This window comes from Pinus tabuliformis, chromosome Q (genome assembly GCF_031772625.1).
Source record: "Pinus tabuliformis cultivar Carrire ecotype Pingquan chromosome Q, CPIR1, whole genome shotgun sequence".
Taxonomy (NCBI): Eukaryota; Viridiplantae; Streptophyta; class Pinopsida; order Pinales; family Pinaceae; genus Pinus; species Pinus tabuliformis.
In genome coordinates, this window is record NC_142296.1 from 709,449,775 (window position 1) to 709,593,953 (window position 144,179).

Sequence of the window (144,179 nt, forward strand, 5' to 3'; positions counted from 1 at the left end):
TATCCAGGCTTAGGAGTTTGCTCTGGTAAATTACATTTTTAATGATTTCTTTATATATGTAACAATATTGTTTCGCATATATTTAATTTAATTCATTATAATTGTTATGATCTTCATGGTCGCTAATGTGTCGTCCTGTATACAATAATTTTGTAGGCCTTGTAACAAAATGGTATCATAGATATAAATATTGTGGACCTTCTCTAAAGGTTAGTTCGTCCTACCACCTACTAAAGACAATGTATGACTACTCCAGGGTATTCCTCCTAGAAGAACACCCTTACATAAGAGAAACAACCACATTCAATGGTAAACCAGAGAGAATCAAAAGGCCTACAATAATGACACCAACTTAATGAATTAGAGCATATGAGAGAGAGAAGGAGAAGGAGTCTGCAAAAATGTTCAATTCAAATGGGGAACCTATTTCTGACGACCCATAATTATTTGACACCTATGTTGAGAAATTTCCCATTGGGATGAAAATGAAATATGTCTTTTATGAGCACCCATATTGGGAGCATCTTAAGATTTCCCACTTACTAGATCCCATGCAGATATGTAAAAATGTTTTATATTCTTTATGGAGGCACATATCATCGAAATAAAATGACACATTGGCTATTAGGAGAGATCTTATTCCTTCAAAAATTAAAAAGAAACATTGGCCAAGACAAGAAACTAGGGGAGAGGTTGGTCCCTCTTAGCATTTCAAAGAAGGTGATGTCCCATGGATTTTAAAGAAATATGATATTTATTTGGAAACGGAAGATATAATGAATCTAATGGTGCTTTCTTTATATGGGTCTTCACTATGGCATTGTTTCATTGTGGAATACCATTTACGAGGGTTAAAATTGCATGACCATTTGAACCTTTTAAGAGTACATATGTCAAAAACATGATTTTTTTATTTTATTTTTATTTTTATGCAATGGGATATTTTATAATTAATTTTTGTATAATGTACTATTTATTGTGCAGTGTCATTATCCTTTGCTCATGTGTGGGTGTGTGAACCATGACTTCCCCCAAGACCTATGATGTGTCATATCTAAATTATCTGCATTTGTACGTTGGATCACATCAAAGGAGATTCATATGGCTAGCATTTTATGGTGGCATCAAGAGATAGTTGAGATTGTTGGTATGTTAGAGAAGGAACTGCCAACAATTTTCATGGACTTGCAAATTCATCTTCTAATTCACTTAGTATATGAGGTTAAATTAGTCGGGGTGGTTTCTTGTCATTGGATGTTCTTCTTAGAGACGTACATGAAGAAATGGAAAGGTTTTGTTCGAAAAATGGTAAAACCCGAGGGGTCTATGGTAGTGGGTATATATCATATAAGTCTTTCTATTATTCCATCAAGTACATAAATCAGATCGAAAATACACTAGGTGCAACGATTTGGGATGACGAAAGGGATGAAAACAAAATAGAAGGGGAGCTTCTCGAAACGAATGGAAAGAGGCGCATGATAAAGAGTAAGTGGCTTATCATTTGTCAAATTTATACACAGTAACTATTCACACTAAACTTCATATTAATGCATATTTTGATCTCATACGTACTATATATGTTGGTTTGATTTCATCAGTGAATTCAAAAATTGAAGCCATTAACAAATTCATTCTTTACAATATGGAAGTGACACAACTGTGGGTCGTATTGTACAAGAAGAAGAGGAGGAAATGGGATAGTGATAGGAAATAATTCAAATGGTTGAATGGTAGAAGCATGCCTTATCCTAATCATTTAAAAGAAAATATGCCAATGGCATGCCCTAATAGTTGGGTTGTTTATCAAGTAAGAGAGAAATATGGCGCATATAGTCATTACCTGCATGCTTAAGAGGACGCGCAAAGCATAGGGATTGGGTGCAACAACTTGGTAATTATAATCTCTTTCTGTACATTTTTAACTTCATACTGCACCTTTGAACTGTAACATTTATATATATTTTGTATTTTTAATTATGTTTGGGTTATCTTATAGGTGCATTTGTTCCCATGTATGTGGGCATATGGACATCATTTTCACACATAGGATGTCGATGATAGATGCATGACACGATATTGTGGAGTGGAAGTCGAGTTCGGCCAATCTAGTCATGTTAGCCACCACAATCAAAACCTAATGTAGGGGACGTTAGGTTACATTGGAAAGATACAAGAGATCATTCAATTGGACTTCTCTTCATTCCAATGTGTTATTTTTAGGTGCAAGTGGTGGGACATCCTTGATCAGAATAATGTAAAGGAAGATCGTGATAATTGGCTAATATCTATCAACTTTAGAAAGATGTGGCATGTAGCTAGGGAGCCTTATGTTTTCCCAAAACACTGCAACCATGTATTGTTTTACCCATATGTGTTGGATAGGGATTGGTGGTTCGTATTAAGACACGACCCTAATTCAAAACATATTTTTGAGAACTATAGTGTTATCATGCCAAGCGAGGAAGATGATCGGGGCGATCACAACAAAGAGTGATATGTACTTGTGTTATTTCATCATTTATACTATTGTTGTATGTTTTTTTTTCTTTATTTCATTAATTATATTGTTTTCTTATTCTTCTTGTTGGAATTTTATATAATTGGTAAGGTTCACAAATGTTTTTACACTTTTTTTGTAGTGGAAACATTTTTACACTTAGTTTTTATGTACGATATCTATGATAATAAGGATTCAATGTCACAATCCTTCTCAAATTGGAAAATGATAATAATATAACTAAAGTGAGAAAATAGTGAATTTAGAAACAACATTGAAGATTTATTCTTGATTTAGATGCTTATTGGTTTTTTAATCAATTCACATGTTTTTCCTTCTTCTTTAGTTCAAAATAAGTATAAATCATGTAGTGATAACTCTATGAGGACTTTAACAATGAAAAACGTGTGTATTAATATGTACGATTAAATTCCTGACATGAGAGCTAAAGTCATGTTTACTATATTTAAATTACAGTTCTTGCAACATTATGTAAACTAAAAGGAGGTATTATGCATATATAAAATGTTGATTACATCTTCTTATGGACAATAAGAGAAAGAAATGGACTTGCATGGATGTGAGAGGTTTTAATTTTTTATTCATGGACAATGGAATAGTTTTGACTTTTCTTTTCAATTGTAATTATAAATAAAATTTGAATTAATAAATATTTTATGGCTAAGAATTAAATGATAAATAGTGTTATGGTGATTAAGAGGCATTTGTTTGACTTTCTAATAGGCTTGGTGATGCATTTTTCTTTCCTATTTAGATTATGTAAAATAAATATCTATTTTTATGTATTTATAAGTAACTAATTTAATGTAGACATGTCTTTATCATTGTGAACATGATGTAATATTAGCTAGGAGAAATGTGAAAACATGAATTTTAGTGACTATCTTGTGATATGTGGAAAAAATAGTATCTCTTGAGTTATTCATTAAGAAATAATCAAATATCTTATTTATCAAAAGTTTAAATCTAATATAGTATGATTTTTGTATTATTCAACTCATATTTATTATTCAAAAGAGTTAAATTTAATCTAGTACAATAGAAAATAAAAAACCAAAATAGCACCAAAATGTTATATCTTTATTACTAGAAAAAATTTCACTTACCTCTTTAAGGGAGAACTTCCAATAGAGAAAATCCCCAACTACAAGTAACTTCACAAGCCTTATTTTACATTTCTTGATCCTCATCTTTAGAAAGAGAAATTTCTAATTTAAATTCGTAAGAGTTTCTATAAATATTAAATTTAAATTGCTTGAAAATCTCATAACTTTAGTGATAAATTAAATTTTATAAAAATAGAATTTTTAAGTTATATTAAATCTAAATTAATTATAAAAAATTATGACTTAAGTTTTTAAAATTTAACAATAGATTGAATTTTATAAAACCAATATTGAATTGGTTAAATTGTATTTTTGAATAATTTATTATTATTATTAATATTTTATATTAGAAATTGAATGAGTTACACTTTTTTGTCTCATTAAGAACTAACTAAATTATTTTACCTTTAATTAATTTTCCTTGCGAGTATTGAAACATTTTACTAATTAAGTTAGAATGAATATCAATGAAATATCTAAGCAATAGAAAATGATTTATCGTAGTTTTACAGTCATAGTTTCAACCATATTAAACTTTGTAATTTATAAAAATATCTTTGCATTTTTTTTAAAGTAAGTCGTTTTGCATGTAATTTCATATATAAAATTTTGATATAAGTTTACCATTACATAATATATAATACATATTATTTCATAAAAATAAATTGTGGAATTTTGTCTCTATTATATCATCTCTCAATGTATGGGCCATGTAATGTGAAGGAAATCTCCTAGGGGTAATTCTATCAACGAATTGACCTTGATAAGCCATCTCCTTTGTACATCGAAGTATAAAAGTTGCAAGATTGCTTCTCTTTGACCTAGAGGGCTAGCAAAGTGGTCTTGAGGCCTCCTTGACTGGAAATCAAAGATCCTCACTCATATTCATCATAGAATCCATTCTACCAAGACTAAGGCACTGATCTACCAAGAGGTGGTCACCTAAAATCATATCTTTTCACCTTTTCCCAGGTTTAGCCAAGTTGGGTCACCTAGGGCATCATTTTCCCGACAAACTACACATCCAAAAAAACCATCTAACAAACATAAACGTTATCTAAGACACTCATTTAAATTCACTACCATCATCACCCCACCGTGGGTGTGCATACAAGGTAATCCTTTGACATGATTTCTCTAAGAGCCTCCAAGCACCAGCTGGGCAGACATGAGCCATACCCATACCCGGTGTACCACTACATTTATACCCTCATGCTCCTAACCTTCCACAACTTGACAAACAAGTACATAAACATTAATATTATAATGGGTTTCTATTATGGTTTTATCAACCCATTTCATTTCAATTCATGGTAGATTAATTCAAAAATGTGTGAGAAAAATGTAGAAGTCATCACCTACATGGGATCTAGAAAATGATTTTTCTCTATAACTAAGGCTATGGTAATGGTTAGTAGTTATGTTTATTGTTGTTTTCGTTCTTTGGCAAGCAGTCTCCATGTCGACGTTTGGAATTATCATTTTCTCTCATGAATGGAGATTAGGCATGGCCATTCACAACTCTTAGGGTTTGAGGATTTCGATCAACCTCTTGTGGTAGAATGGTGCAGCAAATCCTGTATTCAGATTTTGTTTCCGAGTGCAAGGACTTGAATCAATGATGGGAGTCATCATAGTGGGGAAATTTCATTGAGACCCGGATTTTACCATAAATTCTCTATTTGGGCTTGCTCCTTCTCTGATGCTCGCACTCTCTTGGGAAATTCTCATATTTCTATGGACGATTAAACTATGTATCTCACCCTCTTGGTTCATTACATACTAAAAATTAGGAGTGACACTTTAGGGGGCATTTGGATCAAATTTATTATGGATTTGATTGACAGAGCCTTACAACCTGTGAAGTCATCGATGAAGTAGAAACTGTCGAGCACTGTTGTTCATCACGAAATTGGGAACGCTTAGGAGTTGCACATCGTCTGGCCTATGTTGGGTGGAGGTGGTGTCTCCTGTGGTTATTTCAAAGCCAAACATGTTAGTAAGATCATGCATTTTCCTCTGACTTCTGTCAACAACACACATAATAGCCATCGTCTCCACTTGAATCAGTTGGTGACAAAATCTTGTGGTCTAAGCTGAGGCAACATAACTTGAGGGTTCGTGGTCAAAGGACAATACATGGTTTGTGGGTTCAAGGCTCATGGTCAACGGGTGATGGCAAGCATTCTATCAATGGGAAAGCCAATTGTTGTCCCTCCTTTCAACTATTTGATTTTGTTCTTATGCATTACTCCATATATGATAGTATTGTAGGAGAAGGAAATGGTCCAGGCTAGTTTATATCTGTTGGCAAGTTTTGTTTGGTCCTGAGCTTTGTTCTCAGAGACACCAAAATATAAATTAAGTACATGAAGAAAAAAAATGCACCATATATATATATATATATATATATATATACACACACACATACACATACAAACAAGTCAAATAACTACAATCAAATATATGATACAACAGATGTATTAGTGTCAACATGGTCTGCAATAAAAGATGATGGATGGTTAAATACTGCCTCAATGTCTGTCGAACTCTAAGGTGCAGGAGGCTGTGGCTAGTTTGGAGCAGAAGATGATGGATAATTAACTACTTCCTCAATGTCTATTGAACTCTAAAGTGGAGGAGGAGGTGGTTGGTTTCCTCTGTTATGAGAAACATAATGCACATCCTCTAGCTCTGACATCTGATCATCAGGTGAATATGGAGGAGGTGTATTACCAGAAGGCTCATTGACACCTTGGCAATGATTTGATGGGGTAGTAATACTAGAAGCATCATGAACACCACCCTCATCATCTTAATCTGATGGGGTAGCACTACATGAAGGCTCATCTGACATATCTGGTGCATGATGCCCTACATCCATCATTGCTGCCAACAGTCTACTAGTTTTGACGACATGACACATACGAGTCGTCATCTCATACGGACAATACTTGTAGAGATCCACAAACCTAGGATTCGCACTAATGTCTCAATCCCTCGTAGGGCAGACTCCCTCCTCAATAGAAACTCTGGACAATCTATCGCAGTAGTCCATCCAAAATATCAAACCAGCCCTATGGGCCTAGACTCCCACATCCCCCTCAGGATATGCCTCACCCTCCTGGGCCTTCCCCATATCCTCATCTACTCCATTCGGTGGGGGAGGAGGCATGTCCCAAAGGAATGTGTCGATGTCTACAAAATATATAGTACACAACAATAATTAGACAATTTCATTAAATAATTTAATAAAACAAGTTAAAGAACATGCTAGAATAAATTTTATTCTAATTAATTAAAACAATAAAATGAAACTAGACTAATTTAAAGAAAACATTAATATTACCTCTAACATTTGTAGGCTCATAAGCTGTGAAGAGGATGTTGAAATACTATCTCCAGTCAATACCTGCATATGGAAGCGAAACAAGATAAACACATGGTCATCTTCATTAGGAAGCAACACCAGTGCTTGGGCGAAAATCTTGGTCAGATACTCCGGCAGGCCCCTCTCGGGTATCATTTGCCCCTACATGTGCATCCATACCTCAGTCATCGTCCAAGGAGGGCAATGATAAAATGTAAGCCTCATATTTGGAATCCTCTCAAAATATAAACAAAAATGATCTGAAGTGAAAGGGAAGCTTTTCCTCCCATTTATCATTGCATGACATTGAATATAAGCCATAAACAAATACCTCAAAAAAATGGCACATCATCAGATACATCGTGGTGCCTGAATCAAAGAATTGACATAATACAAAAGAGGGAAACTAATGCACTTCCCATCACTAGTAAAGTGTGCCATGGTGGTGACTAATAATGAGAGGCACCTAACCTCCGATGTAGGAAAAGAAGAAATTCGTAATTGTCCACCATGCACTTGAAAATCTGTTGGACGGATTACATGAGGCCCAACATATCTCTGAGAGTGTGGAAGTTAACTCTTTGATACAACCCCAAGTGGGAAATCAGGGATCTAGGAAAAATCCTCCTCTCCTGGATAGGCCAGTGATAAAATATATGTCCTCCTCAAAGGGCCTATAATACGTCTCAGGATCGACATAGAAACCCTGCTCCTGGGCACTCCACCGATGGATCGGATGCACCAACAAGATAAATTTTGCCTTCATGATGTAGCCTCCTCATAGTAATTGAGGAGGCCTACATTCCTAAAGAGTTCTCGGGTCATTGCACTAATAAGGCGAGGGTATAAATTCCTCTCCCTCTCTCGAGCCCCCCATGGTTGGACCACATTGTATTGGTTCATGATTTGCTTCTACTCCTATTGTTACTCCCTCTGCTAATGTCTCTGCTACATGAATGACATATAAAATACATTAGCCTCATACATAGAACATAATTTCTTTTTATTAAATTAAAAATATAAATATAAATATGGAAACATAACTTTCAATTAAAAAAAAAAATCGTCAGCGTGCCCAAAAAATAATAACGCACTAGCTCTGGTGCACCATTAAACACAATTGCACCAGATACAGTGCACACATACATATTATGCACCTTTTTTGGTTCACATATTTAAATTTTCATCATGGTGTGTCTCAAAATTATGCATGGGTGCACACGTATACCATTTTTGCACCAGTACAGAACGTTCAAGTTATCGAACATGTTGAGCTATAATTTTTAATATTATTTTTGCAGTGCATTTGGTAAATATAAATGCACTGGGTGTAACCTAAAAATGTATGCACCGACATACAATTTATAGCTTTTCCTGGTGCATTTTCATTTATGAAATGCACTACAAAAATAGAAGTGTGTTAGGTTAACGCACCAAACAACGATGCACCCTATAAATTTAAAGGATGAACTGCTATTGGTGCGATCTAAATTTGTCAAGCGCACTGCGTAGTAATTTTTTTTTTCTCAAAAATAGTGGATTTTTTGAGCTAATTTGCAATTATAATCCACTAAAAAATTAAATTAGAGAGAAACATAGACATTACGTGAACATTTTCTCGTTGGGGAGGAATTTTTGTTACGTAATTGAGAAAACCAAATTTCACCACCATTTGAGAAAATTGGAAAGCCATGCACTGAGCACAGTATGGAAGGATGGTGAGCAAGAGAAGCACCAATGTCAGGGTGCTTGCATGAGGCAAGAGTGGCATCGGTGCTTCAGGGCTCTATAAAACTATAGATGATAAAAATGAAATTTAGAATGCGAGGTTTTTTTTAATTTAACCCTTTTCCATTGCGTTACTATAACCTCACCAGTGCGTCAAATATCCAAGAGAATGACCTATATTGTTGCTTTTTTTAAGATGCCCCAGAGCATTCTAATACATGTACCAGATTGGTGCATTGTTAGACTATAGCACCGCATTTTTTTTTAAATTAAAAATCGCCTAACAGTTCCCTTTAGAAGACACACCAGGGCATTTTAATACATGAACAACACTAGTGCTTCATGGGAATATAGCACCACATTTTTTTTTTAAATTAAAAACTATATCGGTGTTCCTTATAAGTATGCACTGAGGAATTTTACTACAAGAAGGTCACCGGTGCTATGGGTGTATATAGCACCGATAATTTTAAAATTTAACCTTTTTCATGTGTTATTTATTATTCAAGCACCAATGCATTTTGTTATTTAGCACACTATTTTTTATTTTATTATATAAAAATAAATCTGCCACGGTGCACCATGTTATATTCGACACTGATACTTATATGGATAGTAAAGCATCAGTGCGTTTATATATTGTAGACACACCGTAAAAAAAACACATGCTAAAACAAATGGCCGCCCACCTCTACTACAAATGGATTTTTTGGTTACTTTTATAGGGGCTTCTGCAAAAACCTCCACTAGAAGGTATTTTCCATGTAGTGTGTGACTTTCCTTCTCTATTTTGGGAATATTAAACTATATGTTTTCTTTCTGGAAATGATACATGCTAATATAATGATAGTAGGGTTATTACACCCTTGATAGCTTTGTTTTTTTCCTTTTTTTTTTTTTTTTTTTATCCATGCATGCACATACTATAAATTATTTATGTTTTGGTCTACAAATATTGTAGAAAACCTAGAATTTATGACATTGATAATTTTATTTCCCCTCTTGTAACCATACATGCGCAAAAGGTATATTCATTGCAACTTATATATATATATATATATATGTGTGTATATATATATATATATATATATATATATATATATATATATATATATATATATATATATATGAATGACAGTAAATCTAAATGAGCTATATAATTATTTTTTAGTTTAGCAGACATGAACTAGGCCAGAGACCGTGTGGACTCTTATCCTGGGGGACCACCTAGGTTTTCTCTTAGGACCTACTATTCTTTTTCCCAATACTTCATGCTCTTGGCCATTCGACGAGGTTCCTTTGCTTATCATGGCTCATAACAACTAACCTAGATATAAAAAATTCTACTTTTAATTTCAACCGTATTGCTTATAGTTTTATAATGATCCTATTTTACTACCATAAATATATACATGTATATTTATATATTTTTTCTATAGTTACCAAGAACACAATTTTACTATAACCAGAAATGTCATTCTTTAATGCAGTTTATATGCATATTGATCCCCTGTTATTTATTCTACCTTAGCCACATCTTTCTGGTTTTCTATTCATATCCATTTATATAGTGGATAATAGGATTTTTCCCTGGACAAGGTTCCTTCCCTAATCCCTTACGACAAAGTAACACTTAATATTACCTGTCCATATCCTTAAATAATATGCTTTGTCCATATGCCTCCATCTTTCCTACAACAGATTATTTCAAATGCATATACATACATATAACATTATGCAAATGATTATATATATATATATATATATGCAAATGTTTTCATTCACGAAAGGTTAACAAATGTTATCCACGAAATAATCATTTCGTGGATAACATATATATATATATATATATATATATATGCAAATGTTTTCATTCACGAAATGTTATGGAGGGGTCTTGAGAGATGAAGAAGGAAACATACAAATCATCTTCCACAGTTATCTAGGAAAAGCAACCAATAATATGGCTGAACTCATGGCGATGTAATCATGTCTGGAAATATTGCTCAAGCACAACATTCACAATGTCATCATTGAAGTTGACTCGGAATTAGTCATCAAAACATTTGCATATATATATATATATATATGCAAATGTTTTCATTCACGAAAGGTTAACAAGGTTTATCCATTCACTTACTCAAAAACATTTAGGAAATAGAAAGAGTTATACTGAAATTTCCTACTCAAAGTCATTCATAGCTCTAAACTGTAGAAAGGATATATATATATATATATATCATCTTCCACAGTTATCTAGGAAAAGCAACCAATAATATGGTTGAACTCATGGCGATGTAATCATGTAAGGAAATATTGCTCAAGCACAACATTCACAATGTCATCATTGAAGTTGACTCGGAATTAGTCATCAAAACATTTGCATATATATATATATATATATATATATATATATATATATATATATATATATATATATATATATATATATATATATATATATATATATGCAAATGTTTTCATTCACGAAAGGTTAACAAGGTTTATCCATTCACTTACTCAAAAACATTTAGGAAATAGAAAGAGTTATACTGAAATTTCCTACTCAAAGTCATTCATAGCTCTAAACTGTAGAAAGGATATATATATATATATATATCATCTTCCACAGTTATCTAGGAAAAGCAACCAATAATATGGTTGAACTCATGGCGATGTAATCATGTAAGGAAATATTGCTCAAGCACAACATTCACAATGTCATCATTGAAGTTGACTCGGAATTAGTCATCAAAACATTTGCATATATATATATATATATATATATATATATATATATATATGCAAATGTTTTCATTCACGAAAGGTTAACAAGGTTTATCCATTCACTTACTTAAAAACATTTAGGAAATAGAAAGAGTTATACTGAAATTTCCTACTCAAAGTCATTCATAGCTCTAAACTGTAGAAAGGATATATTTATCACAAATTCATTTCCAAAGTGATCATATATAATTATCTATATAATTCCTGAAAATAGATTTAAGGCTTCCATGTTCCTCCCAACCATGAAATATGTTTCTCAGTAGTCCCCCCCAAGCTATTCTCCTCCTTGCATGAAAACAACACAAGAATTCTTCTTCAGCTTCACCTCCTAAACCCTTTAACATTGTCCTACTAATTTATGGATCTAGGACCACTCTTTCACTTAGAATGGCCTTTTATTTAAAATGGATTTCCCTTATCTGGCATGGTCCTATTTTCATAGCTTTCCACCCATGAATTTTATCTCTAGTCATGAAATTTTTGATGATCTACTTCAGCAAATAGTTCCACCATGGCAAAAAAAATGGAAGATCTTTCTTTTTCATTCTTGCTCCCTCCTTGGGCATAAATGAATCCAACTATTTTCCTAGTAGTTAGGAGTCTAATCTCTCACATGATAGCTTTTAATATATTTTAAAGAATAATAATACACAAATAATTTTTCTTTCTCTTTTATTAGTCAAAATAAATATTTACAATGTCATAACACATCACTTGTACCACTTGAATTTTCAGTCATATGTCCAATATAAACTCACAAATACAAATTTACCCTAGGTATCACATAGACACAACAAAGGTGATATTATCATGATGGTAGTAGATGGCGTGGCACAGTTTGTACATATGACGCATGGTAGGAATTTTTGAGGTTTTTAGGTAGCCAAGTGGGCCATTTCAAGGTGACACATGGACCAATCCTAAGTTGCCACATGGCACATATGATGTCGGCATGATGTAAGTACAAGAAAGGCCTTAGATAGTGAGGGACACAATTTTAAGGCCAAGGTAACATTTCATGGCTGTATGGGCTAAGGTGTCAACGTACAGGTGCTTGGGAAATTCAACGATGAATGGAGAAAAGTGGAAAAGTTTTTGGTAGTTATGCCATAGTTGGTACTTTTAGATAGAATTAGGAGTGAGGTTAGCCATAGCTAAAGTGCTGTTTTGGTGACTTCATGTAAATTGACATATTTATAATTTTTTTCATATTTAATGACCGACCAAAGTTAGAATTGTTGCTAAAGTCCCAACTAGATCTTGTAACATTCCATAATTGCAATAAATAAGTTGATTAACTCAAGGATTGAGATCAAAACTTCATGTAGGAATTACAGCTAAGTTATTCATCAATTAAAATGAGCTAAATAGTAAGCGAATGAGATTAGATCATCGATTAACTTGAAGAAATCATGTCAAGAGCTAAACTTAGCTAAAGGTCTAAATTTCAAATTAGAAGTTTGACTCAAGTTTTGTGTATTAGGATAGCATATCAGAGATTGAGGATTGTTATTAAAGTTCAAGAAGACTTAACAAAAAATGAAAAAAAAAGAGTTAATGAGATCAAATCCTTTGTTAAGTGTAAATTATGAGTTGAACATAGCTAAAGTTAGAAACTAAAATTATCATCTAAAATTATTTATAAGCATAATTGAACAACCGAGTTGGTTGTTATTGGTGCAACAATATGTATATTGTAGTATGCATCAAGGGTGAATAAAATATGCATTAGGGTGTGAATGCATCAGATTTGGTGTTTGAAAGGTGTGTAATAATGCAGAGAATGCATTAGTAATATTGGTGATGATGGTGTTTTTTGGTGTATGAATTAGACTTCAACGAAGTGAATTTGCTGAAGGTGTTTTTATGGTGGAAGAGGTGTTGAGATAGGCAATTGGGGTGTGTTAAGAGAGAAGGAATATTATTTTTGTAGAAGGAATTTCTTTTTGATCTAAGTTTTAAAATAGTATGAAAGATGGATCGACATGGCTAACAAGTTGAAATTTGCATTTCTGGGGTTGTAGATCCTTTCAGTTGTGGCTGGTAAATAATCATGGGTTGGATCTCATTTCAATAGCAACTAATAAAGTGGGGAGTATAAGCTTCCTTGTAGTGGTAGCTGATAAAATAGGGGTAATAGCTCCTTTTAATGATATTTGATAAATTAGGGGTAATATATCCTTTCAATGGTAGTTGATCAATCAAGGAGTGCTAGCTTCCTTCAGGTGGTAGTTTGAGAAACCTACAAGTAGAAGCATGCAACAGATTGATATAATAACAAGTTGTAACTTGTCTTTGAAAAAGGAATAAAAAAGAAGATTGGTGTCTTTATATGTTGCATATGTGTATGATTTACATGTTAATTTATGATGCTTCTTACATGAATGATTACTAAGTAGATTGAAAAGTTTAATTTGGAAATAGTTGTATAATTTGGTCACACCATTGATTCACCCCCCTCTCAGTAGTGTCATGGTTTCTAACATAACGTTACATGACACCTCTCCCATAATTGCCTGTAGAGTACCTCTCGACAGAATGAATATTCATTTTCAATTTATCATAGATATTCTTAACCTAGACATTGTTACAATACCATGGAAATAACACGACTTAACAATACCACATGCCCAAAAAACCATACTCATTTCATAGTCAAAATATTTTGTATTATTTTATTTTAATTTAATTTTATAACATTTTTTTTATTAAATTGAAAAGAAAAAAGAGCATAACCCCCTTTGAGATAGATCTTGTGGATATTTCCATAGAGGCTAAATACCCACCATCCACCAATTAATTGTTGATAATTAAATTAAAATTTCGGAAATCATATTCAAAAATAAACATGCCTAGTAACTGCAAGCTTTTAAATTAACACGTTTTTAATTTCAAATTTGTACTCAAGATAAACAAAATCATATGTTTTGCAATTAAATCCATTAAAACTATATTATTATTGTGGTAGAGACAAATTCTAAAGTCTAGCATGAAGGAGATGTGTGCATATATTTTTTAAAACAAAAATAAAATATTCACTAGATAAAACAACAACATCTAATAAAAATAAAAGATTCACTAAGTAGAATTCCTTCCCTACTCAATATGGATATGACAAGTCACACACACACACACACACACAGTAATTGAAAGTAAAAGGATTCTTATTCGGTAAATAGGTGTATTTGTTTTCTACATCCCAGTATGGGAGAGAAAGATTCTTATTGGGAAAAGATGTACCTTTTATAATGCAATATTAGGAAAATGTGTAATTCCTTCCTTGGTCAACATGGATTTGACATGTTTCATTTGTGCCTATGGGGGGAAGAAATTTGACTCTATGTGTTCAACATGGAGTGAATATGTTTAATTCTATACTCGTTCAACATGGAGTTAGACAAGTGGTGCACAGACACAAGTTAGCACACATGTGCACACACAAAAATATAAGAACCAAATTATGTCCATCTTCACTCTAAATATATCATGCACTAAGAGGGATGAACTATTTCCAAGTGCAAACCATTTTTAAAGTACACAACTTGAGGAAAAGGTCATGCACTAAGTTTTGCACACTAATTTGTACCTTGAAGGATTTGATCCCACTCAAATGGATCTAAGCTTCTTTATTACAATGTCTATGTTAATTCCTTTGAAATATTTGTAAACCATAATCTGTATTTGACTATAATTTTTTTTAATAATAACCTTTAAATAATATTATATTGTAATATTAACCTTAAATAAGAATATTAGAAAAGGGTCTTGAGATGGAAAAGTGTTTTTTGTGTAAAGCACACTAAAAATTTCTACATACATAGTACATAGCCTATGGGTGTCTTCTCTACACTTGAAGGAACAAGTCCAAATATTCAACTAGAGGATGACACTGATGGAGAAAAACCTTGATAAATCTACCAAACTACTAACATTGCTAAAGAAAATGTGTGAATAATGATAAGAATATCTCGCTGTTGTTATGACAGATTGGGACAAGCATATAGTGCAATTTGTACACCATGGCAAGATGATCACCTAGATGGATAGTTTTACAGAATATTCACTCACATAGACAATAGAAAAATTGCAACAAGAGTTGGAAAAGGAGGAGGATATCTTTACAAAGCCCCAAGTATTCATCCAAGATCATTGAGAAGTAATGAAACCTTCCATGTCCATTGTAAATTCCAACACCATAACTTATACCACCTTGGTAATATAACCTTCCATAGACATTTCTCTAGAGTAAATTGGAGAGTTTAAAAATAATAATAGAGGCACTGGTTCTAAACTCCCAAGTTCGATGGCACATAATGGACAAGAGATAGGAAAGAGAAGTTAAGGAATCCTAAGCCCCATATTATTTGCACATAGGGCCAATTATGAAGGCTTAATATTTGTTGGTAAAATGGAGAAGCCCATGATAGTGAAGACCATTTTTGTGAATGAAAATTACATGTAAGATTTGGAGCAACATATGGAGGTGGTATCCCACTACCACCTTATCCTTATTATGGAATATTTGAAAGGGGTAGTGGTGAAGAAAGTGCAAGGACTAAACTTGCACTATTACTTACAAGAAACAAAAATCCAAGTAGCAAAGGAAAGAAGAAGAATAAGACCAAGAGGTCTTCATCAAACATGGCATCTCTTTTTTGACACTACTATAAGTAGTGAGGCCATAACATTGTGAAATATTAATATGAAAAGGAGTGTTCTTTCCATGGGAACAAAGTCCATTAGCGAGCATCTTACTAGGAGAAACAAGTGACATGCCACATGATAGATTACTTTCAAAGGAGGAATAGCAAGAATACTTCTCCAATCTAACAACAAAAATTAGAGACACAAGAAAATGTAGAATACGTTAGGTAGTCCAAGTTGTAATAGTAATAGGAAATTTTATCACCATTATAAGTTGAGTGGACATTCAGAAGAAAATTGTTCACAACTTCATCCGAATCTTCTTCCTGAAAACTGCACAACCAAGAGAAGAGTGTGGAAAATGAATCATTACAAAGATAAAATGTTACCCACATATCCAATTCATGTAGTAGTTTTCTAAGGAGACATAATAGCACAATAGGTCTTCATAACCATCAAATAGGATAGTAGTTGGATGCTAACCACCAAGGCATCCCCATTCCATTTATTTCCTATAATATTCAAAAATAATTTTTCCTTCTCGAAGATGTGCAAAAAAGTAATCCACAAAGGTCAATGACATTGGAAGTAGAAGTTAGTGAGAACTCCATGACATGATTTGTTTAACACTCCCTTATACCACCTTAGCTTAAACCAACCTAGTGGAAGTTGTTACTTTCATTTAACATGACCTCCATAGTCCTGTCATTGAAATGGGGTCACAAAATTCCTTAATTTCCAACTTCTTTAAATATGAAAATTGATATTACCGTTATGTCTAGCTCGACGAGAGGTTTCTAACGATATAAATTTTATCCCGATCCAAAATATAAATCAAAAGTTATGGTCGTTCAAAGATTTGGCCAATAACTCTTTGATACATCAACGTGGCACTCCATGTCACATGCCAAGTCACTCTAGGTTAGGGACCATAAGGCCAAGCCCCAGTGTGCATCATATCCCTTTCCCATTATAACCACTCTCGACCTTGGCCTTCCCCTTTTCCTTAGCAGCATAACATGATACATCTTTTTAAGCTTAGGTCGAGACAGGGAATGTTTTACGTTAATTTCAAAGCTGAGGCTTTACCATCTCTCATCCCCTACTCCCTCACCTTCAATACATATTCCACAAATGAGAATGCTCTGATATCTAAGACCCTGAGGTACCAAGATGATAAAATTTCCCATCTCCTGTGCTAAATTTCTTTTTGCCCTAGCTCCATCACTCTCAACCCTTCTCTTATGCCCACACCACACATTTCCTTGAGGTCCGAGTACCCAAGGCTTTGAGATGAAATCACACCACGTTGATGTATTTGTCCCCACCAAAATCCCTTCCATCAACCTTGTTACAAAGAATTCTCATGGGGGAGACTAGTATCTTCACATTAATTATAGAGCTGAGGATTTATCGTCTCTCACCCTAAAATCATGTTGATGTCTCTCGCCCTGTGTCGCTCCCTTTGGTAAACCTTCTTTTGTAGCATTCATGCCAGGGTGAGACAAAAATTGCATCCATCACATAACGGAAGTGAATCGTCTAATAAGCCTTTGTCACTTAGAAATATTTACAGGGCTTACCCACATACATACAAATATATGTGTATGAACGAGGAATGCCCAAGATACATAGTGAATCCCTCCTGAGCTTATTTATTTATATATACCCACATGTATCAAGAGGGGACACCCTCAAAACTTACTATATGTGACTCCCTCATAAGATTTGTATGCATATATATGAATACATATATCAACACCCTCAATAGTTAGATTGTTACAAGTCCTCCTAAGCTTATATATACACATATACATATGTGTTAATAGGGACGTCCTTGACTCTTAATCAAATATGGCTATCCTTCCTAACCTTACGCAACATATATATTTATATATATAAATTAATAATAATTTCCTCAAGCCTTCCACACATGCACATTTCTCATTCAAGCATTTATATAATAAATAAGAACATTCCCATTAACAACACATACCATATGATAACAATATAACATCATAGTGAAAATTTCATTCACAATAGAATAAGTAAATCACTTATCCTGTATTATATATGAGTCTAGCAACTGAGATTGAGACTCTAACTTTCTACCCAACCTTATATTGATTACACCATAGTTTTTCTTACATTCAATCACCCCCGACCTAGGTTTAGTGCCTAAGGAGTCATGCTTAAAGAAAATATGAACTAGAACCATCAATTCTTACAGGGATTCCAGAGACCACACCATATCGCCCCCCCAACATAACCAAGAAATGTTGTCTAAAATATTTTCTCTTACTGACCAACATTGCCTCTCTCATTTTCTTCGAAACATTGCTTAATTGGTTGTCTACGTTACCCTTATGAGGGCCTCCTCCCCCATTCCATAATGTTGTTTAAATTTTTTCTCCATTTTCTTTTAGTGAATCCTTCTAGTGATTGAATGTCCTTTTCCTCTCTCTATTAGTGCCATTACTCTTGCTTGTTAGTACCTGAGTAGTCCATGAGATAGGCATAGGAGTATGGGATTGTCGTCCAATTAAAAATCCCATACTCTTACTAAAAATATTTATTAAATTTTAGTTAGCTTCATGAAAATAAAACCATCCAAGCTATGGTTGTCCTTAAATGATCATTTCTCAAATTCCCAAGAAATCTCCTCCTCAAGGTAGTTGAATCCATGCCCCTTTACCAACTAGTAATTATGTTACATTATTCCACATTATTTACATGAATACAATTCATAATAATGTTTACAAGAGGGGTTAACCATAGGGGATGTCACAATCCCCACCTCTTTAGAGGAATTTCGTCCTCGATGTTCTATTCCTGAACACAAAATTTTAATAGTGAGCTTGTAATTATAACTCATTTATAATTAAATTATAATTCATGGTTGCTTTCCCAACAAATCAATGGGTATATTACCTGATTAAATTAACCATATTTCTTTGTGGCTCTTAATGCTTCTTGATGTGCATTTTACAACTTCATAACTTTCTTTTAGGAGTGTTTTCCACCTCCACTGTCCAACATTATTGTCCATTGTGTTTAATGCTCCTTCAGAGAATAGTTCCAACTCATTTCTTTCTGAGACACATCCATTGTACATTTGATCCCAACCAACCATGCCCATGACTCTTTAAAACATTTTTTTTTTTTAATTCCAGCATACCTTTATCTGCTTCCCAGTCCCTCATGCGATCTAGATTCTCTTCATACCCCAGAAGAGTCCTCACAAGAAAGGAAATTCCCAACCTTAACACATTCATATTGGTCCTATCATAATTTAGGGAAATCACTAGACATTACTAGTTCTAGTGTCACCACAATGGCCTTGTTTTTAAATTTCTTATCTTGAGTACCTTCTCACGCCCTCAAATTTGTTTAATGTTGTTTTTGTTTGACTTGTAACTAGCTTCACACACCCATACTGGCCATTCCAGTGCTCTTCCTACATAATAGGCATACAAATTTGTTAAATTTCGACAATATTGGGTCTAGGTTAGAATCTTAGAATCTCTTACGCTACCAAACCAAAGATCACAACAAAACTTATTCACACAACAAAATGAAAACAACATTAAATCTACTAGTGCACAAAACATGGAATTTTTTTTGCAATTTTCAACCCAACTTTGTTATATTAATCAAAATATAATACAACAGTCTAGGGCTTTAGTACCAGGGATAATGGCCTTCATACATCCACTAATACAAGAATACAAAACTAGGGCTTTACGCCAATCCATCGACAACCAATCTTCCCTCAACAAGATACTCTGATCATCTGGCTATCGCATGCTCTCTCAGATCCTCTCGGTCGTACCCTGTACCTTCCCAGTCCTGCAGCTCCCGATATGCAACTCCTACCTCTAACAATGCTCCGTGTTCATTTGGCCACTAAACCTTGACTATCAATCTGCTCACTAGTTGATCGTTCATCCATCAACACATCACCACATTGAGATTGTTTTCAAGTTATTAACAAATCTGTTTGTGAACAACTCTCAATCTTACCACTGCTACTCCTTAGCTACATAGGGCTTCAACCCACTATGGTCTTCCTGTGTTGCTCCAATGAAGATCAACATAGGGGATGAAGGGATTCCAACTATCACTGCAATATTTTCATCTCCCACATTGAACATGGGCTAGGAGGACTACCCATCATCTACTATAGAAGTCATTCTCCACACACAAGTTTGGGGCTGCTCAATTTCCCCTCTAGTTCATCACCCTTGAGCTCAACAACTACCACTCTAGCAACCATCTAGGTCCATGAAGATGGTGCACACCGGGCTCTTTGGAACTTTCATTCTTGCCCTACTCTCACGCTTCCCTCCAACAGTCCATGAGTGACCAAGACTAATATAGCATCTGCTACTAGTTAGGGCATCCAACACTTAGGAAACCCTTCCTCTTGGATGCCAACAAGCTTTACAAAAATCCTCTCATAGGACAACATCCTCCTAACAAATATCATTAACAAGAGAGCACATCCTCCAACTTGCTGCTAGTCTTCTCTTGTCCTTGGGGTTTTTGGATGCATAGGACTAGTTAGGGCACACAACAACAACCCAAAACCACTTTCCAAGCATCGTGTTTCCCTTCTAGACTTGTTGCCTTCCTTCGCTTCCCTTTCCAATCCTATATTCGCACTGTCATGGTCCTTAGGAACCTCCACAAGGCCCTCTACAACTCACAGATCACCTACAGCTCTGGAATCTACCTTCTAGCAAGGGTTAGTACCCTTGTTCCACCTACGCTAAGCTTGGAGAGGCTGCGACTAGGGAAGAGGAGCCTTCCTAGCCATCTCATCCATCTCAAACATACCTCCCACACTTATTGTATTTTTATCTACCTCTGCGGCCTAGAATAGAAATTAAACACACAATATTATATGCATAGAACATCCCTTACCTCACCTTATGCCTGCTGCCTAAGTATGCGAAGGAATCCACACCCAAAACTGCACATAAATTTCCTTCTAGGTCTGCTTGCCATCTGCCTCAAACCTTGGACACCTGTGGCCTATCTACACACAAAATATGTATCAAAATAGAGAAAGGATACTCCACAAATCATCGTCCTTGCTTCCTCGCTAGTCTACCTCAAATCCGCACCAGTTTTAGAGGTTTTCTTGATGAGATTGCACTTCGGATGTGTTAGAAAGACCTATCACATGACCTTTATTTATAGTTTTCTCAAGGGATACAACACATGCCCTTGGTGGTATTATACAACTATCATTAGGCCTCTAATAGTTAGGCTGGCTTGACTCCTTCATAAACAAGCCCACACCTTCACCCACACTTATCTTTAAAAATTCATAACTCAACAATGACAACTCAGAATTAGATGATTTTTTATGCGTCAGATTTGTCTCGATGAGTAATCTCATCCACATACATTACATGTCAAAATCACATCACGGTTTTGGCCCAAGCATGGATGGTTTCAAAACCATGGGGTTGGGTTTCAAGCCCACTAGGCCACTTGTGGAGTTCCTTCCTCCAAACCCTCGATCCTCCAGGCTTGGAGTACCTCCCAAGATACCAAAAATAAACACTCCCTCTTAGTGAGGGAGGTACTTCCAAGACTAGGAAGTATCCATCATTATCTCTAGTGACACTAGCCCATCTATAATCCATCACTACAACATACCCTGAAGAATGCACCCAACAATCTAGGTAGTGCCTCTGCCTCATCACGTCTAAACATAAAGATCCAAAACCTCCATAGGAATTCTCCCTCTAAGGCTAGACTCTCTCTTAGCTTACACAATCTCCACTAGCTCATTCCTGCAAGCACTCATCCTCCTAGATCAAATACCATTCGTGCAAATCCCTACAATATCGGATATGCAACATCACGATTTGATGTAGACTCTAGCCTAGCAACCTACAGTCAGTCACATGAAGATATATCGATCATGCTTATCTTGTCCATGTCAAAGAAGTCCTCAAGTTTTCCCAACCATCCATGACAAATCAACAGAAGTCCATGATCAACAATCTTCCCTACAACAAACTGTTGTTTCACTAGTCTCACCACCAATCCACTAGAACTCCTAACCAATCTCACTACCAAGAAAGTCAATACCACATCTGTATGTCTTCAACTGAACACTTTGCTCCATGATCTAGATACCCACAACTGCCTCTGAGTTTCTTCACTATGCACACTTTGACTATCCCTCAAAGTATTTTAGATACGCTCTAATACCATGTTGAATTTACATGATCTTGGGTCGAGGTTAGAATCTTAGAATCTCTGACGCTACCAAACCAAATATCACAATTAAACTACTTTGCACAGGGAAATGTAAACAACAGTAAATATACTAGTGCACAAAATATGGACAACTTTTTACAATTTTCAACCCAACTTCATTATATTAAGCAATATATAATACAATAGTCTAGGGCTCCCATACCAGGGATAATGGCCCTCATACATCCATTGATAGAAGAATAAAAGAATAGGGCTTGATATCAATCCATCGATAACCAATCTTCCCTCAACAAGATACTCTTACCATTTGGTTGTTGCATTCTCTCTCAGATCCTCTCGGTCATACCCTGTACCTTCCCGGTCTTGCGGATCTTGATCTTTAGCTCCAACCTCTTTCAATGCTCCATGTCCATCTGGCCACTGAAACTCGACTATCAATCTTCTCACTAGTAGATCGTTCATCCATAAAGGCATCACCACATCGAGACTCCTGTCGAGTTGTTCATAACTCCATTTGTGAACAACTCTCAATCTGCCCACTGTTGCTCCTTAGTTACTCAGGGACTTCAACCCACTATGGTCTTCCTGCGCTGCTCCAGTGAAAACCAACATAGGGCACAAATGGATGCTCCCTATCACTTCAAGATGTCCATCTCCCACAATGAAAATGGGGTAGGAGGAATTCCCATAATCTACTGTAGAAGTCCTTACCACACACAAGTTTGGTGATGTTCAACTACTCCTCTAGTTTTTCAACCCTTGAGCTCAACAACTACCACTCTAGCAACCATCTAGGCCCATGAATATGATACACACCGGGCTATGGGGCACTATCACACTATCCTCTAGCAGACCATAAATTACCAATCACTATCCACACTTGGTCCACTCTCACGCTTCCCTCCAATAGCCCACGATTGACCAAGTCTGTTGTAGCATCTACTCCTAGTTAGGGCATCCAACACTTAGGGAACCATTCCTCTTGGCTGCCAACAGGCTTCAAAAACAATCCTCTCCTAGTACACCATCCTCTTAACAAATCTCTTCAACAAGCGAGCACATCCTCCATCATTCTCCTGGTCTTCTCTTGTCCTTGGGATCTGTGCATGCATAGCACTAGTTAGGGCACACAACAACAACCCCAAACCATTGTGCAAGCATCATGTTTCCCTTCTATACTTACTGCCTCCCTTCACTGCCCTTTCCAATCCTATCTTCACACTGTCATGGTCCTTGGGCACCTCCACAAGGCCCTCTACAGCTCATGGATCACCTACAGCTCCGGAATCTACCTTTTAGCAAGGGTTAGTACCCTTGTTCCACTTGCGCTAATCTTGGAGAGGTTGTGACTAGCGAAGAGGAGCCTTCCTATCCCTCTCAGCCCACTCAAACAGACCTCCCACACTTACTGTAGCTTTAGCTTCCTCTGTGACCCAGAACAGAAACTAAACACACAATATTATATGCATAGAACATCCCTTACCTCACCTTATGCTTGCGGCCTAACTATGAAAAGTAATCCACACCCAAACTTGACCAAAACTTGCATTCTAGACATGCTTGCTATCTACCTTAGAACTTAGACACCTGCGACCTATCTCCACAATAAAATCTACATCAAAATAGAGAAAGGATACTCCAAAAATAATCATCCTTTCTTCCTTGCTAGTTTGCCTCAGATCCACACCAATTTCATAAGTTTTCTTGATGAGATTCCAATTCAGATGTGTTAGAAAGGCCTCTCACATGACCTTTATTTATAGTCTTATCAAGGGCTCCAACAGATGCCCTTGATGGGATTATACAACTTTCATTAGGCCTCTAATAGCTAGGCCGACTTGACTCCTTCATAGACAAGCCCACACCTTCACCCACACTTATCTTAAAAAAATCATAACTCAACAAAGACAACTTGGAATCAGATGATTTTTGATGTGCCAGATTCGTCTCGATGAGTACTATCATCCTCATCAATCACATGTTGAAATATCGTCACGGTTTTGGCCCAAAAAGAAATGGGTACAAAACACCAGGTTTGGGTTTCAAGCCCACAAGGCCACTTGAGGAGATCCTTCCTCCAAACCCTTGATCCTCCGGGCTTGGAGTACCTTCCAAGCTACCAAAAATAAACAAAATTTTCATAAGACTCATCATAAAAAAAATTTCAACAAATTTAAAACATACCCCATTAACATATTTATCCATGAGTTGAACCCTACAATTTTAATTCACTTCATATCATAACAAAACCAAGTTAGCTCATAAATTCAAATCATTGCAAATTGAGACTTTTAAATTAACTAAATCACAATTTCAATTGGAAATTTATTTTAATGGAATTTTTGATACCTATCTTTGGTTCCTATTTGTTTCTTTGACTTCATCCTCAAACTCATCTATATGAATGTTTTCTCTGCCCTCAAGGAACAAAATTCAGTATAGCTCAATGCAACCCTTAGTCTTTGTCTTTGCTCAATTCACCAAGTGTTTATCATCCCCAAGTAAATAACTTAGTAATCACTCCATGTGATCTTTAACTTTTCCTTCAAGCTCAACTATCTGAATTTTTTCTTAGCCCTCATGGCATCGCACTCGGCGTAGCTCTTCTTGCGGCCAATCATCCCCGAGCTAGGTTTAGTGCCAATCATAAAAAAAATTGTAACCAATTTAAAACATACCCCATTAGAAGATTTATCCATGAGGTGAACCCTGAATTTTAATTCACTTCATATCACAACAAAACGAATTTAGCTCATAAATTCAATTCACTGTAAATTCAGACTTTTAAATTAACTAAATCACGGTTTCAATTGGAAATTTTGTTTAATGGAATTGTTGATACTTGTCTTTGGTTCCTCTTTGCTTAGTTGATTTTTTCCTCAAGCTCATCTATATGAATGTTTTTTCAGCCCTCAAGGAAAAAAATTCAACATAGCTCCATGCAATCTTTAGTCTTCCTCTTTTCTCCAATTCACCAAGTGTTTATCATCCTTAAGGAAATAAATTAGTAATTGCTCCATGTGATCTTTGTATTTGTCTTCAAGCTCAACTATCTGAATGTTTTCTCAACCCTCAAGGCATTGCACTCAACGTACCTTTTCTTGCAGCCAATCACCCCTGAGCCATGTTTAGTGCATAAGGAGGAGTGATCAAAGGAAAGATGAACTAGAACCATCAACTATTACAGGGAATCCAGAGACCGCATCATATCCCCCCCACTTAACTAGGAAATGTTTCCTAAAGTAATTTCCCTTATTGCCCAACAATGGTTCTCTCATTTTCTCCACAACATTTCTCAGTTGGTTGTCTACATTACCCTCACGAGGGCCTCCTCCCCCCATTCCTTCATGTTGCTCATACTTTTTCTCTTATTTATTTTGTTGGCTCCTTCTGGCTCTTGAATTCCCTTTTCCTCTCTTTGTTAGCGTCATTAATATTACTTGTTGTTAGTCCCTAAGATAGTCCATGAGACAGGAATTGGAGTATGGGATTGTCCTCTAATGAGAAAACCCACACTTTTCCTAAAAACAATTATTAAATTTTAGTTAGATTCAATAAAAGCAAACCATCCAAGTCATGGTTGTCATTGAATGAGCATTTCCCAAATTCCCAAGCAATCTCCTCCTCAAGGTAGTTGAACCAATGTCCCTTTACCAACTAGTCATTGTGTTACATTATTCCACATTATTTACATGAATATAATTCATAATAATGTTTACAAGAGGGGTTAATCACAAGGGATGTCACAATCCCCACCTGTTAGAGGAACGTCATCTTCGGTGTTCTATTCCTAAACACAAAATTTTAATAGTGAGCTTATAATTATATCTCATTTAAAATTACATTCAAATTCACAGTTTCTTTCCCAAAAATAAATGCGCATAATACCCCATTAAATTAGCCATTTTTTTGTGGCTCTTAATCTTCTTGATGTGCATTGTATAGCTTGATAACTTTCTTTTAGGAGTGTTGTCCACCTCCACTATCCAACATTGTTGTACATTGTGCTCAATGCTACTTCAGAGAATAGTCTCAACTCATTGCTTTCTAAGACACATCCAATGTACCTATGATCCCAATCAATCATGCCCATGACTCTTTAAAACATTTTTTTTTTTAATTTTAGCATACTTTTCCTTGCTTCCCAATCCCTTAGGGGATCCAAATTCTCTTCCATACTCCTGAAGAGTCCTCACAACCAAGGAAATTCCCCGCCTTACCACATTCATATTGGTCACAAAATACTTTATGGAAATCACTGGACATTATTGTTTCTAGTTTCTCCACAATGAGCATGTTTATAAATTCTCATTTCGAGTATGTTGTTACACACTCAAATTTGTTTCATGTCATTGTTTGACTTGCAACTAGCTTGACACACCCATATCGGGTAGTCCATTTCTCTTCCTACATAATTGAATAAAAATTTTGATGAGACTTATCATAAAATAAATTATAACAAATTTAAAAAATACCCCATTAGCAGAGTTATCCATGAGGTGAACCCTGGAATTTTAATCCACTTCATATCAAAACAAAGCCAAGTTAGCTCATAAATTCAAGTCATTTTAATATGAGACTATTAAATTAACTAAATCACGATTTCAATTGGAAATTTTGTTTAATGGAATTGTTGATACTTATCTTTGGTTCCTCTTTGCTTCTTTGACTTTGCCCTCAAGCTCATCTATATGAATGTTTTATCAGCCCTTAAGGAACAAAATTCAGCATATCTCCATGCAATCTTCAGCCTTCGTCTTTGCTCCAATTCACCAAGATTTTATCATCCCTAAGGAAATAACATCGTAATCACTCCATGCGATCTTTAACTTTGTCTTCAAGCTCAATTATCTTATTATTTTCTCATCCCTGAAGGCATTACACTCAGCGTAGCTCCAAATTGGTTACTCAGTGTGGCTATTAAACGAAATTCCCTAGAAAAATTTACCCATAGTGAGTGATTTCTCATCCCCAAAGCACAACACTCAGTGTGGATATTAAATAAAATTCCACAAATGGATTTACCTACACTGATTGTTTTCTCAACCCGAACGCACAGTACTTAGTGTGGTTATTAAAAAAATACCACAAATAGCTTTACCATCGCAAAGTGTTTTCTCATCTCCAAGGCATAGTACTCAATGTGGTTATATGATTCCATGCAATATTCAGTGGGTTTAGTATTTAACTCCAATGCACTAGGTGTTTCTCAACCGTAGGGAACAACACCTATTTCTCACACTACTCAATGCATTCTTTTAGTATGGTCCAAATAATAACCCCCCTCTCACTCACTTCATCTGGGCACGCCACCACATAAGTGGTCTTATTTTGACAGGATTATTACTTTCCACCATTTGCATTACCACAATTCTCATCACAATCTCCATTATCATCACAGTCTCCTTAGTCCCAAGTATCCACAAATTTCAGGTTATCTGCATGTCCTCTAGAATCAGGAAACTCCTGATTTCGGGTAGTTTACCTATCCTCAACAACACCTGTGATAAGGTAGGTGTTATTTTTAAACAGTTATGCAGTGGAAGTAGTTGAACTGTATGCAATGAGTGTTTTCTCAACCCCACGCACAACACTTAGTGGCATACAGACACACATAGTGTTTTCACAGTCCTGTGCACAACACTCAGTGGCATAAATTCCAATCAATAATTAGTATTGGGTGTTTTCTCAGCCTAAGAATAGCACCCAACGACATACATGCTCAATTCTTCAACCAAATATTTTAGTTAGTAATTAGTGTATCTACTAATACAACCATCAATATTTCTTGATCATAACATAATATAAACATGGGAACTTGAATGTCATAATCACATGATAATAAAAATAATTAACAACAACATTTACTACTTAATCAATGGATTCCTTGTATAACAAGGAACTCACTAGATAACTTCATCATGTTATCCCAAACATTTCATCCATATATTCATTATATTTACATGAGTATTAACCAATCACCCTTCCACAAGAATGATTCACGACAACAACCTTTGAATTATAATGGCACTGCATGCATTCATTTGGAACAATAGTTTTCCAAACTTATCCCAAAGGAATTCTTGACCCAAATTCCTTTCTTCTTACCTTTTACCTTTCTTCCATCACTAGCACCTTCAGTTAATATTATTTTTGTTGTAGTATTCAACAATTCATGAAACTTAGTATTTCATACCCATGTTTTCCACACATAGTTACTTTTCAGCCTACATGAATTTCTTTTTCTCTTCATTCATACTCACTAAAACTATCAAGAGTATCAGTGCAATGTAATTTCCAATACCGACCTTTCCTTCCTACTTGCTCGATGGTGTTCCATAACACGTAGAAGCCATAAAATAATCCTATTGTGTTAAATATTTTAAGAAGGATTTGTCTTCCAATCCACCTTCTTCATTGTCATATTATTGTATTTTATTTCATGGACCAATCCAGCCCACTTGGTTGTTACCATCCTTTCCTACCTTCAAATTCCATTTTATTTTTACATTAGGCTTCATCTGGGTCTTATATTTCCCTATTGGGTTCCACTTAGCTCTTCCATATAGCTCCATTACTTTCCTTCCACACCTGAAAATTTTTGAAGACCCCAAAACATAAAAAGGAAAGAATAAGAAGAAAGAAGGACAATAAAAATTTCATAACAATAACACAAAATCACAAGAAAGATAACATGGGCATGCTTATGTCAATATTCAAAGAAATAAAATAAAATATGAGGCCAATAGTAAACAAAATGCAAAACATGTAAATCATTCAAGAATCCCAAAATGACTCAATCCCATGTGTCGTGGTAGTTCAATATGCCTTCCCCATCATATATATGTCTCTGAAATCAGATCGAGTCTTCTTTCAGGTCTCATGGAAACTTTAAAAATTCTACACCCCTCTAACTACTCCAAGAAGGGATATTTTAATGTTCATCAAAGAGCTTGAGGGGATGCCCCTCCCTTCTACCAGCATTACACAATGTTGGTTCGTGTTCTTGAGGCTCACTTGAACTACTCTTTCTTGTTGCAAATAAGTTTTCTCATGTGCTGCCACACACACTTAACTATTAGTTTCATTACTATAAATATACCATCTGCTACCGTTTCATGGTAATTCCAAGTGTGTTTCCCTGCATCTATTTAGACACCTAAAATTTCATGTTAGTGACATGTTCCTAAAACTATGAATATATATTTTTATATATAATCATTCCATTACAATATTTAGAAACCAACCCTTTTTATGAAGACTATAATCATCCATTAAAATCAACCTCTTTATCAAGACCAACATTGTTAATCAAAGTTACCCTGTTTCCAAAGGATAACAACCATGACCTCTGCAATCTTAAATGTAATGTCTCCAACCCCCAACCAAGTAATATCACTCAACTAGTACTATATACACCATTAATTTATATTGAATTATCTACAGAAGCATGCATGCTTAATTCTTGCATACATTTTAACCTAAGCTTGAAAATTATAAATATCAAGCATTAAATATCACATACAACATGATTAAATAACACAATGGAAATAATTGACATCAAAAACATATTGGCAAATTCCTTGGGCTAGGTTTTAAACATAAGTACTTTAAGTAAACATAACATATGCATAAACAAGTATGTACAAGAATTCGAATACTTATCTGATAATAAGAAGCTAACTAGCTACGTGCTTTCCATTTTCCACCCATCCACAGCCATGTGGTTCATAAGCTCAACCATAGGTTACCCCCGAGCTGAGGAAAAAATCTAGATAACAGTTGTAAAAAATAAAACAATACATTGGCCACGAAACCAACCCCAACAACCTTAGTCTCCAACAACAACTCATGTTCCCCTAAGAGGCACCCAAGTGGTACAGCCAGAGACCCTTGGTGGTGCCCAATTTCTAGGGTGACTTATGGTTGGTCGGAGCAGTGTTATCTTGCAACTCCAAGAGCCTTGTTGTTGTTCAGTGTTCAAGTGGCAAACAACCAATCTAAAATAAACCCCACAATTAGTGCCAAAGCCCAAATTAGGACTCTTTGATTGTCTCCAAACATAGTTCCCCAATAGATATCCATGGCATGATGACATAATTAGGGCCATAAAACACTAAGAGCCACCCAAATCTCGAAGCCACTTTGAGGCTCACTTAAAATCAAGATGCATCCCATTAGTATGGTTAACTGAATAACCACACCCAAGTGAATTCCAAGGTCCAACTCCATGACTCCTTGACTCGGTAACCAAATTGAATTTCCCTAGCACCCAACCATCAATGGTTGAATTAATGACATTACAACAAAAATTACACTTATTTTTTATTTGCATGGCCTTATCTCACCATGTGGGCCCTAGGGTACACTTTTCACTAAAACAAGATGAGCTATTGCCTTTTTCCTTAGATTTACGCCCCCTGTACTCTTTCTGAAGAGTGGACTCTACAAATATCCTTATTTTATCAATATATAGAAATATGTACAAATTTATAATATTTACATCATGGCTCCCCTGACCATTTAGCCAAAACCATCAAATCAATACCTAATGCAACTAAATGGGAACACAAGATGCACACTATATCATTCAACTCAATAGCCTACGAGTCAACAGTGCATGTATTTACATCATTGGAAACAAGTAGGCATATTACATTAAAATTAAGTTAGAAAATGATTTGACACATTAACATCTATCATCTTTATAATTTCACAATTGTAACATGATGTAGCCTAGGTTCTGTAGCTTTCACAACACCTACAAAAGATGGATCATTGTTACAAAGTGCTAACCCGATTCATTGGAGTTTGGTTACTAAATTAATTGATTCAAATGAATAAATCACAAAACACAACAAATAAAATAATTCGAGTCCATTCACAAGAAAATAGAAATGATTTCAAATATCTGTATTCATTTAAATGTGTTGTCATAGACAAGAAATCAGCTTATAGAACAATGTCCTAAGATCTCTTGAAATTCCCACATTGTTACATAACAAAACCACGCACAACAACTAGACACCTTCCTAACTTGTACAACAATCAGCCACACTCTCTGAATATCATGAAGTAACCAAACCAACACTATTAGTCCAACAACCAAATGTCGCCAAGAGGTGGAAGCAAAATCCTAAATGCCAGAAAAAAGTCTCATTCCTTCCTTGTTCTCGCACTTTATCTTCACATGGTTAACATCTTCATATTCCACTATAACATATCACTTCCCATGCCACTGATCTCTTCATTTTACAAAATAGAACCAACTCACATATTCTTAGCATGCAGATAAATCAAATTTTTAACTTATGTCTCATTTTGGCAATGCATCTAGTAGAGTTTGTCCTGTAGCAGTGCAACTAAACAACTACCAATTTTGGAAGTGTTAGCAACTGCATGCTGTAGGAGTATTATCATGTGATCCTAGGAGTATCAACATCTCAAGAGTAGTAGCAGTTTTGATCAAATGTAGCTGCAGTGGTAATAACAACTACCAGCTCAGTGTATCAACAACTTAAAACACATGGGAGTAAGATCACTTATTACAAACTAAAAAAAAAACATATTTTTAGTTGATGAGGGTTGCCTAAGGCTAACGATGCTTTTGCATCATAATATCATCATGGATATTCATATAATATAGAGTCTACAGTCAACACATAACCACCAATCGCAATGCTAGAACCAACACCCATTTTCACGAATAAGCAATCATCAGGAAACATATCACTTGATATCAAAGTCACAAAATACCATGCCTTAAAGGTCTAGTACAAAACATTTTTATTTTCATGTGTTATACATCATTCCATAGGCAAGGAAGGTGTTAGCCATCAATGGAAAGCAACCATGAAAAAATGATAACAATTGATCAATAAAATGGCTCTAATCCACTAAGGCTCTTTACCAAACCTCAACCAACATACATACATACATACATACATATATATATATATATATATATATATATATATATATATATATATATATATATATATATATATATATATATATATATATATCTATATATATATATATATAAACATTTAACATCCAAAAAGATCAAGCTATGATATTCCAATGTAGGAAATAAAAGGATTTCCCCAAACCATATGAACATTTGTATATATGTCATGTTCCAAGTTTATAAAAGCACTCCATTCAATTGGTGGTGCTTGTGTACCACAAGCACACAACCGTAGATGAATCCTTGTAACTACCAAGGAATGGTAGCATCCATGCATTCCCTGCATACCCTGCATCAACAATTCATCGGCCCTTCATGTACATGCATTACCGAGAAATGATACAATGATACACACACACACACACACACACACACATCAAGCCTTAGATGCACTCCTGGCAGTCGATACAACATAATAATTATGCATACATATACCTTTATGCCCCACCTCTAGTGGATCAATGGTAACAATGCAACGAGAAATAAATGTTGTGGATTAATAGCAGAGTCCCTCCACCCCCTTGTGATGTCAGCAAGGGAGAAGGGGGGGCCATTTGCCATCCTATTTCCACCGCTAGGTTTTGGCCCCTCCCTTCAATGGCAACAATCAAATTCAACAATCCAACAACCCAAAAACAAAGCGAGGGCATGGGGGTACACCGTGATGTAAGCAAGAGAGGGGGTACCCCATGACATTCCATGCTAAGTTGGAGGTAGTTGTGTTTGCTGGGTGGAAACTTGTAGTCTTTGTAATGTACTTCTACTCCCTAGACTCTTATTATTCACTCTAATATTCCTAAAGTCCTAGAAGTAGGGATAGATCAATGTATCAAATCTAAGTCCAACCCATTGGACCCAAAGCCTTTGAATACTCTTATAGAAATGAGTCTTGAAAAGTGCAACTTATAATATGTTAGGGGAATGGTATTCTCTAATTTTCATGTTGTGGGGTAGTGTTTTCCATCTCCTTTGGAAAGCTTGTGAGCTCTCTTCTCCTAATAAACTGAAAGTATCTTCAAAGTGGAGGATGGCCTCCACTTGCCTCTGTTTGTAAACTTCCACTACTTTAGGATCCTTTGCTAAGATTGCATGAGTGGAGGTGAGGATGGATGGATTTGGGTGTTTAAGTCTAATCCATAGTGGCTCCTTCATCTCCCCATCCATGGAATTTCTCACTTCTCCATGTTTGACCTCGGCATGCCTTAGAAAAGATGTTAGGGCCAATAATTGTGCATCTCCCAAATATGGGTTTGGGTCTCATATGGTCAAATCTAGAAGAACAAGCTTGTGAAGGTAAAATTCAGCAACCTTGGCCTTGTCTTCAATACTACATTGTAGGAAAAAGTCAATGAATTCCTTGAGTTCTTGCAAAGGGATAAACCCTTTATGTGTAAGCATGTTTATCTAAAACTGACACCATTTCTCTTTCAAGAATAAGGAGTAAGTCTTTGACGATTTATTTTAATTGACCATACATCTAAAATGAGGTGTGCCATGGTTCCTAAATCTGTTTCCAAGGTTGTAACCCGAGTGTCCCTCACCTGTAGCAATATTTATGTCTATTGTAATTGGATTTTTAGTTACTTATTTTATTTCTCTAAGCACTCCCTCCTAATTGCTTCATCAAACCTTAGGAGTGTCATTTATTCTCTCATTCTCTTCATCTCATTTTCCATATTAGTGATATCAATGACACCTTTGGATTGGGTGATCCGTTTCCATCGACGAGTCTCAACTTTCCCTTGCTTTAACTTGAGTCATTTCTATGGTGATAGGTGCACAAGAAGCGCCCTTCTTGCACCAATCCAAGAGAAAAATGTGGAGGATCTCCTTGGGGCTAGTTGCTTCATTGTCCTTTTAGTCTCTTGTAATTCTATAAGTTGTTCCTATACCAGGTAAAATTGTTCATGTAGGTGGGAAACTTATTCCTGTGGCTAAGCATCTTTCCCCTTATTGTATTTTCTACCTTATTTCCTCAAGAGGTGTTTTCATTTATGTTGTTTGTACCTCTAGTTCCTTTAATTTCTTCTCCTTTACATCCTGAAGCTCTTATTTTTCTGGGCTAGGGATCTCTTCAATAGTGATAGGAGTGGGATAATGAGGCCTTCTCTTTCCACTATACCATATCCTAGTTATTTTTCTCCTCTTCGTGTAAACAACATGTTGAGCAAGTATACTTGTCTTTGGATTTGTGAGAGTGCTAAGTGTTGCTAATGAAGCTTTCATTTCCTTTGCTTATTCCTCTAAGAGCTCTTCTCCTTATCTCTATTCTATAGGGTTTGCCACTTCCTTTTCTTTCCTCTTCTTATTTGGTCTCTTTTGTGGTTTTTTAACCTCTATCTGGGGTTATGCAGATTCTTCCTGAGGTTCTGATAATTCTGTTTGAGATTCTACCCACTTTGTTTAAGGTTTTTCTAACTCAGCCTAGGCCTCTAGGAAGGCATGTCTGTTGATATCCACAAAGTATACCTAGGGAATGGGGAATTGAATACGTTCTAATGCATCTATGACTATTAATCTAATCAAGTTGTGATGGGTTAGGTAATTATGTTTACCATCCTTGGCCTCGGTGCTCATCTCCTTTAGGGATTGGAGGAGAAATATGGGACACTTAACCACCCATGATTTGGTAGATCAGGTTGAAATGTTGGTAGAGGAGTATAAATTGCTAAGCATACACTATGCTTAGCCTTCCTTCAAAATATATGTACTTGAGAAAATCATAGGCTAGCTCATCCCAAGGGTAAGGCAAGCTTTCCTTTTTTATCCCATTCTTATCCTCATCTAGTTGTTCATTAGAGAGGAAAAATCCTCTCTTTACACTAATAACTTCCTACCTTTCTTATTCACTTTAATGTACCCCCTTTAGAAGGGTGGTGACCCTACTAATCAAGTATTCATAAACATATATTACCAACCATTTAATTGTAGTGATTAATTCTTGGGCCTTGGGGTGTTTTAAGTTCATGACAAACTCTAAGGAAAGCTCATCATCATATCATTTGAGTTTCTCAATGAAACCCATCCACTCGAAATTTTCTAAGATGGAAATAACTTTAGGATTATGATGAATCCCAGTGGTATAAGTTAGTTCTTTGAAGTTGAATCGACCAACCATGGTGTATGATAAGTTTTGTAAGGGCCTACTATTTTTTTTTCACAAGTTTGGATAGAGTTTTAGATAGGGGAAAATACACTACTACAGGAATCAGGGTTTCCTCTCACAGCAAGGGATTCTACCTTGAAAAGAAAAAAAATGCTCAATCCTCCAACTAGATTCAAAATTAAGAACTTATCTCGCCAATTCAAAGTACCCAGTATGTTTAGAGGTAATCAATATGGAGGGGAAAAATTTGATTGTTCCTCTGTTAGTTCACTCTTTTTGACACATAAAATCTAATGGATGGAAATTTCAACAATTTAATTAGTAGATATAATGCCAAATGTGAATGGAAATGAGGGAAAGAGCTTAGATTTATAGTCTTTGAACTAAAATCAAGCTTTGTAGTATTAGCGGGGGTCCCTATGAGTGTTTTTAATGATGCCCTATTCTTCCTGTACCAAAAACCTCCCTCTTGTAGTTATTTACATTATTCTCCTATAAATTTGAAATTCTAGACCCTATACTCTGTAGCATTCTCCTGTAGTGAGGTAAACCTTGTCATGGGACTTTTAAATCTTGTTTGCATGTCAAACATTTAAATGAAAATAGGTGGTGAACTCTCAATTGATATCTCACTTAAGTGGAATTGATTCCAAGTGGTGGATGAAAAGGAGCCCAACACGCGTTATTTGAAATGGTCCCACCTAACCTTATCAACCTTTGTGACTTGTACTTCCACTTTTCCTTGCAATCAAGATATGAAAACAACCACCCTTTCAAACGATCATTAAATTTGTTTCATTCACCCTCACACACGTGGGAATAACTTTTAGAAAAAGTGGAGTGTGTATGCTAAATTTGTCTCAGTGTTCTGCTAGTTTATCTGGCTATAAACCAATTCCTTTTGCGCAAATAATGTTTCCATATGCTCAAATGAATTCGTAGGGTGAGTTTTAGAGGGTTTTCATACTTGATGTTTTACCTTTTCATGACATTGGAGGTTGTTTTTGTGTACTTGCAATTGTATGAAAGGCGTTGCTGGTGAGCAAACAATCATGTAACAGCTTACAGGAAATCATATAGTTGCTTAGGCTCATTTTTTAAAACTGGAGTGAGTGATTATACTGGTGCTGATAAGGCTATTGATCTTCTTTTTGGAGGTTGCAGTCTTCATTAGGAGTGTTTTTATTTCTCTGCAGATTGAGCTTGTAGGATTTTTGTAGGCTGTTATAGGACTGTGTAGTCTCCTATGGTAGCCACAAAGGTCCCTCATTCTCACCAAAATACCTTCTTGAAATTGTATGGGGACTTGATAATTCATGGAGGAGCTGCTAGTGCTAACATAGAAGGTTGTTATTGTGGATGTGGTGGAAAAGACAAGCAACTGAGTTGTTGCAGGGCTAGAAATGAAAAACAATGAAGGAGAAATTAGCACATGATGTGTGGTAATGAAGTAGATAGATGTTCGGATGTCCTTGGTGCTTGTATCTATCTTGATTGCAAAGAAATCCTTCAACCTATAGCTTTTTCTTGAAACTGGGTTGTCGTATAACATCATAGGACTTTCTTGTAGCAATTAATGGAAGATGAAGAAATTGGATGGTAAAGAACTGATGATGGAGTTTTCATATAGTGGATGACGAAAGTAAGTGGAAAATAGTGCAGGAGGCATGATTTGGGCCCACTTGGAGTGTTGGAGTTGATGTCGTGGGCCGAATGTACAAACTGATTTTCTCTCTTGTTCCTTTCCTATAGTACTTTCACACAAGTTAAGGTGAGATAAAAACATTTTTTTTCCCTGAGGCCTATTGTCTACCCCATGGAGATTTTTAGCCAATGATGGATTGGGAGAATTGATGTTATCAATCAAATTTAGTTCCTTGCTTATCGAATTTACTTCCTAGAGAGGGGCTTCTTGTAAATATTTAATCAATATCCATTTCCAAGAGTGGAATCCTCCTCCTAGAAGTCATTGGTGTTGCCATCTCTACCCAAATACATGGTAACATTTTATAAGACTCACATCAATATTGATACCCAAAATAAGCAGAGTGCTCGTTCCAAGTATTTATTAGAAACCTAAATTCCAATGACGATAATAAGGTGTGCCATTAACATGATATTTTTATAATATGGATAGTACCAATTAAGTTTTAAGTGCAAATATTAAAAGAGCTGAAGTGGCAAGCAAATTGTAAGTTCAAATTTTATTGGGAGGGATTGAGGTTGGGAGCCAATTGTGAAGATAAAACCTATCAACGGTTTTTCCAGGCTTGATACAACCTCACACAATCCTTGTGACAACATCCCATAGTGTTGAAAAAATTGTTTTTCCATCCAACATCAAAATTAACCTCAACCTCATTCTAAAATAAAACTAAAAAGGAATAAAGATAATAAAATCATAAAATATTCCATTCTATCAACCTAAAAAGAGGCATTTTCTTCTATCAAATTTGGCACATTGAAATGGATTTACATATGGGTAAAAGTACATTTATAGCTCTTTCAATTGAAAATATTTAGTTGTCTGAAATTGAAACAAAATGAACTCTTTTCTCTTTGTAGGACTATTCCTTTGTAGAATAAAATAGTTATTGACAAAGATCTGTGCTCTCAAGTGCTTGGGGTGTATACAAAAGATTTATTATCCAACTCCATGCAACAATATATGATTATTCATCTTCGAACGAACTTGTGACCTTTTAAGAAGAAACACATATTCTTAACCATTACGCACACTCAAATTGTATTTGTTTCATTCTTCAATAATTGAAGTTGGTACTCAGTAGTCTTTATAAATTAATGTTGAATAAAAAAATGATTTATCATCAATGGAATGATAATTGAGATTACACCTCATGGGATAGTTTATTTCCTCCACAAGTGGTTCTCACCCTCAACCTCATCATTGATTATCTTAATTTGAACATCCAATGGGATAATTTATTTCATCCTCAAGTAATTCTCATCCTCAACCCTTCTTCATGAGGTCCATTAGTGGAATTTTATCACCAAGATTATGGGAAACTCCATTGAACGTCAAAGCTTGGATACAAGTCAAACTCATGGAATAATTTATTTTTTCCACAAATCACTCTCATTCTCAACTCCTATTCATAAAATCTAAACATTTAAACTTGAAAACTAATCAAATTAAACTCCACAAAGACCAACTAATATAAACTATACTCCATTTGAAAAAAAAACCAACCTTCTATTTAATCTAATCACAATTTATTTATCAATGAAAACATAATGCAATTAAAAAGTTCACAAAAAAATTAACAAATTGAAAACACGATTTTCACACCATATTTAACCAAATTGAAAGCTAAATCTTTGGACCCCACATACATATATATTAGATTTTGTGGATTTCAAAAAGCTGAATAATTGGTAACGCGGGTCTCGATAGATCCTCATTACTTGACGGAAATAAAGTTTCTACCTCAAACCTGGCAACTATCAGACATAACATAGAAAATACCCTAATAAGTAAAAGTTGGGGGTTTAAAATTATACTTCACACCTCCACTGTGATTGTTTTAGTGAAATTTATAATGTCGGTTTAGAAATTACAGTCCACACCTCCACTGCTAATTGCTTAAGTGAAAGTCTACCCGTTTCGCAGAGAAACTCTATTGATATGATTTTTATTTTTTTAAGTGGTTGACAGTTTGTTTTTTAATTTATTTGAGTTATCATTTTATAGGAGATGTTTGGAGACGGCGTATTAGTTGAAAAAAAGATACCTAACTATGTGGCATTTTTACACTCTATAAGTTATAAATTATTAGTCTACCTAACTCGTTGGACAGTTAAATACATTTTTTAATATTTACGTCGTAAGGCGTTCCCCTCTGAAATCAACTACCCCAACTACTTTTCTGTCATCGCTTTGCGCCCTTAGATCCTTTGTTAGACGATTAGATTATCCTCACCCGTTGATTTGAATTCGTCGGTGACGGTTGGGACTCGCTCGACAGTTACTGTTTTCCCTTCATGTAACTGCAAAACCAAGAGACACTTAATAACAACACGATAGCTCAGGGGATGCAGAAGAAGACGAAGATTTTGTCATTGGCCATGACAATGCCAAGCTTGGAATTCCTACCCGGAATGGCTTAGATGTTGCTATGAAATCACACGGCAGATGACATAGAAATAAGGGTTTAAAGAGTAGTGCCACATATTTACAACTCTTTTCAACCTCGGGTAATGGCCAAATCCACGGAAGTAATTTTGCAGGGGATGCAAAAGAAGACGAACATTTTGCCAATGGCAACAGAAATGCCAAGCATGGAATTACCACCTGTAATGGCTCAAATGTTGCCGTTAAATCACATGGCAGACGACATAGAAATAAGGGTTTAAAGAGAAGTGCCATAGATTTACCACCGTTTTCAACCCTGGATAATGACCAAATCCATGGAAATAATATTGCAGTGAATTCCTTAAATTCTCCCTCCACTGTTCCAGATTTTGGATACTTGAAGGAAGCCGCTGTGGAACAATCCGAATCAGGATTTTCAAAGCAAACTGAAGTGGGGCACGGGGTTATTCAATGCCATGCAGAGAACTCTGTTTTGCTATTGCTAGAAGATGATAGTAATAATAACACCAAGAAAGATGAGCCAATTGCCCTAAATAATGAGAGAGACCATACAAAAATGGACGATTCTTTTATTTTCCAGGAAGCAACATATATGGATGCACATGCAAATGGAGTTATGGGTATTGATCAAGTGGAGTTGGTCGACCTGGAGGATAGGATTTTGGTTTCTTTACTAGGGTGAATACGCCAACAAATCTGGAAGACATTTCGAATATGTGCAACAATTGGGGTTCTCCTCCTAAGTTGAGGCAGTGGACTTTGAATGGTAGTTTGAATGTGAAGGCCAACTCTTGCATGAAATGCATAGTTGAGAATGAAATAGCAAAAGATCAGAAATCGAATGGGGCCGCTTCTCCAAGTGGTGGATTAGAACAGCAACAACAACCTGACAAGGATTCAAGTAGGGGAAGGGTCAGTTTTGGAGATCCCTAAGCACTGATGGATTGAGAGCATGTGATTGCTCACAGCTCCAAATATCCTACATATGTTGGGATGTCCCCATTCCAATATTTTTTAGTGAAATATATGGAGGAAGTTCTCTGCGAAGCACAACATCAGTTGGAAATGATAAAAAGAGACAGAGGGTTTACAATACAATGTTCCATGATCCCTGAAGATGTGAATTTCTTATTGATGTAGGATAAACTCTTCCAATCATTTCGAGGGGATGTGCTTCAAGTGTTATTCAATTCAACAGAGCGAGTTCTCGGCTGCAATCATATCTCACACACAATGCCTTGTTGGCACTACTTGTGTCAAATAATTTTGCGGAGATTAAGAACAATGTTTCAAACGTGTGAGCAAAGAGAATCTGCACAAGATGGCATATTATGATACTGTGGAGAGGCTCCATATCACGGCCTGCATCATATTTGTATTGGCTCAAAACATTTTGGAGGTAGAAAATGCATGGTTTTGGAGTTTGGCAATGAACGCATGCATGATTTGGTGCAGTGAAATTCTCGTGGATGTTATCAAGCACGTGTTTCTTGCAAAATTTAATGAGATAAAACCATCTACTTATTTCATGTTTGTAATTTTCTCTTAAACCATTAAATAATGATGAATTAATGTTTCCTTGGTCATGTTCAAACTATGTTAATACTTTTTAGTCCCTGTACAGGCATGGTTGCATCTTTGAAAAACGAGAGTGCTACAAGAAAGTCTGTCTATTTTTCTCACTGCACATCAGAGATGATCTATATAACACATTTGTTGGTGGAAGAGCCTGAGAAATTGACAAAGCCACTTCTGGCTAATACATATGTTACACTGTTGAAGGGAAGAAATGTGTGGTATGGTCGGATTGCAAAGGGAGAAATTAAGCCAGACATGGGGGACAGAATACAAGGAAAAGGAATGATACAAGTTTAAATCCAATTTTGAGCTCAGGCAATATTTTTATTTTTCTCTTTTATTTATTGCCACAATACATGTTTCATAGTTTAAATGAGACATAACAACCACAAAGTGGGAAAACTACTTTTAGAAAGCTTCCAAGGAGACCCATAAGCTTTTTAGCAGTCCTTGGAATGCTTTAAAAGTAAGTTCATAATCCAAAGATGGCAGAGTATTTATGGTTGGAAATGTAGTATCAAATTCCATATTGCAAAAACATGAATGGCTACTTTCTGTTTTTGATAATATAGGGTGTATCAGTCGTGGAAGCATTCTATGAAGTGCTTTGGATTCTTAGTCATATTGATTTGTGGAGTGGCACTTCTCCAAGTAACAGACATTACTCTCATCTACCATTTTATCAGAGGACAAGGCCATTTCAGTGAAATATATGGAGGCAGTTCTCTGCGAAGCACAACATCAGTTGGAAATGATAAAAAGAGACAGAGGGTTTACAATACAATGTTCCATGTTCCCTGGAGATGTGAATTGCTTATTGATGTAGTATTTTTTGGGTGCCTTGATTCCTTTCTATCATTACTGACTATCATGCAAGCAAAGATACTGACATTCACATGGAGATGCTTGACGGTCAGTTCTAGAGGCCGTGTGCTGATGAGCTTTCTGACATAGGATGCTTAGTCATACTGATTTGTGGAGTGGCACTTCTCCAAGTAATAGATATTAGTCTCATCTACCATTTCATCGTAGGACAAGGCACTGTCAAACTTTATGTGGTGTTTAATGTAATAGAGATATTTGATAAACTCTGCCAGTCATTTGAAAGGGATGTGCTTCAAGTGTTATTCAATTCAGTAGAGGGAGTTGCAAGTAGCTCTAAAGAATCTATGGCATTTGAGACTGCACATTTCATTATGCACCAAATTATAGTTGTTGTTGCGTTCATCCTCTGTCATTTTAGCCCAAGCAATTACTCTATTAGCTGCAATCATATCTCGCAAAAATGCCTTGTTGGCACTACTTGTGTCAAATAATTTTGTGGAGATTAAGAGCAATGTTTTCAAACGTGTCAACAAAGAGAATCTGCACAAGATGGCATATTATGATACTATGGAGAGGTTCCATATCATGGCATACATCATATTTGTATTGGCTCAAAACATTTTGCAGGAAGAAAATGCATGGGTTTGGAGTTTCACAATTAACACATGCATGATTTGGTGCTGTGAAATTCTCATGGATGTTATCAAGCATGCATTTCTTGACAAATTTAACGAGATAAAACCGTCTGCTTATTTCCTGTTTGTAATTTTCTCTTAAACCATTAAATAATGATGAATTAGTGTTTCCCTGTTCATGTTCAAACTATGTTAATACATTTTAGTTCCTGTACAGGCATGGTTTCAGCTTTGAAAAATGAGAGTGCTACAAGAAAGTCTTTCTATTTTTCTCACTGTACATCAGAGATGATCTATATAACACATTTGTTGGCGGAAGAGCCTGAGAAATTGATAGGCCCACTTCTGGATGATACATATGTTACACTGATGAAGGGAAGAAATGTATGGAATGGTCAACGGATTGCAAAGGGATAAATTAGGCCAGACATGGGGGACAACATACAAGGAAAAGGAATAATATAGGGTTAAATCCAATTTTGAGCTCAGGCAATGTTTTTATTTTTCTCTTTTATTTATTTCCGCAATACATGTTTCATAGTTTAAATGAGACATAACAACCACAAAGTGGGAAAACTGCTTTTGGAAAGATTCCAAGGAGACCCATAAGATTTTTAGCAGTCCTTGGAATGCTTTAAAAGTAATTTCATAATCCAAAGATGGTAGAGTATTTATGGTTAGAAATGTAGTATCAAATTCCATATTGCAGAAACATGAATGACTACTTTTTGTTTTTTATAATATAGGGTGTATTAGTTGTGGAAACATTCTATGAATTGCTTTGGATGCATAGTCATATTGATTTGTGGAGTGGCACTTCTCCAAGTAACAGATATTAGTCTCATCTACCATTTTATCATAGGACAAGGCACTGTCAAACTTTATGTGGTGTTTAATGTAATAGAGATATTTGATAAACTCTGCCAGTCATTTGGAGGGGATGTGCTTCAAGTGTTATTCAATTCAGCAGAGGGAGTTGCAAGTAGCTCTAAAGAATCTATGGCATTTGAGACTGCATGTTTCATTATGGACCAAATGATAGTTGTTGTTGCATTCATCCTCTGTCATTTTAGCCCAAGCAATTACTCTATCAGCTACAATCATATCTCAAAGCAATGCCTTGTTGGCACTACTTGTGTCAAATAATTTTGCAGAGATTAAGAGTAATGTTTTAAAACGTGTGAGTAAAGAGAATCTGCACAAGATGGCATATTATGATACTGTGGATAGGTTCCATATCACGGCATACATCATATTTGTATTGGCTCAAAAAAATTTGGAGGCAGAAAATACATGGGTTTGGAGTTTTGCAATGAACACATGCATGATTTGGTGCTGTGAAATTCTTGTGGATGTTATCAAGCATGCATTTCTTGATACAACATCCAAGGAAAAGGAATGATACAGTTTTAAATCCAATTTTGAGCCTAGGAAATATTTTTCTTTTTCTCTTTTATTTATTGTTGCAATACATGTTTCATAATTTAAATGAGACATAGCAACCAAAAAGTGGGAAAGCTTCCAAGGAAACCCATAAGAATTTTAGCAGTCCTTGGCATGCTTTAAAAGTAAGTTCATAATCCAAAGATGGTAGAGTATTTATGGTTGGAAATGCAATATCAAATTCCATATTGCAGAAACATGAATGGCTACTTTCTGTTTTTATAATATAGGGTGTATTAGCCGTGGAAGCATTCTATGAATTTCTTTGCCAATCAAGTTTAAGTTTCATGCAACCAGAGAGGAAAAAGGAGGTGGTTCTTGTGGAGCTATGTCCCATTCTTAAGACTATGTACAATATCCTTATAAAAAGGTAATAATTTTTTGTTTTCTTGTCAGGTTTCAGTGTGGAACAATCTTGTTACAAATGTCATATCCAAAAACGTTGTCTTGCAAAAGTGTCAATAGGACATCTCATTCCCTTTCCCCTAAAGATGATCAAAGTTTAAAATTTTTGAAATCTTGGCATGGGCAATAATTTATATTCTACATTTGAGAAAGGATTGACTGGAGCAATTTTAACCTCTTAACGCAGGGAAGCATCAATAGAATCTATATTACAAGCCTTGAGAGATGAGAATATGTATGATCCAAGTCATCGTATTGAGATTGCTTCAGTAAATAAATGATCCATGCTTTAGTTGCCATGCACTCCGAAGACAGTCCAACTTGACAGGGAGTCAATTCTAGAGTGTTAAGATAATAGATTACGATATTTTGTGAGGAGGTGTTAATGTTGTCAAGGATTTTCTTTAGTGACCAAAAATACAGTTGGCCCTTCATTTGAAGTATTTTGTCATGATTGTGTAACTGCACAATTGTTGTTCTAATTGATAGAAAAACAATGCTTTCTTGGATAAAAATGGTTGTTGGTACTGGCTAAAAGATTTAGGCAGATTGGGTAAGTATAGGCATTTTCCTTATGTAGATGGTGATCAATTGTGTATAATCAAAGTTATCAATTGTTTATAATCAAATAAGGAAGACCACTTCCTGAGGAATATTTCCCTTGCTATTTTGTGTATTGCAAATCAAACCCTACATTTTACCGAGTTTACTGGTGTGCAGAAATTGAACATTTATACTCTCCATCTTCCCCATCTAAGGGAAATGTGACAGAAAAGCTACAGAGGTTTACAACACTATAAGTAATCCTAGTCTAATTTGTTTACGAATACCTAGTGCTTAAAAATAAATAGAAGCCACCTAATGTCCAATTGCAATGGGTGTTGTGGGCAAGGAAGTCCTCTCAATTGTTAAATTTAATAGCCAACAAGTATTTACTATTTAGTATAAAACAATGGTCTCATGGTTGCTTCTTGCACTTTCATTCATTTCTTGTGACAAATTTTGTATAGTTTCAGTGGTTTTAGATTAAGTTTTGAATTTTGGCTACCATGCCCAATAATAGTGATTGAGCGTTGCAACTGGCATCTCATAGCATTGCATAAACATACAATTTGTTTCACAGGCATTCATTATGCCTTAAGTTGTTATCATTCCTATTTGTAATTTTCTCTTAAACCATTAAATAATGATGAATTAATGTTTCCCTGTTCATGTTCAAACTATGTTAATACTTTTTAGTTCCTGTACAGGCATGGTCGCAGCTTTGACAAATGAGAGTGCTACAAGCAAGTCTGTCTATTTTTCTCACTGCACATCAGAGATGATCTATATAACACATTTGTTGGCGGAAGAGCCTGAGAAATTGAGAGGCCCACTTCTGGCTGATACATATGTTACATTGCTGAAGGTAAGAAATTTGTGGTATGGTCAACGGATTGCAAAGGGAGAAACTAGGCCAGACATGGGGGACAACATACAAGGAAAAGGAATGATACAGGTTTAAATCCAATTTTGAGCTCAGTCAATATTTTTCTTTTTCCCTTTTATTTATTGCTGCAATACATGTTTTATAGTTTAAATGAGACATAGCAACCGCAAAGTGGGAAAACTACTTTTGGAAAGCTTCCAAGGAGACCCATAAGCTTTTTAGCAGTTCTTGGCACGCTTTAAAAGTGAGTTCATAATCCAAATATGGTAAAGTTTTTAAGGTTGGAAATGCAGTATCAAATTCCATATTGTAGAAACATGAATGACTACTTTCTGTTTTTTATAATATAGGGTGTATCAGTCGTGGAAGCATTCTATGAATTGCTTTGCCAACTGAGTTTAAGTATCATGCACCCAGAGAGGAAAAAGGAGGTGGTTCCTTTGGAGCTATGTCCCATTCTTAAGACTCTGTACAATATCCTTATAAAAAGATAATAATTTTATGTTTGCTTGTAAGGTTTCAGTGTAGAACAATCTTGTTATGAATGTCATATCCAAAAAAGTTGTCTTGCGAAAGTGTCAATAGGACATCTCATTCCCTTTCCCCTAAACATGATCAAAGATTATAAATTTTGAAATCTTGGCACAGGCAATAATTTATACTCTACATTTGAGAAAGGATTGACTTGAGCAATTTTAACCTCTTAATGCAGGGAAGCATCAACAGAAGCTATATTACAAGCCTTGAGATATGAGAATATGTATGATCGTCATCGTATTGAGATTGCTTTAGTAAATAAATGCTCCATGCTTCATTTGCCATGCACTCCAAAGACAGTCCAACTTGACAGGGAGTCAATTCTCGAGTGTTAAGATAATAAATTACGATATTTTGTGAGGGGGTGTTAATGTCGTCAGAGATTTTCTTCAGTGACCAAAAATACAGTTGTCTCTTCATTTGAAGTATTTTGTCATGATTGTGTAACTGCACAATTGTTGTTTTGATCGATAGAACAACAATGCATTCTTGGATAAAAATGGTTGTTGGTATTGGCTAAAAGATTTAGGCAGATTGGGTAAGGATAGGCGTTTTCCTTATGTAGTTGGTGATCAATTGTGTATAATCAAAGTTATTAATTGTTTATAATCAAATAAGGAAGACCACTTGCTGAGTAATATTTTCCTTGCTATTTTGAATATTGTGAATCAAACCCTACATTTTATTGAGTTTACTGGTGCACAGAAATTGAACATTTATTCTCTCCATCTTCCCCATCTAAGGGAAATGTGACAGAAAAGATACAGAGGTTTATAGCACTATAAGTAATCCTAATCTAATTTGTTTACAAATACCTAGTGCTTAAAAATAAATAGAAGCCACCTAATTTCCAATTGCAATAGGTGTTGTGGGCAAGGAAATACTCTCAATTGTTAATTTTAACAGCCAACAAGTATTTAGTATTTAGTATAAAACAATGGTCTCATGGTTGCTTCCTGCACTTTCATTCATTTCTTGTGATAAATTTTGTATAGTTTCGGTGGTTTTAGATTAAGTTTTGAATTTTGGCTACCATGCCCAATAATAGTGATTGAGCGTTGCAACTAGCATCTCATAGCATTGCATAAACATACAATTTGTTTCACAAGCATTCATTATGCCTTAAGTTGTTATCATTCCTGTTTGTAATTTTCTCTTAAACCATTAAATAATGATGAATTAATGTTTCCCTGTTCATGTCCAAACTATGTTAATACATTTTAGTTCCTGTACAGGCATGGTCGCAGCTTTGACAAATGAGAGTGCTACAAGCAAGTCTGTCTATTTTTCTCACTGCACATCAGAGATGATCTATATAACACATTTGTTGGCAGAAGAGCCTGAGAAATTGACAGGCCCACTTCTGGCTGATACATATGTTACATTGCTGAAGGGAAGAAATGTGTGGTATGGTCAACGGATTGCAAAGGGAGAAATTAGGCCAGACATGGGGGACAACATACAAGGAAAAGGAATGATACAAGTTTAAATCCAATTTTGAGCTCAGGCAATATTTTTCTTTTTCTCTTTTATTTATTGTTGCAATACACATTTCAGAGTTTAAATGAGACATAACAACCAAAAAGTGGGAAAAATGCGTTTGGAAAGCTTCCAAGGAGACCCATAAGCTTTTTAGTAGTCCTTGGCATGCTTTAAAAGTAAATTCGTAGTCCAAAGATGGCAGAGTATTTAAGGTTGGAAATGTAGTATCAAATTCCATATTGCAGAAACATGAATGGCTACTTTTTTTTTTTGATAATATAGGGTGTATCAGTCGTGGAAAAATTCTATGAATTTCTTTGCAAACCAAGTTTAAGTGTCATGCACCCAGAGAGGAAAAAGGAGGTGGTTCCTCTGGAGCTATGTCCCATTCTTAAGACTCTGTACAATATCCTTATAAAAAAGGTAATAATTTTCTGTTTGCTTGTAAGGTTTCAATGTAGAACAATCTTGATACGAATGTCATATCCAAAAAAGTTGTCTTGTGAAAGTGTCAATAGGACATCTCATTCCCTTTCCCCTAAACATGATCAAAGTTTATAATTTTTGAAATCTTGGCATGGGCAATAATTCATATTCTACATTTGAGAAAGGATTGACTGGAGCAATTTTAACCTCTTAATGCAGGGAAGCATCAGCAGAAGCTATATTACAATCCTTGACAGATGAGAATATGTATGATCCATGTCATTGTATTGAGATTGCTTCAATAAATAAATGCTTCATGCTTCATTTGCCATGCACTCCGAAGACAGTCCAACTTGACAGGGAGTCAATTCTAGAGTGTTAAGATAATAAATTACGATATTTTGTGAGGGGGTGTTAATGTCGTTAGAGATTTTCTTTAGTGACCAAAAATATAGTTGGCCCTTCATTTGAAGTATTTTGTCATGATTGTGTAACAGCACAATTTTTGTTTTGATAGATAGAACAACAATGCATTCTTGGATAAAAATGGTTGTTGGTACTGGCTAAAAGATTTAGGCTATGTAGTGTGCTATTGGTTTGTGTGTTTATCACTTTGTAAGCATGGAAGTGAACTCTTCACTCATCATGAGGGCAAATGGAATAACAACAACAATGTGTGAAGACTCACTTTCCCTGCCGATGATTGAAGAGTTCACTAAAACTGAAATCATTAGTGTCATTTTTTTCTTATATTTATGTATGTCAATTTTTTTCTTATATTTATGTCTTACGACGTTTCCTTTGCAGCATGTGGTGCAAATGCTAGTATAATAATAATTATATTTATAAAGTTTGATTCTCGAGTTCATCCAAATTACTGTAACATGTGAATTCACCTTTTATCCTTTAAAAAAAATACGCTAGTTAAATAAAAATCAAAGTTCACACTTTTAGTCCTTGGCTACTAATTGTTTGAGAGAAACTGTTTATTGATATGATTTCATTTTAATAAGTTATAAATTATTGGTATCGCTGATTTTGAATATATATTTTTATTATTATAATATTTTTTAATATTATAATGATAATTACAGCTAGTCTTAAGGGTTAGTTTACTTTGTCTAGTCCCTATTATTAAATATTTAGCTGATCTTTGTTAAGTACTTCGCCTATCGGAAGGTTACATTGTTAATTTTTCTTGATGCTCTCCCATGGGGTTGATCTTTCTAGATTTTTCTATGGCAAAAAAAAATATAATGATAATTACAGTTATAAATATAAAATTAAATTTGGAAACTCATTCAAATTACTGGAACAAACTGAGAACTCGCCTTTTATCCTAAAAACAAATAACACCATCATATTGGCTAAAAATTAGGGTTCACACTTTGAGTTCTGGACTACTGAGTCTTCAACATCTCAAACATATTTACATTTTAGATAGCATACAAGGTTTCTATGTCACTTTTTAAATATCTTAACACTTAATAACATGGAAATCACTAATTGATTTGTACGGTATAGTTTACTTTTAAATTATTTTTCATCTTTTACAAATTACCTTTAACTTCATTATTTTTCATAAACAATGTCTTACTCATAAATCATTGTGTCATAATTATGATGTTCAAATCAATTTGATGCGAAGAGTGAATATTAAATAATAATTAAATATTGATTATAAGTATAATGAAATTATACATAATGCTTAAATTTTTATTTATTAAATATACAAACTTACAGTTATCCATTATAGTAAGATCATATTGTTATTTCATTTAATACTAACACAACCATATTAGTAAATGTTGTTGATATACACTAATAAATTTATATCATTAATATCCTTAATCATACGATTGAATCGAGAATAAATTTCAGTTTTTATTAATAATTATATTATTAATTATTAAAAACTAAATATTATTAATATTATTTAATATTATAAATCTTAATATTGAAACCTAATATTTTAAACCTAAAGTTATAAAGCCTAATATTATAATTTAATTAGACAAACAAATCAAGACTTAAAAAAAAAATCTTTTTTCAATTCGAGGACACAAACCTAATATACATAATTAATATATGAAAGTTATTAATACATCTACCCCTAGAAAAGATCGTAATTAATGAAACAATCAAATTTTGTTATGGTTTAGAAGGATTCAGTAGAACAAAACACTTTCCTTATAATATTTACTTTTGGGTTTAACTTACATTGAATCCTACACAAAGTTATAGATCTTTACGATTGTAGATAACCTATTATTGTTTCAAGCCAACACTATATGTATTGTCTTATTCATAAACCCCATAAAACTAAAATCTTGAAAAATAAGCAATAATTATTTGTACAGTGCTTAACAAAGCAATAATACTTTAACTATTATACACAAGAAATTCCTTGGGTAATAATATAAAAATAAGTGATCTTAAATAAAATTTTACATTATATGAAAACCATAATATTTAATAACAACTTAACTTATGATATTATTTTTTCAAACCTCCTAATATAAAAATATTTGCTAGTGGAAGTTTATATGATTCCACAAAATATGGTTAGCATGAGGATCAAGATGGAAAGATTGATCTCATATTGTAAATAAATAATGCATAGATACAACCGTTGCATCTCTGCATTATTGATTTACATCCTGAGATCAATATTTCCATCTTGATCATGATGATGAGCCATTTTTTTGTTTGTCCACCTAAAAAACATCACTGTGATTTAACCATATATATATATATATATATATATATATATATATATATATATATATATATATATTAAAAAAGAAAGAAATTAATTTCATTGTGAATTTAAAATTTGTAAAGTGCCCAATTTTCCATCCTTAAGAAAAATTTACTCTTAAAAAAAAAAAATCATCTCCTCCCAATGAAACCATTATTGCAATAAAATAAATTTTTAAATGTAGTAAAATAATTGTTTAAATGTAGTAAGATTTATTTTTCATAGAACCCAAAGATGGAGCTTTTCCATGAAAACACATCCTTCCCACGCCATTTAACACTCATTTAAACATTATTTGACTCAATAAACATTATTTTGCATAGCAACTTATCCTTGTTCTTGTTTAAACACATTATTGCAATGACTAAATTAAAGACCGTGGAAATATGGCAATATTAATGAGTATAACAAACACAAAAACATAGCTAATCATAAGTAATAAATAGAAGTTATTTTAAGTTCAGGAAACAGTTCCCCTCACTTCAATGTATTATAGAAACCATATCACAAACATATAGCAAAATAGCTAATAATAACTAATAAAGAATAGTTATTGTAGGTTTCCTTACTTTAATGTATTTTGAAAACCTTAGTTTACAACCATACCGCATTAACTTACAAAGCTTCCTTTACAATAGGCATTAGTGGTGCTACAAATCACAAGGATTATAAGTGGCATTGCATTCAAACTTCATGATTGATAAAATTATGGATTTTTAAACAAAGGAATAATGTTGTGGTTGCAATTCCGAGTGCCTTTGGCAAGAGCAAATAATATCCAACATACATTATGACATGACAACAATCTTAAACAAAACACTGGATAGGATGGATAGGAATTATGACTTGCATAACACTTCTATGTTTTATCTTTCAGATTTTCTACAAGTCTCATGTTTTTTATTTTTCAAATCTTTTACAAGTCTTTTAGAATTGAAACAGGGAATCAAGTGGATGGGGAATGAAAGGGAAGGATGGATGGACAAAGTCGAATGCAACTAATGAATTTGAAGGATGAGTAATAGGGAATGAAAATGATCGATGGATGGCAAAGTGAAATGAAACTAATGAATTTAGCATATGGGGAATGAAACGGATAGATGGAGAGAGTGGAATGAAATGAATGGAGGGGATCATGGAGTGTTCTATAATATTTTTAATTATATTTTAGAATTTGATACTTGTATCAAGTGGAATGGTATTGAAATTGAAAAATGATTTGTAAACTTTTGATATTGTTGGATGATGTAAAATCAAATTGATTTTTTTGGGAATAACAAGAGACATATGATAAAAGTAGGTTAAGATGACTAAATCAAGTAAAATGGAAAACTTAATGAACATGATAGATATGAGTATGCAATCTAACCATTGGCAAATCTAAATGTAACTATGTGTTGTCCACAATTCATTTAAGGAGCCATGTTGCTTCATGGATCTATCAGTCATGTGTTATATCTTTGTTGCAGATTGTAAGAAGAAGATAGAGAGATCAGAGAGCAATACACGCAACTCCAAAACACACTTTGATACCTTTATTGATCACAATAGTTACACATATATATGACACAAAACAATGACTTTGACATATTTAGATCACAACCACAACTCGGGAAATCACAATGACAAATCACAACAACACATGAAAGCATTACTTCCAATAGCCCCCCTTAATGCTTACATGAAAAACATTTAAAACACATATTACAACAACAAGGATAATATTTATCTAACTAGTCTTAATCAACACTCACATCCACTCTAGAATCTTGCAAACAATGCTCTTTCACCACCACATCTTCGAGCTATCACTTGACCTCCATTTAAAATGTAACTGTCTCTGACCATTGTTGGTGAACTTTGCAAGATCAACAATACTGATGCCTCGGCTCGTCGAGGCTTCCGCAATAAGAGCCATCAAGTAATGAACCATATTATGGACCAACCACAATCAATCTGATATTTCGCTCTCGGCTATCCATCAGTTGCTAGGATGGAGGTTAGGATAATGAATGTGTTCAAAAGTTTATCAAACAACTTGACCTTATTAACACACAAGAATTGATGTTTCAGACACTGGGGCTTCTAGTTTAAGAACCACTAACCGTTTTTATAACCAATAAAAACACACAGGAATTGATGTTTCTGACACCGGTGCTTCCATTTTAAGAACGACCAACCCTTTTTATTACCAATAAAAACACAAACACCAACAACCAAAATGTAAAGAGGCAAACTCAATGACCACTTATTAATCTGTGTAGATCAGATCATATATAATAATAATAAGTTTTCATATTGGTGTTTTTCATCAAATTTGTAGTGTTTGGATCTCGATCTCTGGATAAACAATACCACAATACTTTATTAGTTCATATCTAGAATGAGAAATGCCAACACTCTGCCTACATGCCGCGGTTGTACATCTTGCACCATCTGATAATCTGAAGAACCACCATTTAAAACATTTATACATTGCTCTCAATTGTATATCCACACTATATCAAACCAAATCTATGTTGATCTAGCTTCTTCACATTCAGCATATCTCCTCTTCTTTTACAAATATTTTTCCATAATGGAACTTCACACAACATCAACAACAATGGATCTTCATAATTCTCCTTTGCATGCAACTATCCACAATCCACACACAAATCAAATGTTCACACAAACAATAGATGAAACACTTAATTAAACTAATCTATGTGCAAAGGAGTATCATGGCTAAAATTGCATGATCTCAACCCCTCTCATGAGAGAGTCATGGCTGAACTAGCACTGATACTGTGTTAGAAGAAAAGAGAGACATCAGAGAGCGATTACACGCAACACCAAAACACACTTTGATATCTTTATTGACCACAACAATCACATATATAGGACATAAAACACTGACTTTGAAATATTTAGATCACGACTACAACTCGGGAACTCATAATGACAACTCACAACAAGACATGGAAGCATTACTTCCAATACAAATATGCACACATGGAAACATTACTTCTAATACAGATATGCATTAATACAGAGGTAACTTCCTATAATACTTCCACAGAACCAGCCCGGAGGTCTTCTCAAAAATTCTGCGACAAAGTTTAACTTGGAGATTTTTTTTTTTAATATTTCAAAATTGATTTTGATTGAATTTGTGAGATTTTTTTTAAATGATAAATTCGAGTAGTGTGATATACACATCTCAAGTGTCTCAATTTTTTTTATAACACTACATTTATTTATGTTTTTAAAAACGCATTTTAAATTTAAAAATAAGTAATTCCCAATTTCCAAAATTAAAATACATCTGATTAAACTTCTCCCAAAAGCCATTGATATCTTCCCCTCTGCCTAAAGGCATGGTAACATTTTATTTCTGAGAGACTCATATCAATATTGATACCCAAAATAAGCAGAGTTCTTGTTCCAATCCTTTATTAGAAACCTACATGTCGATGATAGGGTGTGCAATTAACAGGTTCCTGGATATGTTTATAATATGGATATGCAACTTATCGCTTATCAATTAAGTTTAAGTATAAACAAGGGAGGTTGAATTGCAGCTAGTTCTTGCATTGAGCGGGCAGCAGGGCTTGACAAGCCAAGTGTCAGACTGTTAAAAATGCAATTTTCTGTATTAAATAAAATGAAACCCATGGTCAGCTCTACGAAAGAGAGTCTGAACCAGGAGAGTCTGGCTCTGCAGAACACTCTACAGTGGTCATGTACATCACACATTATATAGTAATCACAGATTTAGGGAAGTTAGAACCATAACGTAAAAAATAGAAACTAATTCCTATCCTGAGGTCTCATGAACCAACTCACTATTCTAAGGTATTATCCATTATCTCTAGCACTCCCCCTTAATGGAGAAGGGGTTCACAGATATGTCTAACATCTCCCTAAACATTTCAAACTTGATTTTTCCAAGAGGCTTAGTGAAAATTTCTACAACATTATCACATGTATTACAATATACCAAATGGATTTCTTTTGATTGCACATTTTCCCTGATAAAGTGGAATTGTGTATCAATGTGTTTAGTGTTTTTTTGAAACACCGAATTAGTAGCAAGTTTGATTGAACTTTGCTTGTCGCATCTGATTGTTGTTGCATCTTTCTGTTCTTCCCCAACATCCTGGAGAAGTCTCCACAACCAAATTGCCTCACATGTTGCTGCACACATAGCTTGATACTCTGCTTCTGCTGAAGACAAGGAAACTATGTTCTGTTTCTTGCTACTCCATGTAATCACCCCGGATCCAATGTTGAATGCATAGCCTATTATGGATTTGTGATCGTCTACATTTCCAGCCCAGTATAAATCTGTAAATCCTGTCAATCTAACATCAGAGGAATTAGTATAAATAATACCATAATGTACAGTACCTTGTAGATACCTCAAAACACATTTCGTTGCATTCCAATGACTTTCAAGTGGCTTGGACATGTATTGACTTAGCAAACTGATTGCATAAGCCAAATCTGGTCTAGTAGTGGTTAGGTATATTAATCTCCCAACCAGTTGTCTGTAAAGTGTTGCATCTGCCTCTTTAGAGCCATCCTCACTCTGCAATTTGATGTTCTACTATAATGGTACCGATGCAATCTTACACTGATCCATCCTGAATCTTTCTAATATTCCTTTGATATACTTTCCCTGGGATAAAAATGTTTGTCCTGAGACTCTCTAGATATCAAGACCCAAACAATATCTTAATTCACCAAGGTGTTTCATTTCGAACACCTGTGAATTTGTTGCTTGGTTTCTTTAATTAGATAAGTAGCATCACCTGTAATAATCAAATCATCTACATATAAAGAAATCAACACTATGCACCCTTGTTCATCTTGCATGGTATATAGATTAGGGTCGTTTTTACTTCTGTTGTAGCCAAATTACAGAAAAAATGAATCAATATTTTCATACCAAGACTTGGGTGCTTTCTTTAGCCCATAAAAGGCTTTCTTTAATCTACAAACTAAATGTTCTTTTCCTTTCTGGACAAACCCTTCAGGTTTCTCTAAATAAACCTCCTCTTTCAATTCTCCATTTAAAAATGTAGACTTTACATCTAGTTGGTGAATCATCCAATGTTTCTTAGTAGCTAAAGTAATCAACATTCTAATGGTATTTAGTTTAGCTACAGGGACAAAGGTTTCTTCATAGTCAATGCCTTCTTTTTGTGAATACCCTTTTTCTACCAATCTAGCTTTTAATTTATCTATGGTTCCATCTGCATTAATCTTGGGTTTATACAACGATTTGCAGCCTATGGTTTTTTTTACTTTATGAAGTTCAACCAGTTCCCAAGTGTTGTTCTTGATTATAGATTCATATTCCTGTTCCATAGTTGTTCATTCACTACATTAATTTGCTTCCTTATAACTAAAAGGTTCAACAACATTCATCATGCTAGTTATAAAAGCATTTTCCCTATATCTTGCAGGCAATTGTGCTTTCCTACCTGATCCCCTGAGTGGTGGGGTAGCTCCAAACTTTGTCTGATCATGATTTTCTTTTTCTTTTCGCTATTGTTGCTGTTGTTATTGTATCTATTGTTGTTCATCTTCTACCTTGGTCTGCTGTTGATCCTGGTTGTTTATTATTTCTTCACTTTCTTCCACCAAGAATGGAATATCCCATTCCTCATTGTGCTTATCAGACTCTTCATGATCCTGCTCATGGAATATGAAATCTCTACTAACAAAAATCTTGCGAGTAGAGGGACTAAATAATCTATAAGCTTTATATTGTGAACAATACCCTATAAGGTTACATCTGATGGCTTTTGAATCTAGTTTTCTTCTGTCTTCCTTTGGAATATGGGCAAATGCTTTAGACCCAAATACTCTTAAATGTTTTACTGCAGGCTTAAATCCATATAATGCTTCATAAGGAGTTTTAAACTCAAGACTCTTTGTAGGACTCCTATTTTTCAAATAAACCGCAGTATTCAATGCTTCAGCCCAAAAACCATTCGAAAGATTCTTACCTTTCAACATGCTTCTAGCGCATTCCACCAATGTTCTGTTCTTTCTTTCCGTTACTCCATTCTGCTGAGGAGTATGGGGTACTATGAATTACTGTAATATCCCATGGTCTTTACAATACTTGATAAGCTCATCCTTCTTGTATTCTCCCCCTTGATCAGAGCGGATAATTTTTATCTGCTTCACTGTTTGCTTTTCAATCATATTTCTGAACTTCTTAAAGTATTCAAATTTGTGACTCTTCTTACTCAAGAAATAGACCCAAGAAAACTTTGTGCAATCATCAATAAACAGTAAATAATACATTGCACCTCCTAATGACTTTGTTTGCATGGGTCCACAAAGATCTGTGTGCACTAATTCAAGTATATCTCTATGTTTCTTCTCTACTCGAATAGGGAATTATTCTCTATGCATCTTTCCTAATGTACATGCATCAAAATCATTATGCACTTGTTTTAACATAGGAATATCTCTTACCATTTCCTTTTTTTGAAGTAAAAACAAATCACTGTAGTTGATATGACCAAATCTTTGATGCCACAACTCTTTTGTAGTCAAACCTGTTGCTGTTAAAGCTTGAACTGGTGCTGGTCTTACATCCAATTTGTACAAATTTCCTGTTCGAATTCCTGTAGCAATAATATTCATGCCATCTAGCAGATATTTAATATAACAGTTAGATTTAAAAAATTCAACTTTAAGATCTTGATCTGTAATCATGGATGCAAAAATCAAGTTCTTTGTTACACCGGGCACATACATGACATTATGAATTTGTCTTACATTACCATTAGGTAAAATGACAGAAATTTTCCCAAACCCTTTGATCTTATCACTTTTATCATCACCTAGGTAGATTTGTGCTCCGTCGTTGATTTCTTTAAAATATTTAAACCATTGCTTGTTTCCTGTCATATGCGTTGATGCTCCCGAATCTACATACCAGATGTCTACATCAACATTCTCATCAAAATCTGTCATGAACAATCTGATGTTCTGCTCATGATTATCATTTGCGAGATGACCTGCATGTCATTTCTGCCTCTATTGTTCTTCATGATATTTCTTCTTCCTACACTCCCTAGCTATATGACCAAGTTTTGTGCAATAAAAACATTTAATTATAGAGTTTTTTCTATTTGGATTCATACCTTGGGTCAGATTTGGTCTTTTCTGTGAGCTTCCTCCGTTTTGTTGTTGTGGATTTCCTTTTCCTTTGAAGAAGTTCTTTTTCACCATCAATGCAAGATTGGCACTATGGGGCTTCAGAGTCGATCTTCTTTCTTCTTCTTGCATCAGTATTCCTGTCAATTCTTCAAACTTTGGGATTTTCTCTCTCACATTTATCCCAGTGATGAACATTTGGTAGTCATCAGTCACACCATTCATGGTAATTGTTACAAGATCTGTATTTGCAACTATTTCGCCAATGTTTGACAATTTGTTCTTCAGATCCTTGATCCTTGCTATGAAGGAAGCAACTGTTTCATTCTCCTCCATCTTCAGGGATAACATATTGCTCTTTAGAAACAAATGATGATTTTCATTCCTAATCTCATACAAATCCTTCAATATTCCCCAGATTTTCTTGCTGATTTGCATTCTCTGATGTGTGGTATGATACAGTCTTTCACTGACATCTTCAGCAGCATCCTTGCTTTACCTTCTCGCTTCTCCCAGTCTAGGACTGATGCTGATCTAGCTGCTAGCTTTTGCTCATCCCCATTGACAATCGTCCAAGTACTCTGCACTTCTAGCAGAGTCTGGATCTTGAATTTCCAATTCGCATAATTGGAGCCATCGAGCTTGTTATACTCATTCAAGCATGCTTCAAACATTTGATTATTCATCTTGGTGACTAAAAAAAAAAATTGACAGGTAAAACGAAAATGTTAGATTTACCCCAGATCTGTGTCAAAGACAAAGATCATTGATCTCCAATATTGTTTGGTCTCGCAGCACACATGCAGATCACCGTGGCTTCCTTCATGGCCTCTACCACGGCCTCCTCAGAAAACCTCAGCTTCCAGGCAGCCTTCTGCTGTCAGCCTCTTCCAGGACGCAGCCTTCTCTCGGCCTCCACGTAGCCCCTCACTTGTTTGCACAGTCGGTGAAAGTTAGCACCACGGGCTCACGAAGGTCTTCGTGATTGTACACTTCAAATATGCAACGGTCGGCAAAATAAAAACACGCAAAAGTTCTATAGTGGGATCGTTGCGTTTGTGCACCTAAAACTTGCGATGATTTTGGCTTAGTCGCGCGCTCCACTTAGTTTATAGGTTCTTCAGCCCTGACGCTCTGATACCATGTTAAAAATGCAATGTTCTATATTAAATAAAATGAAACCCACTAGTCAGCTCTACAAAAGAGAGTCTGAACTAGGAGAGTCTGGATCTGCAAAATGCTCTACATTGTTCATGTACATCACACATTATATAGTAATCATAGATTTAGGGAAGTTAGAAGCATAACCTAAAAAATAGAAACTAATTCCTATCTTGAGGTCTCGTGAACCAACTCACTATTCTAAGATATTCTCCATTATCTCTAACACAGACAACCCACCAAGACAGTTAGCCAAAGCCAAATTTAGACTATTGTTGACTCACCAACGTAAGACATAAGCAAAGGTATAGATTGCAAGGCTATTTCTCTGAACCGCCTGTAATTACTGACTTTGTACTCCTGTGAATGATTTCAAAGAAGTCTTTTCTGGATTTGATCCTGTCATTGTGGCAAACATTGAAGAGAAGAAAATAAAATCTATGAAACCAAACAACATAAATGCCTCACTTATTGACTAAAAAAGAGTGATCTTAATCATTTAAAGAACAATGTCTCATACAACATAATCTACTTCATGAAGAAAAAAAAAATGAAAATTAGAGAGTTGCTCTATCTAAAGAAGAATTCATTCTACCAAGTGAAATAAACGAGGTAAACTGAATAATTCCCGATCTAGAATCTCTTTTGGGACACAACTTTTGGTTGGGACATATGATACTCGCATAGATATGTTATTATACCTGCATCTCTATGTTGAAAAACGTTGAAAACCCTGCCATTCATTGTTGGTAGTTCTAAATCTCTTCTCTAATTTGAATTGATATATATGAGCTAGTTCATGGAGAAGTTCTAGCCACGAGCCTCGGATCTACTACAATATATATTAACATTTGATATTGGCATATTCTCCTGGCAATGAAAAATAATAATACTTCATTCAATGTGACCGAGTTGTAAAAAGAATAATATTAGGGACTAATACTAGAGCAAAGTCCATACTTGAACCAAACTAAAGACAGCCAGGTGATGCTGATGCCAGAGAGCTAGGCTAAGGGAATCCAGTTTGTGACTCTACTTGGGGTGGAGCAACTACTACAACTCCTCAAACACTCTTAATACGCAATCTTGCATAGATGCGTGTTCATATATGATCTAACCATATATACGTATTACACTTGGATTCACACCTATATGTTTCACACTTTGCAGATATAATAGCATATCTCCATGTTTTCACATATGATATCACCATATAATATACATTTTACAACTCGAACTTGTTGCATTGATACATTTCATGAAAAGCATTGAATATAAGGTTGTAAATGTGTGCCTCATCTACTGCAACAGAGTAAGGAAATGGATTTGCAATAGATGATAAATAAAGAGACCATGCTCATACGCATCTTTGACAGAGCTTTTGCTTGTAGTGTGAGCAGTCGATAAGCTCCGAAATGCGAGTTTTGTTTTCTAAGAGTTTGTACATTACAGATATATTAGTCTAGGAGTAGGATCTTATACTGGCTCTCGAACTACTTTGAGAACTGTGCCAGGAAATTAGCCCATAATGAGAATGTTAAAGAGGGCTTCCATGAAAGTAGCTGAAGCTGCCTACATCAATGGAGAATTGAGGAGCCCGATGTCATGTCGAGAAATTAGCCCACAATGACAATGTTAAAGAGGGTCGTCATGAAAGTAGTTCAAGCTACCTACATCAACAGAGAATTGAGGAGCCTTTCTCATCCCTTGCAGTGCAATGCCAAAATGGTGAAGTTACTGATTATCCACCAAGTCAGTCTTAGGAAATTAGCTCACAATGAGAATTTTAAAGAGGGTCGCCATGAAAGTAGATGAAGCTACCTACATCAACGAAGAACTAAGGAGCCCTTTCTCATCCTTGCAGCGCAACGCCAAAATAGTGAATTTATTGATTATCCACAAAACCAGTCTCATGTCAGGAAATTAGCCCACAATGAGAATGTTAATGAGGGCCACCATGAAATTAGATGAAGTTGCCTACATCAACAGAGAACTAAGGAGCCCTTTCTCATCCCTTGCAGCTTAGCCCAATGCCAAAATGGTGAAGTTACAGATTATCCACCCGAAAAAGAGGAAAAGTGAAGGTCGTCGAACATTAGGTGACATTGGAACTATAGGTGGCACATCCATGGTGTGCAGGTGGAAGTTATAAAGAAAATCCAATTACCCAAACAAGTATAACATATAACATAGCATTTAATATTGGAGACTAATATTAGCATTAGGCTACACTGTGAGCTTATATGATTAAAAAAATATACATAATATATGGTTCGCCTTGCGAAGAGGTTAAATAAGATGGTGAAACCATATGTGTCTAAAATGTTTTCTTATAAGTGATCAAGAAAACTAACAAATTGGTAAATTAATGTTTTAACATCATCATATCGATTACAATAGTCCGAACAGAACCTACAATAAAAACTAATAAGAATGGAAATGGAAAGTCAAATTATATGTTTAAATTCTATTGGAAAGGGTTGAGGTTGGGAATTAATTATGAGGATAAAAATTACCAATATCGTTTTGCAGGCTTGATCGCACAATCTTTACAATATCATTCCACAGTAGTGAACATATTATTTTTCTATCCAATATCTAAACTTCAACATATTATTTTTTCTATCCAACGTCTAAACAAACCTAAACATAATTCTAGAAAAAAAATAATGATAATAAAAACATAGAAGCTTCTATCCTATCCACCTGAACAGAGGCATTTTTTCTATCGGATTTGGCACTGAAAGGGATTCAAATAGGGGTAAAAGTATCTATAGTTGTCTCAAATTGAAAACATTTAGCAGTCTCAAATTGAAACCAAATGAACTCTTTGCATTTGGTAAGGCTATTTCTTTGGAGCATAAAATAGTTATGGCTAGATGTCTGTGATCTCAAGCTCTTGGGTAAATACAAAAGATTTATTATCCTAGAAGAATAATTGTGTTGATTGGTGCATTCTACAACTTAGTATAAGGGAGATAGTGATTTTGTCTTATGAGGGAAATGTGTGATTCTATATGTGCTCAGTATGGAGTTGACACATGTTCCTTTTAAAATATAAATAATTTCTTTTTAAAATAGAAAAACAATATGCGTTATAATAGAAAACAAAAAGAATATATATATATATATATATATATATATATATATATATATATATATATATATATATATATATATATATATAATTATATATAATCATTATTAAACATCCATAATCCCAACGTCATTATGAACACTAAATTTGTTGTTGCTATTACAACCTAGTGTAGTAAAAATATTTCACTCATAAAATATATGTATGTAATATAATTTTATATCAACTTTAAAAAGATAAAATAATTAGAAGTGAAAAAGTGAATTACTCATTAAAAAAAAATCAACACAAGATTTAAATAAACTATTTGAAGTCTATATTAAATAATTTATCTCCATATTAATTTCATATATATCTATATATATACAAAGAAAATGTTAAAAGAAAATATTTTAATGTTGCAATTCTTTGTCCAAAATAAAAATTAATGGATTTTTTCTTTTTTTAACTTTTTAGCTTCTATGTTTGGAGTTGTTTATTGATGAAGGAACATCCACAAATGTGATAATTATTGTCCATTTTTTAGACCCACCAAGAGGAGCTATTGTCCACTTTTTAGACCCACCAAGAGTTCATTGTCAAGACATGGACCAAGTTGGTAGCTTTAAATGTCAACAATAATTCTCACATCATTAATAAACAAATAAATGAAAGTTAAAAAATAAAATAAAAAATATCAAGTACTTCCTACAATAAGAATAATAAGAGAGAGATGTATTTTTAATATAAAGTTAATATGTAAAATTTAAAAACGTTCATAACAATAAAAAAAATTCAATGTAGGTCATCAATAAAATATTTTAAGTAATATTGACATATACTTAAAAATATATTAATAAAAAAAAAACATTTAATATAAACAATGTGGTACATAGATAAAATGCCTCAATGCACATGTTATGTAAAATATTTTGATGTGAATTATGTGTATATTACATATTATTTAAATTTTTTATCTATATATCATATAAAGTAATTGGAAAAAATAAGTTTTGTGGTTAAAATGCTTGAAGTATTCTCACTATTTTACATTTTGGTTGCACTCGAATAGATTTGCTTCCCACCCTCAACCTCATTATTGAGCCTCTCAATTTGAACATATTATAGTCGTTTGCTTGGTCCACTCTAATATAGCCATTTTTCAGTCATATCTAGCCGTTGGAAAGTCTGATCTCCCTATTTAAGATGTAGCCATGATCTGATTCTTCAACGTGTCCTGACGATGAACCACACTTGTTGGTTCGAAAAGCATTGACAAATGTACTATTATGCGATTTACGTCGAAATAATTTTTCTCATAAACTTGATATGGATCACAAAAGCCTCAATTCAACTATATTATGGGATAGTTTATTTTATCCACAAGTAGTTGTGGCCCTCAACCCTTCTTCATGAAATTTGAATTTGAACATCTCATAAAATAATTTATTTTATCCACAAGTAATTTTCAAGTAATTTTCACCCGCAACCTCTTCCCATAAAATCTATTAATAAAATGTAATTATCATCACAATTATATATTTCTTTCGCAGACAACTCAACCTCTATCTATAAAATTTAAACCTAAAACCTAATAAAACTAAACCACACCATACAAAGATAAACCATACTCCATGACTAAATAAACAAACTAAACCACACACATCCAACTAATCTAAAACATACTCCATCACCAAATGGACAAGGTACGAGACTTCATTAAATCTAACCACAATTTGTTAATGAAAATAATACTCCATCACAAAATGGACAAGGTACGAGACTTCATTAAATCTAACCACAATTTGTTAATGAGTCAAAACTTCATGCAATGGGGAAATTCACCCCAAAAAAAATAACAAATTCAATACACGATATTCGCGCTTACTTCGTGCAATTGGAAAATTCACAAAAGAATAACTAATGCAATACACTATTTTCACAAAGCCTGAAAAGAACATATTTAACCAGGTTGACTTCCTACCGAAAACTATAGCTTTAGACTATATATATATATATTTCAATTGGCCATCCGAGCTTCGACAGATCCTCGTTACTCGACCTAAATAAAGGTTCTACCTACCTGGTAATTGGTAATTAGTAATTAGGTTTATTACCAATTAGGTTTATTATCATATATTTATTTTAAACACTGAATTAATTTGAGTTTAGGGAAATCTAATTTTATATAGTTATTTAATTTTAGATTTTAATTTTTTATTTATTTTAATTAAAATAAACATAATTTTAATTTTAATAAAAAATAAAATAAAATTACAAACTGTAAAATAATTTTTTCGACTTAATAAACGACTACATATTATCTCTCGTCTAATAAATATAAACAAATTCCAATATGCCTAATGTGTTACGATCAGATGTGACAGTCAGACACGGACAATACCATAATAAGTAAAAGATTGGCCGTTTAAAAATTATAGTTCACGCCTCCACTGCTAATTGTTTCAGTGAAAGTCTACCCATTTCGCAGAGAAATTATATTGATATGAATTTTTTTTATGTTGACTCCCGTAGTTTGAGTAGTTGGCAGTTGGTTTTTTAAATTCTCCAATTTTGTAGGAGATGTTTCCAGTAATGTGATCAAGTATGAAGAACAGGCACCCACTATGTGGCATTTTTAAGGTGGGTAAGTTATTTATTAGTATTTTGGCTTGTAAACGGTTAAATATATTTTTCAATATTATACTAACAATAATATTTATAAAATTCCATTTGGAGTTCATCCACATTACATGGTGTGAATTCACCTTTTATCTTAAAAAGATAGGCCACGTGGGCTTAAAAAATAGCGTTCACATTTTTGGCCCCTGACTATTGACTGTTCAATAAAGTTTACCATTTGTTTCAGAGAAACTGTTTATTTCTGACAAACTGTTTATTGATATGATTTTATTTTAATAAATTATTAATTATTAGTATGGTTGACTATTAAATATATTCTTTAAGGAACAACAACTATACAATATAAAACTCACCTAAAAATTGGAGTTCACACTTTCAGTTCTTGACTACCGATTCTTCCATGGGAGCCTACCAGTTGTTCTAGAGAAACTGTTTATTGATATGATTTTCATATATCCTAAACATATAAAGCTTTTAAAAAAGAAACCTTCTCGTTCTACATCTCAAACATATTCACCTTGTAGATAGATAGCCTACATTGCCACGCCTGGGAATTTTAGCCTCAAAAAGTCTCCTCCGGGGAGACACATTCCTGCAATCTGACAATTTCTAATCAAATTTCTACTCCTCCAGTTTGTGACTGTAAAGCAGGTGTGCGTTGGTAAACATTCTATAATTATGCTTTGATTTCTGTGACACTTCTGAATTGTTCATCATAGGTGATTTGCTAGTCAAATATAGTTTAAAAAATTTGGAAAATCTTCAAAGGTCTTTACTTAAAAATTTTGAAAACGGATAAAGAGGTGTGAAACCAGCAATTGTGAAAATTGATAAAGAAGTGTGGACGGGCAAATCTATTTTGAAATTCCAATCCTGATACTGATTATTATTTATGTGTCAAGTTTTTCTCTTTTCTAAATATAACCTACTATTTATGTGTCACGTTTCTCTCTTTCCTAAATCATTATATCTGCTCTTTTAATGCTTAGAACCAATGGATAAATCTCCACTGTGATAATTAAGACCAATCGTGTGACACTGAGATACGATCATTTTATATTGGAGTATGCTAACGGGTCGTCGAAACACCCTTTGGGTTTCGCACCCCCTCCCCACCGGCGAGGCCCTTCCAGCGACCCTCCACGATGTGGGTCCCATCCGTCCCCAACGTAAACCAAATAAGGGTTATTGTCTGTCTCCCTCTTCGTCCTCCACTATTGGCATTACTGTCTGTCTCCCTTTCCGTTACTGTCCAAGGAGTTTTGTACGCAAACTGAGGTTACGACATGAAGACTCACTTAACTCACGTTGAAACGAGTTAATGGTGAGCCTCCTTTCCCGCTTTCATTACACTGAATTCCATTCGCGCATGCATCATTTTCAAACCCCTGCAACCTCAGAGGGAGAAAATTGAGACGGGGCAGAGTTTTCATTGATCGGAACATGCAAAAATGGTAGGCAAGCGTTTGTTTTGTACCTGGGATGCGAGCAACGAAATTCAATGTTGCTCATATGGTAAGTTGAAAATAGGAAATGTCAAAACCCATGCAGATTCCTACCTACGCAAATTCCAACTCTATTTTTTTCCAAAAAAGAAAAATGCTTTCAGATTAAATAGATAATAAGAAAGTACAATAAAACATGAGATATAGATCCCGCTGGTTCGCCATCTGGGAATGAAGCAAATCAGTTTCCTATACTTCATTGACAATGCTCTTAAATTTGTGAGCAGAGTAAGAGTAGTCCTATTACAATTTCTGAGTCACAAAAAGACAAAACATAATGCAAAAACAGGTAAAGAATAATGTTTGTTTTTTGTTGTTTTTTATGGTGCTGGTCAAAACCCAATTTGTAAAACCCTTCATCCTCCACATTACTAAAACCCAATTTGTAAAACCCTTCATCCTCCACATTACTAAAACCCAATTTGTAAAACCCTTCATCCTCCACATTATTAAAACCCAATTTGTAAAACCCTTCGTCCTCCACGTTACTAATATAGATTATTTGTAAAGTCCTTCATCCTCCACATTACTAATTTAGATTGTGCAAATAAATCTTAGTATATATATCTGTGCTTATACTATTATATAATTTATTAGCAGACTGTTATATAATTTATGCAGACTATTATATAAAGGAAATGTTGTTATGGGTTGTTTTCTTTATTTATGCAGACAATATTGTATTGTTTGACCAGTTCCCTAGCAAAAATAGGAGAGCAAACAATTGGTTATTCCTTGTCAAGGATTAGGAGAGCACAAAACTTGATTACAAAAAATCCATTAATTCACTGTTGCAGTAACAAACTGTTTCACCGTTGCGGAAACTTATTGGTTAACTGTTGCAACAACTCACTTGTTAACCATTGTGAAAACTCGTTGGTTAACCATTGCGGTAACTCACTAGTTAACCATTGTGAAACTCGTTTGTCAACCGTTGCAGCAACTCGCTTGTTAATTGTTGCGGCAACTCATTGGTTAACTATTGCGGAAACTCGATGTTTGGTCGTTGAGGCAGATCGCTAGTTTACCAATGTGGCAACACGTTGGTTCAAATTTGCAGCGAGTTGTTGGTTTATATTTGTGGCAACTCGCTGGGTCATTGTTGCAGCACATTCTAGGTTATCGTTGCGGCAACTCGTTGGGTCAAAAAATTTTAAAGCAAGTCAAATGGGAAACAATCATTGCCCTTCAAGTGTAAGACCATAAAGAAAAGATTATATTTTCTTGGAAGGATTTAGATTGGTATGAAGTAACTAGAAAAGACATGGAGATTGATCACATTACAAATATCCCTTCAAATAGAATTGGAGATTTTGTTAGAGGAGAGGAAATGAACCGAGATGCTCCATGTTCTTTCACCCGGGTACAAAATAAACACCCAGGCTCAAGGTCTATTGCTTCCTTGCAATATGAAGTGTAAGTTTTTTAGAGATGCATTGTTTAGATGTTGGTATTAATAGTGCTCAATCATTTTTCATGGATTCATATGTATTGACTTATCAAACAGTTTTATGAAGCTATTGCTGTTCATATGGCCCCGAGGATAGAAGAGGAAAAAATGAAGTGAAGCGAAGATCCTCATTTGTGAAAAAGAGGGGTTTCTAATGCCATTTCATTGTAAAAGTTATGGTTCAAATCCCTAAGATAACGATAATAACATATAACATGTATGAGCATGTAGATAGCCAAGGATGGCCTTATCATGGCCAACATGACACTTCGGGTCATGTTAAGTCCCTGTATCAACCAAAGTTATCAAAGGATATGGTTTCCTATGTAAAGAGTTATTTCTTCTTGGAACTACTGATTGACTCGATTTGCAAAATGCATGTTAAAAAATTTGTTGACATGGATGCCACGACTCGAGATAGGGATTTCTTTTTTTGTAAGAAAGATCTTGTTAACATCTATAATTGTCTAATTAAAGGGAAGTATCAGTTGCAAAATAAGGACAAAATGAGTGTGAACCTTTGGTATAGAAAACGCCAAGATGATATTTTCTTTTATCAAAAGCCAAATGGTGGAGAGATCCCTTTTATAGTTGGAATTCAGACGAAGTGGATGTTGGAGACCATGGTGAAGCTATCGAATAATATCAAAATAACCATGGATTTAATATTCAACACAAATAAATATGGGGTGAGTGTATTAAGAATTATTGATCTAGTACAATAATTTGATTAGTAATGATTGATAATGATTAATGAGATGAAGTTGAGTTCATATGTTTTTTGAATTTGATAGTATCAGTGGTACACACTCATGGTGTTTGATGAGCAGCAAAGTGGGGTGCTAGTTGTATGGGTGGTGGCATCACATAATACATCACAGGGCTTTTCACTATGGTTGGAGCACCTCATGAATAGGTGTTACCAAGTTGATCATAGTTGGAATGTTAATGCCTTCATGGTTGATGATGCATTGGTTGAAATCAGTGCTTTAAGGTAACTTCAATCTTCTTATTTTATAGTACAACTTGTATTTATTACGAAAATAATATGCTTGAAATGAATTGAATGTGGCAGGAGAATCACAAGGTGAAATGTTATCTTGTGTTTTTGGAACGTACATCAAGCATGGTTAAAAAATGTGAATCGATTGGCTAGTAGTCCGGAAATAGGAAAAGAGATGTTTAGTGATTTGGGTTTAATTATGAATTATTGTTCCAAAATGATGAAGTGAGCAATGCAATTAATGCTTTCTTCAACAAATTTTCTAATGAGAAGAAGTTCGTAGACTATTTGCACAAGAATTGGGTTGCTAGTGACAAGATTTGTAAGTTGACAAACACTTTCTTACATTTCTCTTTTTGGTTTTCATACGGATGAAATATCTTCATTAACCCAATTTTTTTGCAATTAGGGATATGCGTAAAAGGTTGTTGGGATTTTCCCCATGCAAATTAGGAGATAAACGATGTTGTGGAGTCATATCGATGTTACCTAAAGACAAACTTTTTATCTTATATAAGAAAGAAATGTGCTCGTAGGATGGATTGGTTGACATATGTTCTTCTAACAAATGTTGAACCTTGTTATCGGTTTAAGGAAATTTTAAAAAAGGAAGGATTTTTGAATAATTACAGGAAAGAGAAACAATTTGAATCATCAATGGAAAAATAAAAAAGAATTCCAAATAGTGATTGCAACCCTAATGAGCAAATGTCTCATGATTTTTGGGTGATGAGTCAATCTAAACCTAATAAGCAATATCTTGTCGCTTGTCATTGCACAAATTTCTTAACTTGTGATTGCCCATGGTCTATTCATGGCAACATTTGTAAGCATGCCATAAAGGTAGGTTGGTTGTCTTCCCATTCAATGGCTCCAAACCAATTATTAAATCATCAAATAACAATTTATGCATACAATGACCCTAAAGAGATAAATATAGAGGGAATATCAGATCTTCGTGAAGATGCAAACACATTTTCCATGGATAGTCATAATGTTGATGGAAATGTTGAAGGACTTTGGTTGGCCAAAGAGGAGTTATTTGGCTACACAGACTTGGTTCTAAATAGTTCTCCTGCAACTTTGACCAAGATTGAACAGTTGATTTCTTTGGTTAAAAAAATGTTGGATGATGTCAACAATCTTCATATTATGGATTATGAATTCACGTGTGGGTTGGGTGCTTTTGAGTCATCTTTGAAGAGGAAGAAGAGTTTCCTGAGCCCCAAAAAGAGAAGAAAAACATGAAAACTAAATGAAAGATTAGAAATTGACTTGAATGTCACTGCAGATGAATACGAACCATTTGAGTTTGAACAACTCAACAAGTGAGGTCTCCCTCACTCCAACAATGCATTGTTTTCCAAGTTTGTTGCGATACATTTGTTTTCAATTTGATTTCAATATTTATTAGTGTAATACATGTATTTAATGTATTATTGTTTTTTTGAATATGTTCTTGTATGTTTGATGATTTGGGAAATTTCTCTGAATTGTCATTTAAGGTCAGTAGATAACTCCATGCATTTACACTCAGTCTTTTAATACATAGATTATTTCGTATGTTATGGGAAGATAAATTTCATGGGGTTGTTCCATACTTGCATTATGCTTGCATACATTGGTGTCTAATAATGAATCTAATATATAAATTGGAATAAAAACAATGGAAATGTAAGAAATTTTGTAGCGGAAATGCAACGAAATTATAACAAAACATGTAAACACAATTTCACTGGTTTTTTATAGCCGCTCAATGCTAATGGTGATATACTATTGGAAAATAATATATTTTATAACATCAAAGATTATGCATTTGTTGACTATGAGTTTTCACACCAATGGCAATGATTGTCAACAATGGTGAGCCAATGTGTTAGAAACGGTGATCCAATGTGTCAACAACAGTGAGTGGGAGAGCATCCACAAAAGTGAGGGGGTGAATATCAGCAAGAAGATAGAGGTCACTCTGAATCTGAGGATGAAGGGGGATTTTCATGAATATTTCTGATACAATAATCATTGTGTCTTGCTTCAATAGGATGAAGATACCCTCTTGTTTCCATAATAACATTCCATAATTCAAACTCTTATTTTTTTTCTCATGGTATAGGAACTTTTATATATCCTTGTTGGCAGTCAGATCATTGGATAGCGAAATCTAAGATTGATCCATTTATTCCCACATTGTTCCATGGAAATAATATATTGAGCAACCCTTGTTAAGGTTATCTTTAAGTTTAGGTAGTTAAATGGATCTTTATTTCGGGTTTTTTTTCCCAAGGCATCCCACCTTGCTTTACATCCTTCTTGTGTGACAGTCTCCAATATTTGAATTTGGGTTGCACAATATGCAATGGTTTGTTGTCTATTCCTGATGATATTCTCTGCTTCCTCTGACAAACTGGCCAAATGTTGATGTTCTTTTATCACCTCTTCATGTATTTCATATTCTCTTTTAATCCACACAATGCTCTCGAAATTATGTTTTAAAAATTTAAGAGCTTCCATCCAACTTGCCCGATTTCTTAAATACGATATAAAGGCTCTCAATTGTTGTTGTCTAGGCAAATCCTTTCTGCGGATAGAGATGATCCCTCTAGCCCAATGAGTGGCACTAGCAACCTACATGACAATCCACTAGACACTTTCCTAAGTTACAATTGAAAAGAGAAATGAAGAAGATGGCCTACCTCGTTCTGATGCTATCTCAATCTCCTTTGTTGAAGACCTTGAATCACTTGTGTCACAAGCTCGTTCCTGCTACTCATAACGTTTATGCCCCTGCACAAGAGATAAAGGCATAGCAAGGCATGCAAATACAAATATCATATTCAAAATAAACCTACTTAACTAATCAAGGAATGTTAAGATAGATGATACATGAGCATACACATAAATGGAAAATGAACCAGCAATTGTATATTAATAGAAAAGATGGGGAAGCATACAACCAAGCCTTGATGTTGATAGGCTCTCCTTTAATGAAAGTCCAAGCCCAAGCTAATTGATGAGCCCCAAAAATGGATAATTATTTGGGCTCATTCAACCTCCTAATTCGACTTAATCCACCATTCTCATTAGTTTATTGCATGTTTTTTATTATATTTATGCTAATAGAGCGAATTGGGTTAGTCATTATGCCAACAAGTCTAATGTGTGCTTTGTGTAGCCTTTTTGGTGAATTTGGAGACAAAGTCAATGGTTGAAATGAGCACTTGGCAGCCAAATTCGTGGAGAGTATTTTTAGGAAGGTGTTCCCTTCATTTATGGGCCCTTACCTCGAATTCTCCAGCATCAGCTCGGGGTTCAAAGGCCACCAAATCAATTAGCACAAGGGCAGCCAAGCAAGTCAAGTAGGACTGCTGTTAACTACAAGTCTTGGGCAGCCGAGTCCCTAAAGTTTAGGAGGACTATTGGGGGTCCTCAATTTGTATAAATAAGAAGGCTTAGGGCCTCATTTTTGTTAGCTAGTGGTTAGTCATTTTGTAGGCATAAGTTAGCTAGTCTGTAGTTCGATTTTTAGGTAGTAGATTAGCTTTGCTTTCAACACATTTTCAAGTTTCCCTTGTGGACAATTTTGATGTAACTCTTCTTTTCTTGCTCAATAAAGATGAATCCAGCTTTGCACCAGCTCTAAATCTCTCTTAGGAGGCTGTAGCTCTTGGGGTTGGGCCCATCTCAAGCGCCCAATACCTCCTTTGTTTATCTTTATGTGTTTTTGCTGCATTCTTAGAATAAAATCTGCTATTTAGATTTAAATGTTGTGTTGTTATTTAAGTTGCTCTTGATGATTAAAAAGGTTCTTCATGTTCAGATTTACTTGATTGGTTAATCACAGGGAATATATTCAGAAAAAGGCTACCAAGTACTTTGGATCTCACCTCCCCCTCAGTGGAATCATGAGCTGGGACCAATGTGACTTTGCTGCCAACAAAAACATTGTCTTTTTGCTTCACCATGCAATTAGTAGTGTTGGATTTTTAGTTGTCGAACTTGATATCAGTTTTGATTGCATGCTTCAGTTTATGATTGCTTAGTTGCATAGTTATTTCACGTATTTCATTTCGAATAAACTTATGTTCATTTCATTTTGTTGTTAGGTCAGATTAGAGTGAAGTAACTAGGTCATAGGTTTTATAAGTGTTTGTTTGTTCAGTTTGAAAAACCGCTTGCAGAGTACCTGTTATCCTTCCTTACCTGCCCATACTCCATCCAACCTACCTGCTTCACCCTTCACTCAGAACCCTTACCTTACATTTGCCTCATTCGCTTACTTTGCCATGATTCTCATCTTCTTGTGCAACATTGTTTCATCCCTCCTTGAACAAATCTCACCATCTACGCCACTCCTCAACTCCATCCTCCAAGTCTTGAACTCCGTTACACCCCTATTTCACCTCCATACTCATTCCTCCACCTTTTTCCCTCCATCCATGCTTCAAAACCCCATTTCTGAACATCCTATAGAAAAATTACAGAACATCCTGTAGAAATCCTAGAACATCCTATAGAACCCCTGCAGACTTCCTGTAGAAGCTCATAAACACGGTTTCTTGGCAGCCAAACTTTGTGAAACTCTCTGGAAGGGTGTTAGGGACTCCTTAGACCCTCTCTGAACCTTCCCGACCTCTTCCAAGCATTTCTCCTCCTTGATCCACCTCTGCACAGTAAAAATCCAGTTAAAAGCACATGCATGATAATTCTAATAACTTATTCAAAAATACAAAAAGATGTTTTCTTCAGGTAGAGGTAGTCTAGACACATGTATCTTACCTTCATAGAAGTAATGGCATCTCTTTCAGTAGTTTGCATTCTCATCTTTGCATCAGTAGGACTAGCTGGTAGAATTAGGGTTTGCTAGGGTTTGCGTTTCTTTTTGGCTTTCAGTTTCTTTCCGCAAGTAGATTAGCTTCCTTTGAGTTAGCTTTCATCTATCAGTTAAAAAGATTCTTCTAAGAGCTCATTGAAGTTGGCTTAAGCCCCTAGCGGACTTGTGCCAGCTGACCAAGTGACAGCTGCGGCAAGAGCTAGTACTTGTGCATACAGCACCGTCGCTTCCAAGTTTGTTACGAACTACTGGGTTGATAAAATTAAAGAAGGGAGTTCCAGGAGTTGTAGCATTATTGCTACAATACTGGGGCCCACCATCTTTTTGGCGTCGTTGCCGGGGAAGCATCAGAGTATTGGTGATTGCCGCTTTTCTTCTATTTTCCACTACAATCTTCTGCTAAGTAGTTTATTTCATTTCCGTTATGCAATTTCGTTTTTGCAAAAGTAGATTAGAATTTCCCGCTTTCATAGATTAGCATTTCAATTCCGCAATTTCATTTCTGCAAGCATAGATTAGAATTTCAATTCTGCAAGCGTAGCCTAGCATTTCATTCTTGCAATTTCATTTGAGCAAAATAGATTAGTCATTTCATGCTTTCATTTCAATTCCGCATTTTCATTTTAGCAAGATAGTTAGTTGCAGTTCAATCTATTTCAGTTTTGCAGTTAGAAGTAGAAAAAAGCAAAAATCAACCAAAAAGATTTCATTTCATGCCTTGTAGGAGTAGAGATAAGTTAGAAAAATGATTGCACAACACCCCCACTGCTTCACACAGCCAACATTCTCTCTTCTTCGATGGCTATGGTTAAAGAACCCTTAGGTGGACAGCAAGACATATTTGAAGAACCTCAAGGGAAGAAGAAGAAGAAACCATTCCTCTGGAGCAAATGGCTACAAGCAGAAATGTTGGGAGCAGCACCTTGTCCAAAGACGAATTTGAAAACCAGATCGAAGATTTCAAGAGTGATATGAGGCAGTTTCTTGCCATGCAACTGGATACCTTGCGGATCCAAAAGAAGCAAGAAGAAGCCAAGAGGGCTTTGGCCATTTTGTGTCCTAGGTGCACTAGAAAGCATCCTAGGAATGAATGTCCATTGTACTCCATAGAAGTGTGTTTTGTCTGTGAAGAATACCATCCTACAAATCAGTGCCCTTCCTTACCCAGAATCAAAGCTGCATATCAGAGAGCCAAAGGAGACACTGAATCACTCTATTATATGAACCAAAGGAGGTCGCATGGACCTAGATCTTACCAGCAGGAACTACAAGGGACACTCGAGACCTATTATAACCCCTATCAAGCCACTTCCATGCCTTCTTGGAGTCCCCCTACTCATCCTTCCTGGTCTACACCTCCTCCTTGGTCATATTCTCCTTGTTCCTTCACAGATCCATATTATGCCCTACCAGTTGCTCATTCATTTCACTCTTATGCTCAGCCACAGCCTCAGTGGAATGCACCTCATCAGGGGTGGAGGCCCCAATACAACACTCCTCCCGATTCTTTTCCTCCACCACTTGCTCATCCACAACCATCGCCTCCTCCTCCACCAAGGCAACCCTAAATGCCTACCCAACCACAACCCCATCCGCATCCATCTCAAATCTACGCCTCCACTCAACTACCCGTACCACCATTTCCAAAACCATACCATGGAGCAGCTCAACCCAATTGCAAAGCTGAGGCACAACATGTCTAAATGACTCCTCTTGAGCTCAATGATCTTCACCATAGCTCAGGAAGAGTATTGCAAAAAAGATACTATATTGAAAGCATTGAAGGACCACATCAGGCAAAAGAAGATTCAAAAGAGGAAATCAAAGAGCCATGGGCTTTACTTGATGAAGAGAAGACATCAGAAGCAGAGATAAAGAAAGATCCCTCATGGTTACCATCAAATATTCCATGTATTCAAGAGAAAGATCAGCAAAAAGAGGAAGATGAGAAAGTCATGTTAGAAGGTGACATGAAACATGATCCAGATCAGCAAAAGAACCAAGGATATCAGAGCTATATTGAGATATGGTTTCAGACGGTCACTAAGTTGCAGCAGTACTCTCTTCTTCAGCTATGTTTGATCCCTTCAAAGTCAAATCATTTGGTCTCTGAGATCCGGATAGCTGTCAAAGCATGCATTTCAAGCCTCCACATCAGTTTATCTCTAATCTCGATGTGCACATGGCTCCATTGGAAGTATTCTTATACTTGAGAACGATTTTGTTTTTCAAGTAGGGTAGGGTAGAAAAAAGAAAAAAGAAAAAAGAAAAAAAAGAGAAAAAAGAAAAAGAAAAAATGAAAAAAGAGGAAAATAGAAATCTAAGGTGAAAACCTCCTTGGAGGCGCCTTAGATTGGCTCATTGATTCAAAACCTCCATGAGGCGGTCAATGGGTTGGGAAAAAAAGAGAAAAGAGAATAAGATCTCTGGGTGAAAACCTCCCTTGGAGGCGCCCAGGGCAGGCAATTAGGGTGAAAACCTCCATGAGGCGCCCTAGTTGTTTTTCAAAAAAAAAAGAGAAAAAGAAAAATAAATATAAATATAATTTCCATTGAATAATTTCAGGTTGCAGCAATGAGATTGCAGGTCAGGAGGATCACTCAAAACAAAGACAAAGGAATTTTTGTGCTTTCTACAAGAAGTTTTGTGTCTTCTACAGGAAGCTTACAAAAAAGCCAAATTGATCTCCGAAGAGGACCCGAAGGCTGGGAATATGTCCATGAGGCCTACAAGCATCCATGTTTCCATTCCTCACCCTTTTCCATCATTTTTTTCCATATCATTGTGCTTCTTTTATGAAAACTGTGTTTTCTACAGGAAGTTTTGAATTTCTACAGGAAACATCCTGTAGAACCTTTGGACGAACCAAATTCAATTTTAAAAGGGAATCTGATGGTGGGAATCTATTGGTTAGGCCTGCAAGCACCTCTGTGTCCATCCTTCGCCTTTCTCCATCATTTTTCCACCTCATTAGGCTTCTTCATTGTGCTTCTACATGAAGTTCCTGTAGAAATTGTAGGAAGCTAGAAATGGATTTCAAAAAGGTGGTTTGGCGAAAATGGTAGCTTCCTCAAGGGTTCAGAAGTCCTCCTGCACTTTTCAAACTCCTCCTCCATCATCTCCATGCCTGCATCACAGCCCAATTTCATTTTTCATACCATGCAACAAAATTGCAAAATGCCTTGAAGCAAAAATACCTAGAACAGAATTTGTTTTTGCCTTAACTTGAAAACCATGCATCCATTTGAAAAAACGTTTTACAGAGAATCATACAAGGGTGATGGCAACATGCTTGAGCAGTTTCAGCCAATTCCGGTGCACGGTTTCCAAGAAATCAACCTCCATCTCCTTCAGCCATTTTTACATTTTCTCCATATCCATGCATCTATTTCAAAACCTGTTTCATGGGGAGATGCACATGGGTGATAGTAGCCTACCCAAGTAGTTTCAGGCGATTCCGATGCACGGTTTCCGAGAAATTGATCTCTGAAATCTTCAGCCATTTTCCATTTTTCTCGAAATTTGTGCATCATGATGATAGGAACATGCTCAGCAAGTTTCAGATCAATCCGGTTCACCGTTTGGAAGCAATGGCGAAAACAAGTTCTGGTCCGGTGAAAATTCAGCAACAGCAGCTTGAAGGTGCAGATTTGAACGTGGAAACAAATGCCTGCAGCTTAGATCTAGTCAGAGGACACCTGCACAAGGAAAAACAACCAAAAATCATTAGCCAAGCCCTCATGCAACCAAAGGATCCAGGCATGCAGCAGCAGAATATGAGCATGCCGTAGCAAAAAGCACTTCACAGCAGCCATTTGACTTCAGGTACGTGACTAAAACCTGTTCCTCTATTGCATGAATCTAATTAAAGAAATGCATGAACTAATGGAATGGTGAAATTAAGCCACGAATATAGCAAGGTTAACTTGACATCCAGTTCTCTAGCGCTCAAGGAAAAATCACGCAGCATACGTGTATGGTCATTCATGAGAAATTTGAAAAACACAGTTAGTGGTAGATCTGTTGAACTCCAGTGCACAGGACGTCAAATAATTAACAGATAGAGGAGAACATACAGTTTATAACATCACTGTAGTTCAAATGAAGACAGCACACGTTTTTGCCACCTCACCACAAATCACGCAGTAATTAAAGGAATGCTCGGCTGAAGACTCACGTTAACTGTTGTTCATTTACACTTGCAAACCTCTTTGGCTGAATCCTCTGCCTCTGAATTCTATTAAACTGACGTCCTTCGCCAAGTTTTTCGGCTTGTTCAAAATTCTCCCGCATACCAAGATCGTTCAGAGGCGCAGGGGCACTCTACAGGCGTTTCTACAGGAAGCTGCGCTACAGGAGACCCAACATACAATGAAGCTTGGACTGTTCACATCGAGGGTGGAAATTCTTAGTGAGGTAGGCCTAAACAAAACTTTCCCATGCAAATAATTCAAAAGGTGGTGAATTCGATGTGTTGAGGGGGTAGGAAAAATGTGAATGCAAGTCTGTCTATGAATTCAAAAGCCGTTTTCTTATTGCTGCCTGGAATTGTCTTCAGTGCAACATAGCCCATGCTTTGGAAAAGACCAAATATTTAGATTCAGACATATACTGAAAAATATGAAGAAAAATACCATTTCTCTTGCCAGTTTACTGCAGATCTAATTGCAATGAATCATACAGATTTTATTATCACTATCACATATCAAGAGATTGTTGGGAGCAAGGATACTGTTGGCCAGTGTGACAGGAACTGCTTTCACCCTTGCTGGTCTTTATCGTGTGGTTCATGGAATTGATGTTTTTGATCCCAAGTTCAACATTGTTTCTCCTGGAGCAGACATGCAGAGTTATTTCCCTTATACAGGGAAGCAGCATCGTCTTACTGCTTTACATGGTTCAATTGAAAAACTCTTGTTCAATCCCGAACAAACAGCTGAACACATGTGTATTTGAATGACCATAAAAAGCCCATTATCTTTTCTATGCCAAGACTCAATAGAGTGAAAAACATGACAGTACTGGTTGAATGGTTTGCAAAGAAAAAAACACTTGAGGGATACTGTCCTCCACATTCTGGGGAGGAAACCATAGATAGAATTCCCATTCTGATCAGTGCACAAGCCAAAAAAGAGCATGAGGAAGCAAGATATTGAGGCAGAGAAGAAAACTAAGGGTAAGGAAGCTAAGGGAAAGAAAACCTAGGGTAAACCATCACAAGGAAAGCAAGAGGAAAAGCAAGGAAAAAAAGAAGGAAGAAACAGAGAGGAAAAGGAGAAATGGGCCAAATTGCTAAGCCTAGAATTGTGGGAGGAACAATGGCACAAACACCTCGGAAAAAAGATTGCAGAAGAGAGCAGAGAAGATTGAAAAAGGCCAAACAAGTAGGGACACACCCAAGGCAACCACAGCACAGGTCAAGGAGAAGGCACCCCCAGCCAAGCAAGCCAAATCAGAGAAAACTGGTTCTACAGGAAGTTAGCAGACTGTTTCTTCAGGAAGCCAGAAAACGGCCACTACAGGACTTTCTACAGGAAGTTTGGGGAGAGGGCAGCAGAAGGAGAAATTGGCCGAGATTTTAGCTAGGGAGGCAACACCTGTGCTAGCCACCCTAAGCACATCCATCCCCTCCATGAACACTCATTTTTTTCAGGGTTCAGATACAATTTAGTCACGGTTCAACCTTCTACAGGAAGCTACAGAACTTTCTACAGGAAGTTCTGTATTTTTACCAGAAACATCATGTAGAAGCCTTTGGGCAGGCCAGAATCAATTATGGAGAGGGATTTGAAGCTAGAAGTCTGTTGAGGAGGCATGCAACCACTCTTTTCTTCCATCCTCCACTGGTTTCATCTCCTTTCACCACCATTGCCACCATCAGATTGAATATACTTGCACAATCATACCAAAGTTGAGAATTCTCTAGGAAAAGAAGCACAGGCAGTGAAAAGAAGCAAAGAGAAAAGCATGGTTTCATGACAGAGAAGAGGACATCACTTCAGAAGCTTGGCATGACAAGGAGGCCACCAGGGCCATCAAAGATGAGGAGATAGGTTGGTTGCTCAGAGGATGAGCAACACTTTCAGTAGGGGGGTGATGATGAGCCCCAAAAATGGATAATTATTTGGGCTCATTCAACCTCCTAATTCGACTTAATCCACCATTCTCATTAGTTTATTGCATGTTTTTTATTATATTTATGCTAATAGAGTGAATTGGGTTAGTCATTATGCCAACAAGTCTAATGTGTGCTTTGTGTAGCCTTTTTGGTGAATTTGGAGACAAAGTCAATGGTTGAAATGAGCACTTGGCAGCCAAATTCGTGGAGAGTATTTTTAGGAAGGTGTTCCCTTCATTTATGGGCCCTTACCTCGAATTCTCCACCATCAGCTCGGGGTTCAAAGGCCACCAAATCAATTAGCACAAGGGCAGCCAAGCAAGTCAAGTAGGACTGCTGTTAACTACAAGTCTTGGGCAGCCGAGTCCCTAAAGTTTAGGAGGACTATTGGGGGTCCTCAATTTGTATAAATAAGAAGGCTTAGGGCCTCATTTTGGTTAGCTAGTGGTTAGTCATTTTGTAGCCAATGGTTAGTCATTTTGTAGGCATAAGTTAGCTAGTCTGTAGTTCGATTTTTAGGTAGTAGATTAGCTTTGCTTTCAACACATTTTCAAGTTTCCCTTGCGGACAATTTTGATGTAACTCTTCTTTTCTTGCTCAATAAATATGAATCCAGCTTTGCACCAGCTCTAAATCTCTCTTAGGAGGTTGTAGCTCTTAGGGTTGGGCCCATCTCAAGCGCCCAATACCTCCTTTGTTTATCTTTATGTGTTTTTGCTGCATTCTTAGAATAAAATTTGCTATTTAGATTTAAATGTTGTGTTGTTATTTAAGTTGCTCTTGATGATTAAAAAGGTTCTTCATGTTCAGATTTACTTGATTGGTTAATCACAGGGAATATATTCAGAAAAAGGCTACCAAGTACTTTGGATCTCACCTCCTCCTCAGTGGAATCATGAGTTGGGACCAATGTGACTTTGCTGCCAACAAAAACACTGTCTTTTTGCTTCACCATGCAATCAGTAGTGTTGAATTTTTAGTTGTCGAACTTGATATCAGTTTTGATTGCATGCTTCAGTTTATGATTGCTTAGTTGCATAGTTATTTCACGTATTTCATTTCGAATAAACTTCTGTTCATTTCCTTTTGTTGTTAGGTCAGATTAGAGTGAAGTAACTAGGTCATAGGTTTTATAAGTGTTTGTTTGTTCAGTTTGAAAAACCGCTTGCAGAGTACCTGTTATCCTTCCTTACCTTCCCATACTCCATCCAACCTACCTTAATATGTTTCACTCAGAACCCTTACCTTAGATTTGCATCATTCGCTTACTTTGCCATGATTCTCATCTTCTTGTGCAACATCGTTTCATCCCTCCTTGAACAAATCTCACCATCTACGCCACTCCTCAACTCCATCCTCCAAGTCTTGAACTCCCTTACACCCCTATTTCACCTCCATACTCATTCCTCCACCTTTTTCCCTCCATCCATGCTTCAAAACCCCATTTCTGAACATCCTGTAGAAAAATTACAGAACATCTTGTAGAAATCCTAGAACATCCTATAGAACCCCTGCAGACTTCCTGTAGAAGCTCATAAACACGGTTTCTTGGCAGCCAAACTTTGTGAAACTCTCTGGAAGGGTGTTAGGGACTCCTTAGACCCTCTCTGAACCTTCCCGACCTCTTCCAAGCATTTCTCCTCCTTGATCCACCTCTGCACAGTAAAAATCCAGTTAAAAGCACATGCATGATAATTCTAATAACTTATTCAAAAATAAAAAAAAGATGTTTTCTTCAAGTAGAGGTAGTCTAGATACATGTATCTTACCTTCATAGAATTAATGGCATCTCTTTCAGTAGTTTGCATTCTCATCTTTGCATCAGTAGGACTAGCTGGTAGAATTAGGGTTTGCTAGGGTTTGCGTTTCCTTTTGGCTTTCAGTTTCTTTCCGCAAGTAGATTAGCTTCCTTTGAGTTAGCTTTCATCCATCAGTTAAAAAGCTTCTTCTAAGAGCTCATAGAAGTTGGCTTAAGCCCCTAGTGGACTTATGCTAGCTGACCAAGTGACAGCTGCGGCAAGAGCTAGTACTTGTGCATACAACACCGTCGCTTCCAAGTTTGTTACGAACTACCGGGTTGATAAAATTAAAGAAGGGAGTTCCAGGAGTTGTAGCATTATTGCTACAATACTGGGGCCCACCACTAATCTCTCTAAGCACTCCTTCTCCAAGCCAAATGAGTAACATATAGGCACAATCTTAGCATAAGGGTGCAAATAGACATAGACCAGCCATTTGGGAATGTGAGAGGATGAATATATATTCTGGGAAAGGGAGTTAGGATATCTCCAAAGATAGGAGAAGGCCCGCATCTCAAGGAGGCTCATATGGATAAGACCAAAAGGCCAAGTTGGGGGAACTCGACCTCATCTACGTCGAACAACCTCCAGCTCTTCGCTCAGGAAACTTCTAGATTATGAAGCTTCTCATCCTCTTTTGGAAAATTTCCTTTTTGGGATCATCGCGGGTATACAAGTAAATAGAGCAATGCCATCGCGAGTCGAGTATAATGCAGCAAGCAACCATCTTGGTTTTTAGTCTCATAAGAGTGATGATTCTCAAATTAGGGTTTTAGAGTTTTTTCCTTTAGGGGGAGCTAAAGGTATTTTCCAATAAATGTCTTAGGGAAGATCTAAGATGCATATATGAATGAGCATACTGCATGATGTTCATGTTTCGGGCACTTTAAGGTGTCATGGGGAGGTGCAGGAGATGTGACAAAATATTGTGTAACAGATGCCCCCCAAAGCATGAAGGCAGAACGAGGAGTGATGGTTGAGATGCTTTACGAGAATTTGCAAGGATGAGAACAAACACCATCAGGAGACCTACAAATAAATGACACATATACATATACATATCTAATATCAAAACATGACTCGATGGTATGGACGCAATGTAGGAATTTACAGGGTAAGTTCCTTAGAAAGAACACCAAAAGGACACCGCTCACGACCAGATCTCAAATCAATACACCAGTATTTTTGACATGGTTAAAACCCTCAAAGGGGGAAATAGTCCATGGCCTGAGCCAACGTGGCCACTTCAGGCAATTTATTAATCAAAGAATGAAAATTTACATAAGCTTTCTCTCATAGACGGATTACCCGAACAATGACCCTCCATGCGCTTTAAATAGAACTCATGGACCAATCGGGTCTCAAGCCACGGATCAAGTGTCGGTAATACCGAGGAGAGAGTGAACCGTTAGATCACTACATATCGTGACCGTCGGATTGTAAGTTACAAAATGTACAACGGTAAAGAAACACACTTTACCTAACTCTATACCTAACTCTATACTAAACCAAGTTGAACTTAACTATTTCCTATGTGTCGGAATATCCTAACATCCCCCCTTAAGAACAACTTGGGATAGGATTGAAGGATTTACAAATATGACACAATAGGAGAAGGAAGGAGGCACTAGAGCTTATCCCCCCTTAGTGACAACTTCCTGAACTCCAAGCATATATCGAAGTTTAGTGAACTTCGCCTCTGTGAGAGCCTTTGTGAAGATGTCTGCAACCTGATCATCTGTTGAACAATATTGCACTTCAAGAACATGGTCATGAATGAGCTTTCTGATGAAGTGCATGTGTAGTTCAATGTGTTTGCTGCGCTGATGCTGGACTGGATCTTTTCATAGCTGAATGGCACTTTGATTATCACACCAAAGTGTGGTTGGATGCTGCTGCTCAAAGCCAAACTCTGATAGGATCTGACGAAGCCACAAGGCTTCCTTACTAGCTTCCACGGCACCACGATACTCTGCTTCTGCTGACGAAAGAGAAATGGCAGCCTGTTTCTTACAAGCCCATGTAATAGGTCCTGAACCAAGAGTGAAGACATAACCGGCAGTAGACTTCCGATCATCAGGGTCACCAGCCCAATCAGAATCAGTGAAACCAACTAATAGAGGAGCTGCTTTGGCACTGTAATGAATCCCAAACTGTACTGTACCTCGAACATAACGAAGTATTCTTTTAGCTTCTTTCCAATGACTTTCACGGGGGTTTTACATAAAACGATCAACAAGGCCAACAGCAAAGGAAAGGTCAGGACAAGTATGGGTTAAATACAAGAGTTTTCCTACAAGTTGACGGTATAAGGTAGCATCAACTTCAGGAGAAGTACAAGAGACTGAAAGTTTGACTCCAGACTGAAAGGGAGAAGGGGCTGGCTTACAGTCTTCCATGTGAAAATGACGAAGAATATCACAAGCATACTTGGACTGGGAAAGGGAAATACCCTCCTTGGATTGCAAGACTTGAAGACCGAGAAAATAGTGTAAGTGTCCTAAGTCTGTCATTTCAAATTTCTTTTTAAGGCTGGACTTCACATGGTTTATAAGGTTGGGATCACTACCAGTAAGAATAAGATCATCAACATAAAGAACAAGGATGATAAGAGAGTTGCCCACTTTTTTGGTGTAGACAGTATTGTCAGAATAACACCTAGAAAAGCCAGATTCTAAAAGAAAGCTATCCATTTTGGCATACCAAGCCCGAGGAGCTTGCTTGAGACCATAAAGGGATTTCTTAAGTCGACATACAAGGCTGGAGTCTGTTTGGATGAAGCCAATGGGTTGTTCCATATAGATTTCTTCATGCAAGTCCCCATGCAAGAAGGCAGATTTAACATCCATCTGATGGACTTCCCATTTTAAAGAGGCAGCAAGGGAAAGAACAAGGCGGATAGAGTTCATTTTGGCAACAGGGGAGAAGGTTTCAGTGTAGTCAATGCCTTCAACCTGTGAAAAGCCCTTAGCAACAAGACGAGCTTTATGTTTATCTACTTTCCCATCTGGTCCATACTTGGTTTTGTAAACCCATTTACATCTAACAAGTTTGCATCCCTTTGGTAGAGGAACAAGATCCCATGTATCATTTGCCAACAATGAATGATATTCTTCATTCATAGCTGCTTCCCAATGTGGATGGCCTGAAGCTTCTGCAAAAGTGTCAAGATCATGATTTACTGGAGCTTGAGCCAGTAAAGAAGAGGCTCTTTCGAACTGAGAACGTGTACGTCGCTGATCTGTAGGATCACCGGCAAGATCACCTGCTGCATCCCGAGTAGCACGGACCCATCTTGGAAGTTGAGGATCCTGAGAAGGTGGGGGAGGATTGTCATCCTCACTTTCATCATCTGAAAAAGAAATGTTTTCAAAGGTAGAAGAGATAGGAAGAGGTGGCACATCCACCGGACTAGGCTCGCAGGCCGATTTATTTTCATCAAATTTTACATCTCTTCTAATGATAACATTTTTGGACTTGAATGGAATAAGTCTATAACCTTTTACATCTTCACAATATCCAACAAAAGTACATTTCTCACTCTTAGGTTCTAAAGCTTTATGCTTTTCATCTGGAATATGGGCCCATGCTTCACTTCCAAAAACACGAAAGTGACTTACATCTGGTTTAATGGAACTCCAAGCTTCTTCTGGAGTGATATTCTTTAGAACCTTAGTAGGAGTGCGATTGATTATATAATTTGCACAATTAATTGCTTCAGCCCAAAAACTAAGACTGAGTCCTTTAGATTGCAGCATACAATTAGCCATTTCCTTTAAGGTGCGATTTTTCCTTTCAGCTACACCATTTTGTTGTGGAGTGTATGGAACAGTATGTTGCATTTGAATTCCATTTTCAGTGCAAAAGTTGATGAATGTGTTTTTAACATATTCTCCACCATTATCAGTTCTTAGCTTAAGAATTTGATGTCCAGATTGTTTTTCAACAAAGGCTTTGAAGGCCAAAAATGTGTTAAATACTTCGCTCTTGAGTTTTAAGAAGTATACCCAAGTGCGTCTGGAGAAATCATCAATGAAAGTTAAGAAATACTTGCAGCCAGAGAATGAAGCAACAGGAAGTGGACCACATAAATCATTGTGCACAAGCTGTAAAGGGGCTGAGGCGTGCCAAGAGGCACGTTTTTCAAAACTGTCCCGATGATGTTTTCCGAGTACACATCCGAAACAAACACCATCTCTGCAAGATACCATAGGAAGACCTTTCACCATATTTTCTTTACATAGATGCTGAAGGGAGCGATAGTTTAAGTGACCAAATCGCTCATGCCAAAGTTTGCTCACTTCATCATTATGAGCAACAAATACTGAGGGAAGATTTGATGACCCAAAGTTGTGAAACTTATACAACCTTGTGGAATCATCAGCAATACCAGTAGCTAGAATCTGTTTAGGATCTCTTAGATCCTTGATTACAACATCATGAGGTGAAAATTCAACAATTTTACCTTCACCTGAATGATTTATCTGATATACAGATAGAAGGTTGCAGGATAAGGTTGGAACACATAATACATCATTAAACTGACCATTGTCTAGATGAATAGTTCCAGTCCCTACAACATTAAGAGATCTATCATCGCCAACATATATATTTTTGGTGTTATAATCATTTAAAGAAGAAAACATGGCTTTGTTTTTGGCCATGTGATAAGAGGCTCCAGAATCAATGAGCCACTCATGAGAATGAGAAGAAGAAGATACATTTAATGCATAACCAGACTGAGATGATTGACAACGACATGCAGAAAGTGCCATTCCTGAAGATGAAGTTGAAGAATGCTCCACATGGATGTTATGTTTCTTCATTGCGGCTTCCAAGGCTTCCATCTTCTTAAAGCATTTAGATTCTAATTGGCCATCTCGATTACAAAAGTTACAATGTCTATCAGTCTTCTTCCATTTGTTTTTATTAGTCCTATCATTTTGTTGAAATGATCTTTCATTTTGAGGCTGAGTTTGCTTAGGACCCTTGTTTGGTTTAGGACCATTCTTTTTAGGATATGACTTCTTAGGATTCTTTGAATTTGGTTGCTGCTGGGCGGCTAACGCTTTCTTGGAAGAGTTTCCAAGATTAAGAAGACCAAGGTGTAAGAGTTTTTCTTGTTCTCTTATTAAAGAATCACAAAAAGAGTCAAAGGAAGGGGCTTTGTAGTCTTTTCCTTGACAAATGAAAGCTTCCCTTGTAGAATGGAAGGTGGAAACAAATACAGAGTAGGCTGGTCCCAACTTAGTAAGGATGGAATAAATAAGGTTACTATCTTCTTTCTTAACCTTAACACCTTCCAAGAGATATCTAAGGGTCTTGAATTTGGACAAGAAATCTTCAATGCAAGAAAAATTATTAGGATCCAATGTAAGCAACTCAATTTCAAGTTGATGGGCTCTAATTTCATTTTTAATCCCAAAAACTTTAGTGATTTGTTCCAATGCTTCATGAGGAGTATCAAGTTCTGCAATATGGAATCTAAGATCAGGAGAAATAGACATCCCTATCAAACCACGTGCTTGATCTTGTCTATTTTCCCATTTTGCAGCCTTGTCTTCATCTTTTGGTTTCTTCTCTTGGCCTGTGGCTATTCTGTAGAGACCTTTACTTCTAAGTAAATCTTCCATGTAGGCTATCCATTGGAAGTAGTTAGTGCTGTCAAGAATGACTTGGCATGGAATTTCCATTTTTTTTTTAAAAACTGAAGCTAAAGATGCTGAAAGTAAGTGTTCCAATGGATAGATCTCAAAAAATTAGGCTGTTTTAAAAAAAACGGCTCTGAAAAAGGCTTCCGGATGAAGAAGTTATGGCTTTTTGAAAAAAAATTGTTGAAGTTGCCGGCAAAGTGCGCGAATGTGCGGGAATGAAAAAAAACGCCCCCACAAAATGGAGATTTGAACCCAAGACCTCTATTCTCTTAAAATAGCTTTGAACCAATTGAGCTATACAAAAAATTTGAGAGAGAGAGAGAGAGAGGGGGGGGGCCTTGGGTTGCGTGCTTGCCTTGAGAAAGCTCTTTTTTCCTACAAAACAAAAACACAAAACCCAACACGAATATGCAAAGAAAAACGAACCTTACGGCTCAAAGTTAGCTTTAGCCGGAAACTAAATATTTTTCTCAATGTTTTTGATTTTCCAAGATCACACTAAGGTGCAGGGAAAAGAGCATACGCATGAGAAAAAAAACTTCCTTTCTGTTTCTGATTTGCCCAGATCGCACAGAGTCGCAGGGCAAAGAGCATACGCAGAAATGAAAGGTATAGATCCGGTAATAAAAAAAAGCTAAATAAACAGAAATCGAAATAACCAGAGAGAAAATAACAGTAAACTGCAGATAAACACTGTATACCTCCAGATCTTAAAAATGACGCAGATAGGGCTATCGGAAACCTTTTCGCGTGAAACGAAGGGGTTCCTCACTGGAACAGATGCTCCGAACACAACAGAGCAGTACTCTCGGTCCGAAAGCAGTCAGAAACAGTAGATCTAGGAAATGACAGCCACATGCAGTTCTACCGGCTTCAGATTTGGATCACCAACGGACGCGGCCCTCAAATAGCTCTGATACCATGTAGGAATTTACAGGGTAAGTTCCTCAGAAAGAACACCAAAAGGACACCGCTCACAACCAGATCTCAAATCAATACACCAGTATTTTTGACGTGGTTAAAACCCTCAAAGAGGGAAACAATCCACAGCCTGAGCCAACGTGGCCACTTCAGGCAATTTATTAATCAAAGAATGAAAATTTACATAAGCTTTCTCTCATAGACGGATTACCCGAACAATGACCCTCCATGCGCTTTAAATAGAACTCATGGACCAATCGGGTGTCAAGCCACAGATCAAGTGTCGGTAATACCGAGGAGAGAGTGAACCGTCGGATCACTACATATCGTGACCGTCAGATTGTAAGTTACAAAATGTACAACGGTAAAGAAACACACTTTACCTAACTCTATACTAGACCAAGTTGAACTTAACTATTTCCTATGTGTCGGAATATCCTAACACGCAACCACCCGGATAATAAGGACTATATGAAAGGATCCATGGCATGGGTGTAGCCATCAAAATAAGAAGGATCATCTGTAAATCTAAGATCCAAGGTATGGACGTAGCCACTCGATATATAAGGATCATCATAAATGTAAAGTCCCATGGTATGGTCACAGCCATCCGTATAGCAGAAACATGTGTACAATCATGAATAACACATAAATCCACGCAGTCTGAGTCATATCAGACAAGACTTAGGGTCTTGCGCTCCAACCCAAACTTATCAAAGTGTGAATTCTAACATGTGAATGAATGTGTCAAATTCAAACATGCTAGAAAACCGCTTGATTACTGGCCAATGATGTGGACCGTTAATAGGCATGAGAGAAACCACCAATAATGACAATGGCTCTCAAGGTACAACAGTATAATCTGTGAATGTGAAAAAAAACCCTAAAGTCGAACACTCGTGGAATCACCTGATCAAAGGCCAATGGTGAAAACCTGTCATCGGATGCAAAGAACTTTCCATTAAGGCATGCAAGCTCTAAGGTACTGAAAGGGAGTTTCTAAGTCATCTTCCTGGATAATGAGCTGAATTCAATAGGAAGTGACCCGTCGAAGGAGGGTCATAATGATTCCCTCATCATCGACACGAAACAAGGAATAAAGTGGAATAAACGAGTATGATCCAGGACTATGAAAAAAGGTCAGACAATGTATAGGTAGTAAATTGCAGATAGGACTTCTCTTGAACATATTGGTGACACAACTCCAAAGTGTGGCAACATTAGACTCAGCATAAGACCAGGGGTCATAATGATGAAGTGGAATAATCAAATGAGAGGCAAAATGGATTACCCAAACCCAGAAGGACAAGTGACTAAGTGAGGATGTCCCAAACCCGACACGAGAAATAGATGAGTGTCATGTTCAAGAGCGCCATGCTGCATATACAAGAGATGTTTCACTTTCACATTTTCCCCACTATTGCTAGTGAGTACCGAAATTATCTTTATCACAAGCTTGAATGGGATAGCATATGCTTGTCATGTAAGTTCATTCTTCGAATGAATCCATCCTAGTAAGTTTTACGAGTCCTAGGAAGGAGAAACTTGATCTCATCATGGTGACGAGTCTTTCATCGTAAAATTTTAACGAGTTCGATGTAAGAATAACTCGGTATCTTTTTCATATTTAGAGAGTTTGAAAAAGAGACGAAAAATAAAAATCCATCATGTCCCTTTTCGTAATTTGTCCCTCGAACCCAAAAAGGTAGAAAACAATATTCGAGAGAACGTCTTAACCATTTTGACCAAGGTGTACCTTTTTTGTAAATAGTAAATCTTAGCTCAAAAAAGGGGTAAACATATACTGATACAACGTTAATTCATTTACTTTAACGAGTTCGAAATGACAAGTACTCGACAATATTTTCATATTTCAAGAGTCAGAAAAGAGCTGAAAGATGACTCTTCCTAGAGGAACGAGTGGTATAAAAGGATAGCAACTGGTTCCGGTGATGATGGAACTGCTCAAAACATGTAAAGGTCAAGAGGCTGGCTAATAAGACCACTCATCGCAGATGTTCCTCAGGAAAGGGTAAAACAACCAAGTGAAAGCATATGATCAGCCAAAGAGATGGTGACGATGGAATGAAACAACCAAGGCTCATCTAGCAAAAACAGGTTGATAAAAATGGCAATCACAAGATGTAAATTGGAAATGGTTTCATTTTTATAGAAGTTTGAAACATGGGAACTATGCTTGAGTATACTTGAGGATGGTTTCATTTTTCTCAAGCTTAAAACATGAAAAAAACTATGCTTGGATTTGGTTTTATTTTTACACAAGCTTGAAACAAAGATAAATTATGCTTGAGATAAGTTTGGATGCCCCCAGCATAATGACTCAATTCGAGGTACATGTTGCCCAAGATTCATTTCATTCATCTAAGTAGACTACTGGTTACTAACAGGTGGATGGAATGAAGGTTCACTTACGAGATCAAGTGAAAGACTCGACTGGGATTTTATGACATCTAATAAAAGACTTGAATTTGAAGGGGATTTGTTTCATTTTTTAATGAGCTTGACACACGAAAAGAACCATGCTCATGACACCTATTTCATTTTTTTAACGAGGTTGACATAGTAAAAGAACTATCCTCATATCCCTTGTTTCATTTTTTAACGAGCTTGACACAAGTAAAAGAACTTTACTCATGGAAACATATTTCAATTTTTAATGAGGTTGACATAGTAAAAGAACTATCCTCATATCCCCTGTTTCATTTTTTAAGGAGATTGACACAAGACAAGGAACTCTGCTCCATGACACCTTGTTTCATTTTTTAACGAGCTTGGCGCAACTAAAAGAACTCGGATCCATCCCTATTTCACAGACCAAAAGAGGCCATGGGTTCCAAGAGGTTCTCATCAGACAGGAGAACAACACTTTGGAAGGGATACATGTCCAGGGATCCAATGGAAAAATCAAGCTCCAATGCCCCCAGTACATGGTGTACTACATCACCTACTAGATCATCAGTAGATGTGGGCATGGAATAGGTGGCCACGTAATTAACATGTGGCGAGGGTGATATTTCTTGCATATGAGAACCATTTTGGGATGATGGTTGATGGGAAGTTGATTCAGGATCAATGAATGAAAGTTGATCAATGATCACAATGCTTCCTTCATGCGGGAAACACATCACTCGAAAGAGGGAGGAAACAAGAGCTCCCATGACATAAACATAGTCACGGCCAAGGAGTAGATTAAAATCTAAAGGGCATTGGATAACCATCAAGTCTATATAGATAGCCTTTCCTCCCAAAGTAATAGGAAACTTAGGAAGGATCCCTAACGATTGACTGGTTCTTCTGTTAAAAGCTAACAAATTCTGGGTGACAGGAACAAGCTGAGGAGAACCTAAAGCTTGCCAAGTAGTTGAGGACAAAATGCTAATAGATGCACCCTCATTTATGACTATGCTAGGTACGGCCATATGGTAAGCCTGTACCATAATCTAGAAAGGCACATAAGATGGAAGGCGATATCCTTCCAGTCGACTCCAATCAAAAGAAGTGACCAAACTACTCAGAGGGGGTGTCGTAGGAATGTGAGAGCTGCCCTCTTGCTCCATGGGAACAAGAGAACTGCTCTCATGCACCTCAGGAATGGGAGTAATCCCGGTGGATATTGGTGGCCACCCACCGATTCCACTTGGACCCCCACTATTTTTTATTTTAGTTTTTTAGTTTCCTTATTTGTACCACAATTTACTATTTTTGGCAGTTTTTTGGGTCTTGAACTTCGGAGCCATTTTGAGGCCCTAAACGATTTTCTTTTGGGAAAAATGGGACCCACATGGGTCATAGTCTAATGTTGGTCATTCAAAATTTTTAGTCCTTGAATACATCTTTCTAACGAGGTATTGTGCGCATCAAATAGAGCTCGTATGCCAAAGTTATGACCTCGAGAAGTTGATGTACCAATTTACCCAAACGGGGCCCATAGTTTGGTGCTTCATCTCCTAGGGTTAGGTTTTTGGATGTTTAAAGTTTTTCATTTTTTCTCAATAATAAATAGGCCTTTGAGCCTCATTGTAACACAGTTCAGAGGCATGTAGTGCCACATCTCTTCTCATAGATAAGCTACCATCGCTCGAGCTAGTCTTATTTCCATTCTGTTTGTAAGCATATTTTAGTATTTGATATTAATGAAATGAAGTGTTATTTCTACTGCATCTTTTTATTTATGGCTATATTTGTAATTTTTTGCGTTCTTGTTTAAATCTGGATTAGTGGTATCAGAGCAGTTTGCTCTTTCTCTATTTTTCTTTGCATGGCCCCAACAAGGTCGGGATATAAGGAGCTAGGGTTCGATCTAGTTGAACCTTTACAAGATCATCCTCACAAACCCCGACGACCGTCCATGGGGGAAGAAAAGAAAGATGAGGGAGCAGGAGATCCTATTAAAATATTGCTCGAGGAGGCCCTCGAGAAACAAAGGAAAGCGATGATGGATAACTTTGCCCAGATACTTCAACAATTTCCCACCGGTAGTGCATCCACATCCAAAAGCCACTCTGGAGGCTCCACTCCTTTTAAGGTATAAGTAAACTTTGAAATTCCAATATTTGAGGGCCAAATAGATGTAGACATCGTAGATAAATGGTTAAATATGCTAGAAGGATATTTTTTTGTTCATGATTTTTCCAGTCGAGAAAAGATTATTTTTTCTCTTCTCAAAGCTACCCCCCACGTTGAGGGCCAGTCGCGAAAAAAAAATAAAAAATCATTTTTTGGTTGCGCTGAAATCATCACTACTTTTGCTATACAAAGTAGTGATGATGACCCCGACCATCGCAGGTTTGGCTATGCAAAGTAGCGATGATAACCCAATCATCATGGGTTTGGGTATATAAAGTAGCGATGATCCTTGAATATGAAATTTTTTAAGGTTTCTTCCTTAGAATCCAGTGTATCTTGGCCCTTAATGTCTTTTCCTATCCTGTATGCTAGGATTTGTCAATTTTTGATTGATTGCCTTGATTAATTTTCAAAATTTGTCTCATTGGCTTTGAAGTGAAATCTGATTGGGTTCTAGGGTTTCTAGTTAATTGGTCATCACTTACTGCTTGTTAGTGTCGTTGAGATGTTTGTTTTGCTGATTGATTGAGTTTTGTTTTTTATGGAAATCATTGAAAACATCGTTTTGCACTTGTTTTAGCTTGTATTTCAAAATTTACTTTTCGTGAAAATGCATTAGATTAACTGCATTGAAAATTTATTTTTTGAGATTCATCATTGAAAATAGATCACGTTTTTCGGTGATTGAGAACTAAAAATTGTATTAGGTGCATAAAATCATTCAAAATGGAAAGAAAAGCATAATTCATATAAGTGCATATTTGTTAAGTAAAACCATTTTTCTTTCGAAAAAGTTTCATTTAGGATAGTGAAAATTCAAAATCTTATTTACTTTTGGTTTTGGATTGGAAGACGAAAGTGAAAGTTAGTGGAAGGCATTTTGCATGATGCATTTTTGTTTGCTACATTATTGATTGAAATTTCTTCCCTTGATTAGTCTAGCTTTCATAGAAACGGAAAGTTTTCCTTTTCTCATATAGTTGCATCTTAGGTGTTCAAGTGACATTGTTCTGAGCCCAAAACAGAAACTTAATTGAAGATAAACTTAAAATTTACCTCAATTAACCTAAGGAGCATTTGGAACTTAACGCAAATATCTAGAGGTCTAGGCTAAATATGTGTTCCGATGTCTTAAAACATAGCAGTTGTCATTAACTTTCTGTAGTGTATCTCGGGGGTGAAATCCCGTCCTGGTATGGAAGTATATAGAAGGTTCTCCAGTACTTTCGGGTATATTGGAGGCACTTCAGTATGAAAAGTATATAGGGACACTCTCATCAAAATGGTTCTGCATTAGACAGCGCTAACATAGACTTGTGCTCCTCGTACCATCGCATATACATTGGGAGACCCCATTAGTTTTTTATCCTTGAGCCACAGGTAACCGAGTCAGCCGCCTTGTAAATGTGATACACCGAACACAACATTCAGGGAGATTGGCCAACGTACGTTAAGTCATTGGTTTCGGCTGGGGTGTATATTGCGGTTCACGGATACTTGGTAAACTCTTTTGCCTAGATTACCCCCTTCTTCTTTTTTTGTTAAAATTCTAAAATCAATTAATTGACCGCGGAACAACATCCTTCCTATGGAAATACTCCTTAGTAGATCTTAGGTTGACACCAACGGCAACATTTCCCGAGTCTACCAACCAAAGAAATCCCCCCGACGGGAGTCATAATCATTTTCCTTCTTTTGGAAATGTTGGTGTTCCTTATATGGCAACCTTGTCCCTTCTTAGATTGACCATTTGTCTGCAAGTTTGGTTTTTTTTGACCTCGGTGGTTCCGAGTGTCCAAACTGCTTTCCAACTGAGTTCTCCTCCACCTGAACATCATCAACTTCATGTTGATCCTAAAGTTTACCCCTCGCCTTCTTCACCTGTTTCTTCACCCCGTTCTTCCTTTTCGCCTGGTGAAAGTCTAGATTCTAGCAACCAAGAAGCTAAGAATAAGAAGAATATGTCGAAGAAGAAGAAGAAAAATATGCATGGGGGCAACCAAATAGCCATTGCTACGGATGCAACTGATGTAGAGAAGTCTTCCAACCATCCCCAGAAAGTAAAATCCATTTGCATGTTATGTAAGGGTGACCACCTTCTTCAGAATTGTCCCGGTATTCCCAAGGTCTTAGAAGTGTGGTCTATAGGTTCACATCAACCTTTGTCATCAGCCTCTAGCGATCATGCTGGTGATAAACCTTGAACTAGTAATAGTAAATCCCATGGGAAAAGGGAAAAGTGAAATTTCCATGTAAGTTGAGTGAAGGTAATCATCCCATTCACCTTTGCCATTTAATGGATGAAGTTTCCAAAGAGTTTGAAAAAATTACAGCTTCTCAACCTTGTCTTTGGGCCGGGTATCGAAAGTTTTCCCCTTATCCTTCACTAGTTGATCAAGCGATTGATCAAAATCCATCTTTGGTCAACCTCGCTCTCTCTGAAAGTGAGTCCCGTGAGTCCATTCTCGACCAACCATTGGTCGAGAAAATGATATAGTTGACTCCACCTTCAATTAACCATACCTTTCCGGTAGAGAGTGAACCCCATACCGCTCAGGTTCTTCTGGTTTCTTCAGTTTCGAACGGAATGGAGGAAAATCCTCCCTAATCCCAATTTAAACAAGAACGCAACAAACTACAGATATAACCATAAATACAAATATGCAGTGGAAATAACACTTAATTTCATTAATATCAAATACTGAAATATGATTACAAACAGAATGGAAATAATACTAGCTCGGGTGATGGTAGCTTATCTCTGAGAAGAGATGTGGTGGCTACATGCCTCTGAACTATGTTACAATGAAGCTCAAAGGCCTATTTATTAAAAACCATAAACATCCAAAAACCTAACCCTAGGAGATGAAGCACCAAACTATGGGCCTCGTTTGGGTAAATTGGTACATCAACTTCCCGGGGATGTAACTTTGGCATACGATCTCCATTTGATGCGCACAATACCTTGTTAGAAATACCTGTTTGAGGAATACAAATTTTTAATTAACAACATCGGCCTATGACCCATGTTGGTCCCAGTTTTCCAAAAAAACATCGTTTAGGGCCTCAAAAGGCTCTGGAAGTTCAAGACCCCAAAAACTGCCAAAAATAATAAATTGTGCTATAAATAAGGAAACTGAAAAACTGAAAGAAACAATGGTGCAGGTCCAAGTGGAATAGGTAGGTGGCCACCAATATCCACCTGGATCATTCCTCCCCCCTTAGGAAGCAATGGTCCCCATTGTATTGAGTTCCTCCATGAGATGAGGAAACTTTTGCTGAACTTGGTCCCTGGTGAGCCACTTGCCTTGGTGAAGGAGTTGACCTGCTTTGAAAGATCGATATAGTTGGATCTTTTGCTATCGAGTGTTCTTGATCTACATGTCCATGATCTGATCAATTGTGGCTTGTTCCATGCAATCTGGATTTAACTCTATAGGTGTGATTTGTTTTGCAATGTCTGATGTGTCTAGCAATGGTGGGAAGTATGGTAAAAGGTAGTCCACATTGAACACTAGGTGCAGGCCAAGGAATGGGGGAATGTTGAGCTCAAATGAATTGTCTCCCACAACCTTGGTAATGATGTAAGGACCATATCAGAGTGGTCTGAGTTTCCGGTAAGCTCTCGTAAGGCGTTCCTTTTGCAAATGCAACCAAACTTTGTTGCCCACCTGAAACTCGTGTGGCACCCGATGTTGATCATGTCGCTGCTTGTACTTGGAATTTGATTTCTCCATCATGTCGTGGACCTATTAGTGGATGTGTTGGATGTTCTCTATGAATTTTTTTGCCTTATCAGCCTCGGACTGGACATGAGTTGAATCTGCCTGAGTAGCTGCAAATGGTATGGTCACATCAATGGGACATAGTGGCTAGAATCCCAAGCCCACCTGAAAAGGGTTATGGCCAGTCGAGTTGTGGAGAGCCCAGCTATAGTTGTGCTAGACATAGGGGAGGCTCTCATCCCATGTGCGTGGATGCTTTTATTTGTACATGTGCATAATGTGTACGATCATCCTGTTGATGACCTCTGTCTGGCCATCAGTTTGAGGATGGAAAGTGGTGGAATTAGTGATCATGGTGTCCAACATCAACCAGAGACTGGACCAAAATGTACTGAGGAACCTGTTGTCCCAATCTGAGATGATAGATTGTGGGATCCCAAAGTATACCCACACTCATTCAAATAAGAATTTAGCAATGGCTTCTGTTGTGATATTCTTCTTGTAGGCTGCCATAATGGCCATCTTCAAGAATCTGTCGAAGACCACAAAAAATAGTCGTTGCCATGATTAGTAGAAGGAAGGCTAAACATGTAATCCATGGAGATGGATTCCCAAGGTCGACTAGGGGTAGGCAGTGGAGTATAGAGGCCTTGCTTCTTTATGGTCGGTTTGGCAATGGCGCAGGCAATGCAGGATCTGATGTACTTCCCAACATCCTATCGAAGGTTCGGCCAATAGAAATACTTCTGCAATACTACCACCATTTTCTCGACACCGAAATTCCCAACGGTGCAAATGTAGTGTGCTTCCCAAATCATCTTGGCACGCTCGCTTGAAGGAACACAAAGGTGTCCTAGGTGGCATAATAGGGCATCATGGAGGTGAAAATCTAGGACTTGCTGACCCTCCAAGAGTGTCTGGTATGTGTGGCCGAATTTTGGGTTGGTTTTGTAGAGAAGTGGCCAATCATAAGTCTCATGCCCACAAGAGTTGAGCACAGTGGTTAACACCATGATAGGTGATCGGATGAGACCGTCTGCAACATTATTGGTGTTTCCCTTCTTATACCTAATATTTAAATGGAACTGTTGTAGGTATGTGGACCACTTCTTATGGCGATCATTCTGCAACTTCCCTTGCCTCTATATGAACTACAGGGACTGGTGGTCTGTGTGGATGACCGCGTTTCCTTCCCAAAAATGTAATGATTCCATTGTCAGTAGGCCTGCATAATGGAATACATCTCTTTTTCATAAGTGGGATACTTAGGGACTGTGTCTGAAAGTGTCTCACTGTGATATGCCACTGGATTCCCCTGTTGAGTAAGGACTGCCCCAATAGCATAGTCAAAGGCATCTGTCTCGATCTCAAATGGCTATTGCAAGTCTGGTAATGTGAGCACTGGTGCAAAGCAGAGACGATGTTTCAACTCTATGAATTCCTTCGGTTGAGATTCAAACCAAAATATTTTTTCCTTCGCTCCTCCCTTCGTGACTTGACTCAAGGGCCAAGTGATATGAGAGAATCCCAACACGAACCTGCGGTAGAAATTGGCAAGACCCAGAAAGTTGCAGAGCTCTGTCAGAGTGGTTGGGGCTGACCAATCTCGAATGACTTGGATCTTGGCTGGATCCACATGCACCCCCCATTTATCAATAATGTATCCCATATACTGAACCTGGGTCATGCCAAAAGTGCCTTTCTCCAAATTGGCACATAGCTTGTGTTGTTGCAGTGTTTGGAGAACCTGTCGGATATGGTGGAGGTGCTCTTCCCAAATTTGGCTGAAGATCAGGATGTCATCCAAGTATACCACTAAAAATGAGCTAGTGAATGGCCATAAGATGTCATCAATCAGCCTCATGAAGGTTGCAGGAACATTCTTCAACCCGAAAGGCATAACCAACCATTCGAAAAGGCCCTCCTTAGCTTTGAAGGCAGTCTTCCACACATCGGAGGGTTTGATTAGTACCTAGTGATATCCAAACTTCAAGTTGATCTTGCTGAAATATTTTTCCCCCCTTGAGTTGGTCCAGAAGGTCATCAATCAGTGGGATCGGGTACCTATTCTAGATAGTGATCTTGTTCAGTGCTTGATAGTCAATACAGAGTCTCAAAGTCCCATCCTCCTTTTGTACCAATAAGATCGGGCTCCCACAGGGTGATGAACTCAACCGGATGTGACCTTTTTGCAGCAACTCCTGAATCTACCTCTTGATTTCATCGTTCTCCAAAAAGGAGCATCGATAGATTGGTCCATTAGGAAACTACGCCCCTGGGTTCATATTGATGGAGTTTTTGACTCGACAGTGTAGAGGCACCCCTGCGGGGGAGCTGAAGATGTCCTCGTACTCCTACACGACCTTGTCCATCTGTTATTGTCATTCGAAGGGGCCTTGTCTGAAGGTTGTGGCCACCATATTCTTCTTTCACTGCGGGCATATCATCAGGAAAACAAATTTCACGGTTTTGGAAATGAGCTTATTGCATTTTTTTGCAATAACCAAAGAGATGGCGGTAGGCAATGCTACCTCTGGTATCCTGTACAAATTATTTCCCAAAGTAACAATAACAACACGAGGCCTTGACTCATACACAACATGTTGATCCCACAAGAATGGTTGGCCTAATAATACATCACAAACATTAAAGGGAGCAACGTCACATAGTACCTCATCCATGAAGGGCTTGATGTTGTATGGAAGGCAACATTGTTGACTCACGCGAAGATCCCACCCTTGGTGAAGCCACCCGATGGTGTACGATTATGGGTGTACTCTGGTCAGTAATCCCAGCCGCTTCATGACCTCTGCCAAAATGAGGTTCTTTTGGCTCCCACTGTCAACAATGAACTGTACCCACATCTGGGAGTGGAAGAGGCGCTCCTCCTCCTCTGGATCTTCGGGTTCCTCCTTCTGGATCTTCATGGTGGAAATGGTGCCATTAGGCTCCACATCAATAATATGCTTCCCTTTATCACTCTCCTTGTCGGGTTTTGACTGAAAGTCGGAACATGCATCTGATTCTGAAGCCTTTAGCTTGGCCACCAGTGATTGCTTGGCCCGAAACTCACTTGTGTTGTGAGTGGAGCTCATATAGAACTCACACCACTTTCCCATGTCCCTCTTTGGCTTCGAAGTGTTGTTCTTTGCTTGTGGCTTTGGCAGGTTGTCCTGGGCTGCCCCGCCTTGGCTCCATCCTTTGTTCTGTGGTTTGGGGCCACCTTTCCCTTGCTTCAGATTTGCAGATGGAAAGTCTCGCTTCTTCTATTTAAACTTTTTCTTAATCTTGATGACATATTGTATGCCGTGTCGAGCAAGGAGATGTCTAGGAATTTCATCTTGTCCTGGATGTACTTGTGTAGGCAGTCGTGGTACTTGAGTACCAAATGTTTCCCAGAATCCTTGATACCCAAATTTGTGTGAAGGGTATGAAAAACATTAGTAAAATCCGGCACATCTTGGTCCCTTCCATGTCGTAGCGTTGTCCACTTTATGTATTTATCCTCATAGCTCCCAACGGGGTAGTATTGCTCCTTGATGGCATCCCGGAATGAGTTCCAAGTGGGTGCGGCTGAAAACAATCAGGTCATACTTTCATCCTCTTGCTCACAGTAGATTTCCTACCTGTAAAGGTAAAAAAAGTGATGCCATCACGATTGTTAAGGCTAAAACCGCGATGGACGAGGGATATGGGAAAAAAATAAAAGGATTCCAAGAAACAATCCAGACTTAGAACTCTAAGGAAGTAATCAGTGATGGTATAAACCCAGATTGATGTATACAAGCTGAGAAATCGATGGTTGGTCTAACTTGTCAAAATATTAGATTGAAGGAATGGATGGAGAGGGTCATAGCTTCCCCATCGAAGTCACCATTTTGTTACCTAGGTAAATCCTCTCTATACGGACAGAGACAATCCCTCTAGCCCAATGAGTGGGACTAGAAAGCTACGTGACAATCTACTCAACACTTTCTTAAGTTACAATTAAAAAGAGAAATGAAGAAGATGGCCTACCTCGTTATGATGATATCTCGATCTCCTTTGTTGAAGACCTTGAATCACTTGCAACACGGGCTTGTTCCTATTGCTCATAGCGTTTATGCACCTGCACAAGAGATCAAGACACAACAAGGCATGCAAAAACGAATAGCATATTCAAAAGTAACCTACTTAACTGATCAAGGAATGTTAAGATAGATCATACATGAGCATACACATCAATGGAAAATGAACCAGCAGTTGTATATTAATAGAAAAGAAGGGGAAGCATACAACCAAGCCTTGACGTTGATAGGCTCTCCTTGAATGAAAGCCCAATTCCAAGCTAAGCTCTCCAAGCACTCCTTCTCCAAGTCAAACGAGTAGCATATAGGCACAATCTTAGCATAAGGGTGCAAATAGACATAGACCAACCATTTGGTAATGGGAGAGGAGGAATATATAGGCTGGGAAAGGGAGTTAGGATCTCTCTAAAGAAAGGAGTAGGCCCTCATCTCAAGGAGGTATCTCATAGGGATAAGACCAAGAGGCCGAGTTGGGGGAACTCGACCTCATCTACACCAAACAACCTCCAGCTCGTCACTCTGGAAGCTTCTAGATTACAAAGCTTCTCATCCTCTTTTGGAAAATTGCCTTTTTAGGATCATTGCAGTATATAAGTAAGCAGAGCGATGCCATCGTAGGTCGATTATAATGCAACAGGTGACCATCACGGTTTTCAGTCTCATAAGAGTGATGATTCTGAAATTAGGATTTTAGAGCTATTTCCTTCAGGGGAAGCTCAAGGCATTTTCCAATCAATGTCTTAGGGAATATCTGAGTTGCATATATGAATGAGCATAATGCATGATGGTCATGTTTCGAGCACTTCGGGGTATGTCACAGGGAAGTGCAGGAGGTGTGAAAATATATTGTGTAACAATTATACATCCCTTACATAAGGGTTAAGATTCCATTTTTTGTCATAAGACAACAAAAATTTTTGTCAACACAGTTCACAGAGCAAGTCCTTTTCTAGATTCGTACAGGCCCTATATGCTTATATGAAACTGTTTTTGTATTCAACCTGGAAAGGCTTATTGTTAATTATAGAATATTTTTAAACATCAACAATATTTATTCCAAGTACACGTTGTAATTGGTTGAAGGAGCCTTGCAACTAAGCACACCATCCATTATATGTCCAAGTTGTTTCTTATCATTCTCCATCTTGGACACCTTGCTTTGCAGCTCAGCCACTAATTTTTTATGTTTTCCTTCAACTTTGTTTATATATTCTTACCAAGTCTCGCAAAAGTAACTAATTAAGTTTCCGTGCAAATGGAAAGGTATTAGTTTTCCCTTGTAAGACGGTATACACAGGAATAATTTATCCTTCGGTTCCTCATCATTTTTTTGCACAACAGTGCCTTTGGCCATTTTGATCTCTCGTTCCTGATTATGTATTTGAACAATAGTGTCTATGGTTAGTTTCATCTTTGGTTCCTAATCCTCTATTTGGAAAATTGTTTCTTTTGTCAATTTCATCTCTGGTTCCTGATCCTTTATTTGGACAATTGTTTCTTTTGTCATTTTCATCTCTGGTTCTTGTTCCTATGTTTGTACGGTTGTTTCTTTTATCAATTTCATCTATGGTTCTTGTTCCTCTGTTTCCACAGTTGCGCCTTTGGATAATTTCATCTCTAGTTTCTAGTCCTCCGTTTGCACAACAATGTCACCAGTCTAGTTTTTTCCAAGGGGTATATTTTGTTGGACCCCTGGAGAAGGTATATCTATGAAACCAATGGGTAGGGACTCTACAACTTGGGCCAAGCAATTTAATCTTTCAAAACTTTCTTTTTTTCTGAGCTCATCTGTTAAGGTTTTAACTTTGTTTTGTAGTTGTCTGTTCTTCATTTGGAGAATCCTATTCTTCCTTAACAATGAAATATACATAAGAAGGTTTGATGGGGCACTTACTGTTTCAATGTGCTTCTTTGTCAATTATGGTGGTGCAGTTGACAATTTCGGTGGTGAATTTGTCAATTCTGGTGGTGCAGTTGCTTTTGGAGCCGTTGCTTGGACCTCCTCATCATCCCCATACAAAATTGAAATTGACTCAAGGCCATTTGTTCCACACCATTCAACTACTCCTTGTATGTACTCATAGTCAGAATCAAGAGAGGGAACCTTCTCAACTTGTTCTTTTATGTCAGCAAGGTGGCCTAATCCTTGTTCCATGAATCCTTGTTGCATGCATCCTTTCTCCATGACTCCTTCCATCAATACATCATGTGGATGATATTTCTCTTTCTCTTGCTATTCTACTGTTTCTTCTATAACAATGAGGAGGGTTTCAAGAAGTGGAGCAACACAACATTTGTTTGTCCTCTTATGCTTCGATTTTGGCACCACTATCGAGCTCTTCCTATATCCTCTCAATTTTTTGGTGGTAGGTTTACTCCCTAATATTTCTACTTCATCATCATCATCTTGTTTGTCTTTTTTCTGAAGGGATTTAGTAGCAGAATCCTTAGAAACCCTCGTAGTTGGAACACTGGATGGCTTGGCAACCATATAGAAAGGTTCTTTGGGAATTTCTACATTTGTGATATCATGGGGCAGAGTTGCAACTGCTAGGGCATCCTCTGGTGGGGTAGCAGCTTCCAAGGAATCCTCTAGCGGGTAGAAGCTTCAGCATGCAGTGGCCTTCTAACTAGTTCATCCTAAGTTCTCCCTTCCCTTTGCAGTGCACTAACTACCAAAATTTTAATGAGGTAATGGTGGGATAATATTTAACATGGACGCTTTTATTTCTATACTGATCATGCCATATTCTCTAGGGTTTTGCAAGAAAGAAAGGCATGTTAACCAACCTTCCATGACACAAGTGGTCTAAAAACTGGAGGTGCTAGTAATAAATAACAACATACCTTCCTTCGCATGTGAAATATCTTTGGACAAGGAATGCAACATCTTTCCAGGGTTGTGGTAATTCCCTCCTGTCAAACCATGTGCGTATCTTCTGCAATTGTTCACCTACCTCAAGGAATTTCTGCACAACATCAGGTTGGGGTTTTTGGGGCACAAACCATTATTCTCCTGTCTGGGGTAACCCTACTGCTTCCACAATTTCTTCTTCTGTTGCGTGCACCACTGTACCTTCTACCTCAGATCTACTGTCCCTGTAATGAATGGAAAATTCTAGAGCTATGCCATCATCATACCCCTGCAACCTGCGAATATACTCCACCTAGCCGATGTGTTCAAAAAATGGTCTAACACATGGAAATTCATTTAGAAATGCTTCAGTGACTTCTCTGCGAACTCTTGGGCCTCCCATCTTTAGTTAGAGTTCAGAGTGGCTATGGTTGTGTTTGGAAAGTGCAATAGTTTGGATTTTGGAGAACGAAAAACAATGGAAGAGTTGAAGGTAATCATGTAATAATCAGTGCAGTAATGATGTAATCACATGGTGTCATCTATTGCGACAACCATTTGGCATCAACCATTCGTTCTTGCTGTGAACAAGGTAGATTCCCCTTGTACGTAGTCAGCTGTTTATGCAACGGTAACCATTTGAATTGGAGGGCGATTTGTCGACCATTTGGCACCAAAACTTGTTTGTTGATGTGATCACGAGAGATTTCCATTGTACGCAAACAGAGGCTGCCACAACTATTACCATTGGAATGCGTGGGCGTGCTTCCGACCATTTGGCATCCATTAGGGGAGATTCCCCTTATACGCAGTCAGGAGTTGTCGCAACGGTGTAAAAACCAATGCAATTGGTTTGGTGCAGGCCTGATTTTCCATCATAATAATTTAAAGTTTGACTACATGCAACTTTGTGGGCCCATGCACCATTACACTCACCCCTTAAATTACTTTCGGTAAAAAGTATTGGTTATAGTTTATTATTTATCCTTCATTGGTTTGCAAGATGTTCATATTATTTTCATTGTTTTGCAGGCTTAGTTGTTGTTGTTTTCATGTATGTTAAAACGTGATTCAATTCAAAACACTTGATCTAGTTGCTGAAGATGTTGATAATGGAGAAATTCACAAAAATTGAATGGTTTTTTTGGATATTTATACAATTTTGTCCCTTAAATGAGGTTGGATCTATGAATTGGAAAAATACAATATATCACAATTGCATTTTGCATTTAACCATGTATAAAGGGAAAATAATGATTGATCTATAAACTATATTGGTTGGCTTGTACCAATTGTATCTCACATAATTTATTATGTTAGTGGCTTCTTTAAGAATTCAAGCTCATTAGACTTTTATTAGAGACTTGTATAAATTTTTCATGTGCTACTCGTGGATAATGAATGAATGAATGTTCCTAGAAGTTGGAAATGTGAAGAGGTATTGAAGGCATTCTAAGGTCTCATTTTGTAACATCTTTTGGAGTCCTCACTATTTGATAATAAAAATATTTATTTTGTTGTTCATTTTTGGGTTATGTTTAAAGTGATCTTAATTGATAAAATAACATTTGTAAAAGGAAATATTGATTCTCCCCCCACCCTTCTCAGTATTTCCAACAAATAGACAAAACTGAACTGTAATGAAAATGACACCACTGAATTGAAATGAAATAAATTGATAGTATTTCCGACATATAGCATTTACTGAAAATTACATTCTTTACATACACGTTGTGTTGAGATATAAAAAAAGTAACAAAAAATAAAGTGATCCCATCTATAAAAAAATAGTGCTCATATAAATACATAAAAAATGATGGACATAATGGTTGTTTATGCTGCTACAATCTATCACAAGAAATAAGAACACCATAATAGGACTCCCACCATAATAACCCCAATAGAAAATACAAGAACAATCCATTCATTAACAAGCCATTTATATTGATACATGTCAATGACAATTGGTGGAGTTTATGCTTTCTCCCCCACATATGTTGCACATCTGCGTCCATTGGATGATGCTTCCATGAATATATCATTAGCAACCCTTTGGACATATGATCGGTAAATTATGTTAAAGCTTTGAAATTGTGCAACAATGTTTTTTGCTTGCTTTTGTAGGGGTTTCAAATTTTCTTTTCTAACTTGGTATATTCCAATCATTTGATTGGTTACCAATTCTGAATTGGTGTAGTCAATGTCACTTGCACCATAATTCCTTGCTTCTCTTAACCCATCAACCAAGGCAAGATAATACGCTTCATTGTTTGTGGTTGTCCCGAGAATTTCTCTACTATTTTGATACACTTGGCTTCATGCTTCATTGTGAAGCACAAATCTAGTCCATGCCCGTCTTGGGTTTGGATGGCACCAAACCTGGATGATCAATGTCTAGTTTTGGACCATCTACAAAAGAAGAAAATAGTTAAATGAAAAAAACAATTTAATGAAATATTGTTAGATTGTTAAAACAAAGTTACAACACCTCACTATTGTTGTGGCGGCAACCCACTAATACAGTGGCGGAAACTTACTTTTACAGTAGTGGCAACTGCCTGTTATAGTGGCAGAAACTCCCTTTTATAGTGGCGAAAACTCCCTGTTATAGTCGTGGGCAATCCATGTTATAGTGGTAGTAACTCACTGTAACAAGGAGTTGTCGCCACTATAAGAGTGATTTGTTGCCACTGTGATAGTGAGTTGTCGCCACTGTAATAGTGAGATGTAACCACTGTAACATTGAGTCTCCCTATTACCCACACACATTAGGATAATAGCCACTGTAACCGTGAGTAATAGAACAACACCACTATCACTTTATAAATAAACCAAAGCTAAAAAAAATAGCCACCTCATTTTTTTTCATTCTAAGCTTGATGATATTTATATTGGTAAAGTAGAATATAGTGAAGATGAAGTGTGACCTTCCTTGAGGGAAACAAATACCACAAAGAGTAAAAAAATAATGTTTATCTTGCATGTTTACCAGGAAGTGTCCTATACATCTATAACCTTATTAGTAATATTGTGTATATATATTTTTAAAAGAAACATAAAATATAATTGACATATAAACTACTATACAAACTATTTCAAACTTTTTATCCATTAGAAACAATTTATGAATAATTTCTCATTATTGATGATCTATTTCCTCCATAGTATGTGCTATGAACAATTTGTTCAATAAAAAAGATTTATGAGATTGAAAATTTTGGTAACCTTCGATTGAGGGAACCCAATGTTAAAAATTGAATCCCGAATTCTACTTCAACAAGTTGACTGGAGAAATTACTCATTTTATACCTAACCAAGTTTTCAGTATGGGAAATGTCTTCCTTGATAGCAGTATAGAAATAATAGTAACCTTGGATTGAGGGAACCCAATTTTCAAAATCGAGTCCCCCAATTCTACTTCAACATGTTGATTGGAGAAATTACTCATTTTATACCTAACTGATTTGTCAGTATGGGAATGTCTTCCTTTATAGCAGTATAGAAATAATAGTAACCTTGGATTGCGGGAACCTGATTTTCAAAATTGAGTCCCCCAATTCTATTTCAACATGTTGACTGGAGAAATTACTCATTTTATACCTAACCGAGTTTTCAGTATGGGAAATGTCTTCCTTGATAGCAGTATAGAAATAATAGTGTTAATTAGATGTCCCATTCATGGCATCACAATCATACATGATGCAATGAGGGATATTCTAGTGTAGGGGATCGTTGGGAGCTTTTTTGGTCACTTGTTTGAGCTTGCATTTGTTGGGATCATAGTTCATTGCTAGAGTTCAACATTTCAATTTGAGGACATTAGATAAGAGCTACAAAAGGGAGGTGATAATGAGGGACAAACATAATGCTTGGGGGATGGTGTGGAGCCAAGATGATAGCTACCCACTTAGAGAGAAAAAATTGAAAGAGGCCTCCTAGATTGACACATGAATTTCCCTAATTGTAGTTTGGATTTTCCTATCCAAGTTTGATGTTGAGCCAAACTAGATGAAAAGAGACTGAAAAGGAATAAACTAACAATAAATTTAAAGCAAACTAGATGAAAAAAACTTGGAAGCAATGCCAAAGAATTCATGAAGCCCAACATTCTTTATTTCTTTATGCATAATTTTTTTCTTGATGAATGAACCATTTAAAAATACGCCACGTTTTGAGGTATGATGGTTCATGTGATGGGATTAATGGTCAAATTATACCATCTAAGAATCAAATGGAAGACATATACAACAAAATGTCTCATTCTAAACACCATCCAAAACCTTGTTTATTGCATGATGCAGTCCACATGGACATGCTGTCTTCTTTAGTTTGGAGCTTGTGGCACCTCATTTGATAAAGTTATAACTATTACGTTACTGTAATTATAAAATTTAATTAAAAACTAATAATAATTCATTCAAGATGTGTTGCCCAGTATGGGGGAAATGTTGTAATGGTGTAAGTGTGTGTTTGCAAACATTTACATGGCTCAATTAACATAAATAAAATGAGTGACAAATGAACGGTGTCCAACAAATTACAAAAAATAGTGACAAACGAGTTGTCGTAATGTCACCAATGAGTTTCCGCAATGGCGACCCAGATAAATGTCATTGGGGCAAGTCACTGGTCACTGTCGTTGCAACTTGTTGGTCACCCTTGCGGCAACTCACTTTTCACCATTGGCAATTGCGGAAACTCGCTTGAAAAACATCCCAGAGGAAAAATAATGCAGATAATTTGTAGAAATAAAGCATGTAATTGTAAATAACTGCAGATAATTTGTAGAAATAATGCAGATAATTGCAAATAATTTGTAAAAAAATAGTAAATTTACCTTTGCAAATGGTAACCCTATCTGAAAAATGGTAACCTTGTCTCGCTCGGTAGAGGAGAAATGCACTTGGCGGCTTCCAAGGATTTTGGGGCATGAGATCAACAGTGTATAGCTCTGAAATTCTACACCCATTTCCTCTCTGAAATTCTACACCCAATTTTACACTCGTTTCCTCTCTGAAATTATACACACAATTCTACACCCATTTCCTCTCTAAAATTGGCAACAAATAAACGCGTGGTTTCCTTTCCCTCTGAAAATGGCAGCTTTGACGAGTTCTTGAAACTATTGTAAAAGTCTTAACTTAACAGCCCAAGATTATCAATACCAAATATTTCACATTCAGAACTTAATATGTTGTTTAAGATGACATACCTTGACTAACAGCGGAAGATGTAATGGCTGCCATCTTCTGTCTTCTGTCTTCTGTCTTCTTCTCAGAATTCGGTTTCTCTCCTCTTGCCCTCACTTCCTTTATGTGCTTCTTGATGGAGAAGAATGCAACTCTTGTGTGTGGGAGAGAGAGGACCCAATCCTTTATATATTATTTAACTCTAATCTGGTACGTCCATCATATACCAATTCAACGCTTAAGATCTAATGCTTTAGATTAGAAACTGCTTTAGGATAAAATCTAAATGCTTTAAGATTAGATCGGGTCACATTAAGATTAGAAACTGCTTTAACGTTAAAAAGCAATGAGCCTTTTGCTGTTTCTAATAGCAGTTTCTAACATTCTCCCACTTGACCCGACTATTCATAATATTAAGTGTTGAACATCATACTATGATAAATTGCTGAGAGTTATGGCGGTTGTGCACTATTAATTCAATGCATTCCCTTCCATATACTACAATACCAGCAATCCATCAATTCATACTCATAATTTATATAAAACAGCATAATGGTCCACATAATGTCTTATATCATAATGATTAAACATAATATCTTTATAAGACTCTTTCTTGTTTAAAATTACATAAAATACGTATTACTACATTAAAACAAGAAACACATGATTGTATATCAGAAACACATAAAAGAGCTCAGAATGTCACACATTAATTATTATTAATACAACCAAGACCCATTCTTTGAACATGTTCCTTAAATTGTCTTGGTTGTAACCCTTTCGTCAAAGGGTCTGTAATCATAAGTTCTGTCCTGATGTGCATGATTGACATTCTTTGTTTCTAAACCCCATCTTTCACAACAAGATACTTCAGTTCTATATGTTTGGCACCTTTAGAGTACTTGTCGTTCTTTGAGAAAAATACTGCTGCAGAGTTATCACAATAAATTTTCAGCGGCTTGCTAATGGTGTCGACAACCGCAAGTCCTGAAATAAAGTTCTGCAACCATAATGCATGAATTGTGGCTTCAAAACATGCCACAAATTCTGCCTCCATAGTGGATGAAGCAACGATAGTCTGTTTCGCACTTTTCCATGATATGGCACCTTGAGCAAACATAAACAGGTAACCAAAAGTCGATTTTCTAGTATCGATGCATCCAGCAAAATCTGAATCGCTATATCCAATCACTTTTGATTCATTGGATGAGCATGTAATCTTTCGTTGAGAGAAATTCCTTAGTCTCATGCAATATACTTAAATTATTTGCAGCAAGCAAGACGTCATCAACATAAAGGACCAGATAAATAAACTTGCTCCCACTGATCTTTCGGTATATACAGTGATCAACCGTATTTTCCTTAAAACCAAAAGATGTAATAATGGTATTGAACTTAATATACCACTGCCGGGATGCTTGTTTAAGCCCATATATTGACTTCTTAAGTTTACACACCAATTGTTCTTTACTTTCTACAGAAAAACCCTCAGGTTGATCCATATAAACATCCTCATCAAGATCTCCATTCAGAAAAGCTGTTTTCACATCCATTTGATGCAACTCCAAATCATAATGAGCTACTAATGTCATTATTATTCTTAGTGAGTCCTTTTTCGAAACAGGAGAAAATGTCTCCTTGTAATCAACACCATCTTTCTGAGTGTAACCCTTAGCAACAAGTCTAGCTTTATACCGTTCGATATTACCACTAGAGTCGTGTTTGGTTTTAAAAACCCATTTGCTTCCGACTCTTTTACAGCCATGTGGTAACTCAACGAGATCCCAAACTTCATTCTGTTGCATGGATTTCAGTTCTTCTTTCATGGCATTAATCCATTCCTTTGACTCTTTACTTTCTACAGCATGTGAAAACGAAACTGGATCCTTATTGATTCCAATATCATAATCTGATTCTTGCATATAAACCACATAATCATTAGAAATAGCTGACCTACGATTTCTTTGAGGTCTTCTTAATGCTACTTGTTGTGGTTCATGCATATCAGCATTATGTAAGTCATTTCCTTCAGGAAGTACTTCTTCATTTATATGTTGTTCATTATCATCATGCTGTTATACAACAGCTGGAACAACATTTGGAGTAATAGTAGATGGAGGAACTATTCTAGGTAATGTAACATTTACCCTTGTTTCTTTATTTCTACTATTTCTCTTCTAGTACTCCCACTGACTTCACCATTCTCAATGAATCTTGCATTACCAGTTTCTAATTGCCTCTCAACTTCATTTACAAACGTCTCAAGGACATTCACAGATTGAGATTTTTCATGAAGCAAATAGACATAACCATAACGGGAAAATCGTCAATAAAAGTGATGAAATACTTTTCTCCATTAAAGGCTGGAGTGTCCATAGGTCCGCAAATATCAGTGTGTATTAGTTCAAGAAGCTGGCTGCTTCTAGTGGCTCCTTTCTTATTATGTTATTATGTTTGGTTTGTTTACCTTTAATACAATCCACACATAATTCTAGATCACTAAAGTCCAAATTTGAGAAAATTTCATTACTTACTAATCTCATCATTCTTTCTTTGGATATATGACCTAGTCGTTTATGCCACAAGAAAGCAAAATTTTCATTCAACATGCTACGTTTTCATCCAACATTATTTACTACATTCAACAAGGAATTCGCATAAGTGTCATTCAGTTTCAATTTATATAAACCATCAATTAGAATACCAGAACCAACATTATCAGCATTCTTATATAAATCAAAACAACCAGATCCATTCATACATCTAAAACCAAAAATATCCAATTTACTTGCGGAAATAAGGTTTCTAGATAATGAAGGTACATAAAGGGTACTGTATAAGTTTAATACATATCCACTTTCTAGAATTAGACGATAAGTCTCTTTTTACAAACACGACATTGAACACCCTTTAGTTCCTTCTTTTCCTCATCCTGCCCATTCTTAGCAGGTGCCTTTTCCTTCTTGAAATGACTTGATTTTCCTTTCTTTTCTTTACCAGCTTTATTACTCACAAAACTTACTGAGTGATTCACTTGATTTTTCAAACGTCCTTCTTCCTGAACAAGTCTACTGGCCAATTCATTAACATTCCACTTATCCTTTATAGTGTTATAGTTAATCTGAAAAGGTCCATATTCAGAAGGTAGCGAGTTCAGGATGAACTGGACAAGAAAGGAATCCTCTACTGTAAGTCCCAGGGAGTTTAACCTTGCTGCAATATTAGTCATCTCTATAATGTGCTTTTGCATAGTTCGCGACCCATCAAACTTCATGGTCGTGAGTTCTGCCATAAGAGTACCAGCGAGTGACTTATCAGCTGAACGAAAACGCTCTTCCACAGACTGCATATATTCCTTAGCACTTTCTGTTTGTGGAATTGTTGACTTGATGTTGTTAGCAACAGTCATCTTAATAAACATAAGGCTCAATCTGTTACTGCGTTCCCATGCTTTATGGTGTGATTTTTCTGCCTCAGTACTATCTCTTGTAAGAGCAGCAGGCTTATCCACAAGGAGTGCCAAGTCAAGGTCCTGTATACCTAAATGGAAATTGACTTGTTCTTTCCATTCAGAAAAATTAACACCAGTGAACAATGTAACAGATGAAGCATGTGTATTCATGGTAACTCCTTGACTAACAGAAATTGAAATATCTATAAGCTCATAACTAACGCGATTCAGATGTAGACATAATAGTATAATATAGCACTCCTTTGGGTAGATACTATCTTATACTTAACATAATTAAATACCAAAACATAAGTAGGTAATAAATATATTCAATCAAATAGAACTGACATCTTTGGATGATCAATATTTATTTAATCAAAATATCTATTAAACCTCATCATGTCACACTCCTTTGGGTAGATACTATCTTATACTTAACATAATTAAATACCAAAACATAAGCAGGTAATAAATATATTCAATCAAATAGAACTGACATCTTTGGATGATCAATATTTATTTAATCAAAATATCTATTAAACCTCATCATGTCAACTAGTTATAGAACAAGACTTTCCTTTGGGTAAGTTCTCAGGTTCTATCATTAGTGACGCCAGTTTTAATTGGTATTTTTATAACTGGCAATTTCTATCAATAATCATTATGTCACTTATGCACTAAATGATTATTCTGATTTTGACCACTTTGGTGATTAACAAAATCATAAATCTCATGTGCATAAATGATTTATAACACATACTTGATGCGAAACAACATTCTGATTTTGACCACTTTGGTGATTAACAAAATCATAAATCTCATGTGCATAAATAATTTATAGCACATACCTTATGCAAAACAATCAGTCATAGAGCAATTACTTTTATGCCCAAATTTCAAATTCAATCGAAACTGTAACTTTCCTACAGGAGTTCTACTCAACTCTGTACAAAAAATGATTGCTTTGTTAGTCTTCTTACAGTGCACAAATTTGACTATCTACCAGGATTCAATAACTTATATTCACTGCATATTCATTCCAACATACACAGCGAACACACAATGATGCGGCAATTTTCTAGGTGACCTAGATCCATCATTATATGGCATCTCGAAAATACAAAGAGCATTGAAACCCAAGGATCACCGCGGAGCATAATTCAGAGTTCTAGTCTAAGCAAGAATTTGTGCAATGTATGGAAGCTAAAGGCTCCGACGTTATGGTTATGTGACATGCAATAGGGTTGTGACAACCGAACAATGATACAGTTCCAAGGATGAGTTTTCCTTCGAGGCGATGATTGTCGAATTAAATTGAGCGTGCTCCGGGCTATCAAACGAATTACAATGGAGAAGCTCAAGGCAATGACCACCTTAGTGACATGATAAGAGACAGTAACACGCGCACTGATCTATTCAACAGAGCACGGTGTATGGCGACCTCTGTAGCGAACAAATGACTGGCGCAACGGCTGTTCTCAAGCTAATCCTTATTGAACTCGGATGGGAGCTCATAAACAAATACTGCAAGGACTATCCTCATCGAATGGACATACACGCACTCGTATGCAGAAGATAACTATAAAAATTCAAGTCATTTCCTTGATGTGTGAATGTCGAAACATACATTAGCGATACGCTGCTGTTACCAGGCAAGACTCTTTGGAATCGACTTTAGCCGTTACTATGAATGGGAGAATACCGGGTGGACACAAGAAGGCGTGAATTCTCAAAGCCATTTGGAAAACAGAAATGAGGAAGCAACCAGTTGATGAGAAATCCTTTCCTCAAACATGAAAAATCATAGTGTTAAAATCAAACGAAGGAAACCCATTGTTGGGAACAATCAAAAAGCCGTTTAGGGTTTGGCGTGCTCTGGTACATACAGAATAACATTGATACCATTCATGAAACCCCACAATTTCCCGAAGGCTCGATCACATGAGTAAAGCACAAAACAGATCAATTGCAATCATAGGAGATATTCAGTTATTGATTTGCTCTGATACCAAATGTAAAAGTCTTAACTTAACAGCCCAAGATTATCAATACCAAATATTTCACATTCAGAACTTAATATGTTGTTTAAGATGACATACCTTGACTAACAGCGGAAGATGTAATGGCTGCCATCTTCTGTCTTCTTCTCAGAATTCGGTTTCTCTCCTCTTGCCCTCACTTCCTTTATGTGCTTCTTGATGGAGAAGAATGCAACTCTTGTGTGTGGGAGAGAGAGGACCCAATCCTTTATATATTATTTAACTCTAATCTGGTACGTCCATCATATACCAATTCAACGCTTAAGATCTAATGCTTTAGATTAGAAACTGCTTTAGGATAAAATCTAAATGCTTTAAGATTAGATCGGGTCACATTAAGATTAGAAACTGCTTTAACGTTAAAAAGCAATGAGCCTTTTGCTATTTCTAATAGCAGTTTCTAACAACTATTGCCTCAAGGAATTGCGTATCCTGAAAATGGCAATGGCAAGAGGGTGAAGTTGCAGTTAGGAGTTCCTAAAAATGAAAAATAGATGAAGGAATCAGGAAATGGTGCTCGACGGAATGAGAAATGGAGTTCCTGAATGGCGCTCAACAAAATGAGAAGTGGAGTTTCAGAATGGTTTTTGATGGAATGAAAATGAAAATAAGGTAGAGAAAGGACTCGACACCAAAAGTGGAGGGAGAATCTCTGTCCTCCCACGTGGGGCATATTTTTTTGGAAATTCCACTGTACGCGAGGAATTTTTTTCCATAAATTTGGTATTCAAATTTAAAATGGACGCCACCATTTTCCCTTACTCTGTATCCTTCCGGCATTCAAATTTAAAATGGACGCCACCATTTTCCCTTACTCTGTATCCTTCTGGCAGGTGGCCATTGATGGTATTTGTCACTTCAAACGGGCTGGAAAACGAGATGGAAAATAGAAGTGAATGACACGGTGACAATAACAGTGACTCAGAGAACAAGCCTGCAAACGAAACTCCATAGACAGTAACGCCTGTTTGGTTTACATTGAGACGGATGGGACCCACATATTGGAGGGTCGTGGTAAGGGCGTCGCCGGCGTGGAGGGGGTGTGAAACTCAATGGGTGTGTCATCGACCCGTTAACTTACTCTTATACTTGTTTGTTTGCAATTTTATTTATGAATAAGTACAATGATTTTAGTTATATTTGAATTTTCTGATTGAAATTTTATTTATGAATAACTATGGTGATTTTTGTCATTCTAATACATGATTTTAAAATTAAAGGATACCATACTTTGATGTAAATTGCGAAAAGGAACTAGAGACATTGGAATGTAGTGATAATGGTTATCTTTGAGACAGAAAGGTTTTAGGGAAGAGGATCGTGAAACATGGGAAACATAATAAAGTTTTTAATTAGACTAAGAGATGAGGAGACTAGATAATCCTACGAGGGATTATGGGTCAAAAATAGGAAACAAAGTTCTTGGAGTTGAGGGAAATGAAAAATCATAGAATTTTAGGTGAAAATATACCTAGAAATTTAAATACCCAGTGAAATCCAAAATCATCATTTGGCTATTTTTGACAAAAAAAGTGCTAACATTGGAAATTCTATAGAATAAAAGCTTTGAGGGCTCAGGATGGTGTCATATCTATGGGATTGACAATGAAACCAATATATATCTCATTACATCTTGCACTTTTACTAAGCAGGTTTTCCTAGAGATAAAAGGATTGATTGGTTTGAAAAATGCTTGGAGATAAAATATTGTAGATGAAGCCTTCAAAAATTGGTGTTAAGCAAGGACATTGAGAGGTACAAATCTCTTACTTTTACCATTTCTCAAGGAGTTTGGGTTGCCAATGATTTCGAAATATTTGAGGAAATTAATAGCTTACCTTTGAAATACTTATTCAAAGTTTAAACATTCTATGTTCATTTACCTAGTATGAGGAAATTCAACCTATAAAACAAATTGCTAAAGAAATCATAAACAAGAAGATGTCATGGGATTTATTTGATGGTGCCTCTCAAGGAATCCTCCTTATAGGGGAGGTTGGGGGGGATTTTCATCTTTCTTCCAACCACTATATCTCTTTCAAACTGAGAATTGGACATCAACTGGAAAAAAGAAGAAGGTGAATTAATGGAATTTAAACTAGTGTTAATGCTACCATAGGTAAATTTAGTTACTCAAATTCAAGTTTTTGGAGATTATATTGGAACCTTTGGTTCCTTGTAATATCATCTTGTTGGAATATGGTTGACTGTATCCAAATTTGAATTTTAGATCCACGCTTGATGGATAATTCTGATTATGTGGTCTTGTGGTTGTTGGTTTGGATTATGTCTAAACCTACTTATAGATGGCCCTTTTGATTAGTCTAAAAAACATTGTGATATTTTTACTTGTGATCTTATGGAGCATGCCCTTTGTGCTTCAATGAAATGGCATCTTTAGATGCCATCACTACAATTAGATTACTTTTTATTATTTGTTGTTATTTGCCTATCCCAACATGGTATCAAAGTTGTTAGGTTTTTTATTCATGCTTTTACAAAGAGAGAAAGAAAGAGAACATGAGTGAGTTCCAAATCAGTGGTTTGATATTGTTTGAATCTCATAGTATGTTTTTTCCTTGATTAATCATCGATCAAGTTTTCACACTTCATGCCCTAATTTATTGATGGAGATATGCTACTCATCAACTTTCCTTTAAGGCACAATCTATATATGTTTTTCGGGGAATGAGTCCCTAATTCTTTGCCATGATGAGGGTTTTTCAAAATGCCTCTAACACATGATTCTCTTTTGGCTAGATTGTAACTTGATTGATGGTTGACATATGCATTTGAATAATTGACCTTCTTTGTTTGTTTGACTAGACATTTTCTAGTTTCATTATTCCTTAAAGTGTTATAGTTTCTCTGCATTGGAAGTAATTGAGAACATATTTCAATTTCTAGCCTTATCATCATCTAGCATAAGCTCAACATAGTATAAGTCATAAGTCGATTGGTGGTACAACCATGCATTGAGTGTGTCGACTAAATATCAATTTATGAGAGTTGTGATTGAGCTTCGACTTGTCCAAACTTGCACATCAAATAAGTTTTTTTGTTGGATCAACTGACTTGTTAAATGTGTTAGAATACTCAATTGAATACAAGCATACAGGCTAGTCTACCATTTGAGGTTTTTGACAAAAGCATTAACTATTATATTGATACATGGGCATAAGTAAATGGCCAAGTTGCAATTCAACTAGTGGCTCAATTGATATTTCACTAAATATTGGTTCATTGACCACTTATGTTGATTGAGATTGAACAAGTGTGATACCTACAACTTTAAATATATAAATCTATGTCCTATTTTATTTAACAAGATGGAAAGGAACATCTATTGGAAATGAGGTTGATTGAGACTAGAATAATCGACTAGTGAGACTAATGACTTGTGATTGATTAGTTAAAATGGCTCAATGTTGTGTCACTTTGTCGTTGATGAATGCCTATGACCATATATCAAACTTGGTAGTAGACCATAAGTCACTTGTTAATCGCCGTATACTTGAGTCGAGTAGAAGTTGATCAAGTTTATGCCATTGATTGGAGGAGTTAACTATGGATCCATCAATTGGATGGCTAACTTACATGTGTCACTCAACTAATATTCTTAGTCATGTTTCAAGTGAGGTGGACATGCTTCTGTTGATTAGATGACCTATGTATTGACTCTAGTTTGGTATTTTCTTCCATTGAATTGTGTATGGATATTTGACTAACCCCACGATTGATAGTCACTATATTCAACAAGTGTTTTATATATTTGACTAGTTGACTTAAGATTTTGTAATGCCCTCCTCCCATATTTACCTAAGTAACTAGCCAACCGGGGTAAACATGTGACGAGAGGCTACTATTACATGATTCATCCTACTAGGTGTCCTTAAGGAAGTGGAATCGAGAAAAACACATCAACATACCTGCCACATTAACAACAACACACCCAGGAGCCATGCCAACCACACAGGTATCATGCCCCTGGGTCCCACTGAGTTTTTAAGATATTAAACCTCTTGATGCTCCCATGCTATGGGCATCCCAACATCTGGAGAGCTCTGGATGCTCCCACAAGCCTGCATGCCTGTTTTCAAGGACTATTTCCAGCAGACCTGTGCTAGAGTTTGCAGGATTTAAGGCACTTTTCAAGCCCAAAATTCTAGCTACTACCCAAAACTTGTTGTAACTTTCGAAATCCATTAAAAAAAATGTGAAAATGTGAATACACAAAAAACTAGCTCAAGGACTAGGCCTAATCATCCCCAACTGAGACTGACATTCTCTCAAACACTTGGCATCAATGCAATCTACAGGTCTAGGATACAAGACAGAGAATGAATGACTGAAAAATATTATGAGACATGACAAGAAGGATCACCGCCTTCTCCCTTGAACTATTATGACATCAATTAGGTCTTACATCCATCATTTTAACAATTACAAGTAAATACAAGAAATAACCATGACATGAACTAGTCACTAAACCATGCTTATAACCAACATAAAACCATGAAAATAACAGTGAGATAACAACCATTAAATCCGCATATAAGTAACTACAAAAGCAAGAGAACTTAGCTTTTATTAAACATAAGCAAATATGACTAAGTTTGGGACTTCCACATGCCACCCGACCGTAGACATGGCTGAACCAAATATTTCTTTCAGCCAGTCACCCACGTGCCATATTCCAGGCATGAACATGGGATCTCATGGAAAAACCAATCCAAAAAAACCAAGGGAATCCAAAGGTTAAACCACCTCCACCCTCACTAATTCTTGATCACACCAAAACTGGTGCTTTGATCACAAAATTGAACCAAACTTGGAATGACATCCAGAATCAATCACTATCCTTGAGGAAATTTCCATTTCCTTGCCTCTCAGGCTTTACCGCAATCCACATTGGATCACTAGGCCCTAAACCGAGACACCACTCGCTCAGGCTTTATCGCAATCCACACCAGATCACTAGGCCCTAAACTGAGACTCCTCCCTCAAGCTTTACCATGTATCCTGCCAAAACCAATCAAGGGGTTCCTAGGCCTTTGGGAATGAACCTTGAGACCACCTTCGCCTCATATTCAAAAATCCATCCGAAAATTCCACAGCTCAAAATCGAGATCAACATCCCAACACACCATGGCATTTGGAAAAAGGAAAGGCTGGGTTGAAAACCACTGTCATAACCTATAAAACCCCACCAACGATAGTAAGAGAACCATACACCAACATGCAAAGTCATGCATGTCAAAACGAGCTAGGAAATCACACATGCAATATGTTACCTACAAGTATTCCTACTGAAGTTGCTTGATCCTGCTCTTCCTTTCTTTCTCCTAGCTTTCCTTCCTTACCGTTTTCTTTCTTTTCCTTCCTTGCCCCAAAGCTAGAGTGCTCCAAGAAAACTCTAAGTTTCCGAGAGTGAGAGTGAGAGAGAGAATAATGAGAGTGCTTCGAAACTGAACTGACCAAGCTTACACTGACCAAAATCTTTCCAATTGATCCTTAGAAGGATTTTTATCAATGAGGCCTCTATTTTCTTCAATTTCCATTATTTTCCTTCATTTTCCTCCTCACATGCAACATGTGACATTTCACCTTACTTTTGTCCTATTTTCATAAATAAGTGTGCCAAAAATGCATTTTTGCCTCTTTAATGCCTTTGCCTTTGCCTTTGTCAATTTCCTTTAGCCATAAACACATCTAGTGATGCCCACTAGGATAACTTTTCCCAACATTCAACTTGGAATAAGTGTCCCTTAACCGTGGTATTATTTTTCCTTTATTAACTTTTATTATAAGAAATTTTGACCAGGTTTGTTATAAATTTGACTAGCCTTTCAATTCAGTTGATTGTTTGATACCATATGTGTTTTGATGTTATGGTTATTAATATGGGTAGAATATTACAAGAAATTCATGAGAAGAAGGCTATTTATTAACTTCGTGTAAGATGTCATTACCTTGCAACTTCATGTTGCTCTCTTGCAAACATAGAATGAAGGACTAGAAAATCAGTTTAAAAGTAAATTTATTTTGTTCCAAATTGTCATCACTGAAAAAATATAAGAAGGGTTTTAGATTGGACATCACCATGGATTTTTTTTTCCAAAATGATGTAGATGAATTTGAATATAGAATGAGCTTGTTGATGATCTGGAGGAAGAGGTTAAGGCTCTTTATCATGAAGATATCAAATGTATTGAAGGGAGAAATTTGAAGGCTTGAAGAGACCAAATCCCATTTAACTGATGAGGTTTCCCATATACAAAACTTAGATGATTAGCTTAGTGAAAAAACAACTCCCTTTAGGAATATAACAATAGATTATTTGATGAGTATCAATATTTGAAAGAAAGTAATGACTCCTTGTTGCTACAATTGATTGAGAAGGATAATACTATTTAAGGATTGTTGGTTTGCAGAAAAAACCTTGAAGAGTAAGTTCACTAACTACAAAGTGCAGAGAAAAAACTATTGAGTTGTCAAACTCACCTACTAATGATATTTCTATTTGCATAGTTTTTTGTAAGGCAATTTTTGTTGATGTTTATGTTTCATATCATGGTCTATTGGCCACTAACAATGTTTTTTCTCCTAGCTTTGAGAAGCACATGATATGTATTGGGTCTTGAATACTAAGAAAAATGGGTTATGTTAGAGGAGGACTTTGGAAGAATTAATAGAGTATTATTTTTCTTCTTATGTTCTACATCTATAGTAGATCTTGGAGATAATTTGGTTGTTGTTGCCTCAGATCTAAATCTTAGAGGAGCTTATAGTCTAAATCTGGATGTATAAGTCATAAAGTCATATTTTTATGTAAAAGGGAACTTGATAGATATGTAATTGAAAAAATAAAACATAATTAAAGTTGAATGCATCAACAAGACACCAATTAGAAGATAATACAAAGAGAGTGAAAGTCAAAAGGAGAGGTTCCAAAATTTACCTCATTGCATGCAATGGTTTTCTTAATGGAATCCTTCTTTTGTAACTCTCTCTCTTTCCCTCTCTCTCTCTCTCTCTCTCTTTTCAAATTTTGTGATGTATTTAGTTTTTGCATTTTTATCAATGTTCTTGAGATTAGTTTCATGGTAGACATGTATTTTATCTCTCTCCTCCTCTCTTGGCATTAAATCCTTCTAGATCTTAGCCCCAATATCTAAACCGTTAGTATCAAAGAAGGTTAACACTCCATGGGAACCATGGTTTGAGCATATCTTGGTTTAAATTTTTTGTATCAATCTCCAACATTCTTTTGGGACTTTTGGAGTCCATTTGCTAAGTATCATCGCTGGTCCACAAGAATTATATGGCTTTCTACCCTAGGACCTTCATTCACCACAATAGGAGCATATTTACATGGATTCACTAAATCCATTAGTTTGCAACACGAAGGTTCCATTACCTCTACAACAAGCCATGTTGCTCTACAAACTATTAACATCCTTCATGGTCCTCTACACTTAGTGTTCCCATTTTAATTATTATTATAGATTTATAAAACCATGACATAACTTAAAAAAATATGTATGCGACATATAGAAGCTTGGGCAACCCAATTTTAGCTATTTCTCAAATTTCCACAGTGGTATGGCCACCACAAAAGCAAAATAATGGATGCATCATAGGGAAACAATATTTATTTAACTTCACGTAAGTGTCGTGACCTATATAGAGTATTTAAAAGGGTTCATAATAGCTCATTTTAATAGATTTTTTTATTATTATCTCAAATGGGTTTTATTACACAATTGGATTGTGTTGCCTAGTTTGAGAGATATCAGTGATTGAAGTCACACATGTTTGTAAAGCAATATGACCACGTGTACCTTGAGTTTTAGGATTGATTTTCTCACTCCATAGGTCATTTTAGAGAAAGCATATTATGTTAATGGGAAGGTATCTTTGTGTTGAAGCCCCGAAAATCGGGTCTACAACAAGGGGGATACCCCCCTGATCTGAACCTTGAAAGCAACTCCTTTTCCATTTGGGATGGTGGGTCTGACTGGGGATAATGGGACCAGTTTCCAAATTTGTGTGTGTATGATGAGAATTGATCTTTCCTTTCTAATAATTCCTAAGTAAAATGCTTTTATTCTAAATCTAATTTAACAATATGCAATTGTATTCTAATGAATAGAAATATCTAATTCTTAAACTAACCCGAGATTTAACCTTTCAGTCATGCGATCTAAAATAATTTATAACAGCAGTTGGTAATAAAGATCATTCAATTGCTATGAGAAAAGAATTCAATAAAAATGAACTGTTTCGTATAAAAAGTTAGCCGAAACAATTGTGAGAAACATATCGCATAATAAGTCATTGATATATTAAGCATAAATAGAATAGTCATCACCGTACATAAGTGCCAAATGATAACTCAAACATTCAAGCATTCATATATAAATAACTGAACATAAATATCACCTTAACACATAAGCAGAAATCATTAAGAGATAAAAGTACCATTGATAACAAGTTCTACTCATGAGCTTCAACAACAATGATTTATCTCTTCCTAATTCAACATCTACTAAGAGTATAAAAGTGCATTTCAGTAGCAGACATTAAACACAGATATCAATAAATCTTATTCCATTTATTCATCAAAACCTCCTCCGAGGGTGCAGAAGTGCATGTTTTGAGGAAACGTTTTTGACAAATTTCAGGACCCTTCTCTAAATGCATGAGAGGGGTTGAAATACTACTAGCTAAATCCTAAAAATAGTTTATTACAAAAACATAGGAGGAGGTTTAAATGACCGTCCTCATCTAAGGCAAAAATAAATCAAAACTAGAACTAAAACTAAAACTAAAACTGAATCTGGAAATTAACTATATATGTATCTGTTCTTTGTGGTCGTAAGCATTCAACATTGGCTTGAGGAGAGTTGGTTGGCCGACCTTCGATTTTAGTTGCCCGGCGAAAACAAAATCGGACAGTGTTGGTGCTATCTTCTCGGCGGAGTTAATAATGCATTTGAGAGTCATGCATTGACTATGCGGTTTAACCAAGTACTGCTAGTAAGAATCCCAATTCGACTTGGTTAACTTCTTGATTGAATCTACTCTTTCCTCAGCCTTTTGTCTCCAACTTATTTGTAGTTGCTAAATCAAATGATCAGAAATTTACATACCATTTAAGGATATCCTTGATAAATACCACTAGTTTTTAGAGCTCGAGTTTTGCTTTTAGCCTTTAGCCTTTAGCACTTTTTCCTACAATTTTTTGGGCTTACAGGGTACTGAGTGATCGGATGCTTTCCTTCTCAAGGGGTTTTTCTCAGCGATGCAATCGCGCCTCGGAAAATACCTCCGTTTCTCGATCTGGGCTTCCCTGGTGATAGTTTTCGCCTCTTGCACGTTTTTTGTTAGAGGATATATAAACCTTAAATTTTGTGGAGTGAATGACCCAATGAGTTTTTGGCTCTGAGTCTTAAATTGTCTGTCTATTATATCAGTACCATCCAGTACTCATTTGACCATGTCTGTGTATGGAAGAATCTTGGGTCTCGCCACTATCTGGTGCAAGAATGAACATGAAAGTTCTATAATTGACGCCTCAGATGACCCGCGTGAGTCTGCAGTTGCTTTAACCTCCATTACTCTGGGATTTTCTTCTTCGAGTAAACTGTACATACCTTCCCAAGTAGTTATACCGGTGTCTCTATTATAGGTGGTGTCTGTGTATAAGGGCGTCATTTCTCTGTCTTTAGAAATCAGAGCTTTTCCCTTCTTTCCCATTATAGTCTAAAAACTGCTACATATACCTTTCTGCTTTCCGCTCCTGCAATTTACAAATAAGGAAAGAGTAATGATAAGAAATAAGGTGATGGGAAAGCTTTTAATGCAGAAATCATATAAAATATACCACCCTACGTGAAATGACCTTTCGATCAGATACAAACCTTATGTCATTAATGATCATCAACTAACTCATTAAATTAACATTAATGAACATAACTTGGCATCGGATTATGAAAAAAACTTTTTGAACGATGAGCCTTGCAGATCTGCGATCTTGCGATTTGCTTCACAATATCTCTAATCTGTTGTGTTTAACAATCATCTTTCACCACCTATTTCTGCAAGATGCGATTTGCGAGATGCAATATCACATATCGCGGGGTTAAGGTATTTTTCCTTAAGTGATACTTGAGGCATATGAAAACTGTGACGCGCGATGAGCTTCTTCAGTGTGCGATCTCGCATCGCGATTTCACAATCTTAGTAGTTTGCTTATATGGTGTTATCCATTACCTTTTTGCGATGCGACGCTTTATTATTGAGAGAACGATTTTGTTCAAACTTATTATAAAACTTAAGTCCTTTTGGAATTTTGCGGGTGCTTTCCTAAGTTTATGATAGTAAGATTTATTCAAAAAGGGAATATAAGTGCTAATTTATTTTTTATTTTTTTAGAAAAGGGTCCCCACTTATTTAGTATTAGTAATAAAACTAAATAAGAAAGGGGGTTGTTGCTGGCCACAACAATTGATGATTCACTTGGAAGAACCAGTTATCTCTGATTTTCTTTTGAATTTTCTAAACTTCCAAAATAGAAGGGTTTTTTGGAAAATCAAACTTTATTAAAGAAAGATAAAGTACATCATGCTTTCAGTTTTTAATGATAGTTTGTTTCTTCTATGTTAACTCTAATTATTTACTTCCTAAAGTTAGTCATTGTATTTACATCAGCCACTACTTGGTTTATAAAGATAAAAACAAAGTCTCCTCTGTAACTCCGTTTTAAATATGTTCATTTGTCGTAGGTAGAGCTTCTGCTACCAGCAAGTGTTTATAGCCTCGACAGGGTTACTTGTTACCCAACAATGATCCTGTATCCTACTTGGAGAAATATACGATTTTCAAAGGGCAATCCATATCCACACTTATTGCTTTTATTTTCTTTTAATTCTTAAACAACAATGCCTTGGTTTGGTAGCCAAATTATGACAGTGCCACTCACTTGATTTATAACTTTTCTGAACAAGTTGGCTCATGATGAGACCCCTTGTCTTTTGATTGCAACAATCTTGAGTCATTGCCCTGTTGTGGTATGCAGTTTTGGCAAAGTCAGAAAGCTATAATATCTATGATCATGATAAGTCGGCTCATGATGAGACCTCTCATTCTTTAAGTTTACAGTGTATCACTAGATTATTCCTTGAAGCTCATAATTCTCTAGGTGGGGAGGAAGTCATTGGTTCCTTAAGAATAGCTCTGGACGACAATGGTAGAGTTTTTGGAAAGAGCGTTTCTACAGAGAATATTCGTTTTTTGTTATTGATGCTTTTCATTGATTGATATAAAACAAATTCCCACTAAAGGTTACTTTTTATCAAAATTTGCAAGGTTGAAACTAGTATCATTTCCAGGCTTATAGATTTTTTGACTGTATCTTTCAATAATAATGACCAATTTTCCAAATCATTTCTATTTATACAAGCAAAAAAAAAAATCTAAAAGAAATACTAGTTTTTTTCGTGAATTCCAAACGTAACCATTTACAACTTGTTTTATTATTAAAATAAAGGAAAAACTAATTTACAAAAAATAGAAGAAGTGATCTTCTATGGAAAGTATTTTTTGAGGATTTGCTCATTAACAGGTAAAGATTCTCTTTTCCCTGCTAAATCCTGCAACATAAAAGTGGATGGACCTATGATTTCCGCAATTTGGAATGGGCCAAGACACATTCGTTGGAATTTTGTATGTTTGACTTTTTCATTGTGAGCCTTATCCCATTTTAAAACTAAATCTCCAATTTGAAAGTCCTTTCTGGATACCATGTTTGAATCAAAAGAAGCCTTTACTAATGCTTGATGATGAGCGTGTGTTATTTTAGCCTATTCTCGTTGCTCTTCTAGCTTAAGAATTTGCAGTTGTCTTAGCTGTAAGGATGAAGTTGGTGTTTCGTCAATAAATTGAATCAAGGCCAAAGAGGGAATTGCTAGGTGAGTTGGGAGAATCACTTCTTTCCCATAAACTAAATTAAAGGGAGAAGTGCCAATGGAGGCTTTCCACGTTATTCAGTCTGCCCACAAAGCATACATCAAAGATTTGTGCCAGTTCTTATGATTTTGATCGATGGTTCACTTAATGATTTTGATTAAGCTTTTATTCGTTGATTTAGCCAACCCATTCCCCTGTGGGTAATAATTGGCAGAGTATTTAAGCTTAAAACCTATTTTGAGCGCAAATTTAGTCATAGCATTGCCAAAAAAATACAATGCATTATCAAACATTAAAGCAGAGGGTAAACCAAACTTGGTGATTATGAACTGATCTATGAAGTCAATGATGTGTTCAGCATTGGTTGTCTTGAGAGGAACTGCTTCTACCCATTTAGTAAAATAATCTGTAGTTGTAAGGATATACCTATGCTGTTTAGAAGAGTGAGGAATGATCTCACCTATTATATCCAATCCCCATTGATCAAAGGGTTGATCGATATTGACTGGTTGCAAAGGCAACGACGGTTTATTTTGTCTTCCAGTAGCAGTTTGACAAACTTGACATTTCCTTACATAGCTATACGCATCTATAAATAGAGTAGGCCAATAGTACCCTGCATGCAAGATTTTATGTGTTGTAGTATCTCGAGCATAATGTCCACCTGCTGGTCCATCATGGAGTTCCTGCAACACTTTTTCAGCTTTAGATTTCTCAAGACATCGAAGGAGAACAGAATCATAATTCATCCTAAAAAGTACATCGTTTATGAGTTGACATTTCTTAGCCTTCAATATTAGGGCTCTTTTCTTTGTATAATCCAAGTTTGAAGGAGCATATCCATTCTTTATATAAAATATGATATCGGCATATAATGATTCAATATCGTTTAGGCTTACCTCATACATTTGTACTTCTTGATTTGGAGATGGCATTTCGGAAATAAGAGATGCTCCAGCCAGCATTTTGCAGAAGCCATGACCTTTTACAATATTTGTTGGTTTAATTTCAGCGTCATATTCTTTTAAGGCAGTAACCCAATTTGCTCTTTTCTCACCCACGTCTTTCTGTACTAAGAGATTTCTTACCACTGGAAATAGTACTATGATTTTTGTATGGGTTTTAAGAAGGAAGGGTCTGAAGTGCTTGATCGCTTTGAAAACAGCATAAGCTTGTTTCTCAATGGCAGAATAATTTAATTTGGCCCCTTGTAGATTTGAACTGAAAAAGGCAATTGGGGCTTCCGCCTTGTCTTGATTTGCTTGAGTGAGTATCACAACATATGATCTATCAGAGGCAAATGTATACAAAATGAAAGGATTGGAAAAATTTGGAGTTGCTAAGGATGGAGCATTTACAATCGCTTACCTAATCAGATTGAATGCTTCATATTCCTCTTGGCCCCATTTGAATAGTGAATTAATTTTAATCATTGCTTGTAAGGGAGATACAATCCTTCAGAAGTCTAGAACAAATCTCTTAACAAAATTAATCTGACCAAGGAAGGATTGCATGGCTTTCTTGTTGTGAGGCAAGGGTATTTCGGAAATCTCCTTAATTCTATCGGGATCAATATGGATTCCAGATTTTGACACTATAAATCCAAGAATTTTTTCTTTACTTAATGCAAAAAAGGACTTTTTGGATTAAGCGAAATCTCATACCTTTGGCAACATTGGAAGATCATCTTTAAGTCTCTAAGATGATTACCACGTTTTTTAGAATATACAGTTATATCATCCAAGTAAATTACTACTGATTCATTTACTAATCCCTTAAATGCGATGTCCATGGCCCTTTGAAATGTTGCACCAGCTTTGATCAGACCAAAAGGCATCTTTTGATATGCGTAAGTACCCCATTTGGTTCTGAACATGGTCTTTAGTTGATCATCAGGATGGACCAAAACTTGGTTGTAGCCGGAGAAACCATCTAAAAAGGACATTAATTTTGATCCTGCAACTGCTTGCAATATTTTCTCCATGGGAGGCAAGGGAAAGTTATCCTTTTGGAAGGCTTTGTTAAGGTTTCAAATGTCAATACAAATTCTAATGTCTCCATTTTTCTTTTTGATGGGAACCAAGTTGGAAACCCATCTAGAATGTCGAATGGGAAAAATAATTTTGGCTTTCAATAATTTGTTGAGCTCAGACTTAATCTGGCTTTCCAGATTAGGATGGATCTTACTTAGCTTTTGATGGATAGGTTTTTCATCGGTTATGATTTGGATAGTATGTTGAATGATAGAAGTGTCGTAAGTCTTAAGGTAATCGTAGTTCTAGGCGAAGACACTTTTGTATTGTTTCAAGAGACGAACATAAGCTAATCTTTCTTTAGGGGCTAGGCCAAGACCTAGGTTGATATTCTACGGCTTGGTATCAGTTCCTAGATTTACTAATTCATAGTTTAGAGTTGAACTCTGAAGTTTTGAATTGGTAGATCTCTTGAATCGGTCTTTCAAATCATATAGGTCTTCCAACTTGACTACTAATTTTGGCATAGCATTATTAGTGCTTTCTTGTTGCAACTATTTGTCATGTTGGTCCTCATCAATTATTTGATTAGTGTAAGATCCCTCTGATGTGAGGAAGCTTACAATATTAGGATCATCGTTGAAAATTCTCTAGTTTGTAACATTATCAGGAATCGAGGGTCTAAAGATCAATTCGATTGAGAATTTGTCTGGGCTATAGTCTTCTGAGGGAATGAGCTTGGAAGCTACGTTTGCCAAGAGGTCAGCACTAGCATTTTGGAGTCTGGGAATTGGTGAAATATTGAATGCTATAAAATGTTCAGTCAGATCTTGCACTAAAGATTGATAATGCTTTAAATGATGTGATAGACAATGTATAGTATTTCGTACCTGTTTAATAACAATTTCAGAATCTTCGAAGACTTGTAGATACTTGATATCTAATCTGATTGCCTTATATAATCCTTGGACTAAAGCCTTGTATTCTGCAGTGTTATTGGTGCAATCGAAATCGAGTCTACAAGTTAGCATAGTTTTGTTTCCCTGTAGACTAACTAATACGCATCCTACTCCTGCTCCATCGTTAGACTTAGAACCATCAAAAAATAATTTCCAAAATAAAGATTTATTTACAGGACTATCTATAAAACTAACACATATAGAACTATTTGTTTGAGAAAAGTTTTCTACTTGAGACAAAATAGAATGTTCTAAGTAAGGCGAAGTATGAGCATTAAAATTTCCTAAGAAAGAGCCAACATAATAGTTGCCAATTATATTGTTGTTGTATGCTACAGGTTCATTTTTTCCTTCCAATTCCGTCACTATATCTTTTTGATGTCTTTCTTGCTCAACCTTTATTTCCAAGGATAATTTTAGGGGCGAATGTTCGCCCTTTGGCGAAATTAAGGGGTTTTAAATTTTTAGTGGGCGAATATTTTGTATCATAGTACATTTTTACAAATCACCTCAAATAGCCCACCTTATTTTAAGGGAGAGGGTAAAAAAGGTAAATTTATCCCTTGAAATTAGGACTTACAACCTTCCATTTGCCCATTTTCGAGAATAGGTTTTATTTAAGTGAATCCATTCGCCCATTTTCAAGAATAGGTTTTATTTAAGTGAATCCTATGGGCCAAATACCATATTTATAAAAGAGGTATGGTAAATTAATAAAAATATAAATAAATGAGAGGTATGGTAAATAAATAAAACATTTTTTATATTTACTCCATAAGTCACCTTATATACATGTAAGGGTGTAAACCAAATAAAAATATAAGTAAAGTGGAGGTATGGTAAATAAATAAAACGTCTTTTTATACTTACTCAAAAGGTATGGTAAATAAATAAAAATATAAATAAACTAGATGTATCGTAAATAAATAAAACCTCTTTTTATATTTAGTCCATAACCCTCGTTCTATTTATGAAGGCTCAAGAAAAAGGTTTTATTTAAATGAATCCTATGGGCCAAATACCATATTTGTAAAAGAGGTATGGTAAATTAATAAAAATATAAATAAACGAGAGGTATGGTAAACAAATAAAACATTTTTTTATATTTACTCCATAAGTCACCTTATATTTACGAACACTCAAAAAGTGGGTTATATTTAGGTGAAACCTATGGCCAAAATACTATGGGACAAATACCATACCATGCAAAAAACCATTATTAACCCTAATATTAGAATTAATAAAAATAAAAATGGCACATGGTATTGACCCATGGTATTCACAAAAATGGCACATGGTATTGAACCATGGTACTCACGTGGAATGTAGCCTATTTAAATGGGGGAATTAAACGAGCATGTAGCCTATGCTAAGATTCACTAGGACTTTACAAAGTTTTATTATTTAGTGAAAGACTCGCCAAGATCTTACAAGATTTTATAATTGAGTAAAATATTCGCCATGCCTGGTGAGAGATTCGCCAAAAAATTATATATACATATTATATTATTGATAAAATCGCCTTCCATTTTTCCTATATACCATGGAGATTCGCCCATTTATTATATTTATAAATTTAGAGGGGATTCTTAAAATTTTCCCTGTTTATTTCATTCGGTTTACCATTGTAAGGGAGCCACATATGTGACCAATCGGTTGCAAAGTATCCATGAAGCTTTTCAGACCAATCCCTACTAAGAATTAAGCCATAAAATTCTGGAATTTCTGCAACTAAAATATTAATGACTTGACATACCTTTGGATTAGATGACAGCCTTATGGTAACCTGATTTAGTTCACCGATCACTTCAACCTGCGACCGGTCCAGCTGAACTATGCATACTGCAGATTTTTGAGGTTGAATGTTTAACTTTGCACATATTGATTTAGGTAAGATATTAGATGAAGCTCCTGAATCTACCAAACAATTATGCAAGTTTTTGTTGAAAACTTCATAAGTAAGAAGAAATGGGGGAGTATGAGATCTTGACCTTCCTCCAATTAAAGCGATATCGTTTGGATCAACTTTATTAGTCACATTAGTTGGAGGTCTTCCCATTTCATGAGAATCTTGCGAGATTACAACGACATGAAAAGGTGCAATAGGTATTGCGTGTAACTCTTTCAAAAGTAGCTTTTGTTGATGTTTTAATTTTCTCAATTCATGAAAAGTAATGTTAGCCCTAGTCTTCTTCATGTCTTCAATGATATTATACTCCATCTCATTAGAAACAATCAATGTTTTAGATGGAGTTGGTGAATCGGATTGGACTGGGCTTGTTTGAGTCGCTTTGGGTGATGATTTCTTACCTGCGACTTTATCTTTAGATATCGAGCTTGCGCTCTTCTGTTTAGGAGTAGGTTGTGGAGGATCGAGTTGATTTCTACTTCTGGTACTGACTGGTGATGCCTCTTGATCCTCTTCGTCTGGGAGGATGAAGTCCCACATTCCCTGTACTTCTACAACTTCTTCTTCATCAGTAGGTTCCTCATTAGAAACTTCCTCTTCTTCTTCTTCTGATTCTGCATTTGTGATAGCATTGGGAGGCTTTGAATCAGTTGAAGGATTTTTTCTATAAGGCTTGTAAGGCTTTTTAGAAGAAGTCTCTGCTACTTGTTTCTTAATGTCAACCATTTCGTTAGACATGGTTTTCAAAACTTTCTGCAATCCTTCTAAATCAAATGGGTCTTTTGATTGTTTTTTCTTGGGATCTTCTCTAAAAGTGACCTTCTTAGATTTTCATTCATCGACAACGTTTTTCTTTTCTAAGGCTATGATATGTTTTTCTACCGCTATTGCTTCCTTCATATTATCAGCCAAAGTTGTTTTGGTAGCCCTATCAACGAAGATCACTATGTTTGATGGTAGAGCAGATATGTACCATTCACTTCGAACTTCTTCGCTAGGCTTGGAAGTGGTAGGAATTTTATTCAAAAGTTTATTGAAACGCAAGTTAAAATCTTTGATAGGTTCCCTTGATTTAGTCCTAAGATTCGACAGATCATTGATCAATGTTGCAGTAGACCTATCATCACTGAACTTAGTCAAGAATTGCTCTTGGAAAATATCCCAACTAGTGATAGATCCTGATGGTAATGAAAAATACCAGGATCCGGCTGATCCTTGCAAAGTGTAAGGGAAGAGCTGGACAACAGCATCTTCATTAGTAACTCCATTTAGATTTACAGATAACATAAAGTTGTTTATGTGTTCTTCTGCTAGCATGCCTACTTCAGGATTAAACTTAGGCAGCCATTTTTCAGGATGGGCTGGTATTTGACTTAAGGGCGCAAGCATTAAGACTACCCCCTGGGTTATTCCATGGGGTTTGGGCCATTGTTGAACTACTAACAGAGGAAAGAGCAGAAGATGTTCCTTGCGGTTGGGAAGATGAGGATATTACAGTTCCAGATGATTGAGAAGTAGATGTTGAAGTTCCAGTAGTCTAGTGGACAACAATTTGAAGTGGAGGGGTGGATGGTTGACTTCGTAGTGGAGAGGTCAAGATGGATGATGATGATGAAAGAGTCTCACTATCAGACCCTTTAGGTGATTTCCTTGCTCTTTTCCTTTTAGGTAGAGGTAATTCAGTTGGTTCAATACCAAAATTTTCACTCTGCAATTTGGTAAGAGGATGAGAACAATTATATTGCGAAGTCACACTACCTTGAGATATTTCAAATTTTTGAGGTGATATAGAAAATCCTTGAAGTTTATGGATCAAAGATTCAACTTCAGGAGGTTCAATAGTAGATTTCTCTGAAATGTTCGGGTTTGTGGCAGTGGTTGTTATTTTATCGACTTCTTGCTCAATATTTAAATATTCCAAGTGCGATAGAGAAGTCGGGGGAGATGTTAAGGGTGATTTACTCTAAAAATGGTATTTAGATTTAGATTTACTAGCCTTTCATAGTTCAGGCCCTCCTTCTAGCGCTAGATATGTTGAAGCCTCGAAAATTGGGTCTACAACAAGGGGGATACTCACCCGATCTAGACCTTGAAATTAGCTCCTTTTCCATTTGGGATGGTGGGTCCAATTGGGGATAATGGGACCGGTTTCCAAATTTGTGTGTGTATGATGAGAATTGATATTTCCTTTCTAATAATTCCTAAGTAAACTGCTTTTATTCTAAATCTAATTTAACAATATGCAATTGTATTCTAATGAATAGAAATATCTAATTCTAAAACTAACCCAGGATTTAACCTTTCAGTTATGCGATCTAAAATAATTTCTACTTGCAATTGGTAATAAAGATCATTCAATTGCTACGAGAAAAGAATTCAATAAAAATGAACCGTTTCGTATAAAAAGTTAGCCGAAACAATTGTGAGAAACATATCGCATAATAAGTCATTGATATATTAAGCATAAATAGAATAGTCATCACCGTACATAAGTGCCAAATGATAACTCAAACATTCAAGCATTCATATATAAATAACTAAACATAAATATCACCTTAACACAAGCAGAAATCATTAAGAGATAAAAGTACCATTGATAACAAGTTCTACTCATGAGCTTCAGCAATAATGATTTATCTCTTCCTAATTCAACATCTACTAAGAGTACAAAAGTGCATTTCAGTAGCAGACATTAAACACAGATATCAATAAATCTTGTTCCATTCATTCATCAAAACCTCCTCCGAGGGTGCAGAAGTGCATGTGAGGAAACGTTTTTGACAAATTTCAGGACCCTTCTCTAAATTCATGAGAGGAGTTGAAATACTACTAGCTAAATCCTAAAAATAGTCTATTACAAAAATATAGGAGGAGGTTTAAATGACCGTCGTCATCTAAGGCAAAAATAAATCAAAACTAAAACTAAAACTAAAACTAAAACTGAATCTGGAAATTAACTATCTATGTATCTGTTCTCTGTGGTCGCAAGCATTCAACATCAGCTTGAGGAGAGTTGGTTGGATGACCTCCTATTTTAGTTGCCCTGCGAAAACAGAATCGACAAGTGTTGGCAGTATCTTCTTAGCAGGGTTAATAATGCATTTGAGAGTCATGCATTGACTATGTGGTTTAACCAAGTACTTCCAGTAAGAATCCCAATTCGACTTGGTTAACTTATTGATTGACTCTGCTCTTTCCTCAACCTTTTGTCTCCAACTTGTCTATAGATGCTAAATCAAATGATCAGAAATTTACATACCATTTAAGGATATCCCTGATAAATAACACTAGTTTTTAGAGCTCGGGTTTTGCTTTTAGTCTTTAGCCTTTAGCACTTTTTCCTACAATTTTCCGGGCTTACAGGAGACTGAGTGATCAGAGGCTTTCCTTCTGAAGGGGTATTGCTCAGTAATCACGCATCGGAAACTGCCTCCATTTCTCGATCCAAGCTTCCATGGTGATAGTTTTCGCCTCTTGCGCATTTTTTGTTAGAGGATATATAAATCTTAAATTTTGTGGAGTGAACAACCCAATGAGTTTTTGGCTCTGAGTCTTAAATTGTTTGTCTGTTATATCAGCACCATCCAGTACTCATTTGATCATGTCTGTGTATGGAAGAATCTTGGGTCTCGCCACTATCCTGTGCAAGAATGAACATGGATGTTCTGTAATCGACACCTTAGATGACCCACATGAGTCTGCAGTTGCTTTACCCTCCATTACTCTGGGATTTTCTTCTTCGAGTAGACTGTACATGCCTTCCCAAGTAGTTATGCCGTCGTCTCTATTACAGGTGGTGTCTCTGTATAAGGGCGTCATTTCTTTGTCTTTGGAAATCGGAGCTTTTCCCTTCTTTCCCATTATACTCTTAACATTGCTACGTATACCTTTTTGCTTTCCGCTCCTGCAATGTACAAATAAGGAAAGAATATTGATAAGAAATAAGGTGACGGGAAAGATTTTAATGCCGAAATCATATAAAATATACCACCCTACATGAAATGACCTTTCGATCAGATCCAAACCTTATCTCATTAATGATCATCAACTAACTTATTAAATTAACATTGATGCACATAACTTGGCATCAGATTATGAAAAAAACTTTTTGAACGATGAGCCTTGCAGATCTGCGATAAAGCAATTTTGCGATTTGCTTCACAATATCGCAGATTGCAATATTGCTAATCCATTGTGTTTAACAATCATCTTTCACCACTTGTTTCTGCGAGATGTGATTTGCGAGACGCGATATCGCATATCGCATGGTTAAGGTATTTTTCCTTAAGTGATACTTGAGGCATATGAAAACTGCGACGCGCGATGAGCTTCTTCAGTGTGCGATCTCGCATCGCGATTTCACAATCTTAGTAGTTTGCTTATATGGTGTCATCCATTACCTTTTTGCGATGCGATGCTTTATTATTGAGAGAACGATTTTGTTTGAACTTATCATAAAACTTAAGTCCTTTTGGAATTTTGCGGGTGTTTTCCTAAGTTAATGATAGTAAGATTTATTCAAAAAGGGAATATAAGTGCTAATTTATTTTTTGTTTTTTTAGAAAAGGGTCCCCACTTATTTAGTATTAGTAATAAAACTAAATAAGAAGTGGGGTTGTTGCTGGCCACAACACTTTGGTATCTCAAATGGGTCTTCGATGGAAATGGATTTCATCACCTATAGAAAAATTTATCAACAAAGTTGCACTGAGAGGTCCATTTCTAGAAAAGTTCAAAAAACAAAACCAAGATTATGAGTCATCCATAAACCAAAGGAAATGAGTAAAACACATAAAATTCTTCTCCAAAATGATCATTTCCAATTTAGTTATGGGTCATCAAGAAACCCACAGTTATGTGGTAACCACACAAAACAAATATCTTCATTGGCTCATAGCATATTGCAATCATGATGGTACATTAAACATAATGAGATCCCTCTTTTTGTAACATGGGTGAATGATGGGGATCATTGATCTAAATCTTAGGGGCGATTATAGTTTAAGTTTATATGTATAAGTCATAAAGTTATATTTTTATGTAAAATGGAAGTTGATAGATATGTAATTGATGCAATAAAACCTAATCAAAATTTACTTTGTCAATAAGACACCTTACAATAAGGTAATAAGAAGAGAGTGAATGTAATGGTCCTGACCCATTGGTCGAGAAAAAATGCTACAAGCAATCTACTTGTATTGTTTTAATGCCATCAATTTATTGTGGAAGCGTATGTACTGAAACTTGCCATAAATTTTAACCTAACAAATACAATCATTATGAATTGTGGTACTATTTACAAAATCAGAAATACTCCAAACCTATGTACCATGCCATAATTAATATTTTATTCACACATTAAATCATGATTATATCATTATTAGTAAACATGCACGATAGAAACATCACATACAATACCTCAAACCCCAGTTAGGGTTAATAGTCAGACATCACATATTTATAATGCATGGCACACCATTACTGCAAATACCCATTTTAGGATTCATTATCAAAACACATAATTGTATACAAAATACACACAAAATATATCATGGAACATGGTACTTATCTGCATTAAAAGAGTTGAATGACTATGGGATCTCCACATTCCTCCTAGTTGTAGATCGCGAAGCTCATAATATTAGCCATAGGTCACGATTGAGTTGAGGAAAATAATCCAAAGGAAATAGTGGTTAAGAAAAAAAAAACGTTGGTTATGACACCAACCCTAGTAGTCTTAGTCTCCATCCATAGGATCATGTCATACTTACCAACACCCAACTGGCATAGCCGAAATCCCTCGACATTTCCCACCTTCCAGGGTGACTTACAGTTGGTCAATATAGTCTCTACCTATAACTTTAAGAGCTCTGTTGTTGCCCAGTGTCCAGGTGCCAACAACCAAACTGAAATAAAACCCCTCAGTCGATGTCAGAGTCCAAACTGAGACTCTTTGATTACATTCAAACAAAGTTCCCCACCAAAACTCCATGGTACCAAGCCATAAATAAAGCACCAAGATCTTGGATCCACAAGATCTCGGAGCCACTAGGCTCATATAAAATACATTTATCTATTTCAATTCAGTTAACCAAATAACTAAACCCTCAACTAGTCCAAAGTACACTGCTCAGGACTCCTTGCCTCGTTCATCTCTAGGATTGAATAATCAACCAAATGATCCCCCGGATTCCCCCTTAGGGTGTGAATCCATGAATGAATAATAATAATCCTTCTCCTCATCTGTTGATTACTCCTCCATTATCCTAGTCACAAGAACATGCATTAAATTTTTAAATGCATGACCTTCATTGGCCATGTGACACCCCTTGAAGCCACGTGGGCCCTAGGGTGCACACCTATCACCAAAAACCAAACTATTTATTTTTTATCTCTAGATTTGTAACCCCTATAATCTTTTCGTGGAGTGGGCTCCAAATCCAACCTTATTTTATTAATATTATTATATTTATACACAAATAATTGCAGTCTGGTTCTCCAATCAGTTAGTTGTTGAAGGCATATCAATCTGAGCACGCTATCCCCACAACATATTTAATACTTTACATGGGCACACAGGCCACATCATGCACACTCTTACTCAACAACCTAATAGTCCAAAGCATCTGACTCATTACCCTAAATATTACTATAACTTACATAGGTGTTCTATCCTTATCATGCTATACCTTGCCCACCGGCCTAACCATGTGGATACTTCTAGAGGCACCCAAATCCCAATATACACATACATATATACACAACACAAGGGTCAGATAGGGGTATTATAGTGAAGATCGTGAAGGAGAAGTCCAAAAATTGGTTTCATTGCATGTAATGTTTTTTCTTAATTGAATCATTATTCTCTAGTTCTCTCCCTCTCTCCATTTTCATATTTTTGAGACATATTCATTTCTTTAATTGTTATCAGTGTTCTTGTGATTAGTTTCATGGTAGATATGCATTTTTTTCTCTCCTCCTCTCTCGGAATTCAAGCCTTCTATATATTAGCCCCCAATATCTAGATCCACCTCATTACCTACATATGATCTTATAAGTCTAGGAAGTTTTTTTTTTTTTTAGGTGCATTTCAAACTAAGTTGATGGGAGAGTATCCCCCTACTAATTGTGGTGAGTAGATTGATGAGATGGCTAAATTGTCTTTGTAGATGATAGTGGTTTTGATGTATAGTATTATACTCATGTTAGTGTACTAGGATTTGAGCCTGCATAATAGAAATATCTTTTATATCATCACTCTCATAAGTATTAAGGGAATGAACCATAATTCTTGGAAACATGGTAGTTATTCTTTCATATATTTGCAAAGAAGATGTGTGAAAGGAAGAACTTTGGACTAATGTTGAGTATCGAGATAGAATGTGGTTGGAGTGATGAATGGTGATGGAGTAAGCTTCACAAATGCATGAGGACTTCATATCATTATGTATGTTTGACTATATAGTCATACAATTATCCTCTTAATTGCTGTTGATTTCCTTAGTAATGGTTAATTGAGGATTGACCAAAAATAATAGTCAACTGAATTCTGACAACGATGCTTGTCAACTAAGATTCATTTGGTGTTTTATTGTCTCTTACCATTTATGTTTAAGGCAGGAGGTTTGATGATGATAGAGACTAAATTTATGGAAAGAGCCTACTTTTGCTACTTTATTGTCTAGTTCATTGATCGATCAGATCATGCTATCTTGTTGTCTACTCAACACATCAACTAGAACCATATCTTGGAAAATTACCTGGAAACTTGTTTTATTGGATTGGATGATTGCATTCATAATGTTTCAATGCCTAAGTTTGATCATTGGTGGTGTGATCGATTTCTAGACTTCTTCTAGAAGCGTTACTATATTATGCTTGTTTGTTTCGTTGTTTGCACAAATTAAGGTGGGGAGTGCTATGTAATTTGTTTTCCCTCCAAATTGAGTTTACAGGGGGTTTTGGAGCCTTGCATTCCTTGTAACCTCATCTTGTCAAAATATGATTAATTGTATCCAAATTCAAATTTTATATTCGCTCTTCATGGACAGTTACAATGATGTGGGCCCATGGTTGTTGGAATCACATGTCAAAATTTACTTATAAGTGGTCCTTTCGATTAGTCTATCAAGCATTGTGAGATATTAATTCATGATATAATGGGCCATGCCATTTGTGCTTTATTACAATGGTGTGTTTAAACACCACTATTGTGCACATATTCTCTATTCTCCTCTCTTATTATTTACTTGTCCCAATGGACCAAAGGAGAATTCACCCTGGAAAAATTCACTCTACAACCTTTGTTTCTTTACATTCTAAATATTCAACAAGATTTCATTCATATCTCTTTTGTGTATGTTTAGAATGACAAAAACATGCAAGTGGATAATTTATCCAAAGAAGTTGTTGAGCTAGAAAAATAAACCTAGAAGTGGGAATTATCTGATAGTAATTGTATTAGCGTGGACATTAATCAGATAGAAGTAGGAATGATCTTTGATGTTGGTAAGAAAAAAATACAAGGAAGAAAACAAAGGAAATTCAAGAGATGGTAGATGGATAGGAGTCTAAACATTTTTAATCTATTGAAAGACCATGCTAAGTAATTTGAGCATAGAGATTGCTTCACTATATCATGTAGTCATATAAATTGGATCAAAGATTATCCTTCTATTTAGACATTCTCTTAATCATTTGGACATAACATATATTTGTACTTACAAAGGGTATTTAAACATTATTGCAGTCTATATATTTTTCCACAAAAAATAAATACTAAAGTATAAGAAACTACTAAGGTAACTATTAATCCATTGAACTTTGAATTCTAAAATATATTTTCCATCATTCAAAAATTACCTGAAACATTACATTGTTCTACATAAACAATATCTCATTCATAAATCATTATAAAATGTCATAAATTTTTTGTTTGAATCATCATCACACAAAGATTTAATATAAATAATTGAGCCTAGAAGAACTTTCCAACCTAGTATGAAAGAGATGTTGTAATGTGCTATTATGTTATGTAAACATTTTAACTTGGTCAAATTACATAAAAATACAAATACAAATACAAATACAAATAAAATTATATATATAACCAACCTACATCCATCTTAACTCCAGATATATCAAGCTCCAAGAGGGATCAAATCTCTCTTAGAGGGATTTACATATGGGTAAAATTATATATAGTTGTTTCAAATTGAAACCAGATGAACACTTTGGTGTTTGTAGGACTATTCCTTTGTAAGATAAAATATTTCTTGCCATATGTCTGTGATTTGAAGCGCTTGGGCTGTGTACGAAGGACTTATTATCCAAATCCATACAACAATATATGATTTCTTAGTTGGTAATGAAGGAATATATAATTTATTAGGAGGTAACACATGTTAACCATTAGGCCATTCAAATTATATTTGTTTCATTCTGTAATGGTGGACGTGGTTAATCACTAGTTTTTGAAAATTAATGTTAAACATAAAAATGATTTATTTATTAATGGAATGATGTTATAGTTTATGGGACAATTTATGTCCTTCACAAGTGGTTCCCACTTTCAACCTCATGATTGAGCCTCTATATTTGAACACCTGATGATTTATTCATCAATAAAATGATGATAAATTTTATGGAATAGTTTATTTACTTCATAAGTGGTTCCCACCTTTACCCTCATGATTGAGCCTCCCAATTTGAACACCTCAAGGGACAGGTTATTTCATACACAAGTAGTTCCCACCTTCTTCGTGAGGCTCCATTAGTGCGATGTTGTCACCATAATTGTGGGAAACTCCATTGAACCTTTATTAAAAATATTGGATGCAATTTAACTCTTGGAATAATTCATTTCCTTCACAAGTGGCTTGCACTCTCAATCCCTCTCTATGAGATTTGAACTTGAAACCTAATAAAGAAAAAAAGACCATCCTTCCATTAAATCTAATCAAAATTGATTAATTAGTCAAAAATTCAAGCATTTGGAAAATTCACAAAAAATAACAAATTTAATACACAATTTTTTACTTCTTACCCAAAAAATAGTTAACCAGGTTGAATTCCTACCTAAAACTAGACGTGTAGTTTAAGGAATCTACTTTAGGCCCAAAAAATGATAAAAAATTTGGCATGATTTTGACAAAAATCTAGTGGATGTTTTTGGAAATTTGGGTTATAGTTGTCAAGTTTCGGGATTTTGGGTTCCCCAGGGGTTTCTATGGTGTTGAATCCATTCCCACCAAAAAAAATGATTCAAACACTCCCACTATTGGATTTTTTGGAAAAGCAGGCCATAAATAAACCTATTGAAATTGTCTCCTTCATAGACAACACCAAAACTAAATATCTTGGCCATATATATTTCACGTTGATCTCTAAATTTCGTATAATTAGTGATGCGGGATTTGAAAAATCCTCATACCTAATACCTGCCAATTATTTTTATGAACTACTACATTTTTGTTTGAGCATCACCCGATGCAATGAGTGCTAAGTGAACTATTCAAAAATCATGAGAAATTAGTCAGTTACGACTACCTCTCATGGAAATGGTCATACGTTTGAATGACTTACTTAACGCAGTTGAATCCCAAAAATGATATCTAGGATTTCATTAATCAGAAGAGTTTACATATAGTACAAGAGGCCAAAACTGGCAATGTCCATACCATTACTACAATGATGAGCATAATTTCCATCCATATCAGGCTAAGGATACATAAATAAGAGACTAAAACCCAACTATGAAAAGAGAACTGAGCCATATTAGACAATATAAACCAACACTAAGTATATTCAACGATTACAACAATGCTTAGAAAAGATCATGATTTCTAGTGTCGCCATGCCAAAAAATGAGCGAAGATGAACATTGTTCCAAACCTACATAAAAGGATCCTTTACCATGCCAAAACCCATAGTGATATTGTTTCTTCCATGCAAAATACATGTGTGAGTCACCCTCTATATACCAATGATAATGTGGGGCCAAACATGAGCCATGGATGACCATCGAGCTTAACAGGAGACATGGGTGACCAAAATATACCACGAAATGAACCCCAACGGAAGCTTGTTGGATACCAAAAGAAAACCCACACTTGAGGGGTTTGAACAAGAGACGAGGTGATACATAGGGCCATCCCATTTAGGAGAGAGTGATTTTCCATAACTAGGTAACAACCCGAGTGTATGTGCGGCAATTCTAGGAACCAAAACATGTGATGATCCAAAAAATGGTAACCTATCTGGAAACATTGCCATGTATCAACAGAAAGAAGAACAAAAACAGAGTTGAATATTGTAAACTTGTGATCCTGGAGGACCGAATTCGAATGAAAAACAACCAATTCAAGGACAGGACCACTCGTTGAGGAGTGAAGAAAGAGAACGAAAAAAATTAACCCAGTGTTAGCATGAGCGTGAAGGAAATCACGAACCAGGACATTACTCCACCACCAAATCCCAAATCAACAATAGTTACACCCAAATACTTAGTAAAAACTCCAATACACCATTAACTCTCTACTAGAGAAAACTAGAAGGGGCAGGGTGAGAGTATGACCTCACAACCTAATCTAGGAGGATCCTAAAAGGCCAAATTTTCAAAGTCCTTAATGAATAGTGAAACTAGTCTTAAATATAAGAGCTCGTTGTTCTGAATCCAATGACGTGAACAAGACCTCAAACTGACATCATATGAAGAAGTTATGGCCCACTGAAGATTTTCCAAAACAACAAAAAATTTTGCAGGCATGACCCACAATGCCACTTGGCATGCTGACATCAGCAGTACGAATGTTGATGTCATCCATATGGATATTGACATAAGTGACTGATGTTGTCATATGGTCAGAGGACATCCAATCACAGAGTGCCACATGTTAGCTAATGTCAGCAGCCCAGTCAACTGCCTAGTCAACCATACAGACCAATCAGCAAGTGCCACGTGGTAGCCCAGTGAGCATGCCAAATTTTCGCTAAGGAGGTGACAAATTGGACTAGTCCTGTGGCTGGCAGAGGTGAATTTGTTGCCTATTTAAAATGTCTAATGTTGCCTAAAAACTGGCACGAAAATATGGCCGTTATATATAATGATAATATTTTTTTAAACAGTTGGTGATTAGCTGGCGGGTGGTCAACCTCATTGACTAAAGAATGACTATATTATATAATATTACAAATGGAACAACGGTGGGAATTGAACCTGCCAGCCGGGTCCATTGGCCGGTCCACCGACGACGGAGAATACGCAAAAACAAAAAATGACGAACCGCTAACTTGTAACATTGTTATATATATATATATATATATATATATATATACAATGTTCGAGCTGGGGTTTGAACCAGTGGCCTTCAGCCCCCATTTTACACATGCCACCAAATCAACCACAAGTAGTTGGTATAACCAAAGTCGACCACCATGATATTTAAACCCAACATGTTGCCGAGCCACAACAAGGGGGAGTGAGCCGCCGAGCAGAGGAAGGAGTTGTAACCCAGATCACTGCTGGAATTGTGTGCCCTTGGGCATGAAATTCAAGAGGGAATACTTTAAGGAATATTCCCTAGGAATATTTTAGGGAATCTTTAGATTCCCTAGAGCCTCAGAATTCACTAGTCCATAAGTAGCCAAGTTTATACTAATTTTACTCGGTTTTCCACAAGGAATGAAGCGATGGAGTCTTTTTTGTCATCTAGGCAGTTGAAATCTAGTCAACTCATAGAAAGGAATCTTGGGGGAATCTTTGAGATTCCCAAGGGTCTAGATTTTGACCGAACCAGAACAGGGTCGAATTTATAGCCATTTTTCTCAAATTTTCACCGGGATTCCAACTGTGTAGTCAACTTCTTTAGAAGAGGTCTACAACTTCAGGTCATCCCTATAATTGGAGGTATAAGGTTTTATTTTATAATTGCTTGTGATTTGATTTCGCTATCGATCAATGAAAAAGGCATCCCCACATAGAGCAGGGCCTGAAGGTGTAACCCACACTAGGTGAACTTCA